This window comes from Canis lupus, chromosome 1 (assembly GCF_003254725.2).
Source record: "Canis lupus dingo isolate Sandy chromosome 1, ASM325472v2, whole genome shotgun sequence".
Lineage (NCBI taxonomy): Eukaryota > Metazoa > Chordata > Mammalia > Carnivora > Canidae > Canis > Canis lupus.
Genome location: NC_064243.1, coordinates 99,541,664 through 99,678,052, shown reverse-complemented (window position 1 = coordinate 99,678,052; position 136,389 = coordinate 99,541,664). Strand labels below are relative to the sequence as shown.

General features: G+C 51.3%; 9 protein-coding genes, 2 long non-coding RNA genes and 1 pseudogene across 49 annotated transcripts; 5 read left to right on the top strand and 7 right to left on the bottom strand.

Annotated features, from left to right (window-relative positions):
- LOC118349955 (zinc finger protein ZFP2-like) overlaps nt 1-179 on the bottom strand; it is a 7,265-nt pseudogene extending 7,086 nt beyond the window's left edge.
- Nucleotides 180-18,358: 18,179 nt separating this feature from the next.
- On the top strand, nt 18,359-24,787 carry LOC118351381 (uncharacterized). The gene is made up of 3 exons (XR_004806763.2): nt 18,359-18,545; nt 22,453-22,524; nt 24,599-24,787. It is a non-coding gene; the product is annotated as an uncharacterized LOC118351381 (long non-coding RNA).
- A 523-nt stretch (nt 24,788-25,310) lies between these two features.
- LOC112643336 (zinc finger protein 324A-like) lies at nt 25,311-69,981 on the top strand. 11 transcript variants are annotated; one of them, XM_049093398.1, is made up of 5 exons: nt 25,314-25,753; nt 57,216-57,297; nt 57,746-57,872; nt 58,213-58,329; nt 58,878-69,981. In XM_049093398.1, exons 3-5 carry the CDS (start codon nt 57,752-57,754, stop codon nt 60,329-60,331), a joined length of 1,692 nt encoding a protein of 563 aa, XP_048949355.1. In that variant the 5' UTR covers nt 25,314-25,753; nt 57,216-57,297; nt 57,746-57,751; the 3' UTR covers nt 60,332-69,981. The 11 variants fall into 11 exon arrangements, with proteins under 11 accessions (XP_048949366.1, XP_048949355.1, XP_048949353.1 ...); XM_035701756.2 differs by lacking the exons at nt 57,216-57,297; nt 57,746-57,872; nt 58,213-58,329; nt 58,878-69,981 and adding exons at nt 26,734-26,815; nt 27,264-27,390; nt 27,731-27,847; nt 28,396-31,291 and having other exon boundaries at nt 25,318-25,753; XM_035701766.2 differs by lacking the exon at nt 25,314-25,753 and adding an exon at nt 55,793-56,235.
- ZNF446 (zinc finger protein 446) lies at nt 32,295-39,718 on the top strand. Of its 5 annotated transcripts, none has more exons than XM_035701787.2 (7): nt 32,295-33,678; nt 34,983-35,360; nt 35,447-35,648; nt 35,978-36,072; nt 37,596-37,677; nt 37,905-37,985; nt 38,125-39,718. In XM_035701787.2, exons 1-7 carry the CDS (start codon nt 33,640-33,642, stop codon nt 38,649-38,651), a joined length of 1,404 nt encoding a protein of 467 aa, XP_035557680.1. In that variant the 5' UTR covers nt 32,295-33,639; the 3' UTR covers nt 38,652-39,718. The 5 variants fall into 5 exon arrangements, with proteins under 5 accessions (XP_035557680.1, XP_035557674.1, XP_035557668.1 ...); XM_035701781.2 differs by having other exon boundaries at nt 32,296-33,678; nt 37,902-37,985; XM_035701775.2 differs by having other exon boundaries at nt 32,299-33,678; nt 37,593-37,677.
- SLC27A5 (solute carrier family 27 member 5) lies at nt 64,303-72,806 on the bottom strand. Its single transcript, XM_025421246.3, has 10 exons — nt 72,061-72,806; nt 71,075-71,284; nt 70,513-70,671; nt 67,724-67,848; nt 66,731-66,925; nt 66,557-66,647; nt 65,755-65,953; nt 65,430-65,527; nt 65,126-65,256; nt 64,303-65,042 (listed from the first exon to the last, which is right to left on the bottom strand). Exons 1-10 carry the CDS (start codon nt 72,737-72,739, stop codon nt 64,866-64,868), a joined length of 2,064 nt encoding a protein of 687 aa, XP_025277031.2. The 5' UTR covers nt 72,740-72,806; the 3' UTR covers nt 64,303-64,865.
- A 1,106-nt stretch (nt 72,807-73,912) lies between these two features.
- Nucleotides 73,913-80,492, bottom strand: ZBTB45 (zinc finger and BTB domain containing 45). Of its 9 annotated transcripts, none has more exons than XM_025421283.3 (4): nt 79,980-80,492; nt 79,218-79,351; nt 76,580-77,869; nt 73,913-74,830 (listed from the first exon to the last, which is right to left on the bottom strand). In XM_025421283.3, exons 3-4 carry the CDS (start codon nt 77,862-77,864, stop codon nt 74,574-74,576), a joined length of 1,542 nt encoding a protein of 513 aa, XP_025277068.1. In that variant the 5' UTR covers nt 77,865-77,869; nt 79,218-79,351; nt 79,980-80,492; the 3' UTR covers nt 73,913-74,573. The 9 variants fall into 9 exon arrangements, with proteins under 9 accessions (XP_025277068.1, XP_048949347.1, XP_025277066.1 ...); XM_049093390.1 differs by having other exon boundaries at nt 76,580-77,864; XM_025421281.3 differs by having other exon boundaries at nt 79,218-79,321.
- Nucleotides 80,493-88,814: 8,322 nt separating this feature from the next.
- On the bottom strand, nt 88,815-92,727 carry LOC125752425 (uncharacterized). Its single transcript, XR_007401919.1, has 3 exons — nt 92,222-92,727; nt 90,650-90,855; nt 88,815-89,185 (listed from the first exon to the last, which is right to left on the bottom strand). It is a non-coding gene; the product is annotated as an uncharacterized LOC125752425 (long non-coding RNA).
- A 390-nt stretch (nt 92,728-93,117) lies between these two features.
- Nucleotides 93,118-99,131, top strand: TRIM28 (tripartite motif containing 28). Of its 2 annotated transcripts, none has more exons than XM_025421233.2 (17): nt 93,118-93,472; nt 93,815-93,927; nt 94,128-94,260; nt 95,846-95,981; nt 96,057-96,173; nt 96,253-96,367; nt 96,525-96,671; nt 96,771-96,885; nt 97,001-97,107; nt 97,206-97,242; nt 97,324-97,369; nt 97,450-97,702; nt 97,784-98,103; nt 98,184-98,307; nt 98,386-98,472; nt 98,549-98,686; nt 98,784-99,131. In XM_025421233.2, the coding sequence occupies exons 1-17, from the start codon at nt 93,133-93,135 to the stop codon at nt 98,958-98,960; spliced, it is 2,505 nt and encodes an 834-aa protein (XP_025277018.1). In that variant the 5' UTR covers nt 93,118-93,132; the 3' UTR covers nt 98,961-99,131. The 2 variants fall into 2 exon arrangements, with proteins under 2 accessions (XP_025277018.1, XP_048949311.1); XM_049093354.1 differs by having other exon boundaries at nt 97,185-97,242.
- A 667-nt stretch (nt 99,132-99,798) lies between these two features.
- Nucleotides 99,799-102,742, bottom strand: CHMP2A (charged multivesicular body protein 2A). 4 transcript variants are annotated; one of them, XM_049093365.1, is made up of 6 exons: nt 102,578-102,737; nt 101,569-101,785; nt 100,516-100,695; nt 100,305-100,435; nt 100,152-100,213; nt 99,799-100,079 (listed from the first exon to the last, which is right to left on the bottom strand). In XM_049093365.1, the coding sequence occupies exons 2-6, from the start codon at nt 101,734-101,736 to the stop codon at nt 99,814-99,816; spliced, it is 807 nt and encodes a 268-aa protein (XP_048949322.1). In that variant the 5' UTR covers nt 101,737-101,785; nt 102,578-102,737; the 3' UTR covers nt 99,799-99,813. The 4 variants fall into 4 exon arrangements, with proteins under 4 accessions (XP_048949322.1, XP_048949326.1, XP_025277138.1 ...); XM_049093369.1 differs by having other exon boundaries at nt 101,569-101,781; nt 102,578-102,736; XM_025421353.3 differs by having other exon boundaries at nt 99,822-100,033; nt 102,578-102,742.
- A 591-nt stretch (nt 102,743-103,333) lies between these two features.
- Nucleotides 103,334-106,594, bottom strand: UBE2M (ubiquitin conjugating enzyme E2 M). Its single transcript, XM_025421358.3, has 6 exons — nt 105,930-106,594; nt 104,643-104,737; nt 104,472-104,510; nt 104,258-104,361; nt 103,935-103,998; nt 103,334-103,848 (listed from the first exon to the last, which is right to left on the bottom strand). The coding sequence occupies exons 1-6, from the start codon at nt 106,036-106,038 to the stop codon at nt 103,708-103,710; spliced, it is 552 nt and encodes a 183-aa protein (XP_025277143.1). The 5' UTR covers nt 106,039-106,594; the 3' UTR covers nt 103,334-103,707.
- Nucleotides 106,595-106,679: 85 nt separating this feature from the next.
- Nucleotides 106,680-132,279, top strand: LOC112643332 (tigger transposable element-derived protein 1-like). Of its 5 annotated transcripts, none has more exons than XM_025421274.3 (3): nt 120,201-120,343; nt 121,977-122,407; nt 124,307-132,279. In XM_025421274.3, the coding sequence occupies exon 3, from the start codon at nt 124,413-124,415 to the stop codon at nt 126,273-126,275; it is 1,863 nt and encodes a 620-aa protein (XP_025277059.1). In that variant the 5' UTR covers nt 120,201-120,343; nt 121,977-122,407; nt 124,307-124,412; the 3' UTR covers nt 126,276-132,279. The 5 variants fall into 5 exon arrangements, with proteins under 5 accessions (XP_025277060.1, XP_025277059.1, XP_035557601.1 ...); XM_035701708.2 differs by having other exon boundaries at nt 120,318-120,427; XM_025421272.3 differs by having other exon boundaries at nt 120,318-120,459.
- On the bottom strand, nt 110,690-120,290 carry MZF1 (myeloid zinc finger 1). 9 transcript variants are annotated; one of them, XM_025421243.3, is made up of 6 exons: nt 120,157-120,290; nt 118,053-118,485; nt 117,440-117,623; nt 116,718-116,788; nt 116,483-116,603; nt 110,690-112,311 (listed from the first exon to the last, which is right to left on the bottom strand). In XM_025421243.3, the coding sequence occupies exons 2-6, from the start codon at nt 118,446-118,448 to the stop codon at nt 110,858-110,860; spliced, it is 2,226 nt and encodes a 741-aa protein (XP_025277028.1). In that variant the 5' UTR covers nt 118,449-118,485; nt 120,157-120,290; the 3' UTR covers nt 110,690-110,857. The 9 variants fall into 9 exon arrangements, with proteins under 9 accessions (XP_025277028.1, XP_025277029.1, XP_025277027.1 ...); XM_025421244.3 differs by lacking the exon at nt 120,157-120,290 and adding an exon at nt 119,906-120,045; XM_025421242.3 differs by lacking the exon at nt 120,157-120,290 and adding an exon at nt 119,778-119,917.
- Nucleotides 132,280-136,389: the final 4,110 nt, after the last annotated feature.

Here is a 136,389-nt window from a genome sequence, read left to right as displayed (position 1 = left end):
CCCCAAGAGCGCTGTGTTACTACCAGCCAAAAGCAAACGAACTTCTACGACGGAGACGCCGGAAGTCCCGTGAGCCTCAGGAAATAGCTCTTCTTCTGTGCTGTGATTGGCTTATAGTTCACTGCCATCTCCCGTGGCCTTCTGGTCAATGTAGTTCTTGCCGAGGTCCGGCGCGAGGCGCCGGCGAGTTCTCCTAGGCAACGCCCAAGTGGCAACGCAAGGAGCACTGGGAAATGGAATAGTGCTTAAGTATGCCAACTGTATGTTTCAGCTTCCTCTTAAAGGGGCCACTCCAGATTTCTTCCTCCAGAGATGCAGGGAACCGCATTCTGGAGTGGAAGGACCAACCCTGAAGGGACCCCGGGGGAACAGGTTCATTTTTGCATTTTCCTAGGATGTAATATGAAGATAATACCTCCTTCATGGGGAGTTTTAATAACAATAAATGTTTCTTTAATTCAATGGTCCCTAAACTGTGGTTCGTGAATCAGCAGCATCAGCATCAGCATCACTGAGGAACTTGCTAGAAATGCAAGTTCTTGGGATGAGCCTAAACATTCTCTGCCTTGATAATCCCTCTTGGGGATTCTTTTTTTTTTTTTTTTTTTTTTTTAATTTTGTTTGGGATCCCTGGGTGGCGCAGAGGTTTAGCGCCTGCCTTTGGCCCAGGGCGCGATTCTGGAGACCCGGGATCAAATCCCACGTCGGGCTCCCGGTACATGGAGCCTGCTTCTCCCTCTGCCTATGTCTCTGCCTCTCTCTCTCTCTCTCTCTCTCTCTGTGTGTGTGTGTGTGACTATCATAAATAAATATAAATTTAAAAAAAGGATTTTGTTTATTTGAGAGGAGGAGAGAGTGTGTGCAGGGGCAGGAGAAGAGGGAGAAGCAGGCTCCTAGCTGAGCAGGGAACCCCACATGGGTCTCAATCCCAGGACCCCAGGATCATGACCTGAGCTAAATGTGCAGACACTTAACCCACTGAGCCACCCAGGTACCCGCCTCTTGGGGATTCTGATGCTTACCCAGAAGCATCTGTAACTCAAAATCCAGTGATGTAATTTTATAAACACTACGACTTTCCTCGTAAGAAGTGACATGAAAAGTGTTTAGCACAGGGCCAGATATACAGTGCTGTGAAACTTAGTAAAGGGGAACCTCAGTAAAATGGAGTGGAAGCAGGAGCTCTCACTTGGTACCACTGGAAGTCAAGAATTACCAACAGAAAGCAACCTTCTTGGGGCTCCTTCCCTCTTGGGGCACTTTGTACTATTGCCCAATAAACTTTGCTTTGCTACCTACAAAAAAAAATTATGAACAAAAGAATCTTCAACAGGAAAGAATCCTCAATTACAGGCCTCCAACAGGAAAAATGTACATCGCATCTCCTACAAGAAATGAATGGATCCTGCAACTCAGCCAATGAGAAATTGTCATCACCCTGAACTCTTCTCCAGTAGACTTTTTTCAAAACAGCCTCTCTAACTTCCTCCTGAATGAAGAAAATCTTTTTTGTTTTTTAATATTTTCTAAAAGTCTTTATTGGCAGCTCCGGTGACTCAGCGGTTTAGCGCCGCCTTCGGCCCAGGTCGTGATCCTGGAGACACGGAATCGAGTCCCGCATCGGCTCCCGGCATGGAGCCTGCTCCTCCCTCTGCCTGTGTCTCTGCCTCTCTCAAGAGAGAGACACACACAGATAGAGAGAGGGAGCCCAGTGCGGGAATCAATCCTAGATCCCAGGATCACGCCTGAGCCAAAGGCAGATGCTCAACTGCTAAGCCACCCAGGCGTCCCTGATTAAAGAAAATCTTAAAAAAAAAAAAAAAAAAAAAAAAGAATTGCAATTCTCTGCTATGCCCAAGTAAATCCATTTTTGCTGGTAAGGTAACCGTTTCATTTTTAAGGTTAACACTACTAAATAATAATAATAATAAACACTACTAAATAAATGAGAGTTATTGTTATTGTTCTTATCATTATCATTATCATCATGGTCCCAAGGCTCTCACAGCACTGCCAGGGGAGGGGAAATTGGAAACACCTCCCTAGAAAATTATCATTGACATATATTAAAAATATAAAATGCACTCATCTTTGATTTAGCAAGTAGACATATAGGCAATGTTCAAAATTTTTTTAAAGTATATTCTTGTACTGTGGTAGGCAGAATATAATGACCCCAAAGATGTCTGGAAAGATATCCAGGTCTTAATCTCCAAAACATGTAAATATGTTATATTACATGGCAAGGCGGAACCATTTAAGGTAGATGGAATTAAGTTGATAATCACCTGACTTTGAGATGTGGAGATTATTCTAGATTATCTGAGGTGGTGGGTGGGCAGACAATGTAATAGCAAAGGTCCTTAAAAGTGGAACAGGGATGAGACCACCTGGGTTACTAAGCTGATTGAGCATCCAACTCTTGGTTTCAGCTCAGGTCATGATCCTGTGGTCATGCAATCAAGCTCCATGCTCAGCATGGAGTCTGCTCGAGATTCTCTCTCCCTCTCCCTCCCTCTCTGCTCTTCCACCCCTCTCCCCACTTGCACTCATACACTCTGTCACTTTCTCTAGAATAAATAAATAAAATCTTTTTGAAAAGTGGAACAGGAAGGCAGTACTGATTGAGAGTCAACAGTGCTGCAATATGAGAAAGACTCAAGTTGCCATTGCTGCTTTTGAAGATGGAAAGCCATGAACTAAAGCATATTGAAGCCTCTAGAGCCTGAAATAGGCCAGGGAACAGATTCTACCCCAGAACCTCCAAAAGGAATGTAGCAGTGACTACACCTTGATTTTATAACAGTTGACACAAATGTCAGACTTCTGACATGCAGAACTATGAATTTTAAAAATAGTTTATATTGTGTTTCTTTCTTTTAGGTACTCATGTGATTATACTGGACTCATCTAGATAATCCTAGATAACCTTTCCATTTCATGATCCTTAACTTAATCACATCTGTAAAGTCACCATAGGAAGTAACATATTAACCGGTTCTAGAGATTAGGGTGTGGACATCTTCAGGGGACCATGATTCTGCCTACCACCCAAAACTCACACAGCTATTAAATAGATGCCAAAATTATGAAAGCCACAAAGATATCTGACACTCCAGGTTCTCTAGAAAACACACACACACACACACGCCAGATTTGGCAACCATGTTTAAATTTCCTGCTTCTCTTCTCCACTTTTGGGTTGGGGCAACCATGCTTCATTGGTCTAAGACTGATCAGCCATGAAGGCCACATCTGCTAAGGTCACCAGGAACCCAGCCTCCCCAATAGAAAACTCCCTGGTTTCTGTTGGAGAGATGATTACTATCAGGAAAATAACTGAGAAGAGCACATGATGCAGGACAACTTTGCTCAGTGACCTTGGCCTTAGACATGAGCTGAGCCTCTATAGGTATTGCAGGCAGTGGTCTTGCCTTCTAGGCTCTGGTCTCTCCATTCTCTATGTGGTACAGTCAAACTCTGCTCAGATGGCACTCCCTCCTCCATTCTGTGCCTTACGATGATCTTGGTGTGGGTTGGGTACTTCTTCACATCTGTGTGTCGGGCACACCCAGAAATGATTCTATGGGCTCCAGAGAAGAGCAAAGAGACTGATATTTGGGTGAGAAGGGAACCCAGCCAGGCCACAGCACAGGGGTGTCTTCCCAGAGATTAATCCACAAGATAGGTGCATGCAAAGAAGAGGCAGCTTCTCCCACTAGCTTATCTGCAAATGGGATTCTCTCAGGCCTCAGTCTAGTGATAGGCGTGCCAAAGTGGATAGAAAGCTGATAACACCAAGGCTCCAAATCCCCAGAGGAAACAAGTGCCCACCCACTTCTAAAATCCTGCATTTCAGGATCTGTGAGCTACACAGGGAATGTACTAGTTTCCTATTGCTGTTGTAACAAATTACCATAAACCAAGTGGTTTAAAACCACACAACTTTACTCTTGCAATTCTAAAGGCTAGAAGTGTGAAATTAACCTAGCTGGGCTAAAACCAAAGTGTTATACAGCTGGTTTCTTCTGAGGCTTTAGGAGAGAATCTGTTCATTACCTTTTCCAGCTTGTTGAGGAAGCATGCATTCCTTGGCTCTTCCTTCCTCATATCACTCCAACCTCTTACTCCTGCACTGCATCTACTTCCTCTTTTGACTTTCTGTTTCCACAAAAATGTATTTTTTCACTGACATTTAATTTTCAGATAGCAGAGGAACCTAAAACAGTTTTATGGGGGGGGATTAATTTCAGATTATAATTACGACTTTTTGTTAAGTTCTTTATGGGGCAGCCTTGGTGGCACAGCGGTTTAGCGCCGCCTGCAGCCCAGATCGAGTCCCACATAGGGCTCCCTGCATGGAGCCTGCTTCTCCCTCTGCCTGTCTCTCAGCCAGATCCAGAAGGGCCTTGGTCCCAATGGACTCAACAGGGACCCACTGGAGTGAAACACATTTACCAACAAGACCATGGTCAGCAAGCAAAGCCTGATGCCCACCTCAAGTCCAAAAACACCCTTACGGGGAACCCAAGAATGTCCTTAGAATCACATTATGGAACAGGCCCCTCTGGCCTCTCAAGGTCCCCTATTCTTCCTGAGAAAAGCCACAGCAATGTTATCAAAGGTCACCAAACCCTGCAATAACAAGCAGGTGGGCAGTTGACTATGGTACAAGTTCTGGGTGTGTGATCCAGGCCTCTAGTTCCCATCTTTTTTTTTTTTTTTTTAAGATTTTATTTATTTATTCATGAGAGACACACACAGAGAGAGAGAGGTAGAGACATAGGCAGAGGGAGAAGCAGGCTCCACGCAGGAAGCCCGGCGTGGGACTCAATCCCAGGTCTCCAGGATCAGGCCCTGGGCTGAAGGTGGCACTAAACCGCTGAGCCACCCGGGCTGCCCTAGTTCCCATCTTAACAGCCACCTCCCTGATACTCCCCCCAGCACCTCTCCCCAGTACACTCAAGGAGCTCCCCCAGGATTCCTCATCTGAGACACTGATTCCGTGCTGGGCCCCCTATGCTGGCCCTGATAGGTTTTAGACAGTCTTTTTTGTCACATCCTGAGGCCCTGTCATCTGTTCCAATGTTCTTTCCTCAAGCTTCCTAGAGATCCCTCAGCACATAACAGCCAGAGGGACTGTGGGCAAATGGCAATTGGTATCTACAAATCTATGTGAAACCAAGCCTCCTTGAAACTGCATCTGTGATCATCACCCTTAATCTCCATCCTGGGCCTAACTTCATCTAGCTCTCCAGTATCAACCTCAGAGTCCCCTCTCTTCCTCCAGTGGTTGTCTGTAACCGAGGCCCTTAAATCCTACCTCCTAAATCTGGTACCCAGGCCTTACCCTGGTCCAAGCCCCTACCTAGCCCATTACTCCTTGGACACTTCCAGCCAGACCTTTCTCAAGAACACCAGACCTGTGAGTCTTGCTTACATCACCTTTCCACTCAATTGTCTTCAGGCAACTCAGACACAACCCCAACTTTTCCTCTAGGACCTGTTTTCTCTTTCCCCTTTCCCATTTCTGTGGAAGGCAGTCCATTCTTTCAACTACTCAGGGTACAAAACCTGGAGTCCTTCTGGATCTCTCATCTATTTCTCACCTTTCTTTGATCCATCAGCAAATCCAGCTGGTCGGCCTGCAGGAGAGATCCAGAAGCTGATTACTTCTCCCACATCTTTTGCCACATCAGCAGAAGTCCAGGCTGCCACCATCTCCATGTTTGCAGTTGTTTCCTTCCTTTGTCCCCACCTACTTCCACCTTCATCTGCCCCCCCATCACATCTCCACATGGAAACTAAAAGTATATTGCTCAAATTAGATCATGTCCCTCCTCTATTCACAGATCTCAGGTCACACCGTCCTCAGGTTAAAGGCCTAGCGTGAAACCTTATCCCCTGGAGCTTTCTGGTCCCACCAGAAGTAAAGGACTTCAAGTTTCCCCAATGCCCTCATCTCTGGATGGCCTCCAAACCTTTGCACATTCAGGTCCCTCTGCCTGGAACAACTTCCATGCTTCATTCCAAGGCTACTAAAAATGGGGTGCACACTCCCCACTCTCCCAATCTGGAGAGAAAAAGATGACCCCAAGTCAGACGCCCTCAGTTTCGCTTTAGGACACTGGGGCTTGGAATCCCGTCAGGCGGAAGCTTGGGAGACCTCCCTTACCCATGCTATGCCAAGTCCACCAGTGCTGCCTCAGAAGGGCACCCGGCGCAATGGACCCAGTCTGACCTACGTGCCAGGTCCTTTCTGACAACGCTGCTGACGAGCCTCAGACATGCCTTGGTTCAACCTACCCTCCAGGCCTCCAATTCCCGACATCCCTCGTCGTGCCTCTAGGTCTTTGTCCTGATGACACGTTACCGCTGGACCCTTAGAAGTAGTATTTACAGTGGGAACTACACTACCCAGAAGATGCTGCGCTGTGCCGGGCATATCGATTCGTACCACGCCGGGCCAGGGCCGAACTTCCGGCGTTGCCCTGAGGTTTTCCTTTGACTGGCTGTGCTCCTATTCAGAGGCCCGGATCCTTCGGTTGGGGACGTGTTCTGGAAACTATAGGGGGTCAGCATCCAGGGCTTGAGGTGCTCGAAGTGTAGAAGATGAGGAGAGCTCCTTTTTGCGCCCTTTGCGCCTGCGAGCTATGGTCCCCACCTCCTCCAGCGTCGATTTTCTCGGAAATGGAACCGACGCCCAGGAGGATGTCCGCCGGGACCTCCGCAAGAGCCGGTCCAACCCCGCGACCTTCCTAGAAAAGGCGCCTTGGGCCTCACCTACTGAGTGGGAGACGGAGGCTCGGAGGGGCTGGCTCCCCGCAGTCCAGACTCCACCAGCCGTGGTGGAACTGAGGGCGGAAGTCTTTTTCCAGCGGTCCATTCCCAACGGGTGCCCTCGCCGCGTCTCTCTTCTCGGTCTCCGGGTTACCATGGGAACAGTAGCGCTATCGGAAGTCTTTGGCAAGTGAAGGGTCCTGTTTACAGAAGCCGGGCAGTACCCCTAACCTCAAGGTCCTGCAGCGCCGACGTTGGTGGATGAGTGTGCCGTGGGATTCCTGCCGTTTCCATTTTCTTGTCTGAGATGATAGGAGTCACTCTCGTTTTGTGCTTTTGTGTCCCAGGTTACTGGTCATTATGCTGCCATAAAAGAGAGGGAGGGGCTTGAAAGGGTTTTTCAGTCGGGCTCCCTCCACGGAGACTGCTTCTCCCTCTATCTGTCTCTGCCTCTCTCTTTGTCTCATGAATAAATTAAAAAAAAAATTTAAGGGTTTTTCATGGTTAGAGACAGAGACATGCAGAGACTTGGTGAGCTTAAACCAGGAGCCATCAGGGAACCTCAAATACTTACCACATCTGGTGAGGAAAGAGAGCCTGATAGGAGAGTTCTGGCTGCAGTATAGGCTTTCTTTAGATGGTTTCTTTGGCTGTTGTGTGAACACAGGGGCAAGAGCAAAAGCAGGGCGGCCTGAGAGGAGCTTCAGCAATAGTCCAGGCATGTAATGATGCCCTAGACCAGAGGTGTAGCCCTGGGTCAGACTTAGGAGGTGGTGGTCCTGAGGAGGAAAAAAATGTGAGAGGATGTGACAGGGAAGGGTCCAGAGAAGTTCTGCACACTGCTGAGGCTCCTCAGTGGGACTGCAAGCCTTATAGGCATGCTGGTATAGAATGATGATGCAATCTACTGTCACAAACTGATGAGTCTGTCATGAACAGCGGGGACAAAGGCTTTGTGTTGGGGTTCTAGGGAAAGTTTGAGCCTGGGGCTATTGTCATAGGTCACACTGTGTGGAATGTCCAGGGAACCACCAGGAAGTAGAGCATACACAGTTTGTATCCATGGGGTTGGCTCCATAATCCATGGTCTCTCTGTGCCATGGATTCTGCTTTCTTTCTCCAGCAGATACTTCCTTAAAACTGCCACTGCCAGTCTCTGAGGGTCCTGTTGTCATTGCTTGCAAGGGATAGATTGAAGGGCCAGGGGAAGCCCCTGGCTATTCCTGAAAAACCTCTCTCAAAGTTTCATTTTGTTACATCATTCCTCCTCCCTCAACATTAATGATTAAGATGAAACTAGCTTCTTGACTTTTGCAGAAAGGTCACATAGTCAGGGCAGGGGCCTTACCTGTCCTGTCCTCCATAGGACTTGTGGCCACTCCATCTCACAAGGTCATTTTGACAGAGCATGACAAGGAGTCATGGGTGTCTAGCTGAAAAGGTGCAATTCTGGCCATGACAAGATAATCCCGGTAGAGGCTGGGCCTTGCTGAGTGAAATTTGGGTGTGGGCTAAGGCCTGGTCTAGGTTGGATTGTGCCTAGCCATGGTCCTGTATGATATCACTATCCTGTTACCAAAGTCATTGTCTCAACCTCAGTCCAACTTTCTTTACATCTTTTTGAAAATTGCTTCCTCTTGCCTTCTCTTCCTGATGTCTAGTTCCTACCTCTCTGACCTCAAGTTTTATCTAGTAACTACTCTCCCCATGCTGGGTCCCCTAGTGCTAGCTTCTGTTTAGCTGTTAGGAGATGTTCATGTATTGGTAAATAATCCTTGGAAGCCTAATCCTAAGAGATGGCTGGATGTTAGGTCTATGTCTGGATTCTTTCTGCACAGGATTTGCCTGTCCCAGCACCCCTACGGCATCATGTTTGCAGAGGGTGAGCAGCAGCCACACTGAATCTTTGACCCTGATGAGATATTTTGCACTGGTGTGGGTAGACATGGTACCAACAGGTCTTGCCATCCCCCACCCCTGCCCGATCCTGCCTCCCTTAGTTTCTTATGAACCCAGGGAATCAGCTCTTAGCTTATTAGATACCATTTAATGATGGATCCATCCCCACCCACTTACCATGACATATAGAAAGGGCATTTGCCTATTTTCAGGTAATTCATATAGAAGGGAAGATAAGGAGGTACTGTTGGAATAAGATGTTTCTAGAAAAATCATATCGCAGGTCTGGTCTGTGGAGGCCGAGAAAAATTAAGGCCATTCCACTTTAAGTTCAGCGTTAGCAGGAATCCCTGGGTGGCGCAGTGGTTTAGTGCCTGCCTTTGGCCCAGGGCGCGATCCTGGAGACCCGGGATCGAATCCCACGTCGGGCTCCCAGTGCATGGAGCCTGCTTCTCCCTCTGCCTGTGTCTCTGCCTCTCTCTCTCTCTCTCTCTCTCTCTCTCTGTGACTATCATAAATAAAAAAAAAAAAAAAAAAAAAAAAAGTTCAGCGTTAGCACAAGTACAGCCATCCCAGGCCCCTGTGAATAAGAGCTGAAATTTACATTACTTCAGTTACAGGGGGGAAAAAAATAGCTTACAGTTAACTTCCTAGAAAGCCCTATATTAGAATGAAAACAGAGCCCAAGCCAGTGGCAGGAAGCCCCATATTAGAATGAGAACAGAGCTCAATGCCCTTGAAAGCCCCATTTCAGAATGTAAACAGAACTTGAGAAATTCCTCCACCCATTCTGGAGGTCCCTTAGACCAGCCCATAAAACTCAGCTGAAACCCACCTCAGGGTCCAAGTCCCTGCTCCGCTGTGTCAGGTATACTTGGACCCAAGCTCGAGCTTGTAAATAAACCCTCATGTGTTTGCATCAGTGTCGGCTCCTTGGTGGTTCCTTGGATTCGCAATCTTGGGCACAACAGGTCTCCCAGTGCTGGTCCTTCTAGCCAGAAGGTCCACCCCTATAACCCAGGTGGTTAAGTCTTCAGAAACTTTGTCCCCAGAGAAGCATGGGAACAGACCCTGGGCAGAAACTACACAAGTGTGGAGAATACTAGAGAGAATTCTGGTTCCACTTAAATGTTCAACTGAAAAAGTTGACTTCAGTATGGAGAGAAACCTGTCACCTGTGGTGAGCGCATACTCCAGAAAAGCTGTGTATGTGCAAGAATGTCCTAGACAGCCATGACATAACACCCAGCTACCCACAGTGATAGGAAGCCATGAGGGAGCAGCACCAAGCTCAGGAAAGCCTTCCCACCCAGCCCCAATATTGGGCAGTTCCCAAAGTCCATACTGCAGGGAAGCCCTTCATATGCAGCATCTCAGGGACAGGCTTCCTGAAGAGGTCTACCCTTCTTAGCCACCTACTCCCCCTAAAGAGAGATTATATAGATGCCCAACAAATAGAAATGTCTGCAAGGAGAAATCAATGCTTATTGATCACCAAAAAACTCACACTAGAGGGGATCCCTGGGTGACTGAGTGGTTTAGCCCCTGCCTTCCGCCCAGGGCATGATCCTGGGGTCCCGGGATCGAATCCCACATCGGGCTCCTTGCGTGGAGCCTGCTTCTCCCTCTGCCTGTGTCTCTGCCTTTCCCTCTCTCTCCCTCTCTCTCTCATGAATAAATACATTTTTAAAATCTTAAAACAAAATTCACACTAGAGAATCATCCTATATGTGTCAGGAGAGTAGGAAGGCCTTCAGCCACACATGTTGTTGTGCCCAAGATTTCGAATCCAAGAAACCACCAAGGAGCCGACACCAATGCAAGCACTGAAGGGTTTATTAGCAAGCTCAAGCTTGGGTCCAAATATACCCAACACAGCGGAGCAGGGACTTGGACCCCGAGGTGAGTCACAGCTGGGGTTTTTGGGCTGTTCTAGGAGATTTCCAGAAGGGGTGAAGGAATTTCTTAAGCTCTCTTTTCATTCCGATATGGGACTTTCTGCCCCGGGCATTGAGCTCTGTTCTCATTCTGATATGGGACTGTCTGCCACAGGCATTAAGCTCTGTTCTCATTCTAATATGGGGCTTTCAGGGGCGTTAAACTCTGTTCTCATTCTAATATGGGGCTTTCAGGGGCGTTAAACTCTGTTCTCATTCTGATATGGGGCTTTCAAGGTCATTAAGCTCTGTTCTCATTCTGATATGGGGCTTTCAAGGGCATTCTGAGGTTTTTCCTGTAACTTAAGTAGGGTAAAGTTCAGCTCTTATTCACAGGGGCCTGAGATGGCTTTACTTGTGCTAACGCTGAACTTGAGGTGGAATGGCCTTAATTTTCTCAGCCTCCACAATGTAAACTGAAAAAGTATCAGAAAATTCATTCTGGGGAAAGGCCTTACAAGTGCATGGAGTGCAGAAAAGCTTTCTGCCAAAGTTATACTCTAAATAAGCACCAGAAGATCCACACTGGTGAAAAGCTCTATGAGTGTAGCAAATGTGGGAAAGCCTTTGGCCACAAGTCTAACCTTATGAACTAACAGAAGGTTCACACTGGAGAAGTGCCCTATGAGGTGGAGCCTTTAGTGAACCCCGAGCTCTTGTTCAGCACCAGATTGTTTACACCAAAGAAAGGCCATGTGAATCTGGCAAATGTGGGAAAGCCTTCAGCCATCAATTCCACATAGTCCCACACCACAAAGTGTAGATGTGAAAGGCTTATGAGTGTACCAAACGTGGCAAAGCCTTAAGCCAGAGTGCCTACTTTGTTCATGATAGAGTTCATGCTGGAGAAAGATGTTACAATAAGTGCACTAAATGTGGGAAAACTTAGCCAGCTCTCAACCTGTATTCACCATGAGAAAGCTCACATGAGGGATCCCTGGGTGGCTCAGCGGTTTAGCGCCTGCCTTTGGCCCAGGGCGCGATCCTGGAGACCCGGGATCGAATCCCACATCGGGCTCCCGGTGCATGGAGCCTGCTTCTCCCTCTGCCTGTGTCTCTGCCTCTCTCTCTCTATCTCTGTGTGACTATCATAAATAATAAATGAAATAAATAAATAAATAAATAAAATGGTTTAAGAAAGATTTAAAAAAAAAAAAAAGAAAGCTCACATGAGAGAAAGTTCTTGCAAGTGCAACGAGGGTGGGAAAGCCTTTAGCTACAGATTTAATTTCACTATACACCAAAGTTCAGGGACACCTGGGTGGCTTAGTGGTAGAGCATCTGCCTTTGGCTCAGGGCGTGATCCCGGATCCAGGGATCAAGTCCCACACCGGGCTCCCTACAAGGGACCCTGCTTCTCTCTCTGCCTATGTCTGCCTCTCTCTCTCATGAATAAATAAATAAATCTTTAAAAAAAATAAACACCAAAGTTCACACCTGATAAAGCTTTTAGGAGTGCAGTCAGCGTCAGAAAATTTTCAGCCCAAATGGCACATGTGTTCATCTCCAGTCTCTGCATGGGAGAAAGTCACATGAGTGTAGTGAATCTAGAAGAGGATGGCTTGTCACTGTGGCTTCCTTCAGGTTGAAATTAATCACAGAGGATAAGCCCTGCATGAGCAGCCTTCATGAGGTAACCTCCAGCAATAGTTAAACCTTATGCACCAGAACACTACCCCTGAGGAAGTGATCTATGTGTGGGTGTTTTGTGGTCAGCCCACATAAATGAGATAGACCCACACACACCAAAATTTGGTTCAAAAGCTGATGATGTATACACCAAGAGAATTTAAGAGAAAGTTTACTCATACAGCGAACTCCTGGGGAGATCTGGACAGTCACCAGCAGGTCTAGGCTGACTAGGCAGAGCAGTGAGTCAGGTGGAGTAGATCAGGTCTACTGGAAGGAGCTGTGGAAAAGTTATTGCATGGAGGCTGGAGATTTGTGACATTTAAAGTTCTCACTGGTGCCAAAGGAGAAGGAGCATGCACAAAGTTGCCTGTCAACCTGTCCACATATGGAGCCAAAAGAGAAATGGAGGGTGAGGTTTAGAAAGAAATCAGCAGCCAACCATCAGAAATGGAGTTACTCTTTTCCTCTTTAGAGCAGGAAAGCCTCTGCTGTCTGAGCTATATTGTGTCTGTGACCTGGTGGGATCTGAACAAGCAGCACTCTGCCTTCTGCTGTCTGTGACACCTGGAACTGTGCTGCAGTCATGCCTGTGTTGCTCAGGAAAATCTACGACTGAGTTCCCCTGGAGGGAATCTCACTTGTCCTGAGCTGGTTTGGGGTTTCATATCTATCATCCATGACTGTGTTAGGCATGGACCCATGCCAATTCTGGCCAAGGAGACCTGAGGAGTCTCTGGAGGGATTCTGGGGAAAGTTTCCTTTCTTCATAGATGTCAGCTTTTTGTTTCATGATGAATTTAAGGAGTCCCTGAAGTAACATTCAAACCAGGTTGCTTGCTTTCTCTTTCTTTCTTTCCTTTTTATTTTTATTTTAAAAATATTTTATTTATTTATGAGAGAGAGAGAGAGGCAGAGACACAGGCAGAGGGAGAAGCAGGCTCCATGCTGGGAGCCTGAGGTGGGACTTGATCCTAGGTCTCCAGGATCACACCCTGGGCTGAAGGCTGTGCTAAACAGCTGAGCCACCCGGGCTGCTCTTTCTTTCCTTTTTTTTTTTTTTTTTTCTTTCTTTCCTTTTTAAGTAGATTCCATGCTGAGTGTGGAGCCAATCTGGGACTTGAACTTGACCCTGAGATCAAGACCTGAGTTGAGATCAGGAATTGGTCACTTAGGGCAGCCCGGTGGCTCAGCGGTTTAATGCTGCCTTCAGCCCAGGACATGATCCTGGAGACCCGGGATTGAGTCCCATGTCGGGTTCCCTGTGTGGAGCCTGCTTCTCCCTCTGCCTGTGTTTCTGCCTCTCTGTGTGTGTGTGTGTCTCTCATTAATAAATAAACATAATCTTTTTTAAAAAAAAAAGAATTGGTCACTTAACTGACTGAGCCAGCCAGGCACCCCAAAACCAGCTTTCTTGGACTACTCTTGACTCTGATAATAAGTGCATTACTTTAAAAAATCATTTTAAATCTCCATCTCTGGAGCACCTGGCTGGCTCAGTTGGTAGAGCATACAACTCTTGATCTTGGAGTTGTGAGTTCAAGCTCCACATTGGATGTAGAGATTACTTAAAAAATAAAATAAATCTCCAGAGGCACCTGGGTGGCTCAGTGGTTGAGCATCTGCCTTTGGCTCAGGACATGATCCTGGGGTCCTGGCTCCCCGATCAGGCTCCCTGCAGGGAGTCTGCTTCTCCCTCTGCCTATATCTCTGCCTCTCTCTGTCTCTAATGAATAAATAAATAAAATCTAAATAACAAAAATAAAATAAATCTCCATTGCTTTATTTATCAAGAGGAGATTGAGATATTGAGATCTTAATCATGCCAGCATAAAAACGAGCACGTATTGTTGGGCCCCTCCTCCAACATCTGCCTCAGGGGCAACTGGGGATTGCAATGCATGCCTCTGTCTAGTTGTGACATCATTGTATTACTACCCTAAGGCTTCCTGTATGAAGAGCACTACAAGCAAAAATTTGTGGTCAGGTCAGAGTGACTTAAGGACCTTGAGCTCTTTGTGAGAAAGGGGATGGTTGATCTGATATCCTCCGTTGTCAGAAATGAGAAACAAGTAGGTTCCTTGTTGTTAGAACATACCCCATTTTCCCAGAAGTCTTGAGATGAAGCTGACTTTTGTGGCATGGCCCTGGGAGGCTGGACTCCTATGTGCAGGTGTAAGTCAAGTGGGTGATATCTGTGTTTAAAGAAGCATCATGAAATTACAGAGAGTTGAGGGTGCCTGAAAAATACCCTCACAGTCCCCTCACAGAGGGGACACAGTCTGTTTAAAGGGACTCACCTGCTCCATTGTCATGCTGCATGGGGTGTGCAAAGCTTCCAGGATCTATAGACCTATGTATATAAAGATGAAATAATTGGGCCACCTGGCTGGCTCAGTCAGTAGAGCATGTGACTCTTGATATTGGGGTTGTCAGTTCAGGCCCTATGTTGGGCATAGAGCCTACTTGAAGGAAGGAAAGGAGAGAGGGAGGAAGTGAGGAAGGAAGGAAGGAAGGAAGGAAGGAAGGAAGGAAGGAAGGAAGGAAGGAAGGAAGGAAGGAAGGGAGGGAGGAGGGAAGGAAGGAGGGAGAGAGGGAAGGAGGGAATAACTGAAATTCCCATTGCCTCCCTCTGTCTTCTGCTCAGCGGCCATCACAAAGGCAGTAACTAATGGCCTGAGAGCATGCACCTGACCAGACTTGCTAGCACTAATAGCCATCATTGCATTCTAGCTCTTGCTGGTACTGGACTGGCCCTCCCAATGTATACAGACAGAAATGGATCAACAGACAGTTGCTGAGTATTCTGATGTTGAAGAAAAGACAGAGGTATGGGTTTTATGTAGAATCTCCTGATTTTATAAATGCTGACATCATTTATGTAAACAATGTTAATTTACATATGATAAAATTCTCTTAGGGGTACCTGGGTGGCTCAGTTGGTTAAGCATCTGCCTTCAGCTCAGGTCATGATCTCGGGGTTCTGGGATCAAGCCCCGCATTGGGCTTTCGGCTCAGTGGAGAGACTGCTTCTCCCTCTCCCTTTGCGATCTCTCTTGCTCTCTTTCAAATAAATAAAAATTTTAAAAATATATAAATAAATAAAATTCTTCTAATTTTTTATTTTTTTCTCATTAAGCTTTTGTTTTAATGGGTCTCAAAATTCTGTGACAGATTTTTGGTCAAGTTGTTTCCATTAAAAAGTACTGATTTTAGGGATCCCTGGGTGGCGCAGCGGTTTGGCACCTGCCTTTGGCCCAGGGCGCGATCCTGGAGACCCGGGATCGAATCCCACGTTGGGCTCCCGGTGCATGGAGCCTGCTCCTCCCTCTGCCTCTCTCTCTCTCTCTCTCTCTGTGAGTATCATAAATAAATAATTTTTTTAAAAAGTACTGATTTTAAAAACTAAAAACTTAAAACTGCCACACATGCACAAACACACACACACACACACACACACACACACAAACCACAAATGGTCCGCAAAACATTCTCCTTTCCTTCTGAAGTTTTTACGATGCTTTGTTATCATTAACCAGTCTTTTACTATTAAACTTAAATGGCCGATTGACACAAACAGTTCTGAGACCATTCTTCCACCACTGATTAAGACCAGGGTGGCAGGTATTGGGGATAATATTCATTTAGCCTTTTGAGCTTTCTGGGCAGACTTGGTGACTTTGCCAGCTCCAGCTGCCTTCTTGTCCACTGCTTTGATGACACCCACAGCAACCGTCTGTCTCATGTCACAAACAGCAAAACGGCCCAGAGGAGGATAGTCAGAGAAGCTCTCAACACACATAGGTTTGCCAGGAACCATATCAACAATGGCAGCATCCCCAGATTTCAAGAACTTGGGACCATCTTCCAGCTTCTTTCCAGAACAACGATCTATCTTTTCCTTCAGCTCAGCAAACTTGCAAGCAATGTGAGCTGTGTGACAATCCAGCACAAGTGCATATCCAGCACTGATTTGGCCTGGATGGTTCAGGATAATCACCTGAGCTGTGAAGCCAGCTGCTTCCATTGGTGGGTCATTTTTGCTGTCACCAGCCACATTGTCATGATGAACATCTTTGACAGATACGTTCTTGACATTGAAGCCCACATTGTCCCCAGGAAGAGCCTCACTCAAAGCTTCATGGTGCATTTCAACAGACTTTACTTCAGTTGTAACATTGACTGGAGCAAAGGTGACCACCATGCCAGGCTTAAGAACACCAGTCTCAAAAAAAAAAAAAAAAAGAACACCAGTCTCCACTCGTCCCACTGGGACAGTACCAATACCACCAATTTTGTAGACATGTTAGAGAGGCAGACACAAGGGCTTATCAGTTGGACGAGTTGGTGGCAGAATGCAATCCAGGATTGCAAGCAGTGTGGTCCCACTGGCATTCCCATCTTTACGGGTGACTTTCCATCCCTTGAACCAAGGCATGTTAGCACTTGGCTCCAGCATGTTGTTACCATTCCAACCAGAAATTGACACAAATGCTACTGTGTTGGGGTTGTAGCCAATTTTCTTAATGTAGGTGCTGACTTCCTTAACGATTTCCTCGTATCTCTTCTGGCTGTAGGGTGGTTCAGTGGAATCCATTTTGTTAACACCAACAATTAGTTGTTTTACACCCAGTGTGTAAGCCAGAAGGGCATGCTCACGGGTCTGCCCATTCTTGGAGATACCTGCTTCAAATTTACCAACACCAGCAGCAACAATCAGGACAGCACAGTCAGCCTGAGATTTGCCTGTAATCATGTTTTTGATAAACTCTCTGTGTCCTGGGGCATCAATGATGGTCACATAATACTTGCTGGTCTCGAATTTCCACAGGGAGATATCAATGGTGATACCACATTCACGTTCAGCTTTCAGTTTATCCAAGACCCAGGCATACTTGAAGGAGCCTTTTCCCATCTCAGCAGCCTCCTTCTCAAAATTTTCGATAGTTCTTTTGTAGATCCCACCACATTTGTAGATCAGATGGCCAGTAGTGGTAGACTTGCCCAAATCTACGTGTCCAATGATGATGATGTTGATGTGAGTCTTTTCCTTTCCCATTTTGGTTTAGGTTTAACGGTGGTTTTCATGACACCTGTGTTCTGGTGGCAAACCTGTTGCGAGAAAGCCTAATTTTTAATTTTTAAAAAAGATTTAGTATTAGGAAGAGTGTTCTAAAAAGATTCATGGCAGCCATACTCTCAGTTTAAAAAGGCAAATGTACTTTATTAATATTATAAAAATCTAATAGAAACAGAAAGAAGAAAAGGGAAATCTATGCATAGATGAGGGCAATAGTAAGCAGTAAAGGAGAATAAGACAAAGTTACATCAAATTGAGTACTTACAATATTCAACCTCATTAGCTAAGGAAGCCCTGTGGAGATAGCCAGGCTGGAGCCCCCACTAAGAGGCCTGGGTGGAGCATCCTCCCCTCAGGTGAGACTTCCAACTGACCATCCCCATAAAGGTCGTATTTATAGGGCAAAATGATGAGTACTGAAATTAAACGTGTTTGCCTACATGCACTTTGGAGTGGGGTGTATTTCTATTTTATCATGTCTTTACATCTTCAAGGACCCTAGACCATATATACCTGTCTGCTGGATTCCATTCTGGGGGGCCCACCCAGCCTAGAGTCAGAGGAGATACAAGATAAAATTTATACCTCTTGGCATCTGGAACAGAGGGGCCAATTCTGACCTAGAGGCCAGCTAATGTCAACTAACCAGTTACTCATGCAGCACACAACATTACTCATAAACAACATTCTTTAACCTGCCTGCATATGTGCAGACTGAGGTGGTTGGTTATGCAGGAAAAATCACAGAAACCTCTATTCATGCAATACAGAGGGGCAAAGGGAGAGGAAGAGAGAGAATCTCTAGCAGACTTCCCGCTGACCATGGAGCCTGACACACACGGCTTGATCTCACAACTGTGAGATCATGACCTGAGCTAAAATTAAGAGTCAGACGCTTAATGGACTGGGCCATCCAGATGCCCCAAATGCTTCTAATTTTTTTCCTTCTAATTTTTTAAAGTAATCTCTAACCCAACATCAAGCTCAAACTCATGATCCAGAGATCAAGAGTCAGATGCTCTACTGACTAAGCCAGCCAGATACCCCAAAATGCTCTTTTAAGTGTCAGTGAGTTTTACAAATACATACACCTATGTAATGACATACTTAAATATTGAACATTCTCACCACATCTAAAGTTCACTTTGTGTACTTCTCCCTCAGTCATCTCCAACCCATGTGTCAGACAACTACTAAGGACTTGCTTTCTGCCACTACAGGTTAGTTTTGTCTTTTCTAACATATTATATAAATGGAATAATTTATCCCATATGGACCTTTTGTGTGTGTGTTCTGTTGCTCACCATAATTTTGGGAGATTCATCGATGTTGTAACCTATACCATTATTTCATTTATTATGGAATAGTACCTCATTGTAGGAAATGTTACTACATGTTTATTCCACCCACTGGTTTTACCCATCACAGTTGTTTCCAACTTCTAGCTGTTATGAATAAAGGTGTTATGAACACTTATGTACCAGGATATTTTAAAGATTTTTAAAAAAGACTTTAAAGTAATCTTTATATCCAATGTAGGGTGTAGATCCCGAGTTCAAGACTCACATGCTCTACTGACTGAGTCAGCCAGGCCCCCGTTATGTACCAGGATTTTTGTGGTCTTGTGCTTTTATTTCCTATGGATATATCCCTAAAAGAATTGCTGAGCTGTAGGACAGGCATATGTTGAACCTCAAAGACATTGAGGGTATGCCACAGCTTAAGAGGCTAGCTGCACCAGTCCAAACTGAACTACGGAATTCAATATTCAGTCAAGACAAAATCTTCTATTTCACAAAGATGAAGCTGTGTGATTATAAATTCCTCCTGGGGAAGGAAAATGCGTTCAAGTCCCTCAGTGTACTCAGCAGAGACTACTAGCATAGTGCATGTGGGTTATACCTCACTCTGAGTCTAAATATAGCATCCTTGGTGACCAGAAGGAAAACTCCAATACTTCCTGACAATTCAAGCAGAGGAAATACACAGCTCCTGTTAGGCACAATCTAGGCATGAGCAACAGGAGGACAGACTTTAGATGTCCTGATCAAGAGCCCCACCCCACCCCAGGCCTACCCAGGGATCACCCTATTCCACCTATCTAACCATCAGTTTGTGGTTACAGCATCCCAGCAGATGAAGAGTTAAGTTTTGTTTTGTTTTGTTTTGTTTTGTTTTTTTGTGCTGGTTGCACTTGTGTAGAAAGTAGCTGCTTGTCCTTATCTGACCTGTGTCTCTAAAATAGAAATAATGTTGAGGTTTCCTAAGGTGCAGGTATTTTGGTTTTTTTGTTTGTTTGTTCTCTTGTTATTGTTGTTTTAAGATTTTATTCATTTATTTATTTAAGAGAGAGAGAGAGAGAGAGAGCCACCTAGGCATCCCTATGTAGGCATTTTGAATCCATCATGGGAAAAGACATGTTTAGTTGGGTAATTATTATATAATCCAGGCCTGTCACTCAAATGATATGACCCTAGGAATCACCCAAAAGAATAAAATTGTTATAAGCCCACACACTGGAGTATCTGGGGCCATTGTCTCTCTTGACTGGCTTGCTTCTTCCTTGGAATGTATATATTACTAAAACTTTGCCTGCTTTACTTTTTTTTTTGTTTTATATTTTATTTATTTATTCATCACACACACACACACACACACACACACACACACACACAGGCAGAGACACAGGCAGGGGGGAAAAGCAGCCTCCACGCAGGGACCCCAATGTGGGACTCGATCCCAGAACTCCAGGATCAAACCTTGGGCTGAAGGCAGGCGCTAAACCACTGAGCCATCCAGGGATCCCTGGGGCTGTGATTCTGTGTCAGTGAAGAGGCTGGCTTAGCAATCAAAATACTAGTCATGTGCTTAAAGTTTCCTCTCCTTCCAAACACCCTCAAACTCACCCTAGCTGGCCAGTGACATAACTATTTTATCCTGATGGATCATAAGTGGAAGAGGGCAGCAATACAGGACAAGAATCCCAGAGCAAGCTGGTATCCAGACACACTATTGCTCCAGAGGGGTCCTGGGAAAGGTACACAGCAGCAACAACTGTACCTACCTCACAGGAGTCCTTAGGTATAAATGAGTGAATATATGAAAAGCTACTAACACTATCTAAAACAAAATGGAAAAAAAAAAAGAAAAAAAAATAAATAAATAAAACAAAATGGACCATGATAAAGGTCATTGATTTCTCTGGGCCCCCCCAAAAATGCAGTGTGAAAGATGCTACATTTTTTATGAGGTACTAGATACACTCTTCTTTCCCTTGAATAGGAAAAATGACACTCATTGATACATTATTTTAGTTTTGCTATTAGAAAGCTCCATGTATCATGTTCGTATTGCCATGCAGTTATACCAGAAGTACCCTGGTGCCAGGTAATTTGGTCTAGGGGCTTGGGCTAATCCCTCTCCCTATTCCTATGACCAGGCTGGACACCTGGGTATGGCCAGCAGTGCCAGCTTCCAAATCACTGCCCACTCCAGCAGCCAGCTGCCCTGAGAGATGAAAGGTAGGAGCAAATGAGGTTATGATTACTACAGCAGTCAAGAATGGAACCCTCTGAACTAGGATGGAGTGTGAGAGGATGCTGGTGGCTAGAGGCACTTTCTGACTCCCAGGTACAGAAGGCTGTAACACTGTTAGGTATGTGGCCCAAGACAGGTGTGGTGATTTCCACAAGTCACAGAGGTGCCCAACATTAATGCAAGGCTGCCCGGGACAGGAGCTGAATGTCAATACTCCCAACAACCTCGAGTTGCGCATTCTTAGTCCAGTATTTTAGATGTGAAGAAACTTAAATCACAGACAGGGGACATCGGGGCCCATTATCACACAGGTTATGGTCAGAGGAACCCACCTGCAAACTTAGGTGAGACTGACCTACCCTGGGCCTAAGCTGACTCTCTTCATCCATGTTGCTTTAAAATATATATATATATATATATATATATATATATATATATATATATATATATATATGGGAGGGACAGAGGAAGAGGGAAAGGGAAGAGCAGACTCCCCATTGAACGGGGAGGAGAGCCCAACTTGGGGCTCCATACTTCCATCCATGACCTGGGTGGAAGTCCGATGCTTAACTGAATGAACCACACGGTAGCCCCCCTCCATGTTGCATTCTGCATCCAACTGGACATGTGCATACATTTTATGCAAGTTTGAAGCATTTGGGCTTGGAAACATCAGATACAGAACATCTCATTTGATTCTGCCACTCCGAAACAGTGTAGACCTTTCTCTTCCCAAAGTTAGGAGGGAATAATTCTTGCATGTCCCTAATTGTGGATGGTGAGGCCTGTAAGAATGCATCCCATGCTAAGAGGCTTGCCTGTATTTCAAAAAAGATCCCACTTGGACTGTTTGTACACAAGTATGCTACCTTGTCAAAGTGTAACCGAACTTAAGGGATTCACTGCTTAGCGTGCATTAAATTGAACACAACCCAAGGAAGTGTTAAAGAACTTTTTAATTACTTGTTACTAAATAAGTAAGGAACCAGGGCACTGTGTACCTGTAGGGTTAGTACAGGAAGCTTTTTTTTTTTTTTTTTTTGAGAGAGAGAGAGAGAGAGAACACAAGCTGGGAGAGGAGCAGAGAGAAGGACAAGCAGACTCCTGCTGAGCATGGAGCCCGACACAGAACTTGATCCCAAGACCCTGAGATCATGACCTGAGCCAAGATCAAGAGTCGGAAGCTTAGCCACCACCCAGGTGCCCAGCAGGCTTTTTATTCAGTGTATTAGGGTGTGGAGACAGGGAGCTTGCATATACACTAAGGAACCTACACACATTGTATTACTTAGGTACTTTGGTTCAACTGTGTCTTGGTTTGCTGTCTTGATGGAAGTAAATTACTCCCTTTGGGTTTGTTGTGTCTTTTTAAACACTAGACATTGCAGAACATCCTCCCACTCTGCTGGTCTCTCCTGATTCCCAGCCCCTTGCTGTGACCTCATATCTCACCCTTTCCCCTCATCCCTCATCTCTTTCTCTCAGGTCCCCCAACACCAGTGTCCCCTTATTGTGTCCTCACTTGGTCACATGTCTTTGAAATGCCTTGTTAACATGCTATTTGATGACATTCATTTGTTCTTTCCAAAGACCAAGACCTGCTGCCCAACATGGTGCTCTTCTGCCACCAGAGGCTAAGGCTGTACCAAACTGCCCAGACAGGTAAGTGAGCAAGGGACCTATCATGTCACTTTGTACTTGCACCTGCGCAGAGTCTCCCAGTCTGGGCTTTCAAACCTAATTCCTGTCCCCTGGGCAGTGACCCCATGGACTCCATCCTGGCTGTGTCCAATATGCACTCAGTTAACTGGCATGTCTCTGTTTTTTCAGCTGTTAGCATGGAGCAGGGGAAGAGCAGGTGTTATATGACCAGAAAGATAACCATCATGAAATATACTCAGAGCCTTTTCCCTACAAAGATATATACTACCAGGAATAAAGCTGCTAGAGCCATCTGCAGCTGGGTGAAGGACATTGCTCCCACTACAGGTCCCTCTAGCCTTCTTCTCTCACCTAAGTGAGAGAGATCATAGTCAGCAGGGGCCAGGGTTTTTAGCAAATACTTTGAGAATGCTGTAGCCAGGGAAGGCAGTTGGGGTCAAGGAAAAAAAAATGAAAGAAAGAAACTACGGTGGTGGAGATATGCTCCTCAGACACAGTGCTACTAAAGATTGGGATTTCATTGGAAGATTTAGTATGATCCTCTCCCCTCTCACCTTTTACACATCAGTGGAATTCCAGTGTAACAGGATTACAACTAAAAGAGATGCAAGACACGGACTCTCTCTGGAGAGGAACACTTACCAGAGCACAAAGTCTACAGAATAGACAAAAACTAGACCACTAGAGGAATTTGAAGCCTCTAGCACCCATAGTCACAACAAACATTAAGTACAGTCCTACTTCGACCCATATTACCAAACCTCCTGTTTACTTTTGTTCCTGTTACCAAACATATTTCTCACTTTCAACAACAAATGACAAGGCATATCAAAAGGCAAGAAAAAACAGGCTGAGCACACACAAAGCAATCATCAGAATGACAACCAGATAGGACACAGAGGTTGGGAGTATCACACAGGATGTAAAATAACTATGATTAAGATATTAAGGGTCCTAGTGGAAAAAAAGTAGACAAAATGCAGGAATAGATGGATAATGTAAGCAGAGAGATGGAAACTCTAAGGTAAGATCAAAAGTTAAGGCTAGAGATAGAAAACACTAGTAGTAATGAAGAGTGCCTTCAACTGGCTCATCAGCAGGCTCAACCCAGCCAAGGAAAGAATGGATGTTCAGCACAATTCAGCACAATGCAAATGCTTATCACTATCTGTTTCACAGATGAGGACACAGGGGTTCACAGAAGTCCAACCAGGTTAGCTAGGGTCCCACCACCGGCCCCAGGCAACACCCTCCCCATGCCCCCCACAACCCCCCACCGCCAGCCACCTGGCAGTGTAATCTTGTTCAGGGTGAGATCTGAATCAGGGATATGGAGCTACTCTGTGTACAGAGGACGACTTGTTGCCATTTTTATTTCATTTCCAATTTCATTAAATTGTGAGTTTACCAAACAATTAGCATTTCTCTAAATAGTAGGCAATCAAGATCCTTCTAGTCTAACTAATTACACGTTATAGGGATAATTTTAAAATACTTAGTTTTATTAGTTTTTTTTTTTAATTTTTATTTATGATAGTCACAGAAGGAGACATAGAGAGAGGCAGAGACACAGGCAGAGGGAGAAGCAGGCTCCATGCACTGGAAGCCCGATGTGGGATTCGATCCCGGGTCTCCAGGATCGCGCCCTGGGCCAAAGGCAGGCGCCAAACCGCTGCGCCACCCAGGTATCCCTAAAATACTTAGTTTTAAAGAAATTAAATGTCTCCAAACATTCAAACAGTGCTTGAAATGTTAATGCCTCTAAGCTTCTGAATAAGTCACGAGTTTAATATGTTAGATTTTCTTAAACTCTTTCAAAGCGAGCATCTATAGCGGAGATAGATGCATATAGAAGGAGGCAGGAATAATGAACGAACTTGACACACGTTAATTCCATATTTCCTTAAAACAGTGGGTAATATGCGGTGGGTAACATGACTGTACCACCTTATGCATGCAGATTACCGACCCTGAAAAAAACCAAATCGTCCCAGTGGAGCAACATTTGGAAAACCTCTTCTTCTCTGCCAGCAGTCCACCCGTGTGCAGAGACTGCCTTTCCTTTTGTTTTTAGGTGTGACAGACACTCAGGTTGGTCCCGAGGAAAAGACACCGAGGAATCAATATCGTGATGTGCCAACAACACCCAGACGACCCAAAGACAAGCAAGTCCGGGAAAATACATTCTGCGCGGTCCAGTTTAGTAAGGTAAGCAGATGGGTTAGGGACGTCTCAGAGAACAATTCAAACTCAAGAAAAATTTAGGCTGGGGGCTTGCAGCCCTTGGGGTAGAGGCTGCAAAAGTGATATTAACCCTTCACAGGACACAGAGAGGCCAAACCCGAGCCCAGGCCTCCAGAGGCAGCGCCGGGGTGGGCACTGCCAGGCTCGCTGCCAAAGCGCCAACGCTCGCACACGCACACACCCCGCCCGCAACGACACTGGGCTTTGTCCTTAAAGCCCCAGGCTGGGGTCGCCTCCCGGGACCTCAGCAGTTTCCGCTTCTGCGCGTCCAGCATTTAGTGTCGGCGGCCGCTTGGGTGCACGCCGGGATCCCAAGACCCCGAGCGCAGGCCCCCCAGCCGGGCGACTCCCCACCTCACGCGCGTGGGCCCACGGAAGCAGGGTCGTGCCTGCGGGAACCCATCTCCCAGAGCGCTGCGCGGAGATGCCTGACGGTCTCCAGAGGCGTGGGCAAGGATACCGCCCGACTGGCCGCCGAGCCGGCGGAAACTACGCTTCCCAGAAGGCGCCGCGCGTGCGTCCGCAGCGCTCATGGGGCCAATGACGGCTTGCGGAGGCTGGACTTCCGGCGTCCGGGGGCTGTCACTTTGCTGCCGGGCGTGGGGCCACACCGGTGTCGGGGACTGAGGCGCGACCGGCCCGGGCCGGTTTTCCAGAGGCTTGGAGACCCAGGGCGAGGGCTGCGAGGAAGGCGCGAGCGGAGGGCCGCAACGCGCACGCCGTGATCGTGGGCGACGGTCGCGTCCCCCGAGCCTGGGTTTCTCCGGGTGTAGCCTGGGACGCCCCGCAAGGCTGTGGGGCGGTGCCCAGAGTCACGTGTTCTCCGACCCCCGGGCGGCAGGGGCGGCGGCGTCCTGGGCGTCTGTGCCCTCGAACGACGGGAAGACTGAGGCCTGGAGCCGGGACGTCGCGTTGTGCGTCGCTTTCTGCGCGTCCTCAAGCAAGGGTTCTGATGGCGACCGCGGCGCTGACAGAGCCCGCACAGGTGAGTAGAGGAAGCGTGAGACCACCAACCGCCCGCTTCCTCCTCGAGGCACCCGAGCCTCGACTCAGGGAGGGACTTTACTTGGACGTTTTGTCTCCCCTCCCGGTCCGTCCTAGGCCCGGGGGCTCAGGCCAGTGGAGCGTGCACGTGCGAGATCCCCACTTCTGGCAGCCAAAGGAGTGAGGTGTAGACGGAAGTTCCCAGCAGAGGGTCCCACGCGTGCAAAAGCTGGGAGGGGAGACTGAGCCTAGGTGCTTCGGGAACTGAGCTTCCAGACGTGAGCAAGGAAGAGAAATAGCAGGCTGAGGAGTTACGTCGGGGCCCGGGGAGGAATCGAACAGAGCCAGGACATGCTTTAAGTTAGGATTTTTAAAGTATCCCACCGTTTCCTTGGCGGAGAAATGACGCAGAGCGGGGGTGGCCGTGTGCACGGAGCAGGCACTGCCACAGTCCGGGTAGCCGAAGACGGCACCTGCTGCAGGCACGCTGGGCCAGCGGAGACGGAAAAGGGGTTGGATTCCCGTGGGTCTGAGGTCTCAGGTGTGGCGTGTGAGCCAGTGGCCCTAGTAGAGCACAGTCCCAAGTTTTTTGGCCTGAGCACCCAGAGGAACGGAGGTGCTTTAGACAGGAACAGGAATTTGAAGGGAAAGCAGGCTGCGGAGTAAGATCAGGGAGTCTGTGATGTCCCAGGGTGGAGGTATGGTGTGGACCGGGAATTGCAGATGTCTAAGGATAGGGGCCTGACATTCTGAGCCAAGGCAAGGCCTGGGAATCAAACTTAGGAAGGAATCTCGTGGATGCGGCCAGGGATGGGTAGCACTCCAGGGAGATGAAGAAAGGCTGGTAGCCCCTGGGGCTCTTGGTGGGGGATAGAGGGGTGGAGCTTGGCTAGTGGCTGGAGGCAGGGTTTTGGCCAAGGAAATGGGGGAGGGACCATAGTTTGGAGGGAGGGTGGAACCGGCTTCCTGTGTGCCCACCAGATCCTTGGGGCCCCTCCTGTAGTGACTGGAGGGGATCTGCCGGCCAGTCGTTCATGCTGAAGGAGCAGTCTTGGGATGTCAGGCAAGTTCAGCAGAAGGGGGCATCCCTACGAGCATGGGCATGTCCTGCAGGGTCCATAGCTGGAACTTGTACAATTGCTAATTCCAGGAACAGTTAAGGGTATGTCTGGGGAGGTCAGTCTGTGCAAAGGCTGGAGCATGAGTGTGCACTTGGGCCTGCCTTTGGGGTGGTAGCCATCTGAAGGCCGAGAGCTAGCTCTGCTTACCTTGTGTAAGTGGCCAGTCAGGAGGCCGAGAAGGCATCTGTGCCCTAGACAGGTAGGGTTTAGGAAAGAGGAGGGAAGTTGCATCTGCAGAGTTGCAGAGCCTGGGGAGAGGAGGGTGAGGGGGAGCAAGGTAAGCCTCTGAGGGATATTGGGAAAGATAGCCCTTGGGACAGGGAGGTGGGTCCTGGGTCGTCATCAGCCATAGCTTAGATCGTGTCCATCCTCCCCTGCCCACTGTTGTAGAGCCTGATGGCCTTTGAGGATGTGGCCGTGTACTTCTCCCAGGAGGAATGGGAGCTCCTGGATGCAGCCCAGAGGGCCTTGTACTGCCACGTGATGCTAGAGAACTTCGCACTTGTGGCTTCACTGGGTAAGGCCCTGGGTTTTCCATGGGAAGCTCTGTTGTTGCCAGCACTAACCCCTTATCTCCTGTTGGCCTATGAGCAGCCTCATACCAGCTGGCTGAGTGTCCCTGTGCCGCTGTGGCGCCTCTGTGTCCAGGCTCGGCCCCTTTCATCTGGTGCTGCCAACACGGTTCTCCTCACAGGGACCATTGAACTCTTCCTGTGAGTCTTGCCATGTGGTGTGGTTTTCTTGGTTGCACAGATGACACCATCTATACCCCGTAAAGCCCTGACTTCTGCCATCTGTTGGGCGGTAGGTTGTCCTGAGCTGGGCCTAGCCCCTCACTTGCTTGTCTTTTCTTACAGGGCTCTCTGCGTCACGACCCCGGGTAGTCATGCAGCTTGAGCGTGGCGAGGAGCCCTGGGTTCTCAGTGAGACAGATGTGATGCCAGCCAGGAATGCTCAGAGGAAGGCCAGCCCTGGTGAGTGGGGACTCAGAGGGAGTGAGCTTGGGCCTATCTGCCGCCACGCTTCTGTCCCCTTTCCCTGCCTTCCTGGAGGCTCTCATCTCCCACCTCCTGCCTGACTCCCTCCCGTCCTCCTTATACCATCAGCCACTCCTGGAGGCTCTGGCCTTGGCTTGCCCATCAAGGGGGAGATCCCAGGGTACCCCATGCCAGGCAGTGGGCCACAGCCTTTACCAGGACAGTCTGTGACCCACACTCATGGCACTGGCCACACTATGGGAGAGGCAGTGGTGGTGGTGGAGGGGGGGTGCGCGGCGGCGGCACAGGCAGGGACAGGGTTTGAGAGTAGGGCCTGTAGCATCAGGTAGCTATCTGTGTAAGGAACAAAAGCAGGCTTGAGTCCCCTGGGACAGAAGTGAAGTACATACACTGGTATCTGGCCACTGCGTTTCTCCCCAGCTTGCACACCCAGTCCTTAGCATTCCTTTGCCTGACCACTAGGCATGTCCCAACCATCCCCTCTGGCCAGGATGACCCAGGATCCACCATTTCTGTGCCTTCAGGTTCCCGTCATCTGGCATACGACAGGGTGGTTCCTGGAGAAGCAGCGCTGCCAGGGGCCCTCCATGATGGCTCCCGTCCAGCGCCTACAAGGGTCCTTCCCTTCACTGGCATGTGTGATCGTGGGAAAAGCCTGGAGGACTGGCAGGGCATCTCCCCTTCTCAGGAGAAAAAACCCACAGGGGTGTCTGTAATCTATTGGGAACGGCTCCTGCTAGGTCCTGGCAGTGGGGAGGCCAGTGTCAGCCTCAGGCTGACCTCTCCACTGAGGATGGCTGAGGACAGCTCACCCAGGGAGAAGGCCCTTATGAACCGCCCCGTGCCAGGCAAGCAGCTGAGGGCATGTGGGGGTCAGAAGCCATATGGGCGGGAGGCCCCTGGGAGAGCCTTCCCCAAAATTCCAGAATTTGAGGCTGGTCTCACCTCTGGGCAAGGTGGTAAGGGTACAGCTAGCCACAAGCCTCATGGACTCCCTGCTGGCCAGGAGCCCCCGACCTGGCATCAGCTGGGCAAGGCCCTCCACACAGGCACTGGCCTCCTTTCAGGGGAGAAGCCCTTCGAATGCAGGGCATGCAACAAAGTGTTCGTGAAGAGCTCCGACCTGCTCAAGCACCTGCGCACCCACACTGGGGAGCGGCCATATGAATGTGCTCAGTGTGGCAAGGCCTTTAGCCAGACATCACACCTGACGCAGCACCAGCGCATCCACAGTGGTGAGACACCCTATGCATGCCCAGCCTGTGGCAAGGCCTTCAGGCATAGCTCCTCCCTGGTGAGACACCAGCGCATACACACAGCTGAGAAGTCTTTCCGCTGCAGCGAGTGTGGCAAGGCCTTCAGCCATGGGTCCAACCTCAGCCAGCACCGCAAAATCCACGCAGGTGGGCGGCCCTATGCGTGTGCCCAGTGTGGCCGCCGCTTCTGCCGCAACTCACACCTGATCCAGCATGAGCGCACTCACACGGGTGAGAAGCCTTATACCTGTGCTCTTTGCGGTGCTGCCTTCAGCCAGGGTTCCTCACTCTTCAAGCACCAGCGTGTGCACACAGGCGAAAAGCCCTTTGCCTGTGCAGAATGTGGCCGTGCCTTCAGTCACAGCTCTAACCTCACGCAGCATCAGCTACTGCACACGGGTGAGCGGCCCTTCCGCTGTGGGGACTGCGGGAAGGCTTTTGCCAAGGGCGCAGTGTTGCTCAGCCACCGACGCATCCACACGGGTGAGAAGCCCTTTGTATGCACACATTGCGGCCGTGCCTTCCGAGAGCGCCCAGCCCTCTTCCACCACCAGAGGATCCACACAGGAGAGAAACCTGTGCGGAAACCGCGGCGTGGGACAGGCCTGTGCCCCCAGGCCAGGCCTTCTTTGGGAGCATCATCAGAGGGTTCACTGGGGAGGGAAGCTGGGCCCATTCCCACTTCAGGTCCAGCCACAGTTTCAAAGCCTGCTGAAGCCTGAGTTCACAGCTGGTTGTCTAAACACCTGTGTTGCCCACACATCCACATTTTGGAGAAGACATGGCCCTGTACCGTGGTTCCATCTGCACATGGTGATGATGTTTGCCATTTCAGCCACAGGTCATCCCAACGGTCAGGCTGCAGAAATATCAGGGGCTGTGTGGATGCTGGGACTTTGGTAGGGCAGAGACCTGGCAGAGTGCTGTTTCATGCCTATTATGACCTGGGTACTCAGGTGAGGAGGAGGAGGGCTGGAGTGCTGGGGAGGTGGTCCTAGAAGGTTCCCACGTCTACAGCAATGACTGCCAGGCTGACCCTCAGGATGTTCCTTCAAGACCTCACTTCATCCAAGGCCTCCTGTGAGCAGATCCAGGGGGTAGGAGGTGCTGTCATGTGCTGTCTGGTGTTGGCCTTGGGCTCTAAGTCTCAGCTTCCACCTCCGGAAAAGAATGGGAGGGAGAGAAAGGGAGGGAAGGAGGGAGGGAAAGAGAGATTCAGGCCTACCGAGGGTATCTGCAGGACCCTGATAGGCAGGATCTTGATAAGGGCCAACATGTGCCCCTTGCCACCCCTGTGAGGTGGCTGCTGTGGTTGGTACCCCATTTCTCAGATGAGGAAACTGAGGCAGAGAGAGGGGATGTGAGTTACACACAGCAGAGCTAGGACATGGCTCCTGGCCATAGGCTCAGCATCCCGAGCTCAGCACTCTGCCCCCATGCTCTGGCACCCATGCTCTAGTCTGCCAGTGTGAGAGCTGGGTGATGCCAGGCCTGGCTACCTGCACCTAGAACTCCCACAGACGGTGGAGCAAGTAGAGGTAGAGGGCCCTGGGTTGGAGAGAGGGAGACCAGCATCAAGAATGATGGCTCTTCAGCCATGCTCTTCCATTCAGTTTCTCATCCAAGCTTCAGGATTAGCCACATCCTCTTGTTACCAAAGGCTCCCTTACAGGAGCCTTTATATCCCCACTGCCCTGAGAAGAGGTGATCATAACAGGTTTGGAGGAGACCAGATGGGACTACTTGTTTCTGCAGAGTCTGGTGGACAGGTGTCCACCTGTTCTCTTGCCTCAAGTGGAAAGGGGATTTGCCGTTCCCTAAGGCCATGTGTGTGCACCCTCCGATCGTGGGACACCTCCACATGGCTGGGACACGGAGTCTGATCGGTGGGGTGGGGCCCAGGTTTTTCCCTGTGGCTCTCAGCGGACCAGCGTCCATCGTGACCTGAGGCTTTACTCCCAGGGATGTTAGTGGACTCTTTACTTGGGAACAAAAAAGAAAAGACCCAAAAGTAGAAGTTGGAATGGACGTATATTGTGTTAATCCTTGCATAGCAGTGTGGAAGTGCACAGCCTTGGCCTCCCCTCCCAGCCTCCAGATTATGGTTCAGAACGGTTTAAGAACACAATCCAGAGAGGTTTTCAGATAAAAATTTTCAAACGTGCACAGTAACAGTCTGATGCCTGTTTCATCTTAGCACAATGCATACATGCCTTCAGTGTGTTTCCCCAATGTACAGGGACCTTGTTTTGTCCCATGTCTCTTTGAAAGACCAAAGGGTAGATGTGTAGTCTGAGGCCCACTGAGGATTTGGGATACCTATTATCCCCTTGGTAGTCATAGGTGTAGGAGTATCCAAGGAGGTCTGTGCTGGGTGGTGTGCCTGGGGCCCCAAACAGGGCCTCTGTCTGGATAGGAGTTGTTTATGGTCCAGGCCAGGGGATTTAGTGGTGGGGTCACCAATTGGCTAGAAATATGGAGTCCAGCCTGGTGAGTCCTCTATCCCACCAGCTGCAAGATTTGGCAGCCGTGTGCCATATACAGTGACCACAGACCTATTGCTCTCTCTTACTCCCATCTTCCCAGCAGTACCAGGCTCATTTCTGGAACCTCATAGCTCCTACAAAGACGAGAGACTTGCTAGACCTGCTCCCAAAGACCCTTAGATGCAGGTCTTATGTGCCAGGCTTCTTAGTTCCTTACAGACTCCTGAGCCACTGCCCTGCCCCGCTCCCCCCCCCCCCCAAGTCATCCTTTCTCCTGTGGTCTGGTACACCCTGGCCTCAGCCACATCTTACCTTCCCTCAGAAGGGCCTCCTTGAATGTGCCTTGAGTAGTTAACAGCCTCAGGCTACAAAGCTGTGAAATGCAAACATCTGACTGATAGGTCTTGGAAGCCGATGGGATTCAGGAGCAAAGGCATCTTCAAAACACCAAGTGGGTACTCAGCAAGTCATGCAACCTTTCCTGCATCTTGGATGGAAGCTCCTGGAGCTCTTATGACCCCTTGAGTTGGGCTTGATGTCCTAAGCCATCTCCCCATCAGTCTCCTCCCCACTTCATTGAACCTCAGGCTTGTGTGCTTGGCTCCTCCAATCCCTCACTTCCTCTATTCTCAAGTCCACCCCTCCCAATACCTAAGACTTGTCATGGGAACAGTAACAATGATTACCTGCCTTCCCTGGTTGGTGTCTTGGGCATCACATTACCATCCTCTAAACTTCTGTGGTCATGTTAAGCCTTGTCTTGTCAGGCTAGTCCATCTCTTTAACCCTGAACAGGCTGAGTGTATAAGTGCCCTTGAGCCCTCTGGGTCAAGATGGTGGACTGGACACATAGCATTTCATTTGGTTCCAAAAGCCACAGAAGCGACAAGATGAGAGTGTTTAAAAATATGAACCCACAAGTATGAGGATGGTGAAACAGCAACAGCAATGGCATTCTGGAATTAGAAGCAGATGCAGATGTGGGATATGATTTAGAGAAAGTCAAATACTGACTTGGCACTGTGTAAGTAGACAGAGGTCCCATCAGGCTTATACTGCATAAATCCAGAAGGCTTGCAAACCAGCAGCCCCTGGGAGGAGAGAGCTAAAAGATGATTGAGGTAGAGCTACTAAAGCTGTTAGAGCAACAGCTTTCTCCATATAGTGGATGATGGAAGAGTCATTTGTGGGGAATCCGTACAGTTTCAGAGAAACAATCTAAGTCCTCCAAAAAATAGCTCTGACTGACGGCATTTATGAGTAGACAGGCCCCAGCCATGCAGATACTCAAGAGTTTCCAATCAGCAGGTAAGACCACTGCTCTTCATGAAGTGCTGGCTGCTAGGGATTACAAGAAATCAAAACAGGCATATGCAGTTTGGGATGGTTCAGCTACTTGGTTTCTGGAAGCAAAGCACCCCTTTCCCACAGTGATTCTTGCATACTGAGGTAAACTGAAGATCACTCTTACTAGGTCTGGTACCCAATGTAAAAGGTTAGTGGCGTCCCATAAGCTGGACAAAAACTTTCATCCCTTACTTTGCAGTACTGACATCTGAAGTGATGTCCGAGACTCTGAGGGTATTGATCATGGGACATTTTCCTCATGTGTAAATGAGTGCCCACCCTGGTCCTTGTTCTCGATGTCCAGAGGTCGAATGAAGGACTCCAGCTCCATCCTCGCTGGAATCACTCGGGGTTGTCCACAGATCAGGCCGGCCTTGCGGGCTGGACCCCGCTTCCTCCTGGGACCACCTGGAAGGAGTCTCCGCCGAACTACACTACACTGGGAGTCACTTCCGGCCTCCCTGGAGGACTGGGCGACGCTCTGTCCGTTGCCTTGGAAACAGAGGGAGGCGGGCGGGCGTCCTCTACCGGTTAGCAAGAAGACTGCTCCGCAACTAGAACGAAGCCTCTAAGACGAGCGCTGGGGAGGGGCCTAGGTGGGGTGCTAGCTCTGAATGGCCGTAAGGTCACGCTCCTCCCCATTCACCACACTTGCCAATAGGCTCCGGGTCCACTGCACATGCGCAGGATCCTAACATACCGTCCATCACGGCCGTTGGTGAGTCTAGGGTTCCTTCCATATAAAGGAAGAGTGATCGCCAATGAGGGGAGGGAGCCCCCAAACTGCGACTCTTCAGATTCCTCTAAGAGGAAGAGAGCTCTTCTCGGTCGTGCGAGGCCTTTGGAGATGAGCATCTGCTGGCGGAGGCCGCATCCGTCCTTGCTTGCTGAGTCTCACGGGAAACGTAGTCCTAAGGGAGGGGGCGGGTCCTGCTGAGCAGGCGCGTCCTTGGCCAGGGCGGAGTCGCCGCGGCACCGCGCGGAGGGGCGGGCGGGGCAGGACCCCTTACCGGAAGTGGTCTAGCACCGGCGGTGAGGTTGAGGTGAGCGCCGGCCTGGCTGGGCGGGGCGCAGCTTTTTCCACCCCCTGGGGACCCGGCCGCCCGGTGCTCCTAGTACCCCAAAGTACCTCCCGACGTACGCTGCGCGCTCCACTTCTCACCCAGAGCTGCGTTCCCCTTCCTCTGGCCTGACCTCTTCCTTCCCCTGCTTGTTGGGAGACCGACTCCTGGGCCGGGTGGGGAGGTGGGAGGTGGTCAGGCCTGGTCTGGCTGGTCTAATAGGTCCCCCAAGTGGGCTTGCTTCACTCCAGCCCGTCTGGACGCCAGGGGCACAGTGTCCGCTCACGACTGCGCGCAACTCGTAGCTTTGTTTTGCTTTTCACATGCTTGGTGCGGGAGGCGAGCCATTCACAGTTCGCTGCGGTCAGCGAGCACGGTGTCCCGGAGTCCGCGCTGCCCCTCCCTCGACCCATGGCGCAGACGTGCCTTATACTTGGAGCTGGCCCTCGGGTTGCTCACTTCAGTCAACATATCTGGACTCCTTGGAGATGATGGGGACACACACTCCACCATAGCCCGCACGGCCGCCTATGCCTCTTCTCACTTTCACTGCCTCCGCTCACTGGCAGTGATGGTCTCACCCGGTCCCTGGTTGCCTCTCCCTCAGCGTCCTGCCTGACTGACCACTCCCCTCCCTTCTCTGTGGTCACTTTCCCTGGCTCCTGAGTCAGATCCTGGAATCCTCTGTTGACTCCCTTTGCCTACCTCTTCATCATTTCCTGCAGTTTTATGGAAGCTCCATTGTACAGCTTGCCTCCAAAGCATTCATCCACAAGGTTTTCTTCTGCCTTTAGCTCCTATCAGCAACCAGCTCCTGTGATCCTCCACAAAGCATTCCCAGCCTCGTGTATCCCTGTGCCAAGGCCCTCCCACAACCAGCCTCAGCACCCTGGGCTGGGCCTGTCTGCCCAACCCTGGCCATGGCTTCTTGGCCTGCACCCTAACCACTCCTTTCCTGCAGGTCCCTCTTGTTGGCTACAGGAAGACACCCAGTACAATGCCATCCCCACTGGGCCGCCCACGCCTGCCCTCTGTGGATCCTGTGGCCATCCTGGAGGAGCCTGAGGCAGCACGCCTGCGCTTCCGGGGGTTCTGCTACCAGGAGGTGGCAGGTCCCCGTGAGGCCCTGGCCCGGCTTCGAGAGCTGTGCCACCAGTGGTTGCGACCGGAGGCATGCTCCAAGGAGCAGATGCTGGAGCTGCTGGTGCTGGAGCAGTTTCTGGGCACACTGCCTCCTGAGATTCAGGCCTGGGTGCGGGGCCAGCGGCCAGGCAGTCCTGAGGAGGCTGTAGCCCTGGTTGAGGGCCTGCAACATGACCCTGGGCAGCTGCTGGGCTGGGTGAGTGTGGTATTATTGGTTTCTTGGAGGGACAAAGCAAAATTAAAGCAAAATTAGAGCCCCTGTGACTTATTTCTCCCCCTCAGATCACAGCCCATGTCCTGAAGCAAGTGGTGCTCCCAACAGCACAGAAGACAGAGGAATCCTTGGGGAGATCCCACCCCTTAGGGACAGTGGAGCTCCTCAGTGCCACCTCTGGGGAGGGATCACAGGACATTCAGATGGAGCGGTCTGCCCAGCTTAGCTGCAGTGTGAAGGAGGAGCCAGATGCTGATGGGCAGGAGATGGGTGAGAATGGGAGCCACGCAAGGTCTGGGGGGCTCTTGGAGGTTGTGTGGACATCCATAATAAGGGTGGGGATCCCAGGAGAAATTGTGCTGGGAGGCCTCCTAGAGGGAATGTGAATGTCCCCCAATGGGATGGGGATTCAGAAAAGACTGCAGACTGTAGAACTGGGTTCTCAGGAGGCAGGAGGGCTGCCTGCCTGCTATGTGACTGGCACACACAGTAGCCTCCTGCCTGTTGGCAGAGGAAGGCCAAGGCTGCAGCACCGACACCACCTCATCTACTGTGGCTCACATGAGCAGCCTCTGATTCTCATCTGCCTCATTTTCTAGCACCTTCCAGCCCCCCAAATCCAGCCCAGTCCCAAGAGGGACACCCTGGACACAGGGAACCAACTTCCACATCCTTCCACCCACCCAGGATTCAGGTAAGCAGCCCTGGGTGGGAGGTACAGGCAACCAGTAGAAGTATGTCCTTGGTGGCCACTCTGCTCTCGTTAGTTTTTCAGGCTTTTTGGCCACAGCTTTGTGCTCTTTGCTGCCCAAAAATGGAGTTGGTATCAGAGCTCCTCCTGCAGGTCCTGGGAGACAGGGACAGGCTGGTGGTCTCCCTAAAATTGGGGAAAAAATTGAGGCTTCGGGCCATGGAATCTGGTTTAGAGTGACTGGAACTGGTAGGAATTGGCTTTCTCAATTACAGAGAAATCGGAGATTTTGAAGCGCTCAGCAGTCTTAAGCTGGTGCATGAGAATTTGAACCCTCATGGGAAAGTGGGGAGAGGTCAAGATGAAGAACTCTGACCAGAAAGCCTGAGCTACAACACATAGCAGTCTGGTATCCCCAGCACACCTGAGATCAGAATGGAGATAGCTAGGAAATAACCTGCAGCTACCTCTTTCCTGGGTCTTTCCTCAGAGGCCATCCATCCTCTGGGCTGCGACCAGCTGGGGGCATCAAGGCTTGGCTGAAGCCCTGCTACCTGGAGTACTTGGTTCCTGAGTGTGGAGAGCAGTGATCCTGTCCTCTCCCAGCAACTTAGCTCCTAAGCTACTCCACTGGGTAACGTTCCCAGTGGAAGATCTGGTTGAGATGTGCTTGGAGGCTAATAAGTCCCTCCAGGCTCCCTCCACAGTCTGATGGCACAGTGGGAAACAGCTGGGTGGGCAGGCCACACCCTCCAAAGCCTCCAGCCAGCAGCATTCCACCTGTGGCTTCATGTGGCTGTCACCTCCCTGTCTGTGGACCTACAGTGGCTTGTTTGTCAGGATTATTTTTCCCATCCCAGCAAAGCGCACGTGATGGGATTTTGGGAGACAAAGAGAGCAGACACCAGGGACAGGGAGTACATCTCCTGGTAAAGCCCACCCTCGGCAACAGGCAGGAGCCAGCCCACCACCCCATTAACACACATCATCTGAGCCCTGAGATGGCTGCACCTCCTAATGTAAGCCCTTCTGCCTTCAACCTCTCTGCAGCCAGGTCACCACATCGAGGAATGCTGATAGCCCTCAGCAGCTCCCCAAGGAGGATCTCTGTTACTTTTGTAACCAGAGGCTTGGGGAGAGGTGGCTGGGTTCCCTTGGGTCCCCAGGCCTTTTGTTCTTGATGCAGCACTGTTCAAGGCAAGGGTGTAGGGACAGTCACTTCCACACAGAACCTATCCAGGGGTTCTCAGCTGCCTGGCTAGAATATGGAGTGGGGCGGGCTTCTGAGGGGGACAGGTCCTAACAGTGAGATGAAGGACAGCTCCTCTCTGCCCTATTTCCCAGCCTTCACACACCCTTCTCAGCTTCATCCTTAGCAAGCAGAAGAGCCTTAGGTAACCTGTCTGTTCCCTCAGGTAATTAGTAAGATTGTAACCAGGGACACGGGCAGGTAGGCACTGCAAGGCAGGGCAGAGGATGGGGGAGTGGACAGGCACCAAGAGTGATGGGCTGCATCCCCACAGGAGGAGTGGGGGCTACTGGACCCGTCACAGAAGGAATTGTACTGGGATGCAATGCTGGAGAAATACGGCACGGTGGTCTCCCTGGGTGAGGACCAGCCATGACCCCTTTTACTGTCTGCATACTGCCCTGGTTGTAGGGCTCACTTCCCAGCCCTTTCCCATGCAGGTCTCCCAGTGCTTACCTGTATTCATGCTCCTTACCTAGGGGCACCCCGTCACCCACCAGGGCCCCCGCCCCTGGCCCTAACATGTAAGAGCCCTTCACCTGCCCCCATGTCAGGACTGCTACCTGACTGTCCCTCACCCCAGCAGGAATACCAGCCCCCCAGCCAGAGGCACAGGCTGAGTTGGAGCCGGGGGCATTGCGTACAGGGACAGAGAGTCTCCACCTGGGTGAGTGTTTTTCCATGCGACCTGAACCACCTGTTTTCTGGTGGAAGGGAGCTTGTCTGCCCCACACGCCTCATGGGAGAGGGTGGGCCAATGTTAAGGGCACTGAGCTACCTGGGACTACCACCTCTCCTTCCCTCAGGAGATGAGAATGAGAGCCACTGCGAGGGTCCATCCCGCTGCCCAGAGGACCAGCCACCCCGGGGCTTGGGGTCTGTTACTTGGGAGGGCCCGTCTGTGGCCTCTATGTCTGCCAGGGCAGTGCTGGGAGCAGGGCTGGAGCCTGGCGCCCCTCGGAGGAAGCCTTATACCTGTGAGCTGTGCGGCCGAGGCTTCGACTGGAAATCGGTGTTTGTCATCCACCACCGGACACATGCAGATGGGCAGGGTACACAGGCACCAGCGCTGACTGTGGGTGGTGCTCAGAAGCTGCCACAGGGTTCCCGGGAGCCAGGCACACCACGTCACCCCCGACGCGTGCTCCCATGCCCCCGGAGCTATGCATGTGAGGAGTGTGGGTGCAGCTTCAGCTGGAAGTCGCAGCTGGTCATCCACCGCAAGAGCCATGCAGGCCAGCGGCGCCACTTCTGTGGAGACTGTGGCCGTGGCTTCGATTGGAAGTCCCAGCTGGTCATCCACAGGAAGAGCCACCAGCCCGAAGCCCCATGAGTGTCTTGAGAAGGCAGCCTCATCTTGGGGGCCTTGGAGCCTCCAGGGCTTGACACGGTTCCTGGTACTCTGGTTCCAGCCTTCCCAGGGCTGCTGAGCCTCTGTCTGGACACTTGTAGGCAGCAGAGGACATTGGTGAATCAGAGCTCCCAGGAGGGTCCCCTGCCCGTATTTCAGTCTCCCCAAAACAGCCACCTGAGTATAAATAAAAGAAGCTGTCCCTCCCCCAACCGCCTGGTGAGGCTTGGGTTGGAATCCACTGCCTAAGTCTGGTGATTTCCAAATTTTGAGATCCCCAACTATGACCTTATGATATATAGGCAGACAGGACCTAAGGACTGTCCCTACCCCTGGGATCTTGTTGGCCCCAGGTGGATGCTCAGAAACTGCCCCTTTTCACTCCTGAAGCTCTTGGGCCTGCATCTTGGTGTGGAAGGTACAAAAAGCTCAGGAGAGCATGCCTTGCTTCTGTTTGCAGGCAGATGGAAAACTAATGACTCTCCACATTTTGGATTTTTAACAAATTCCACTTTTATAATGGGAAGTTTCTGCCTAAGAATCCTGATCTCTGCTTTCTACTGGTCAGAGTATCAGCAGTGCCACTCCCCCTGCCTGGCAGCTGGAGCCACAGAGCAGCCATACCCACAGAAAGGGCCAGCAGTCCTGTTCTACTGGCCCACTTTGTTTCTTGACCACACACGTCACTCCCTGGTTTCCTTGTCCTTTAAGCTCTTGAGTCCTAGCTTGAGTGGACACTACAGGGACTTCCTTTGCAAGTTTGGATGGACAAGGAGGGTGGCGTCTGAGAAAAGGGTCTATAAACAGATGTCTCTTTGGCCATGTGATTTTAAAGTAGCTTGTGTTCATTTAGACAAATCTGAAATGTACAAGAGAGTAAAGATAAGGTAAATGACCCCTAGTTCTACTGTCTATGGCAGTACCTATTCCAGGTGTTCACATGCAGAAGTGTTTTATAAATCTTATGGAGCTACTGTATATATCGTGCTCTTCTCACTCCCTCATTTCCCTGTTATTAAAAACATATTTTAATGCCTGGTTAAAAATTCCATTTTCTGTCCTATACTGTCTTTTCTACCAACCCCAGATTGTTCTTCCCAGTGGTACCCAGTACCTGTGATGCACACTCCCAAGCAGACACTTTGGATGCAACTTTGGTTATTTCCCAAAGTGTAATTGTTGCATTTAGAGAGCATGGGAGTTTAGTTTTGTTTTTGCCTTAAAACAACACTGGATTCCTTGAGCCAATTCCAAGTCCTCCCCTCCCCCTAGAACACCAAGCAATTCAACAGAAAATATTTTTTAACTCCAGTAAGAAAATGACTAAAAACCTAATAGAAAGGTGGATAAAGGCTATGAATCAGTAATTCACATCAGAAAAAACTTTACCAGAAAAAACATACATGCTCAAAAGTAATCAGGGAAATACCAGTGCCATGAAGGCGGGGCCTGGCCTACCATGTTCACATACCCTGTTCCTGGCATTATGTTTGGTATGCATGGATTGCTCAGTCTTCAAAATAGCAAATAAAAACTCGACAGTAAGGCACTTGGCTGGCTCAGTCGGAAGAGCATGTGACTTTTGATCTCAGGGTCATGTTAGGGGTAGAGATTACTTAAAAAACCTAAACCTGTTGATAACAAGTATTAGGAAGTTCAGAATTGGGACCTGTGAATATGATCAGCTATCACTCTTGTGATGGGGTTATGTTATATGGCATAGTTGACCTTAAAATAGGAAGATGAGGGCAGCCCAGGTGGCTCAGTGGTTTAGCACCACCTTTAGCCCAGGGCCTGATCCCAGAGACCTGGGATCAAGTCATACATCGGGTTCCCTGCATGGAGCCTGCTTCTCCCTCTGCCTGTGTCTCTACCTCTCTCTCTCTCTTTCTCTCTCTCTCTCTCTCTCTCTCATGAATAACTAAATAAAATTTTAAAAAAATAGGGAGATGATCCCAGTGGGTGTGGCCCAATCACATGAACCCTTTTAAAGCATGGAGTTTTCTCTGGCTGGTGACAGAAAAGGAAGTCCAAAAGAGTTGAAGCATGAGAAGGATTTGATGTACCATTGCTGGCTTTGAAGATAGAGGGAGCCATGCCGTGGCCTCCAGAAGGTAAGAACAACCCCTGGCTAGCAACTAGCAAAGAAACAGAGACCTTGGTCCTACAACCACAATTGCAATCTGCCAACAACTTGAATGGGCTTGGAAGCAGATCATTCCAGTGTCTTCCAGATAAGAGCCTAGTGCAGTCCATCTTGATTTCAGCTTTGTGATACTCTGAGCAGAGAACCTAGCCAGTGTCTCCCAGACTTATGACCTACAGAACAGTGAGCTAATAAATAGATGTTTTAAGCCACTAAGTTTGTGGCAATTTGTTAAACAGCATAGAAAACCAATACAACCATGTATTGTTAATGGGTTTAGTACTGTTCATGGCTAAAAATGTAAAACTGGCCTGCATCCAGTGATGAATGGAGTGTGGAATAAAATGGTGATAGTGTTTTTCAATAAATTATTAAAAATAAATGAAACGAATAATAACTTTTGACAACCTTGGCAGTATCTACTATAGCTAAATCTATGTAAACTGTGACTCAGCAATTCCACTCCTTGGTATGCACCCAACAGAAATGAATACTTATTTTGGTTCAGGTCTTGATCTCATCAGGGTCATGAGACTGAGCCCCATGTTGAGCCCTGTGCTCAGCATGGAGTCAGCTGGTCTCTGTCCCTCTGTTCCTCCTTCCACTTGCTCACTCACTCTCAAATAAAATATTTTTAAAAAAATATTTATTCAGGGATCCCTGGGTGGCGCAGCGGTTTGGCGCCTGCCTTTGGCCCAGGGCGCGATCCTGGATATCCGGGATCGAATCCCATGTCGGGCTCCCAGTGCATGGAGCCTGCTTCTCCCTCTGCCTGTGTCTCTGCCTCTCTCTCTCTCACTGTGTGCCTATCATAAATAAATAAAAGTTTAAAAAAAATTTATTCATGAAAGACACAGAGGAGAGAGAGAGGCAGAGACATAGGCAGAGGAAGAAGCAGGCTCCATGCAGGGAGCCCGATGTGGGACTCGATCCCGGGTCTCCAGGATCACGCCCTGGGCCAAAGGCAGGCGCTAAACCGCTGAGCCACCCAGGGATCCCAATCTTTTTTTAAAACAGATTTATTTATTCATGAGAGACACATAGAGAGGCAGAGACATAGTCAGAGGGAGAAGCAGGTTCCCTGCAGGGAACCTGACTCTGGGACTTCCAAATCCCAGGATCACGCCCAGACTCAAAGGCAGACACTCAACCGCAGAGCCACCTAGGCGTTCCACCCATCCCTTTTCTTTAAAGATTTGTTTATTTATTCGAGAGAGATACAGAAAGGCAGAGGATAAAATCTTTTTTTAAAAAAAATGCTTATGAGAACCAAAAGACAAGTCCAGAAACATTTAGAGCAACTATCTATAAAAGCAAAAAAAAAAAAAAATCAGTAAACAGCCCTAGCCCACTGCAGCTATCAATTTATTGCCTCTCTGTTCCATATATTACCTGTTCTGCAGTAGTGGGCTGGACCCTGTAGCCATTTCTCCTTTGTAGTCAACACTTTGTTGGCTTTGTCAGTAGAGGGCACTGGCTCTTATTCTTTGGGCACGCTCTCAGCCCTAAGATTTTAAGAATTATAGTTATTAGAATTATAACTGTTATAGGTAAAAACTTTTTTTTAAAGATTTATTTATAAATCTTTATCCACTGAGCACAGAGTCAGATGTGGAGCTCCATCTCACAACCCTGAGATCATGACTTGAGCTGAAATCAAGAATCGGACGTTCAACTGACTGGGCCACCCAGGACCCCTATAGTTAATAACTTTTTATATCAAATTTACTCTGTTCAAATGACTGGACATTCCCTGATATACTCACCAACAGCAGTGTGGATAATTACACTAGATATCCATGCAGTGAAATGCTATGCACACAGCAATGACCAAGTGATTCCTACATACAATACTGTTGACTCTCAGACACAAATGGAAGGGAGGGATAGGGCTTAACCTTGCCTAGCAGTGCAAGGTTCTAAAGCCTTTCCAACTTCACTTCCCGATACAGGGTCCTCTGTGCAAGCTCCAACTGCCCCCATTCCTTCCCAGTGAAAGCCCCACGACCATGTCCTCAAAGGTCATAGATCCCTGGGACTGGGACACACCTGTCCAGCCAGGCCTAGGTCATCTCCTCTCCATCCTTGCTTTGAACAAATTCAGGGGATGGGGCAGACAGGATTCCATAGCACCCAGGGTTAAGAGGGACCCAGGCCCAAACCCAGAGTCTCTAGAAGAGAAGACACATGTTCCCAGGAAGCTCCATCCCCATACACAAGACTGCTCTTTATCTCTTGCATCTATTTGGCTCTCCCTGCCTTGGGGACATGCCCTTCCCTCCGCTCCACTTTGGCCAGCCCTTACACGTCAGCTCCTGATTCCCATGGCCAACTGCCCCTCGAGTCCCCACCTAGAAGTCTCCAGAAAGCCTAGACTTCATTGGCTCAGTGCTACCTACCGCTCTAGCCACTTCCCATATCACTCAGTGGTAACTCCATCCCTCTAGTTGCTCAGAGCTGAAACCAAAAGGGCCCCCATAATCTTTGTCTGGGGTCCACAGTCTGGCCACCTCTCATTCTTCCACTGCTGCCATCCTTGTTCTCCATATCATAGCACTAGCCCCTCAACTAAACTAGCTTCCCCCCAACCACATCCCCCCTCCAGGTTTGTCTTGCCCCACAACAGCTAAACAGATCTTGCTAAAGCTTTAGTCAGAACTCCAGGTATATACACCAAAGAATTAAAAACAGGTACTCAAAACAAGTACGTGTACAGGAATGTTCACACTCAAGGGGTACCTGGGTGTCTCACACAGTTGGGTGTCTGACTCTTGATTTCGGTTCAGGTCCTAATCTCGGGGTCATGGGATCAAGCCCCACATTGGGCTCCCTGCTCAGTGGGAAATCTGCTACTCTCTTTCCCTCTATCCCTCCCCTCCCTCTAATAAATAAATAAATCTTTAAAAAAAAAGACGGTGTTCATATTCAAAATAGCCAAAAGATGGAAACAATTCAAATGTCCATTAACAGATGAATGGATAAACAAATTGTGCGACAAATATACAGTGGAATAGCATTCAGCCATAACAAGGAATGAAGGGCTGACAGTTGCTATACCAGGGCAGATGGCACTCCAATACTATCTACATGCTAGGCCTGCTCTGAGCACCACACTCCTCTCTCTCCCTTCTCCCATACCAGGAGTACAACTATCCCCTTGGCAAACAAAGAGACAGAGCCCAAGAAAGGCCAGGTCTGCTGTGTGAGAGCAGTGGGCTGAACACAAACTGTGTCCTAGACCAGTGGACCCAACCACTTCTTGGGGCATCAGCTTTTTTTTTTTTTTTTTTTAAGTTTTTTTGAGAGAGCGAGAGAGGACACACATGGGAGTGGGGGAGGGGAAGAAGGCGAGGGAGAGAGAGTCTGAGGTAGACTCTGGCTGAGCACACAGCCCTATGTGGGGCTTGATCTCATGATCCTGAGATTATGACCTGACCCAAAACCAAGAGTGGGATGCCCAACCTACTGCACCACCCAGGCGCTCCTGTACATTAATTTTAAAGCAAACTTCACATCATACAATAAACAAACATTGTTTCAGGTTACGTTAAAACAGATAACTTCTAAATAAACAGATATTCATCCACATAATCCTGTTTACTACCTGGAACTACATCTGGGAAGTCCCACCCACCCATGCCCATCACCAACTCCAATTCCCTCAAGTGGGCACCTTCTTTTGGAGAATTTAGGGTTTTACTGGGATCTGTATAGGCCACAGCCTCCTCCTCCAATGGTAGATGCCTACAGGTAGACCCCTCTCCTAATGACCATGGGTGCTCAAGGAGGCAGTTCACTTTCACAGCAGACTTGTGTTTTCTGTGGTCTCAGCGATACCAACACTATCTTTTTAAAAATTATTTATTTATTCATGAGAGACACACAGAGAAAGGCAGAGACACAGACAGAGGGAGAAGCAAGCTCCCCACTGGGAGCCCTATGTGAGACTCGATCCGGGACCAGGATCACACCCTGAGCCAGAGGGTGTGATACTCAAGCACCAAGCCACCCAGGTATCCCAATACCAACACTATCTGAACAAGTATCTGGCCATATGTGTGTAGTCCATCCTGCTTCCCACTCTGTGAAAGCCCCACCATCCTGTCCTGACCTTGCACTGGGCTGCCTGGACCAGGACTGCCTATCCCATTCCATAGCACGAAACACACCCTGGAGATCTTTCCTACCATATCTGCTATCCCTTTAAATCTGCCCTCTTAAGCCATGATCAGCTCCCCATTCTTCCCAGGTCATCCCCCAACCCCATTCCCATCCCAAAAGGTTCTGCCTAGCCCACCCTTTCTAGAAGTGTCCCCCCACCCAACCTCCCTGTTCCCAGAAGATATCCCCACTGCAGCCTTCCCAAAAGATTTCCCCTCTACCACACCCTTCCCAGAAGTTCCTCCCTATGGTCCTTCTGTCATCCAACTTCCCACAGCAGAGGCCTGGACCATGGCTCCAACCTATGAGGCTCTGCTTGGCCTTCCTTGGATGGGTGGCACGTCAGGAAACACAAGAGACCCCAACTTAGCAGGGTTCCCACTACAGGGCACCAGCAACCATGTCCATGCCTCCTCAGAGCACCTTTACCAGGGACAAGCACAGTCTAGAGAAAAGAGCCAAAGCGGGAGAAGGGAGATGACCATGAGATGCTGCCTCTTATTACCAACACTGTTTATAATCATGACTCATTTACTGAAGGAGAAAAACTCATCCTGAACCATTAAACCTGAAAGCATAGGCCCAAACAGGCAAGGGATGGTGGCGGGGCACTTAACATGAGCAGTCAAGGAAAGATGGGACAAGAAGAAACTCTGTGGACTTGGTGGTTTTTAAGAAACTTCATCATCCAGGGATCCCTGGGTAGCTCGGCGGTTTGGTGCCTGCCTTCAGCCCAAGGTGTGATCCTGGAGTCCCAGGATCTGGTCCCGCATCGGGCTCCCTGCATGGAGCCTGCTTCTCCCTCTGCCTGTGTCTCTGCCTCTCTCTCTCGCTGTGTCTCTCACGAGTAAATAAATAAAATCTTAAAAAAAAAAGAAACTTCATCATCTGAGACATCACTATAGCATCTGATTGTATTTGGAACACTCACATGCTTATGTGCCTGGCATGATTTATTCCCGAGGCCAAGAGCTGTTATTCATGGGATTCATGGTCTACCTACAAGAGTAGCCACCACCCACTACAGGGATTCCTGCAACAGCAGTCACCCTATAAGATCATGACTAAAGTACGGTGCCCTCTACCACCTTTCACTTCTCTTCCTAAGCAGTGTGGTCTTTTTGTCAGGGAGGGAAGGTAGAACTGGGGAAGAGTCTGACACATGACATGTCTGAATGTTTGTATCCCCACCAAATTCATGTTGAAAGCTAATCCCCAATGTGGTGGTATTTGGTGATAGGCCTTTGGGAGGTTATTAGGTTATGAAGGCAGAACTCTCATGAATGAAATTAGTGCTTTTATAAAAGAGACCTGAGAAAGTTCCTTTACCCCTAGTACCACATAAGAACCCAGTGAAAAGATGGCCATCTATGAACCAGGAAGCAGGCTCTCACCAGACATAGAATCTGCCAGTGCACTGATCTTGGGTTTCATAGCTTCCAGAAATGCTAGAAATAAATTTTTGTTGTTTATAAGCCATTGACTCAGTGGCATTCTGCTGTAACAGCTCAAACAGACTGACAACAAGCTAAGCATGTTGCAAAGTAAAGTAAGGAGAAAACTCCTTATCAGATATTAAAATTTATTACTAAGATATGCTAATTAGGCTGGTGTGGAACACCAACAACAAAAAAACCCAGAAAGATCAACTGAATGAAATAAGAATAAAGTATGTGTGTAATTAGGGGGGAAGAGAAAAAATGTCTGTGATTTGGGGCGCCTGGCTGGTTCAATCAGTGGACCATGCCACTCTTGATCTCAGAGTCATGAGTTTGAGCCCCATGTTCGGTGTAAAGTTTATTTAAAAAGAAAAAAAGAAAAGAAAAATAATGTGTGTTAAAAAAAAAAGAAAAAGAAAAATAATGTGTGTTATGTACCAAATAAATATTTCATTTAATTTCTACCTAGGAGGGGAATACAAAAAGTAGAATATTATGTTTTAGTCCTTGTAAATGTAATAGCAAAAAGTGTGAATGCCCCAAGCTGGTTGGGCTTGAGGAAGCAGGGATTTATATAAGCTCCTGGTGAACCTGTAAATATGCAGATCCACAGTGAGATCTTTTTATCTATGCCCACTTACCTGATACTTGCAATGATGGTGTTGGCTAAATAATTCATGGCTAAACACCTCTCTCGGACAGGATTTCTTTCACCATGAAGTGAGAACAAGACTACAACCCTCCTTGTGAGATGTGATGAGGAGATAGACTGTCAAGTGACAAATGCCAGCCTTGGTCTGGCCCCAAGGGAGCCCATGAGGGTTCTCAGGCACAATTTTATTCTTGATGATGATCCCATTCAATGAGACTCTGAGGTGGGATGGACATGCTTACTCTGTAGATGAAGAAATAAGCTCTTAATGACAGGTAGAGCCAAGATGCCAATTTCTGAGACAACAGGTAACCCTTGTGGAGTCCTTTCCTGCACTTTTCTGGTTTAATCTCCACAGACATCTTTCAAGGTGGGCACAATCATCAATGCCACTTTACAATGAAGGAAACCAATGCACAGGAGACAGGTGGTTCTAGGGACTTGCCCCAGGTCACAAAGCCTGCGGCCACCTCTCACTTCACAGTGCAAGTTCTGGGATCCAAAAACCTAGGTTCTAGCCTACCATATATCCCTATACCCCACCTCCATGCATCTTCAGCACAAGGTATTCTGTTGATTAAATGGGAGTTCTTTAGTCCCATATTCCAGATGCTAGCTTTATCTATTAGGAAATGCAGTCACACAGCCTCACACATCAGCGACCCTTGAGCTGGGTACATAGGAATGCAATACTCTTCATCGGGGGAATGACAACAACTTAATACCCACTCATAGCATGATACATGCAAGAGAAGCAGATATATAGGTTTATGCTGGCACCAGGCAATGAGCAGCTTGGCACAGAAGCCCAGGGAGGGCTGGAGAGCAAGGTCCAGAAGGTCTTAAGGGATGATGACAACACATGGCAGGAACACTTGGTCACAGTGGAGGTGGCCCGTGTCATCCTCTGCTACTTCATCCATCCACTCCAAACTTCTATCTACGTTGGTCTTTGGTATCAGAGGGTACAATAGCCTTAAGATTAAAAAGGACCTGGAGCAACCTGGGTGGCTCAGCAGTTTACCGCTGCAGCCTTCAGCTGAGGCCTGATACTGGAGACCTGGGATCGAGCCCCACATCAGGCTCCCTGTATAGAGGCTGCTTCTCCCTCTGCCTGTGTCTGTGCCTCTGTGTGTCTCTCTTAAATAAATAAATAACATCTTAAAAAAAAAAGATTTAAAAGGACCTACCATGTGTAGGGCAGGAAAATGGGCCTCAAGGAGGACCAGTCCAGACTCTGCTGCCTGTACCAGTTGTCAGATGATATGGAATCTACTGTGTGCACCAGGGGAAGGTAGTCCTGGGCCAAAGCAGGGGTGGCCAGCCTGGGCCTCCATTGCTATGTTCACACATGTCCAGCCCCTTTGCTGGCCAAGTCTCTCCCAAAAGGGACAAGTGAGGTATAAGCAAGTGAAAGAAACTAACAACCTACTGTGTTCAGGGGCGCTGACTGGACCACTGTAGGCACAGATCCAAGTGCGCACTGGTGCCACAAAGGGGCTGCAGTTCCTCAGGGCACACATGGGGTTCCTTAGGCACTACAGGGCAAAGAAACAGTGACAACAGGAACGACCAGTTCTTGGAAGAAAAAAATCACATGTGTGGCCTGCTGTGGGATAAGATTCCCAAACTGGAATTGGCCCTACAATGCCCAGAGAAACCATGGCTCACAGCCTCAGGGGCATCACCTGCTGCTGCTCACATCAGCCCCACAACACTGGCGGCACTTATGGACCATGTCCCACACAAACTTCTCTCTCCCGGATCCTTGGCCTCCTCTGGCTTTGCTCTAGGGTTCAGTCCCTAGAACCACCTGTCACAGCCCCCACAGTGCCCAGTCGGCTCTTCTGGAACCTGGGCCAAAACACTCCAAAGCAAGCTGGTATCTCAGCCACACTATTCCTTCCTGAAGTGTCTTGAGAAAGGTACAAAGACAGCAGCAACAACAGCACCATCCTCACAGGGGTCATGAGGTATAAATTAGTGAACATATGTGAAAAGCTGATAACAGTACCTATAACACGGTAGGCCATAATAATTCATTTATTGGAGCCCCCAAATCCCTTGGGAAGAGCAATTCCCTGCTTGTGAGGCACTGGACTGCCCAATCTGTGGATTGTTTTCCCTTGAATAAGGGATATCAAACTCATTACTAAATTTTTTTAGTTTGTCATTTGACAGCCCCATGTAAGTAACACTGTTCACATGGTCATCTGATTGTCCTAGCTGTTCCCTGGTAGGAGGAGATTTAGTCTGATCACTTGGGCTAATCCTTCTTTCTTCCCATGCACAGCCAGCTGGCTCCCCACCACCATCACCACCCACCACCACCAACCACTACCACCTGCTTGTTATTCCTCTTATTCCAGCCTAAATTCCCTACATTCAGTCTCTTTTTCATAGAGATCAAGAGAAAAAAACATTGAAGGTAGACATACTATTACAGATATGGTATAATAACAAATATATATTCAGTCTTTGTCTCTGATTTCCAGCACAGTGCTCCTAAAACTCTTGGGATTTCCTGAGTCATAGGAATATCTTCTGTTACTGATTAAAAGCCCCTTTCAGGGACGCCTGGTTGGCTTAGCAGTTGAGCATCTGCCTTTGGCTCAGGGCCTGATCCAGGTCTTGGATCAAGTCCCATATTGGGCTCCCTGCAGGGAGCCTGCCTCTCCTACTGCCTGTGTCTTTGCCTCTCTCTCTATGTCTCTCATGAATAAATAAATAAAATCTTTTAAAAATAAAATAAATAAAATAAAATGAAAGCCCCGCTCCTGATGGCTCAGTTGCTTAAGCAGCCAGCTCTTGATCTCAGCTCAAGTCTTGATCTCAGGGTTGTGAGTTCAAGCCCCACATTGGGCTTTGTGATGGGAATGGAGCCTACTTAACAACTAAATAAATAAATAATAAAAACAAAAGCCTCTTCCAAAAAAACAAAACAAAACAAAACAACAACCAAAAAAAAACAAAACCCAAAACCAAAAAAGATACCAACCTCTGAACTAGTTTTTAAAAAAGCCCCTTTCAACCAAACCCAGGATTTATGTTAATAAGGTGACTTGAGTCAGAAAGGGGCCTAGACACCTTCAAGATGGGGCTGGATGCCAAAGGAACAAAGCTTGTGACCCCACGGTTGCCTTTACTGTTTTACTTACAAGCTTGGGGGAAGGGAGAGGGCCTGGATTGGGGTTAATCACAAATGCTCAATGATTTAGTCAATAATTGAAACTCCATAAAATCTCTCACAGTTCCTGGTTGGTAAACACATCAAGGTCCTGGGATTGTGGTGTGCACTGAGAAAGGGAAGCCCTGCCCATCTTCCCACCCTCATACCTTGCTGTAGGCACTCCTTCCCTTGTGGTATTTCTAAGTTGCATTCTTTACAATAAGCACGTAATAGTACATAAAACACTTTCCTGAGTTCTATAATTTGTTCTAATGAATTACCAACCTGAGGGGCGGGCAAGTATGAAAACCGTGAACCAGTAGTGTGCCAGGCAGAAATGTGAGTAGATTGGGCACCTCATATGAAGTGTGGCCATTCTTGTTGGACTGAACCCTAACCCTCTGGGATATGCAGACTGTGGGCAGTTGTGTCACAACTAAATTGAACTGTCCTATGGCCAGGTGGTGACAGAGAATTCGAGAATCAGTATTGAGACAGAAAAAAAGAAAAACTCTGTTATTAAAAAAAAAAACTCTGTTATTAGAATAATACCTATGCAGAGCCACCAGGAAATACCTAAATATACATTTGTAATAAAATATTTAATAGAGAGAGTATACACAGGAGGAAGCAAAGACTGAGCCAACAATTAGAAGACTCTACAGAGCAAAATGTGAAGCTAAACAATTGTCAGGATTAAATCTTTTTTAAACAAGATTTTATTTATTTATTCATGAGAGACACAGAAACAGAGGCAGAGACGTAGGCAGAGGGAGAAGGTGGCTCCATGCAGGAAACCCAATGTGGGACTCGATCCCAGGACCCCAGGATCATGACTGGAGCCAAAGGCAGATGCTCAACCACTGTGCCACCCTGGTGCCCCAGGATTAAATCTTTAATTAATTCTAACACTTATTTTTCAAACAATTTTCTTCAAAAAATTAATTTCTGAATTTTTAGAGTTAAGAAAAATGAATACTAATTATATATTATTTTTAAGTATTTCAAACCAGATCATGAAGTATGACAGATTTCCCTATTTAATAAGAATTCTAGGGTTCTTAACAAATGTCTTATGCCCACCACAGTTTAAGGCCATCCATATATGATCAAAGGCAGTAAGACTTTCAGGAAGCCCTGGAACATCTAGAGAATGAGGTAACCTTCTAATACGAGCACACACCTAGGAACACATGGCAACTCCAAGCCGAGCATGGGCAGGCAGGACAGCTGATATAAGGCCAGCAGTGCCAGTTTCCAAATCACTGCCCACTCCAGCAGCCAGCAGCCCTGAGAGATGAAAGGTAGGAGCAAATGAGGTTATGATTCCTGCAGCAGTCAAGAATAGAACCCTCTGAACTAGGATGGAGTGTGAGAGGATGCTGGTGGCTAGAGGCACTTTCTGACTCCCAGACACAGAAGGCTGTAACACTGTTAGGTATGTGGCCCAAGACAGGTGTGGTGATTTCCACAAGTCACAGAGGTGCCCAACATTAATGCAAGGCTGCCCGGGACAGGAGCTGAATGTCAATACTCCCAACAACCTCGAGTTGCACATTCTTAGTCCAGTATTTTAGATGTGAAGAAACTTAAATCACAGACAGGGGACATCAGGGCCCATTATCACACAGGTTATGGTCAGAGGAACTCACCTGCAAACTTAGGTGAGACTGACCTACCCTGGGCCTAAGCTGACTCTCCTCCTCCATGTTGCTTTAAAAAAAATATATATATATATGGGAGGGACAGAGGAAGAGGGAAAGGGAAGAGCAGACTCCCCATTGAATGGGGAGGAGAGCCCAACTTGGGGCTCCATACTTCCATCCATGACCTGGGTGGAAGTCCGATGCTTAACTGAATGAGCCACCCGGTAGCCCCCCTCCATGTTGCATTCTGCATCCAACTGGACATGTGCATATATTTTATGCAAGTTTGAAGCATTTGGGCTTGGAAACATCAGATACAGAACATCTCATTTGATTCTGCCACTCCGAAACAGTGTAGACCTTTCTCTTCCCAAAGTTAGGAGGGAATAATTCTTGCATGTCCCTAATTGTGGATGGTGAGGCCTGTAAGAATGCATCCCATGCTAAGAGGCTTGCCTGTATTTCAAAAAAGATCCCACTTGGACTGTTTGTACACAAGTATGCTACCTTGTCAAAGTGTAACCGAACTTAAGGGATTCACTGCTTAGCGTGCATTAAATTGAACACAACCCAAGGAAGTGTTAAAGAACTTTTTAATTACTTGTTACTAAATAAGTAAGGAACCAGGGCACTGTGTACCTGTAGGGTTAGTACAGGAAGCTTTTTTTTTTTTTTTTTTGAGAGAGAGAGAGAGAGAGAACACAAGCTGGGAGAGGAGCAGAGAGAAGGACAAGCAGACTCCTGCTGAGCATGGAGCCCGACACAGAACTTGATCCCAAGACCCTGAGATCATGACCTGAGCCAAGATCAAGAGTCGGAAGCTTAGCCACCACCCAGGTGCCCAGCAGGCTTTTTATTCAGTGTATTAGGGTGTGGAGACAGGGAGCTTGCATATACACTAAGGAACCTACACACATTGTATTACTTAGGTACTTTGGTTCAACTGTGTCTTGGTTTGCTGTCTTGATGGAAGTAAATTACTCCCTTTGGGTTTGTTGTGTCTTTTTAAACACTAGACATTGCAGAACATCCTCCCACTCTGCTGGTCTCTCCTGATTCCCAGCCCCTTGCTGTGACCTCATATCTCACCCTTTCCCCTCATCCCTCATCTCTTTCTCTCAGGTCCCCCAACACCAGTGTCCCCTTATTGTGTCCTCACTTGGTCACATGTCTTTGAAATGCCTTGTTAACATGCTATTTGATGACATTCATTTGTTCTTTCCAAAGACCAAGACCTGCTGCCCAACATGGTGCTCCTCTGCCACCAGAGGCTAAGGCTGTACCAAACTGCCCAGACAGGTAAGTGAGCAAGGGACCTATCATGTCACTTTGTACTTGCACCTGCGCAGAGTCTCCCAGTCTGGGCTTTCAAACCTAATTCCTGTCCCCTGGGCAGTGACCCCATGGACTCCATCCTGGCTGTGTCCAATATGCACTCAGTTAACTGGCATGTCTCTGTTTTTTCAGCTGTTAGCATGGAGCAGGGGAAGAGCAGGTGTTATATGACCAGAAAGATAACCATCATGAAATATACCCAGAGCCTTTTCCCTACAAAGATATATACTACCAGGAATAAAGCTGCTAGAGCCATCTGCAGCTGGGTGAAGGACATTGCTCCCACTACAGGTCCCTCTAGCCTTCTTCTCTCACCTAAGTGAGAGAGATCATAGTCAGCAGGGGCCAGGGTTTTTAGCAAATACTTTGAGAATGCTGTAGCCAGGGAAGGCAGTTGGGGTCAAGGAAAAAAAAATGAAAGAAAGAAACTACAGTGGTGGAGATATGCTCCTCAGACACAGTGCTACTAAAGATTGGGATTTCATTGGAAGATTTAGTATGATCCTCTCCCCTCTCACCTTTTACACATCAGTGGAATTCCAGTGTAACAGGATTACAACTAAAAGAGATGCAAGACACGGACTCTCTCTGGAGAGGAACACTTACCAGAGCACAAAGTCTACAGAACAGACAAAAACTAGACCACTAGAGGAATTTGAAGCCTCTAGCACCCATAGTTACAACAAACATTAAGTAAAGTCCTACTTCGACCCATATTACCAAACCTCCTGTTTACTTTTGTTCCTGTTACCAAACATATTTCTCGCTTTCAACAACAAATGACAAGGCATATCAAAAGGCAAGAAGAAACAGGCTGAGCACACACAAAGCAATCATCAGAATGACAACCAGATAGGACACAGAGGTTGGGAGTATCACACAGGATGTAAAATAACTATGATTAAGATGTTAAGGGTCCTAGTGGAAAAAAAGTAGACAAAATGCAGGAATAGATGGATAATGTAAGCAGAGAGATGGAAACTCTAAGGTAAGATCAAAAGTTAAGGCTAGAGATAGAAAACACTAGTAGTAATGAAGAGTGCCTTCAACTGGCTCATCAGCAGGCTCAACCCAGCCAAGGAAAGAATGAATGTTCAGCACAATTCAGCACAATGCAAATGCTTATTACTATCTGTTTCACAGATGAGGACACAGGGGTTCACAGAAGTCCAACCAGGTTAGCTAGGGTCCCACCACCGGCCCCAGGCAACACCCTCCCCATGACCCCCACAACCCCCCACCGCCAGCCACCTGGCAGTGCAATCTTGTTCAGGGTGAGATCTGAATCAGGGATATGGAGCTACTCTGTGTACAGAGGACGAGTGTTGCCATTTTTATTTCATTTCCAATTTCATTAAATTGTGAGTTTACCAAACAATTAGCATTTCTCTAAATAGTAGGCAATCAAGATCCTTCTAGTCTAACTAATTACACGTTATAGGGATAATTTTAAAATACTTAGTTTTAAAGAAATTAAATGTCTCCAAACATTCAAACAGTGCTTGAAATGTTAATGCCTCTAAGCTTCTGAATAAGTCACGAGTTTAATATGTTAGATTTTCTTAAACTCTTTCAAAGCGAGCATCTATAGCGGAGATAGATGCATATAGAAGGAGGCAGGAAAAAAAAAAGAAAAAAAAGAAGGAGGCAGGAATAATGAACGAACTTGACACACGTTAATTCCGTATTTCCTTAAAACAGTGGGTAATATGCGGTGGGTAACATGACTGTACCACCTTATGCATGCAGATTACCGACCCTGAAAAAAACCAAATCGTCCCAGTGGAGCAACATTTGGAAAACCTCTTCTTCTCTGCCAGCAGTCCACCCGTGTGCAGAGACTGCCTTTCCTTTTGTTTTTAGGTGTGACAGACACTCAGGTTGGTCCCGAGGAAAAGACACCGAGGAATCAATATCGTGATGTGCCAACAACACCCAGACGACCCAAAGACAAGCAAGTCCGGGAAAATACATTCTGCGCGGTCCAGTTTAGTAAGGTAAGCAGATGGGTTAGGGACGTCTCAGAGAACAATTCAAACTCAAGAAAAATTTAGGCTGGGGGCTTGCAGCCCTTGGGGTAGAGGCTGCAAAAGTGATATTAACCCTTCACAGGACACAGAGAGGCCAAACCCGAGCCCAGGCCTCCAGAGGCAGCGCCGGGGTGGGCACTGCCAGGCTCGCTGCCAAAGCGCCAACGCTCGCACACGCACACACCCCGCCCGCAACGACACTGGGCTTTGTCCTTAAAGCCCCAGGCTGGGGTCGCCTCCCGGGACCTCAGCAGTTTCCGCTTCTGCGCGTCCAGCATTTAGTGTCGGCGGCCGCTTGGGTGCACGCCGGGATCCCAGGACCCCGAGCGCAGGCCCCCCAGCCGGGCGACTCCCCACCTCACGCGCGTGGGCCCACGGAAGCAGGGTCGTGCCTGCGGGAACCCATCTCCCAGAGCGCTGCGCGGAGATGCCTGACGGTCTCCAGAGGCGTGGGCAAGGATACCGCCCGACTGGCCGCCGAGCCGGCGGAAACTACGCTTCCCAGAAGGCGCCGCGCGTGCGTCCGCAGCGCTCATGGGGCCAATGACGGCTTGCGGAGGCTGGACTTCCGGCGTCCGGGGGCTGTCACTTTGCTGCCGGGCGTGGGGCCACACCGGTGTCGGGGACTGAGGCGCGACCGGCCCGGGCCGGTTTTCCAGAGGCTTGGAGACCCAGGGCGAGGGCTGCGAGGAAGGCGCGAGCGGAGGGCCGCAACGCGCACGCCGTGATCGTGGGCGACGGTCGCGTCCCCCGAGCCTGGGTTTCTCCGGGTGTAGCCTGGGACGCCCCGCAAGGCTGTGGGGCGGTGCCCAGAGTCACGTGTTCTCCGACCCCCGGGCGGCAGGGGCGGCGGCGTCCTGGGCGTCTGTGCCCTCGAACGACGGGAAGACTGAGGCCTGGAGCCGGGACGTCGCGTTGTGCGTCGCTTTCTGCGCGTCCTCAAGCAAGGGTTCTGATGGCGACCGCGGCGCTGACAGAGCCCGCACAGGTGAGTAGAGGAAGCGTGAGACCACCAACCGCCCGCTTCCTCCTCGAGGCACCCGAGCCTCGACTCAGGGAGGGACTTTACTTGGACGTTTTGTCTCCCCTCCCGGTCCGTCCTAGGCCCGGGGGCTCAGGCCAGTGGAGCGTGCACGTGCGAGATCCCCACTTCTGGCAGCCAAAGGAGTGAGGTGTAGACGGAAGTTCCCAGCAGAGGGTCCCACGCGTGCAAAAGCTGGGAGGGGAGACTGAGCCTAGGTGCTTCGGGAACTGAGCTTCCAGACGTGAGCAAGGAAGAGAAATAGCAGGCTGAGGAGTTACGTCGGGGCCCGGGGAGGAATCGAACAGAGCCAGGACATGCTTTAAGTTAGGATTTTTAAAGTATCCCACCGTTTCCTTGGCGGAGAAATGACGCAGAGCGGGGGTGGCCGTGTGCACGGAGCAGGCACTGCCACAGTCCGGGTAGCCGAAGACGGCACCTGCTGCAGGCACGCTGGGCCAGCGGAGACGGAAAAGGGGTTGGATTCCCGTGGGTCTGAGGTCTCAGGTGTGGCGTGTGAGCCAGTGGCCCTAGTAGAGCACAGTCCCAAGTTTTTTGGCCTGAGCACCCAGAGGAACGGAGGTGCTTTAGACAGGAACAGGAATTTGAAGGGAAAGCAGGCTGCGGAGTAAGATCAGGGAGTCTGTGATGTCCCAGGGTGGAGGTATGGTGTGGACCGGGAATTGCAGATGTCTAAGGATAGGGGCCTGACATTCTGAGCCAAGGCAAGGCCTGGGAATCAAACTTAGGAAGGAATCTCGTGGATGCGGCCAGGGATGGGTAGCACTCCAGGGAGATGAAGAAAGGCTGGTAGCCCCTGGGGCTCTTGGTGGGGGATAGAGGGGTGGAGCTTGGCTAGTGGCTGGAGGCAGGGTTTTGGCCAAGGAAATGGGGGAGGGACCATAGTTTGGAGGGAGGGTGGAACCGGCTTCCTGTGTGCCCACCAGATCCTTGGGGCCCCTCCTGTAGTGACTGGAGGGGATCTGCCGGCCAGTCGTTCATGCTGAAGGAGCAGTCTTGGGATGTCAGGCAAGTTCAGCAGAAGGGGGCATCCCTACGAGCATGGGCATGTCCTGCAGGGTCCATAGCTGGAACTTGTACAATTGCTAATTCCAGGAACAGTTAAGGGTATGTCTGGGGAGGTCAGTCTGTGCAAAGGCTGGAGCATGAGTGTGCACTTGGGCCTGCCTTTGGGGTGGTAGCCATCTGAAGGCCGAGAGCTAGCTCTGCTTACCTTGTGTAAGTGGCCAGTCAGGAGGCCGAGAAGGCATCTGTGCCCTAGACAGGTAGGGTTTAGGAAAGAGGAGGGAAGTTGCATCTGCAGAGTTGCAGAGCCTGGGGAGAGGAGGGTGAGGGGGAGCAAGGTAAGCCTCTGAGGGATATTGGGAAAGATAGCCCTTGGGACAGGGAGGTGGGTCCTGGGTCGTCATCAGCCATAGCTTAGATCGTGTCCATCCTCCCCTGCCCACTGTTGTAGAGCCTGATGGCCTTTGAGGATGTGGCCGTGTACTTCTCCCAGGAGGAATGGGAGCTCCTGGATGCAGCCCAGAGGGCCTTGTACTGCCACGTGATGCTAGAGAACTTCGCACTTGTGGCTTCACTGGGTAAGGCCCTGGGTTTTCCATGGGAAGCTCTGTTGTTGCCAGCACTAACCCCTTATCTCCTGTTGGCCTATGAGCAGCCTCATACCAGCTGGCTGAGTGTCCCTGTGCCGCTGTGGCGCCTCTGTGTCCAGGCTCGGCCCCTTTCATCTGGTGCTGCCAACACGGTTCTCCTCACAGGGACCATTGAACTCTTCCTGTGAGTCTTGCCATGTGGTGTGGTTTTCTTGGTTGCACAGATGACACCATCTATACCCCGTAAAGCCCTGACTTCTGCCATCTGTTGGGCGGTAGGTTGTCCTGAGCTGGGCCTAGCCCCTCACTTGCTTGTCTTTTCTTACAGGGCTCTCTGCGTCACGACCCCGGGTAGTCATGCAGCTTGAGCGTGGCGAGGAGCCCTGGGTTCTCAGTGAGACAGATGTGATGCCAGCCAGGAATGCTCAGAGGAAGGCCAGCCCTGGTGAGTGGGGACTCAGAGGGAGTGAGCTTGGGCCTATCTGCCGCCACGCTTCTGTCCCCTTTCCCTGCCTTCCTGGAGGCTCTCATCTCCCACCTCCTGCCTGACTCCCTCCCGTCCTCCTTATACCATCAGCCACTCCTGGAGGCTCTGGCCTTGGCTTGCCCATCAAGGGGGAGATCCCAGGGTACCCCATGCCAGGCAGTGGGCCACAGCCTTTACCAGGACAGTCTGTGACCCACACTCATGGCACTGGCCACACTATGGGAGAGGCAGTGGTGGTGGTGGAGGGGGGGTGCGCGGCGGCGGCACAGGCAGGGACAGGGTTTGAGAGTAGGGCCTGTAGCATCAGGTAGCTATCTGTATAAGGAACAAAAGCAGGCTTGAGTCCCCTGGGACAGAAGTGAAGTACATACACTGGTATCTGGCCACTGCGTTTCTCCCCAGCTTGCACACCCAGTCCTTAGCATTCCTTTGCCTGACCACTAGGCATGCCCCAACCATCCCCTCTGGCCAGGATGACCCAGGATCCACCATTTCTGTGCCTTCAGGTTCCCGTCATCTGGCATACGACAGGGTGGTTCCTGGAGAAGCAGCGCTGCCAGGGGCCCTCCATGATGGCTCCCGTCCAGCGCCTACAAGGGTCCTTCCCTTCACTGGCATGTGTGATCGTGGGAAAAGCCTGGAGGACTGGCAGGGCATCTCCCCTTCTCAGGAGAAAAAACCCACAGGGGTGTCTGTAATCTATTGGGAACGGCTCCTGCTAGGTCCTGGCAGTGGGGAGGCCAGTGTCAGCCTCAGGCTGACCTCTCCACTGAGGATGGCTGAGGACAGCTCACCCAGGGAGAAGGCCCTTATGAACCGCCCCGTGCCAGGCAAGCAGCTGAGGGCATGTGGGGGTCAGAAGCCATATGGGCGGGAGGCCCCTGGGAGAGCCTACCCCAAAATTCCAGAATTTGAGGCTGGTCTCACCTCTGGGCAAGGTGGTAAGGGTACAGCTAGCCACAAGCCTCATGGACTCCCTGCTGGCCAGGAGCCCCCGACCTGGCATCAGCTGGGCAAGGCCCTCCACACAGGCACTGGCCTCCTTTCAGGGGAGAAGCCCTTCGAATGCAGGGCATGCAACAAAGTGTTCGTGAAGAGCTCCGACCTGCTCAAGCACCTGCGCACCCACACTGGGGAGCGGCCATATGAATGTGCTCAGTGTGGCAAGGCCTTTAGCCAGACATCACACCTGACGCAGCACCAGCGCATCCACAGTGGTGAGACACCCTATGCATGCCCAGCCTGTGGCAAGGCCTTCAGGCATAGCTCCTCCCTGGTGAGACACCAGCGCATACACACAGCTGAGAAGTCTTTCCGCTGCAGCGAGTGTGGCAAGACCTTCAGCCATGGGTCCAACCTCAGCCAGCACCGCAAAATCCACGCAGGTGGGCGGCCCTATGCGTGTGCCCAGTGTGGCCGCCGCTTCTGCCGCAACTCACACCTGATCCAGCATGAGCGCATGCACACGGGTGAGAAGCCTTATACCTGTGCTCTTTGCGGTGCTGCCTTCAGCCAGGGTTCCTCGCTGTCTAATCACCAGCGTGTGCACACAGGCGAAAAGCCCTTTGCCTGTGCAGAATGTGGCCGTGCCTTCAGTCACAGCTCTAACCTCACGCAGCATCAGCTACTGCACACGGGTGAGCGGCCCTTCCGCTGTGGGGACTGCGGGAAGGCTTTTGCCAAGGGCGCAGTGTTGCTCAGCCACCGACGCATCCACACGGGTGAGAAGCCCTTTGTATGCACACATTGCGGCCGTGCCTTCCGAGAGCGCCCAGCCCTCTTCCACCACCAGAGGATCCACACAGGAGAGAAACCTGTGCGGAAACCGCGGCGTGGGACAGGCCTGTGCCCCCAGGCCAGGCCTTCTTTGGGAGCATCATCAGAGGGTTCACTGGGGAGGGAAGCTGGGCCCATTCCCACTTCAGGTCCAGCCACAGTTTCAAAGCCTGCTGAAGCCTGAGTTCACAGCTGGTTGTCTAAACACCTGTGTCGCCCACACATCCACATTTTGGGGAAGACATGGCCTTGTACTGTGGCTCCATCTGCACATGGTGATGATGTTTGCCATTTCAGCCACAGGTCATCCCAACGGTCAGGCTGCAGAAATATCGGGGCTGTGTGGATGCTGGGACTTTGGTAGGGCAGAGACCTGGCAGAGTGCTGTTTCATGCCTATTATGACCTGGGTAGTCAGGTGAGGAGGAGGAGGGTTGGAGTGCTGGGGAGGTGGTCCTAGAAGGTTCCCACGTCTACAGCAATGACTGCCAGGCTGACCCTCAGGATGTTCCTTCAAGACCTCATTTCATCCAAGGCCTCCTGTGAGCAGACCCAGGGGGTAGGAGGTCATGTGCTGTCTGGTGTTGGCCTTGGGCTCTAAGTCTCAGCTTCCACCTCTGGAAAAGAATGGGAAGGAGGGAGGGAGAGAGAGATTCAGGCCTACCGAGGGTATCTGCAGGACCCTGATAGGCAGGATCTTGATAAGGGCCAACATGTGCCCCTTGCCACCCCTGTGAGGTGGCTGCTGTGGTTGGTACCCCATTTCTCAGATGAGGAAACTGAGGCAGAGAGAGGGGATGTGAGTTGCACACAGCAGAGCCAGGACATGGCTCCTGGCCATAGGCTCAGCATCCCGAGCTCAGCACTCTGCCCCCATGCTCTGGCACCCATGCTCTAGTCTGCCAGTGTGAGAGCTGGGTGATGCCAGGCCTGGCTACCTGCACCTAGAACTCCCACAGACGGTGGAGCAAGTAGAGGTAGAGGGCCCTGGGTTGGAGAGAGGGAGACCAGCATCAAGAATGATGGCTCTTCAGCCATGCTCTTCCATTCAGTTTCTCATCCAAGCCTCAGGATTAGCCACATCCTCTTGTTACCAAAGGCTCCCTTACAGGAGCCTTTATATCCCCACTGCCCTGAGAAGAGGTGATCATAACAGGTTTGGGGGAGACCAGATGGGACTACTTGTTTCTGCAGAGTCTGGTGGACAGGTGTCCACCTGTTCTCTTGCCTCAAGTGGAAAGGGGATTTGCCGTTCCCTAAGGCCATGTGTGTGCACCCTCCCATCGTGGGACACCTCCACATGGCTGGGACACTGAGTCTGATGGGTGGGGTGGGGCACAGGTTTCTCCCTGTGGCTCTCAGCGGACCAGCATCCATTGTGACCTGAGGCTTTACTCCCAGGGATGTTAGTGGACTCTTGGGAACAAAAAAGAAAAGACCCAAAAGTAGAAGTTGGAATGGACGTATATTGTGCAAATCTTTGCACAACACTATGGAAATGCACAGCCTGGCCTCCCCTCCCAACGTCCAGATTATGGTTCGGGAGTGTTTAACAACACAGTCTTCACAGAGCTGTGAAGTTTTGCTTCAACCAGGTCCTTTTGAGGGTCTAAAGGTTAGCTACACAGCTTGCCTGTTCCCCAAATAAGGGTCTGGGACGTTTATGTAATGACAGCCAAAAGTTCATGGGAGTCTGCGAAGAGACTTGGGCTATGTTAGACATCATGAAGTTGCCCAAGTCTCTGTTTTTTTTTTTTTTTTTTTTTTAATAATTTTTTTCCAAGTCTCCGTTCTACTATAAGATGAGTCTTTGTAGATCCAGGCTCGGCAGCCTGAGATAAGGGGGTACCCTAGTCCCATCACCTCCAAGGTTCGCAGCCTCCTGTCACACAAAATGAACACAGAAATGATGTGTCTCCCCCCTCTCCCCCTCGCATCCACCTGCCAGCACGTTCAGACTTATCTTCCATCTCTGGAACCTCGTAAGTCCTATAATGAGGGGAGATGTGGCAGCAGTGAGAGATGTCTTGCAGGGAACTGGGTCACCAAGATCGTTGGAGTATAGTTCCACTGAACCAGAACTTCTGGTATGGTGCAGGACCTTGAACCACTGTCCACCCCTCCTGGACTCCTCTGCTCTGACCTTGTTCCTACTCCATTTCCCCCAGATTCACTTTCAGGAGGGTGACTTGATTAGGCCACAGCCTCACTCCACACTCTGTTCGGAGACCTCTGGGGAATCCATGGGATTTGGGATAAAAGGCATCTGTCAAACACCAAGTGGGTACTCAGCAAATTATATTCAACCTTTTCTTCATCTTCAACTGAAGCTCCTGGAGTCCAGTTGCCAACCTGAGCCCTCCTGACCCTTCGACCCTCCCATCTCCCTATGTGTGAGGCATCCTGCTATCTCTCACTTCCTCCATCTGAAACCACTGCTCCCAATACCCAGGACTTCAGTGGCTCTCACCTTGATCAGCAACTATTATAGTCACCTGCCTTCATCCATGTTTTGGCCTTTACGTTGCCCTCCTCCAGTCTTCTGTGGTCATGCTGGGTCCTATCATGCTGGGCTGATTGTTCTGGTGTTAACCCTGAGCAGGCTATGCATGTAAGTTTCCCTGGGTTCCTGGATCAAGATGGACTTAACACACACCTCACTTGGTTCAGAAACCTAATGAAACTTTATGGAGGAGTGTGTTTAGAATATAAACCTACAAGTATTAAGGATGGAGTAAGAGGTGTCAGGCAATGGCATTCTGAAGCTAGGATTGGATGGGAATGGGTGAACCTTCACTGATTTAGTGAGAGCCACATACAAAGTTGCCACTGGGGGAAGTGGAGGGTGGTCCCTGCAGGCTTATGCTTCAGAGCTCCAGAGGGCTTGAAAACCAGCAGCCTCTACCCTGAGTCTCTTTGAGTTACACACCACAGAGTTCTTTGCGACCCCTACCCTCTACCTAACAGCTCCCACAGTGACCCAGGTGTCATTACCAGTATCCGAGCTCTCCAGGCCTACAATCCCAATCTTCATATCACAGGTGCCGCGGCCTACAACATCTGTAGCAGGCAGGCGGGCAAGCAAGCAGTGATTTCTGCCATAGAGCACAGACCTCTTCACTGAGGATTTTTTTTTTTTTGAGATTTTGTTTATTCATGAGAGGGGCAGAGACCTAGGCAGAAGGAGAAGCAGGCTCCCTGCAGGGAGCCTGATGTGGGACTTGATCCCAGGACCCAGTGATCACGACCTGAGATAAAGACAGACCACTGAGCCGCCCAGGTGCCCTTCGCTGAGGATTAATGTGGTATTCCCCTTTCCTTGGTGTACAGCTCTTAAGATGCCTGGGCAGCACCTAAAGCCCCTGACATGGGGTGGATTTCACTCCCTAGAGGTTCATTGCCCTCAAATTCTTATCTGCATTTATCCTAATTCCCAAAGAAGTAGTTCCGGTCCCTGAGACAGGATTATGCTTCCATAACGTTTTGCTACTCATGACTCCACCTCTTTGTTTCCTTGGCCCACAGTCTAGAGTTCCATAACAATCAAGTAACATTTAAAGCTTCTGACAGAACATGTACTACACTTTTCTGAAACCAGCAAAAGCATGCTCCTTCCTACAGTTCTCACAATGCCTGGAGGGCTCTTCTGGCCCCTAAGACTGGATTTCATCTTCCAGAGGGCTCTGATCTCCACACCCCCTTGCTTCAGGACTTGCATCAGGGCTTTTGCAGGTTCATTCTGACAAGGACATCTTTTCTCTAGTTCCTTAGCCCCATGTCCTTGTCTCACCATGATAGCACTTCCCCTTACATACTCCAGACCATATCCACATCTGCTGACTTGGGGCCAGCCCATCAGAGGACACAAAAAGACCTATAGATAGATTGAACCTCATCTCTGAATCTTGGAATGGCTTCAAGGCTGCTATAACCTCCAACACTGGTGGTCTTGCTCAGACAGGCCATTCCCTGAGGCTTGTCAAGATCCTTGGTGGGGAAGCTGTGTGTGTGTGTGTGTGTGTGTGTGTGTGTGGAGGGTGAAGTAAGCTAGGTCCTGAATTCCTTGCTTGTACCTCTCTCTGCTGTTGGGGAAGAATTTCTTCTGCCCTTCAAGGTCTTTCTAGCTTCAATAAGAATGAAATTGACATGAGACATGTTAACAGGAGAATATCAAATTTAATTTGGTTCAGATGAGGAATGCATACAACCATAAAATTCTAAAGACAGGCAAAATAAGGCATACATATACTGAACTGAGAGAGGTCTAGGAATTTTATAGGAAAGAATGCAATTTAAAGAAGATGAAAGAGTAAATACTCGGTAAACAAATGGTCTTTGGGCCATTCAGAAACAAGACAAGAATGTGATCAAAGAGCCCTTGCTAGATTCCTATCAACATAGTTATTTTTGGGAGAGAAAGCTTCTGAATTTGCTCAGGTTTTAATGCTTTTAACACAAAATGATCTTTATGCCAAAGTGACCAATCTTGGGGCTGTCTGCCCTTGGCCCCTGTACACATAGATATCTGTGTACACATCCAAGTTTATTCTCACTCCACTACTGGGCCTAGCATCATCTCACTCTGGAGCTGGGGTTATGGCCAGGCTGGGATTCATGATGACCTTTACCAGGTTTGAGGGGAAGGTGACCCTGCACAATGGGAGTGGTAGTCAGCATTGGGCACTACCACTTCAGATGTCTTGTGGACTGGCCAGATGGTCAGAGTCTCCAGGTTCCATTGCACACAGCCTGGTACATGTCCACTGTCAGGGGCCGGAAGGCCTTGGCTTGGTTGTCCAACACGAACAAGGGGTCAGTAATTACGCCTACATTGAAGCCCTCACGCACCAAGCGGGACTTCACCAGTTTGAATGTGCTTGTGATCGCTAGAGTGTCCTGCAGGGGTAATAAGCATAATCTCGACTGTGGGCCCCTGTCCAAGACCTCCCATCCACCTACTTCTGTCACCCTGAGCTCACCTGGATGCGGATGAAATGGGGTGCAGCATAGGCAGGGAGCCAAGTGCGGACATGCTGGTACATCCTCTGACCATCAAAAGTCTGGCCGGGGGCCAGCTGCACCGCAGCCATGCCCACCTTGCCCTCACAACCTGGGAAGCACAACAGTCACTCAGCTCATTCACCTCACAGTGCCCATGGCCGACCCTCTCACTTGGCCCATCACTGCTCACTGGCTGTGCCCCAGCAGCTCCCCCCACCTGTAATATCTGGATAACACTACTCTGCCCACAAGGCTGTTTAAAATGAAGCAAATCCTCCACACCTGGTACTGACACACCATAGACGTTCACCTCCTGCAGGAAGTCCACCAGTGACAAAACGCTCTCTACCTCCCGCGTGGACACGTTCTCACCTTTCCATCTGTGGGGTTGAATCCACTGCTAGCGAGCACAACCTTGGCTAAGGGGAGGCCCCTCTTGCCCACCAACCACCAAGCCCCTCTTCCTATGAGATCTGATCACTGGTTCTGCCCAATTTCGGCCCCTTCGGGATCGAGAAGCGACGCCCCTTGGGCCTGGAAGTCCCACTTCTTCAGCCCTCCTCCCTCAAAGGTCCAGGAAGCCCCGGCCACCCGCCCAGGACCTGACCGGAAGGTGTCCCCAAGGCGGTCGCGAAAGTAAAGGAAGCCTTCTTCATCCATGGCCAACACGTCGCCGGTGTTGAAGTAAACGTCGCCCTTGCGCCGCACATCCCGCACCAACTTTCGTTCCGACAGTTCTCGTGCCCCGCGGTAGCCCAGGAAAGGCTGGTGGCGCAAAACCTGGGTCAACAGGAGCCCTGCCTCCCCTAGGGGTAGGAGTTGGAATTAGGGCATTAACCATGGCCAAGAACTGCACAACCCATCAGCCCCCTGCCAGAGGTTTCCAACCGTGGTGGACCAACTCTTCAAACCAAAACTGCCAAAGAAGAGACAGAGAGAGACCTAGAGATAAAGATGGGAAGAGTGAGATACAGAGACTGGGGGACAGGAGACATTGGGGAGCCCACTAGAAATAGAAAAAGGATAACAAGGGATGCACAAAGGACAGAGACAGATGGTGGTGGGAAGAAAGTGATATGGCCAAGACCACGAAAAACGCCAGGAGAAAAGACCCTAGGAGAAGGTACTGGACAAGAGATTGATGCCTGGGAGGATATAACTACCACAAATAGAGACCCAGAGACCTAGCAGAACAAGAGATTGAGGCAGGGGATCCAAGCAGAGCTGAGAAGATGAGAGACAGAGGGTCCCAGGCAGTGGTCAGACAAGCTGAGAACAGGGTCCAGGTGAGGGCAGCAGACACCACCACAGGGCACTGACCTCAAGGCTTTGGGCAGCCTGTTCCAGCGAAGGAGCAGATGGTCCCCTGCCCTTCCCACACCCAGGGAAGGTTTCCCCGACCCTTGTACCTGGCCCCACAGGGACGCAGAATCCCCGATTGTCCCTGACAGGCTCCTCCGCGTCCGTGTCAAACTGTACAAGCTCAAAGGGGGACAGCATCTGAGTGGAGGGTGGGAAAGTGTCAGTAGAGGCCCTGTGAGCTCAGTCTTAATCAGGGCCACTGCCCCACTCAACCCACTCACTCGAAGGAAGCAGCTCATCTTGCCCAGGGCCCCACAGCGCCCTGGATAGTTGATGAAGCCAATATTGCCTTCCGTGGAGCCGTAGATTTCCAAGATCTGAATGGGGCCAAAGCGCTGCTGGAAGGACTGCCACACATCTGCCCGAAGTCCATTGCCCATTGCCAAGCGGACTGTATGTGTCCGGTCCTCTGGTCGCTGCAGAGACATCCCAAGAACGGTGAAGAGGAGCATGCCCTAGAACCCTTACCTATGAGGGCTTTTAGTCCTTACCTGAGGAATTACCTGGGAGGTGATAGGGAGGGGGGCATCCATACCTAAGTAATCCACCAAAGGTTCTTACTTGAGAGTAGTTATCTGGAGTCTGTTTATGGAAGTTACCTGAGGGGAAGTTACCTAGAAGCCTTAACTGGAGGGATACCTAGGGGCAACTGAGGCCTTATCTGGGGCTTACCTAGGGGAAATATCTGGGATCTTATATAGGGGTAGTACCTGGAACTGTTACCTGGAGGGGTTACTTGGGGGCATTTACCTGGAGGTAAACTGGGGAGTGACTTAAAGTTTCAACTTGAGGAGAGACCTGGGGGTCTTACCTGGAGGTAGTTACCTGAAGCATTTTACCTGGAATCCATACCTCATTGCTGTATAAGTTCACATCTAGTGAGTTTACCCTGAGGCATCCTCTGTTCTAGGCATTTTACATATGTTTTATACTCACAAATACTCTCTTTATTATCCTAATTTTCCAAATGGGGACATTGAGACTGATAGAGGTGAAGTCATTTGCCCAAGGTAGCACTGATGATCATCATACATAGGTAGCCATGTTTGGAAACTGTGTGGGATAAATTATCTGTGGATGTTGCCTAGGGTGTTTTACCTAAGGGACCCTGGTCAGGTCCTGTACCTGAATCTACCTGAAACCTTCACCTGAAATGACATCTGGGATTTCATACCTGAGGTGATCACCATGAAGCCCTAATCTTAGCACCTCACCTGTGGAGTGTTACACAGGTACCGTAGAACCTCGCCCACATACAGGATCACAGTCACACCATGCTGCCGACAGTTATCCCAGAAGCGAGAAGCAGAGAACTTGGGGGCCAGGACACAGGTTGCTCCTGAAGGGGGAGAGGAAAGGGTTTCAAGTCATACTTCCATGTCACTATGATAAGTTGTTTTGATCAGCTGTGGCCCTCTGACTCACAGGGTTTGGAGTTCATCTGTGTGTCACTGACTAAGCCAGGAGTGCCCACATGAGAAAGGTATAGGTGGGTATGGGGTTGAATCCTATCTTCAGAATATGTAACAAGCTCACTGCTTTGTACAAAGTGAGTACTGCTAAATAATCATTAATGATTATAAATGTTTTATGAATGTCTAGCTGGGCAGATGAATAGGTGGTGGCATAGATGGATGGGTGGGTGAGGAGGTAGGTTAGTAGATGGATGTGTGAGTTGGTGGAAGAATTGTTTTGAAGGATGGACACATGGATTAAGAAATTTTACGGGCCACTACTTATCACTCTGGAAAGTGATCCTTTCTTAGCTGATCACCTCCTCTGCAGCTGACTTTATGAAAGGCACTCTCCCTACCTCAACCCTAATCCTCGACAAAGCCCTGCAAGCTAAATATTATCATCCCCTCACTCAAAGGGACAATTGCTCATGTGCCTGGTGAGGTAGAAAGTCTGTGTCTTCTTTGAGGCTATATTTTTGTCAGGAGGTAAAATACAATGCCTTCTCTGTGAAAATAGATGCTGGCCCTTGAAATGACAATTTTGTTTGCCACCCCTAATGAAATGCCTGATTCAGGAAAGGTCTTCAAGAGCTGGTAAAACCAGTGCGGGGGTGGGGTGGGGCTGGGTAATGCCTGGGTGGCTCAGCGATTGAGCACCTGCCTTCTGCTCAGGGTGTGATCCTGGGGCCCCGGGATCAAGTCCCGCATCAGGCTTCCTCTATGGAGCCTGCTTCTCCCTTTGCCTGTTTCTCTGCCTCTCTCTCTCTCTGTGTCTCTCATGAATAAATAAATACAATCTTTAATAAAGAAATAAATAAAACTGGGGGGGAATTGATAGGGAGTTTTCCGATTAAACCTCCCAAATATATATTTGTCTAAACACTACATTGTACACCAGAAACTAATATAACATGTCAACTATACAAACATACATACGTACATACATACATAGAGCTCCCTAATTCATCTTAGCCTCTGTAAAGTACAAGAACAGTTATGAGCTGCCTTCAGTGTGATGTATTAGAAAATCAAAATGCAGGGATGCCTGGGTGGCTCAGTCGGTTAAGCATCTGCCTTTGGCTCTGGTCATGATCACAAGATCCTGGGATTGAGGTCTGAGTTGGGCTCCCTGCTCAGCAGGAAGTATGCTTCTCCCTCTCCTTCCCCCTGCTTGTGCTCTCTCTCTCTTTCTCAAATAAAATGTTTATTATTTTTTTTTAGATTTTATTTATTTATTCATGAGAGAGAGAGAGAGAGGCAGAGACACAGGCAGAGGGAGAAGCAGGCTCCATGCAGGGAGCCCAAAACGGGACTCAATCCCGGGTCTCCAGGATCACACGCTGGGTTGAAGACAGGCGCTAAATAGCTGAGCCACCCAGGGATCTCCCATCAAATAAATAAAATCTTTATAAAAAGAATATTTAGGGATCCCTGGGTGGCGCCGCGGTTTAGCGCCTGCCTTTGGCCCAGGGCGTGATCCTGGAGACCCAGGATCGAATCCCACGTCGGGCTCCCGGTGCATGGAGCCTGCTTCTCCCTCTGCCTGTGTCTCTGCCTCTCTCTCTCTGTGTGTGTGACTATCATAAATAAATAAAAATTAAAAAAATAAAAAAAAAGAATATTTAAAAATAAAAAAAAATTTTTTAAAGGAAGTATAATACACCCCACCAAGGTTCTTGCCAACAGTACATTGAAGTGAATCCAACATCTCTAGAGGAAATTACAGTGTAACAAGAAATGCAGGAGAAAGAGAAGCAGAGACCAAACAAGCAAGTACAGTGAGAGGACTTTAACCTTAATAAAACAATTTGACAATCGGAGGAATTTAAGCATGACCTGTAGCATCAGATGGTATTAGAGCTACTATTAATTTTGTCAGGTGTGGTATCACTACTGTGACAGTTCTTAAGTCCTTATGCATTAGAGATACATACTAAATACTTACAAAAAGATACAGTATCTAGGATTTGTTCTAAAATGATTCAGAAATAAAGAAGGGAATACGTATCAAATAAGATTGGCAATGTGTTAACAACTGTCAAGGGTGAATGAGGATATGTGAGACATCATCAAATCATTTTCTCTACTTTTGCTCTACTGTGTATGTTTGAAAGCAAAATGCTGATGGTGGCTGAAGCTAAGTGGTGGGTACCTGAAAATTCATGTAGAAATATTTAGAAATGTGTATATATTTCAAAATTGTCACAAAAACTCAAAAAGAAAATACTGGAGCCTTCCCAGTCTGAATTGCTAGTCAGGTGTCCAGGAAAATAGCCCAGTGGGATGCTTGGTGAACACCTAACCCTCAATGACTATCCCAGCACTCATATCAGCTTGTCACCTTCTGACAACAGCAAAGCCCTTAGGGACTCTAAGTAACCAAGTCTCTGCCCAAGTAGCCCTGGGGCCTGCTTCTGTGTGTCCCTTGTCAAAGGTAACAACCTTGGCATTGGATTACTTGTGGGGCCTTGTCACCCTGAAAGCCCCACCCTGATGTTGAGTCTGGAGGTCCCATGAATTGGAGGGGTCTTCAAAAAAGGGCTTACCGAGCTCCAGGCAGCTGAGGACCCCAAGGATAAGCCCCGTCACATGGTACAGAGGCAAGACTGTGTAGACCACGTCATCAGCTGTGCCCCCACACAGGGACAGCATCTTGCACATCTGCAGCAGTCGCTCATGTGTGACAATGGCCGGCTTTGGGAGCCCTGGGAAATGGAGTGGGAAGGGTGGGTGGTGAAAGGACAGCACAAGAGGGGGCCAGCACATAGGAGTGGGTCTCCGTGGTCAGGTCTGCAGTGAAGGGCTTGGGGCTCTTAATAGGTGATCAAGTCCGGGCATTAGTGGGTGGGCTCAGGGAAGAACAATTGGATTTGGAGTGCAGAGGGTAAATTCCAAAGCTCAGTTGGGAGTTTCAATGGCTGTTTACTGGGCAGAGGCAGGAATTTGGCACTGACCAGTAAAAACACATTAGGGGTCAGAGTTCAGGCAAGGTGTTGCAATCATAGGGCAGGATGGGTTTCAGAGGTCAAGTTTGAGGCACATGTCAAGCTTGGGGTCAGGGCAGCATTAGAGTTCAGAGGTCAGGGCTAGGGCTGCGGGCACCCTCACCAGTGGTCCCTGAGGTGTAGATAAACAGGGCAGGGCTTTGTGGTGTGATCCCGGCACGTAGGTCAGTGGGCACAGGGTCAGTGGGTGCAACATCAAGAGCTGCTCCCAGAGCCCCCACTCCTGGTGTTGGGGAGGACTGGCTGAGGTAGAAGCATCGGATGTTCTCTGCCTGCAGCTTGGGAAGGACCTCTTCCAGGTTCTCCTGGAGGTCTGCAGGGATAGGTCAGAAGAGAAATTGGGAAAAGGCCCACATTTGAGGTCAGGAGGGGAGCCCCGAGACCCAAAGATAGGGGAGAAGAGCCTATTGCAAGCAACACAGGAAGTAGCTAGCAGAGAAAAATTTACACATTCCTGTGTTTTGTTGGCAAAAAGGATTGAAAGAGGGGTGCCGGGGATCCCCGGGTGGCTCGGCAGTTTGGCACCTGCCTTCAACCCAGGGCATGATCCTGGAGTCCCAGGATCGAGTCCCACGTCGGGCTCCTTGCATGGAGCCTGCTTCTCCCTCTGCCTGTGTCCCTGCCTCTCATGAATAAACGAATAAAATCTTTAAAAAAAAAAAAAAAAGAAAAGAAACAGGGGTGCCTGGGTGGCTTAGTTGGTTAAGCAGCCAATTCTTGGATTCAGTTCAGGTCATGGTCTCAGAGTGCTGAGACTGAGCCCAGTGAGCACTGGATGGGACTCCATGCTCATTGGGGAGACTGCTCAAAGATTCTCTTTCCCTCTGCTTCTGCTCCCCCCACCCCACTCACTGTCTAAAACAAATCTTAAAAGGAGGGGGATTGAAACAAACAAGGTAAAGAAAAATCTCTGGTGCCCTCAAAATTACTTTCCAGCAATTAAATTTTGATTCTAATTGCCTGTAAGAGTAGGTGGGAAGCAAGGAGCTCCTTGCCTAGCCCCTACTAGGACACTGTGAACTGCAGTCCTCCACGTCTGTCCCTTGCTCCCTCACTCCTCTGTCTTCTACTAGCCTCTGGGGTCCTCACCTGGATCCACCACCAGCAGCCGAGCCCCAGAGCTCAGCACAGAGTGCACCAGAGGTTCCCCCCGAGCATGCGGATTAATCCAGGCCACCGGGCAGCCCAGCTTGGCCAGCCCCAGCCACAAACCCAAGGCTGGAATGGTCTGGGAATCCAGCACCAAGAGGGCAGCTGACTCCCCGCCAAGCAAGTCCGTGAGGCCTCCCAGCTCAGCCTTCAGGGCCCACACAGCCTGGCATGCCCTGTCGTCCAGCTCCCTGAAAGTGAAGGAGCGGCTCCCTGGCCCCTTCCACACCAAGGGTGCATGGCCCGGCTGTGCTCGTGCTCGCCGTTCAAAGGAATCCACAAAAGTGTCGGGCGGTTGGTGGCTCATGCGTGCTCTGATGTGCAGGCCAAGGTGGAGGATCCTGATGATATAGGCCACATCTGCAGGCAGCCAGCGCAGCCCTGGAGGTGACCGTGCAGGCAGCAAAGTCAGCGTGAGGGCCGCGGCTGCCAGACTCAGCCAGTGGGGCATCCAGGGACAGAGCCAGGGCCGCACCAGTATGGCCAGGCCGAGCAGCACACAGAAGATAGAATCTCCCAGGAGCCAGCGCAGTGCCAGGGCCACAGCAGCAGGCCATGCAGGCTGCTGCAGGCCATGCAGCAGCAACAGTACAAAGGCTAGTCGCAGCCAGATGCCCATTGCACCAGCACCCTCCTCAGAGAAGTGTCTACAGAGTGCTAATAACTTCTGCCAGGGACTGCCTGGCCTAGATATTTGACCCCTTAGTCCCGCCCCCCACCCTTCAAACATGGTAGCCTTGGAGCTGTTGACAGCAATGCTTCTGCCCTCAGGACTCCACCCCCAGCACTTTTTAACCCAACCTGTTTGCTTCACTGTGCCTACCTCTAGCCAAGTACATGGCTGGCACTCAGTAAATACTTTAGGGAACAAATGCAGTGCCTAAATTCAAGCTCAGTTCTAATATCCCCACCCCCACCCACGTGCTGGGTTTTGAGTCTGCCTCTCCCCCTGGCATCCATGGAGACTACCCTTGGGTTCAGGAGGCTAACCTCCCCAACCCCCAACTTGGGCAGAGCAGTCTATGCATGGTTGACCTGAAAGCCTTACCCCCTCACCTCTGGGAGACAGTCACAGATGGGGAGATCAGAGAGGTGCTGCCATTGACCTAGGAGCCCACAGGTCTTCAGCTCAAACTCTGCTCCACCTGCTCCAAATCCTTAAGATAGGGCACCCAAGGTTAGACAACACCAATGCTCTGGAAGCAGAACAGTGGCTGCTTTCTGGGCTGGCAGCTGAACTGATGCGGGGTCTTGTGACGCTGGTTCGCTACCAGGAATCAGTATCTTCAGCTGCCTGCTTAGCAGCCCAAGAGTCCTGGCTGCTGCTCCTTCTTTGCCCCCTCTCCCTTGCACTTCAGAACTTCTGGCCAGGGTAGTTATCCTGGGGCTCAGATCCCCACATGGCAACCTGGCCTCAAAACTCCCTTGGACTCTCCCCAAAAGTAAGATACTCAATCACCATGCCCATCAGAATAGGGGAGTGGAAGCCTAAAGCCCAAAGGGCCTTGAGATTCTGTCAGGAAGATCCGGGGAAAGGAGCTTCAAAATCAGCATCTTTCCCACAAATGGCTTCCCTCTTCCAGACACATCTCAAAGCTGGCCTGTACTTCTCCCCACAGAACCTAGGGCTCTAGAAGAGTCAAGTGCCAGTCATATGTGCATCCCACTCCCTCCCAGAGAATAGAGGTATGAGATGGCCAAGCAGGCCATCCTGTCTCTGCCTGGGGAGCCTGGGAGATTAGGTTAGCTGCCTAGGGACGGAAACATTGAGCCCCTACACGCACAGCCAGTCTGTGATGGTGAAAAACGCGTGGGTCTGGGAGCTCACAGCTTCTGGGTTTGGAACCCATGGCCCACAGTACTTTATTAGAGAGTGGGAGTCCCAAGGCCCTGTCCCAGTCCATGATGGGCCCACCTGAGCCCCCTAGATGCCAGATTGAGGGAGGGGTAGTTCAGGGTGGGGAGCCAGGGATCATGCCCGGCTTGGCATGGGGCAGAGGAGCAGCTACAGAATCCACCCACTCACACAAGGAGTCAGAGCCACAAATCTTGGGCCTGGCCCAAGGGTCTGAGCAGCCAGTCTGAGTTTAGGTTGGTGATGATCCAGTTCTCAGGGGTGGTCGGGTCCCTGACCAACCCTAGCCCCAGGCTGCCACCATCAGGAGGGTCTAACCATGAGGAAGGAGAGGAGTATGAAGGGATGGACCCCTGGTCAGGTCTGGAGAAAAGAGTGGAAGCAGAGGGAAGGCCTGCACTTCGAGGAAAGCATGGCTTGGTGATGGGAATGTGGTCAAGGCGTCTAGGCAGGTATGAGCCGGCTCGGCAGGGATGTTACCGGTCCCGCAGTGGTTGTGGGCTAGTTCCATGGGAGGTCCCCTAACACAGAAGAGGGTGGCCTACAGCGCGGGGGCGTGGTCAATTCTGCGGTGGGTGTAGCCAGGCCCAGACCTGGATCAAGGTGCAGGGTGCGCGGCCAGGTGGCGCTCGAGCAGCGCGCGGTGTGAGAAGACTTTGCCGCAGGCGGGACAGGGCGCACGCTCAGGCCGGTGCGTGCGCATGTGCACGTTGAGAGAGCTCTTCTGCGTGAAGCGCTTGGCGCAGACAGCGCACTGGAAGGCACGCACGCCTGTGTGCGTGACCATATGCTTCAACAGGTAGTCGCGCAGCGAGAAAGATCGCCAACACACGGCGCATTGGTGGGGCTTCTCCCCTGTGGGCGACAGGGCATGCCGCGCACGTTCGTCAGCTGGTAAGGGGCCTGAGGAGCCTTTGCTGGGCAATGACTCCCCTCTCCTTCTTGACTGCCCATCAACCCAGAATCCCCCGGTCTGTTAGGGACACTCCCTCCCCTCCCGAACCACCCCTTACTCCGGGACCTTCCTGCCCAACAGGGTCCGCCTCTAACATAACCCAGTATGTCACCTTGCTCAGCGGGGAGCCCTTTTCCCAGATCCTTACTGTCATACCAGGATACTATGGTTAGGGGCCTCAAACTCTAACAGGTACTCTCCCAAATGGAAATCCTGCTGGCCTGGGACATCATTGCCCATTAGGACTGACCAGAGTTCTCCCCCCACCTCCTCGGACTTTCCTTCCCCCCACTCCTGCTATGCCCATGGAACGTTCTGAATTCTCTGATCACTGGCCACCATTCTGGGGACAGTCTGGCAAAGCCCAGCACTCTTTTATGGGAAGAGACAGAGACATACTTGCCCTCTTCCCACTGGAAGCCCCTGTTGCCCAGAACCTTTGTCTGCTGGCAGCTATAATGCACCTGGAGTGACAGCACAGGCTGCATTGACCCCTGGAGTCACCAGGTATTAACAAAAAACCTATCTCAGTGGCAGAGGACTGCAGGGCAGTGCCTGGGCAAGGCCTGGCACCAGGCTAAGGCTACACAAAGTTGGCAAATCTTGGCTGGTACTACCTTGGGGCCCCTGGCAGCTCTCCACAGGCTGAACACCTATGCCTGTATCCTCTCTCCTTCATCCTCAAGACAGCCAGGTGGGGATTTTAAACTGTAAATCACATCACTCTCCACCTCAGAACATTGATGCCTATCCCACCATTCACAGTGCAATCTCAAATTTCCGGCCCTGCAGAACTCCCCACTCCACTCCCACAGAACTTCCAGCCAAATCTTTGCTTTTCCTAACAGCATCCAGTTCAGCCCTGAAAGCAGTCTTTGACATCCCATACCCCTGTCCTCCACTTGAGCCCCTAGGGAGCATCCTACACATCCTGCAACTCCCCCAGGACCTGCCAGCCACCATCTCAGCACCTAGCTTCACAATCTCCACTGGACCACCCTAGCATACTCTGTACCTCTCCCTCAGCCACTGCAGAGCTGCCTCTCAGACACATTGAGGTTTTAGGCCACCTTTCTGTGGTCTTCACGGACCTTCCTCCTTCTGCAGCTTCAGGGTTCCCACAATGCAGCCCCATCTCCCTTCTCTACCCCCTGATCAGGCTACCTCTCTGCTGACTCTGCACACTCTCCCTAGGCTAGTGAACTCACCCTCCCTCACATCTAGTCCCAGTCACTGGACCCACTGATAGCCAGGAGACCAGGAAGCTCCCTGAAGCACTGTTCCCCAACCTGGCTATGTACCCCTGCCAAGACTCCATCCCTCCTGACCATCCCAAGCTCCATCCTGGTGACTAAAGCCTCCACTGCCAGCTTTCCAAAAGTTCTGGGCAAGTTCCTGCTCCTTAACCCTGCCTTAGAATTCCCCCAGCATCAATAAATGGAGGTAGGGGATGGGTAAGAGTGCCTGCTTCTCTATGTGAAAGGGACTCCCCTCCGCCCACATCTGGAGCTCAATTTCCAAGCTCCCCTAGGGTCAGGGAAAAGCATCAGAACCTCATGAGTGTGTCCACCCCACTTGCCCAGTGCCCAGTTCTCCCTCAGGCTTGAATCTCCAAAGACCAAGGGGCTCAGAGACTCATCCCAGCTCACCAGAGTGGATGAACATGTGCTTGGTGTAGTTTTTCCGCGAGCTGAACGTCTTGCGGCAGTGACTGCACTCATAGGCAGGCGGCTCGGCCGTACCTGGGGGTCGGGCAGGGGTGGCCGAGGGGGCCGCAGCGGGAGCAGCGGGCGGGGCTGGAGCCTCCCCGGGAGGTGCGCTGGGGGCCGCATCAGGCTGGAGTGCCGGGTAGAAGGCGGAGGGGAGGGCGGGAGCAGGCCCCGAGGGCGCGGGAGGAGGTTGCGCAGGCGGCCCAGGAGCGCCCAGATGAAATGGGAAAAGCGAGACTGGGGGCCCCGGGGTCTTCACGCCCGGGGCATGGGATCCAGACAGGACACAGTCAGGCGGAGCCGGGTTCTCGGTGGCACAGGCTTCCGCGGCAGTGCCATCCTCATCTTGCCAAGCAGGGACGTAGCTCTCCTGGAATACATCTTCCGCCGCCGAAGCCCCCCTAAGGAAATCCCTCCCAGGGCCGCCGCCGTAGTCAGAGAGGCCAGCAGGTGCAGGCGGCTCCTCGCACGCGCTGGCAGGGGCGGCGGTGAGGAAGCCGGCGGCGGCGCAGTCGGGGAAGGTAGGGGGTGCCTGGCCCTCTCCTGGGCCGCCGCCTTCGCCGTCCTCGCCGTCGGTTTCATCATCGGTCTCCTCGTCGCCATCACCGCCATCATCTGGGGCTGCCGGTAGGGAGGGGTCGACATCTGACCCCTCTGTCTTGGTGGGCGCAGTGGGCGCCGGCAGCTGCAGGCGTGCCGGCTGGCGCTGCTTGCGGCTATGAGCAGCACCGGTGTGGCCCGGAGGGCGCGCGGCAAGCAGGTGGCGCAGGCGATGTCGTAGCTGCGCAGGTGCAAGAGGTGGGGGCACGGGCGTGGGCAGGGGTGCAGGCGCCCCCGGGACCGGGGCACGGGCACGGGCAATGATCTGTGTGCACTCGTCTATGACTGTCTGGATGCGCAGCACCGACGCGGCCGTGAGCACCTGCAGTGCTTCGCCCTGTGCCACCACAAGTGAGCCGCTGTAGAGGAACTCGACAAGCTGGCGCACTGTCTGCGCCGGCACCACCGGTGGCACGCGGATCTCGGAGTGGCCGAGAAGCAGCTTGTCCTGGAAGAAAGGCGAGCCAGCAGCCAACACACAGCGGTGTGCACGCAGTGAAGCCTCGCGGATCCTCACAGTCACGTCGCAGAAGTGACCGCCCAACCGCTGCCCGTTGAGGGTCTCGAGCAGCGAGCGGGAGAAATTCTGCAGGTGTATGTGGTGCACCGCCTCTGCTGCCGCCATCTGCACTGGATGAGGAGGATGTGGGGAGGTCAGCCGGGGACCCTGCCCCATTGTCCCTTGAGCCCTTATCACAGGATAAGGCCCATGGGCACATCACAACCCCAGGCTTTGGGAACCTCAGCCATCCCCAAAAGGCCCCTTGCAGTTCTGTTCCCATACCCAGGACTCCCCTCAACCCCCACTCCCAATCTCCAGGACCTCTGCAGCTCCACCTCCGAAGCCCCCAGCACACCTGTTACAAGGTTGGGAATATCAAAGATCTGCCTCCCTCTCAAGTCTTGCTTACTCCTCAGGGCAGGGTCCAGGGCTCAGCTTCCCCTATATTGCCCCCCTTTCCCCTAACTCCAAATCCATAAACCTCCCCCAAGTCCCCCTCCCAGGGGCAACTCTGTGAAGACTGCAGGGGCCCCCATACCCCATGGGCTGCACACTTTACCCACTCCCCACCCCAGCTAGCTGTGACTCCTCCTCATCTGGCTTCTTTTTGATTTCCTTTTGTCACATCCCCCAAACTTGCAGCATCCGAGGCCCAGTGGAGACCCAGGTCTGTTGGCTCAGAATTGGGTTATGTTAACTAGTGTATACAGAGGTCTTCGAGGGGCTGAGGTGGCATGAAATGACTCCTGGACTAAGCAATTCAGGGTGTGCATAGTCACGAAGGGTTGAGAATAGGTTGGGGATTAGCCTCGCAAGTGTCCTATAAGAGAAAAATACATGGTTTCTGGCCAACCCCAGCATAGCAGATAGGGAAGAACCTCCAGCAGCCTGGTGTTTTTGGAATCTTGATATGGCCTGTAGGACACAAGGTATGGGTGTGGCATAGAGAGGGGGCTTGTGTGGACTGTTCACGGTGTATGATTGGGAGGGCAATGATGGAGCAGCAGCAGTCTCCAGATCAGGATGATTCTTGTGAAAACTTTGGCCTCCTAATTCCAGCATTGATCACCCTCAGCGGAAAGGGGAGGGGATCCCCCCCCCCGCACCCCAGGAATCTAAGAAGATCTGCTACTTCCTCCCTCAAGCAGGCACCATGCTCATGAGGACTCAGTCTTCCCTCTATCAAAGTTGGGATACCTGGCTCATCCAGCACCGAGCCCCACACACCTCCAATCTAGGGGAGGGCAGTCAGGACACAGGACACACCCTGACACTTACCCACTCCCCCACCAACCAGGCAGGGTCACACAGCCCTAAAGTGTAGCCTCTCTCTCTCTCTCTCTCTTTTTTTTTTTTTTTTTTTTTTGAGTGTAGCCTCTCTTAACCTTTGGGGTCTAATGGTGTCTCATTACTCTCCCCCCCCCCCGTTTTCTCATGCGGGAAGCACCTCCCTTTCTCGCATGCTCCACATCTCACCCTCAGATCACTTGGCACACCTCCACTGCCCCGGTACCGCTGGGAGCGCTGGCCGAGGCTGACGGAGTCATCTCCTTGTGTTCCCCCGCCTCCCAGTCTATTCCCTGCGACAGCCAGAGGGAGCCTGTTGAGACCTGACAGATAGGGACCCTCCAGCGCTCAGAGCCCTCCATGGCGATGAATTAATTCTTGGCAATCCCTCAAACAAGCCAAGTCTTTGCACGTGCCGTTATCTATACCACAGCCCTTTCCCCGTCTTCATTCACCCACCATCTAAAGAACTTCAAATCCGTGCCTGGGCGACTGGGGCGGAAACCCGCGCATCAACCCGGACGGCTTTAAAGCCTGCCTTTTCCGACCCACCTCCGCCCTGCTCCCGGTCTCTGATTCAGTCCAGAAGCTGCACGGCCTTCTTGGCGCTTCAGAACAAAGGCCCACCCTCCGGGTATGGCGCCGCTTCGCGCTGCCACGCCTTTGCCCACCCCATACACTTTGATCCAAGCACCCTTCTCACACTCTGCTCACTTGCTCGCGCCCTCCCCTGAACCGCGAGCCCCTTCTCTGATGCGCTCCGCCTGCACCCGCTGCAGACCGGGACAGCCTGTATTTCCCGCCTCCGCGCGCTTGCCAGAGCCATGCCCCCATCCTGCAGCGCCCCCTCACGTCCACAGCGTGCGCTCCAGGCCCAGCACCGGTACCCCTCCCCTGGCACGCCCCGCCGCCGGTGGGCCCCGCAGCAGGGGGATGCCCGCAAGACCCCACCTCCGGCTCCTCCTCAGGCACCAGGCCGGGACGTGGTCTTCTCCCGCTCGCCACCGACAAGGCCGCACTTTCGGGCTGCGACGCTGGCGGAACCCAAGTCCGCAGGCGCTGTGGAGTTGGGGAGCGCTAGGTCAGAGCACGTTTCCGGTGTTTCTATGGCGATCAGCCGCCGCTGCCAGGCTGCACTTCCGGTTCTAGCAGACTCGGAACTAAAGTCTCAGAGGCTCTGGCGCGGGGGCAGCGAGGAATGTCTGTGCCAGAGGACGCTTTCAGTGTCGCCTTAGGGACGGGGTAGAGAAGGGACCAGCGCTGTCCATCCGCGGGCCACGCCCCCGTGCGCTCCCCGCTGTGCTGGAGCTGGAGCGCTGCGACCCAGGCTGGAAATGCGGTCTGAAGCCCCAGATTGGTCTCGGCTGGCTCAGACTGCACTGCGACCCCAGGTGGCAGCCTTCAGCCCTTAACATGAATGGAAGCAGCAGTAGGGCTCGCCCTCTCTGGTCCACCGGACTCCAGCCCTGCGTGGAGAGCAGAGACATTTCTGCAGCCTACCTCCACTCCCGCCGGCGGCTACGAGTGTAATGAGGGAGCAGACACCACCCCAGGCTCTGGCTACCACCTTCCGCCCCTTCTGTCTCTAAGCCTGAGTCCAGGTAGAAGGTGGAGGTGGCCTGTCTCTATGCCGCCTACCTCCTCACACACACAGCAGGCCCACCTGCCCCAGGGCAGGAGGTGAACAAATAAATGAGTGGATATTGAACTAAGTGCCTTCTGCATGCAGCCCTCTGAGAGACACCTCAGAATAAAAGAAGGGCAGGGGTGAGATGGGTGGTGCGTCTGCCAGGATGGTGATGACCAGCCAGACTCCAAAGACCAGAAGTCACTTTAGGGGACAGAATATGTAGGAAGAGCTGTCCGGGCAGAGGAAACAGCCGTGGTCTTCAAGGACCTTGATGGGGTTGGCTATCCAGGACACCGTGAACCAGGCTTGATGGTGAGGCTGGAATGGTGGGCTGGCCTAGTTTTAAGCTTTGTTCATGAGGGCCAGAGGGCAGGCAGGACGACAAAAAAGTCAGAAGATTCCTGAGACCTCAGAGGACCCCATGCCTTGTTCAGTATGTGTGGAATACAGCATGGGGGGAGAAGGGGTGCTGATTTAGCTTCACCTATGAGGACAAGATTAGAGTACCTGCCTCCCACCTTGGGCAGCTGTATTGTAGATGTGTTAAAGGTCAAGAGAGGAACCACTGTCCGTACTGACAGCCTATCCTGTGGCCCATGCCCTGAGGAACCTTATTAAAACTCAAATCTAATGGCCTTAGTGTCTTTCTTCAGAATCTGGGCCCCTCTGGATGGCCTGCCCAGCCTCAGTAGCCCCTCTCCAATCCTATCACTGCTCATTCTTCCTTGGTTCTACCTACCTCAAGGCTGGCTCGTGCCATTCCCTCTTTTTGTAGCACTCTCTCACATAGCTCAGCTGCCACTACCTCCTCCAGGGACTCTCCTGAATGAAGGCCTCCCTGTCTTCTATCACAGGGCCTGTAAGGGTAGGAGTCATCTGTGTCCCTCACCTTGACAGGCAGCTGCTGCTACTACTAGTGAATCAGGAAAGGAGGTGCTAACAGCAGCTTCACCCTGTCGTGGGCCTGATTCCACAGGATTCTGGGACATTGTCAGTCACAGGGGAGCAGAATTCTAAAATACCCCTTCCAAGATTCCATGCACTTTTTTTTTAAAGATTTTATTTATTCATAGTCACACACACACACAGAGAGAGAGAGAGAGAGAGGCAGAGACACAGGCAGAGGGAGAAGCAGGCTCCATGCAGGGACTCCATCCAGGGTCTCCAGGGACTCGACGTGGGACTGCAGGCGGCGCTAAACCACTGTGCCACTGGGGCTGCCCATGCACTTTTTTTTTTTTTTTTTTTTTTAGATTTTATTTATTCATGAGACACACACACAGAGAGAGAGAGAGAGAGAGAGGCAGAGACACAGAGGGAGAAGCAGACTCCATGCAGGGAGCCCGATTCGGGACTCGATCCCGGGACCCGGTATCATGCCCTGAGCTGAAAGCAAACATTCAACTGCTGAGCCACCTAGGTGTCCCCCATATCCAGGACTTATACATAGTAACAGTACATGGCAGATATAATTAAGGTTACTAACCAGCTGACCTTAAAATGAGATGATCCTTGATTGCTTGGATAAGCCAAAGGTAATCATAGGCCTTTCAAGGCAGAGGAGGGAAAAAGAGAGAATTGAAGTAGAAGGATTCCAGGGGCTTTGAAACCCCATGTGACAAGAAATATGGGGGGGGGGGGCGGGTGTCCAGAATCTGAAAAGAGGCTCACATGACAGCCAGCAAGGAAAATGGGACCTCAGTCTACAACTGCACAGAACTGGAATCTGCCAACTGCCTGAATGAGCTGGGAAGCCAATTTTCCCCCAGAGTTTTCAGATAAGAGCCCAGTCCTGCCCAAAACTTGATTGCAGCCTCTGTGAGACCTAGAGCAGAGGTCACTGCCTGGATTTCTGACCAGCAGAAAAGTAAGCTAATAGATGTGTGTTGTTTTAAGCTACTGAGTTTGTGGTAATTTGTTAAGTAGCAATAGAAAATGGATTAAGCTGCCAGAGACTCAGGGTCTGCACACAGTAAGTTTCTGATAAATGCCACCGTTGGGATCCCTGGGTGGTGCAGCGGTTTAGCGCCTGCTTTTGGCCCAGGGCACGATCCTGGAGACCCGGGATCGAATCCCACGTCGGGCTCCTGGTGCATGGAGCCTGCTTCTCCCTCTGCCTGTGTCTCTGCCTCTCCCCCTCTCTCTGTGTGACTATCATAAATAAATAAAAAATATAAAAAAAGAGATAAAAAAATAAATGCCACTGTTTTTCCATCTGATGAATACCTTCCCCTTGCCTCTCCCTTGCTGAATGCTTCATTTCTGCCTTATCAGCATCTATCAGCCACCTTGGTGGTCTTATTACCCCATTCTACAAGCAGAGGGATGCAGGGGTGAGAAAGGGAATGAACCATTCAGATACATGGCTAGAACAACCTCAGGCAGGTAGAAAGGCATTTATGGGGTTCTGAGAAGGAATAGTGGCTTTCCTAAGTTGAAGAAAGCAAGAGAATTGTGGACTGGGCTGCTATGGGGATTGTGGAGTTGGGAGAGGAGAGCGGGAGGACCCCAGTCCCACCTGCATGTTTGAGGAACTATGGGGAGAGCAATGGATCCAGTGGAGCAGCAAACACAGGAGGCCGAAAGGGCAACAATGGCTGCTCAGACCTCAGCAGGGAAGGCCAGAAGGGGACAGGATAGGGGATAGGATTCAGGGTAGGAAGGAGAGGACATGGGTGGCTTCAGAGAAGGTCTTAGTGGATGAGGCTGAGATGGAGGACTTGGTCCAGTAGGAGGCAGGAGAGAGAAACACAAATCCTGACCAGTCTCAGGCAGCAAGAGAAGTGGGAGCTACAGCCTCCAGTATCACAAGCCTTGAGGAGACATCTGTTTTGCTTTCCTCTCCAAAGGCCTTATCACAGTGGTTGTGGGGGCATTTTGAGAAATAAATAATATATCTAAGGACACAGGTTTAATAAGCCAAGTTAGGATCAATGTGGCCTGAAAATATTGGAAATTTTAGGCCAGGTCCTAGGGTCTTAGTGGCAGTAGGTGAGGAGGGGCAGGTGGCACTAGCTGACAGACCATCAAGGGAAGAACCTGTGAGATTTCAACAGTCACAGACACATGAAAGGAGAGGAAATTAAGGCTACTAATTGACTGGGCCTCCTCAGCTGCCAAGAGGCAGGAAGCCCTGATCCCTCACCCCCTTCACAACCACACACACAGCTTAGGCCAGAAGTCAGAAGGCTCAGTCCCTGCTCCCAGCTCAGGGTTCCCAATCTCCCTCCACCCTCCATTACTAGCTTCTCACACAGGATCTCCTTCAGTGGCAGCCACTGCCCACAGGTAAACACTGCTCAGGTCCCACTGTCTACAAGCCCAGCCCTACCCTAACGGGGCTGGATGGTGCCAGGTATGGGATGCAGGTCCCAAGATTCAAGTACATACCTCAATCTGCCAGGAGCTTCCCCTTGGCCAGGGGTCCGACACAAAGCCCATCTCTGGAAAAATGCTTCCCAGTACAAGGCAGATAGGATAGAGACAGGAAGGTCCCGGGCAAGGCAGGTAGGTACCAGCTGTGGAGGGTCTAGCCCTCTTGATAAGACTGAGAGGAAATGGGGAACCCTCTGGGGTAGGGGAAGAGTAACGACAGGATCCCATTTCTACACTGATAAGGTCTTGGAAGCTTGGGAGAGGGCTAGGGATAACCCAGCCCCAGGCCCTGGTGAAGTGTATGAAAGATGATAGGAGGAGCAGTAGGTCAGATAATGCAAGATGCCTACAGGACTTATCAAAAAAGAAATATCCAGACAGGGATCAAGGACTGTTGAGGAAGGGGTGGAGGGGGAAATGGACAAGGGATATTTGCGATAAGAGAGAAAATATTTAATTTGCTTTCATATGTAAAAGACCAGAGCATCCTGCTAGTCCTTGGACAGAGACCTGAGGAAATCACAGGGAAAATAGGAGACCTAAATTGAAAGTAATAATCATCATAACACAACTACCATTGTCACTCCTCTCGGGTCCCTGCACAGGGTCCTGTACTGGTTCTTGATTTAATTTTGAAAAGTGAAAAAAACAACAACAATAAGAAACACGAAGTACAATACAGCACACACTGGAACACTCACACCCCCAAATTAACAAATGTTCTTGTTTTGCCTGTTTTCTTTAGAGATCTATTTATTTATTTGAGAGAGAAAGAGCACGAGCCTGGGTAGCAGTAGCGGGAGAGAATGTCCAGTGGACTCCCCTCTGAGCATGGATCTGGACACAGAGCTCAATCTCATTACCCTGAGATCATGACTAGAGTCAGACACTTAACTGGCTAAGCCAACCAGGAGCCCCTGTCCTTTTTTTTTTTTCTCCCTACTTTTAGTACACACACACACAAAAGGCAAAAAATTTTTTTTCTTTCTTTCTTTCTTTTTTTTTTTTTTTAAAGTAAGGCTTGTAGGCAAAGGAGAAAGCCCCTCAAGGTGGCACACCTGGGCACTTCTGTCCCTTAAAGGCCTTTTGTTTCATCCTCAGTTTAACAGATCTACTGAAGCCAGATTAATGTTTTTGGTTTTGTTTAGTTTTTTTCACATGTGATAACTTTTTAAAAGTTAATGTTTAGGGGTACCTGGGTGGCTCAGTCAGTTAAGCATCTGCCTTTGGCTTAGGTTATGATCCCAGGGTCCTGGAATAGAACCCCACATCAGGCTCCCAGCTCATGGGGAGTCTGCTTCTCCCTCTACTCCTCTCTCCTGCTTGTGCTCACACAGTCTCTCTCTCTAAATAAATAAATGAATAAAAGTCATTAAAAAAAAAAAAAGAAAGAAAGTTAGGGATGTCTGGGTAGCTTAGCGGTTGAGTGTCTGCCTTCAGCCCAGGGCGCAATACTAGAGTCCCGGGATGGAGTCCCACATCGGGCTCCCTGCATGGAGCCTGCTTCTCCCTCTGCCTGTGTCTCTGCCTCTCTCTCTCTGTGTCTATGAATGAATAAATAAAATCTTTAAAAAAAAAAAAAGAGTTGCACACTGGGGACGCCTGGGTGGCTCAGCGGTTTAGCGCCTGCCTTCAGCCCAGAGTGTGATCCTGGAGTCCCGGGATCGAGTCCCACACTGGGCTTCCTGCATGTAGCCTGCTTCTCCCTCTGCTTTTGTCTCTGCCTCCCTCTCTCTCTCTCTCTGTGTCTTTCATGAATAAATAAATAAAATATTTAAAAAAAAAGAAAAGAGTTGCACACTCAACTGACTGAACCATACAGGCACCCCTAAGGTAGATGTGAATTGGTACTTCATAATGGTTCGATTTGCATTTCTCTCATAACTAATGGTGTAGAATATCTCTTCATGTTCTTATTATCCAGGGCATTTGTATAAAAGCTGTATTAAGGGGCACCTGGGTGTCTCAATCAGTTAGGTATCTGCTGTCAGCTCAGGTCATGACCCCGGGATCCTGGGATTGTGCCTGGAGCTCGGCTCCCTGCTCAGCAGGAAGTGTGCTTCTCCTCCTTCTGTCTCTCTCCCGGTTCTTGCTCTCTAGCTCTCTCTCTCTCTCCAATCAATAAATAAAATCTTAAAAAAAAAACAAAACCTAACTCTCTCAATAAAAATAAATAAATAAGTAAAAGTTGTATTAAGGTATAGTTTATATGCCATAGAATACACCCATTATAGATATTCTTCAAAGAGTCTTAGCAAATTAATATTCATCATTGTACAGCTATCACCACAATCCAGTTAATTTTTATTAAAGGTTATTATTATTTTTGATTAATCTGTATGCCCAATGTAGGGCTTGAACTCACAACCCCAAGATCAAGAGTTGCATGCTTTACCAATTAAGCCAGCCAGGCAACTTACCACGATCCAGTTTTAGAACATTATTCTTTACCTTAAAATTTCCTTTGTACAGTCTGCATCCGTTTCTGCTTAGAGTGACTCCCAGTGTCTGGCTACAGATTTATAGGCCCCTCTGGGAAGACAATTAAAGAATAGTAGACCTTAGTTTCTGTCAGGACAACCTCTACTCCTGGATGGGCCCACTGGCTACTTGTTTCCTTTCCTGTAGCCTTTCATTAGCTCCCATGAATGAGAAACTAGCTCTAAAGACTTAGGTTTCAGGCAAACACTGGCTAGAACCTCTCAGAGAGTGTTGGATGGGTCCCCTTGTATCTCATGAACAATCTTAGTATTGCTGACCTTAATGTGGGAGTGACAGCCTATCTACTGCCCACTCATGTGCCCCCCTTCAGATGATCGTATTCATACCACACCCTCTCTCTAGTCACCTCATAGTGTACACAATCGATAATCCTGACTTGCTCAGGAATCTTATTATGGGTTGGGGAATAATATTTTCTGAATTCTAGAATTTAAGTATCTAAGCAAGAATTGGAACTGAAATACAGTTCCCCTTGGAAAGGCAGAATCAGTGCTGAATTTCCAGTGAGGGGCTGGCTTAAGTGACATCATATGTGACAGATGGGCTTACTTTCCTGGCTCTTTGAGAACCTTTAAGGATTCATTGTATGTCAGCCAATGACAGTCACTATTTTTTTTTTTTTTTTGATGCTTGAATTGTATCATCAGGTTTGGTTTCTGTGTCCTTTTAACATGTTCCTGTCATTCTTGTCATTCTTTGGGCACTTATTTTGTGACAAAAACAAGATGTTCCAGGCTCACCTAGGACTCTTCCTGTTTAGTCTTGGAATTAGTAATTTCCTTCAAGAGCCCTGGTTCCTCTTTGCAGGAAAAGGGATGAAATTCTGGGTTATGGATGTCTCCTGTCCTTTCCCTCTCTGCCCTTCCTGGGAGCTGCAGATTCCCTTGGGAAGGAAGCAGATGGAAGGGGTGAGGGCATCCCCCGAGCCCAGGATTAGGTTGGACTCCTACAGATTGTGGGGCTATGGACAACTCCTATTTTCTGGGGATTAGTTTTCCCATCTGTGAAATGTAGACTTCAGCAGGCAGAAAAATGGTCCCCAAAGATGTATACATCCTAATCCCTGGCCCCTTGAAATGTTATCTTATTAAAAAGAATCTTTCCAGTTGTAATTAAAGATCCTGCAATGAGGAAATTATCCTGCATTATTTGGGTATGCTCAGATGTAAATTCACATGCATCCTTATAAAAGTGAGGCAGAGGGAAATTTGTCAATTCGTTTGCTCAAGCTGCCATTACGAAGTACTATAGCTGAATGGCTTAAACAACCAAAATTTACTTCTCACAGTTCTGGAGGCCCGGGAAGTCCAAGATAAAGGTGCTAGCAAAGTAGGTGTCATTCTTAGGCCTCTTCTCTTGGCTGGTAGGAGGCTGCTATATCATTGTGTGCTCACATAACCTCTTCTTTGTCACCACAGTAAGCTCATTTAAAAAAAATTTTTTTTTAAGTAGGCTCATACCCATTGTGGGGCTTGAACTCACAACTCTGAGATCAAGAGTTGCACGCACTACAGACTGTGCCAGCTAGGCGCCCCTAAATTTTTGTTTTAAGCTATCTACCAATTTTATGGTCGTATGTTACAGTAGCAACAGGAAACTAATGGAGAAAATATAGTGATTTAAAAGGGCAGTTTAGAGGATCTAGTGCCTGGCCTGCATGGATGCTTATCTTCTGTTTTCCATTTCCCACCCATCCATTCCCCACCTGCGACCCTGCACATGGGAGTTGCATTATGTCATCTTCCGATAAAACCTTTTATTAGCTCCTCATTACAGTTACAGAAAATCCTAGCTGAAAGACCTGTATGGGGCCAACATCCATATTTCTAATAGCACCAGCAGGAGGGAGATCCAAGTGCAGTCAAGAAGAGAATGTGTAAACATATTCCTTATTCCCTATTTCCTCTCTCACCAGCCCCTGGCAACCGCCAACCCACTTTCTGTTCTATGAACTTTTTAACCTTTTGATGAAGGCTTGTAATATAGAGAGAAAAACATACACATTATTCCTACAGTAAGCACCCTGGGTAATCAAGTCTTATAGCAAAAAGTGGAATGTCTTGGGCTCCCAGAAGTCCTTTGTGCCTCTCATAGCTATTGCCATCTTGAGTTCCACCACAGACAAGCTTTGCTGGTCCATATGTAGAACCACACAGGGTTTGCATGTCAGTGTCTGGCTTCTTTTCCTGAGTGCACATCTATGTCATTGGGGCCCAAACTCACAACTCTGAGATCAATAGTAGTGAATAGCATGCTTTACTGACTGAGCCAGACAGGTGTCCCAAGAATCAACTGTATTTTATTTTATTTTATTTTATTAATTTTTTAAAAAATTTATTTATGATAGTCACAGAGAGACAGAGAGGCAGAGACACAGGCAGAGGGAGAAGCAGGCTCCACGCACCGGGAGCCCGATGTGGGATTCGATCCCGGGTCTCCAGGATCGCGCCCTGGGCCAAAGGCAGGCACCAAACCGCTGCGCCACCCAGGGATCCCCTCAACTGTATCTTAAAGTATACATGAGGTGTCTGGGTGGTTTAGTTGGTTAAGCATCCGACTCTTAATTTTGGCTCGGGTCATGGTCTGAAGGTTGTGAGGATTTTCTCTCCTCCTCCCTCTGCCCCTCCTTGCTTGCATTCTTTTTCTTTCTCTAAAACAAAAACAAAAACAAAACATAAAGTATACAATTCAGTGGCATTAAGTAGATTCCTGATGTTGTACAACTATTACAACTACCTAGTTCCCAAATGAAATCTGTGAAGGTGGAGAAAGAGATTGAAGTGATGCAGCCACAAGACTTCCCCAGGAAACGGCTTTGTCAGTGACACCTGAAGCTTGCCAGGAGAGCCAGGTGCAGGTGTGGAGTTTGGGGGAAAAGAGAAAATGGCTTCCTGCAAGTAAGGTAGGTGCTCAAAAGAAGTAGTGGCTGGCCTGGGTGCAGTCTAAGTGACTCTTACGCATTGTTTTATCCCTTGAGTTCTGTCTGCAAGGTCAGAGTATAGAGTTTCCAGTGGTCCAGGACTGGGAAGGGTGAGATGCTGTAAAGGGTGAGTAAGGAGCACAGAGGATGAGAGTATAAGGTGCCACTGACTACTTGGTCTGGCCTGGTGCGAAGAGGTACCCATATCCTGTCATACACATCTGGACTTCTGAGCAAGATGTCTGCCTTGGCCTTGCCCTCCTGTATGCATATTCCACTTGTCCCCGGGTGCCCCCTTGTGCTTCTCAGTCTGACTGAACCTGGTTCCCAGTTGATTCCCTCTCTCTCAATGTAGTCCTGGCACTTCCAGAAGACTTGGTTTGGGCGTTTGGACAATGGAGCTGGCAGTGGCCCCGTACCTGGTAAGGTGGTAGAGGGAATCTTCAAGGCCTACTGCTGGTACCTGATTATACCCTGATTCTGTGGCTGCCATGGACTGGAAGAGAAACTACTGGGCCCCAGGAGGAAGGAGGTACTGTTTAGAGAAAAAAACATGAACCACTGAAACCACAGGGTCAGTTGCCATAGTCTATAGAAGAGTCCATAACGAGGGGCAAACCAGAGGACACAACCTTTTTTCTTTTAATAGTTTTTTATTTTTTATCTATCTATCTATCTATCTATCTATCTATCTATTTATTTATTTTTATTTATTTATGATAGTCATACACAGAGAGAGAGAGAGAGGCAGAGACATAGGCAGAGGGAGAAGCAGGCTTCATGCACCGGGAGCCTGACGTGGGATTCGATCCCGGGTCTCCAGGATCGCGCCCTGGGCCAAAGGCAGGCGCCAGACCGCTGCGCCACCCAGGGATCCCTAGTTTTTTATTTTTATTGGAGTTTCATTTGCCAACATATAGAACACCCAGCACTCATCTTGTCAAGTTCTCCCCTCAGTGCCCGTCACCCAGTCACCTCATCCCCCCGCCCACCTCCCCTTCCACTACTCCTTGTTCATTTCCCAGAGTTAGGAGTCTCTCATGTTTTGTCACCCTCTCTAATTTTTCCCACTCAGTTTCCCTCCTTTCCCCTATAATCCCTTTCATTATTTTTTACATTCCCCATATGAGTGAAACCATATGATTGTCCTTCTCTTTTTTTTTTTTTTTTATTGTCCTTCTCTGATTGACTTACTTCACTCAGCATAACACTCTCCAGTTTCATCCATGTCGAAGCGAATGGTGGGTATTCGTCATTTCTAATGGCCGAGTTATATTCCATTGTATATATAGACAACATCATCTTTATCCATCATCTGTCGAAGGACACTGAAGCTCATTTCACAGCTTGGCCATTGTGGACATTGCTGCTGTGAACACTGGCAGAGGACACATCCTAACCTATCCAGAGCAAGCTGTTCAGCAACCTGCAGGCCCCCTTCAGCTATCTCCTACTCCTCCCTACTTCACTGCTCTCTCAGTGCCTGGTCAGGACTTCTGCAGTTGTTTCTACCCAGAACGGTCCTTCCACAGGTGTTTGGAGGTAGTCGCCTAGGGGAGTCCACTCCCACAGTCTTTACCATCACCTTCATATTTGGACTGTTTGGCCCTGACACTCTGGTGTCTGCTCCAGAGGTCTGGGTAGGTATGGGTAGCTCCTATGCCCCCTTACCGGTGATTTTGGGTCACAGGGAGGGATGGGGGCGTGGGAAATGCTCAGCCAGTATCACTAATGGATGCCACACCTCACCCCGTGCGCCAGCCAACTTTCCTTCCCAATTCTGAGAGAAAGGCAGCAAAGATCTGAGGCCAGAGCCTTGGGGTAGCAGCATGGAGGGGGCGGGCCACTCAATGGGGGCGTGGCCCCGCGGACCCGGTGGGTGGGTAGGGGGCAGAGGCTCGTAATAGCTCAGCTAAGGGGCGGGGCGGGGGCCGGATTTGGGGGCTGCGGCCAGGCTGGAACAAAGGCAGGCACAGAGACAAAGCCCCACAGCCCCCCAACTCCCTCCGGGAACAAAGGCCACACCCCGCCCAGTAGGGCCAGACGCGCCTCCACTGCCACCACGCGTGGGCGCCTTGCTCTGCCCACGGTTTTATGTTTGAACCCAGAGTCGCGGAGTAGGGTCCTGGGGCCAGACTTGCCAGCCAGCATGCTCTCTACATCCTCTCAAAAGCTGACCGCCGCCCCCTCCCCGCCCCCTTTAGCCTTGTTCTGAGCATAGAGATCTCAGCACCAGGAACCCTGCAAAAGGGCTCAAGGGCCACTCCAAGGACCAGCTCCGAGGCATCCATCCCTTCAGCTTTCTTCTTGCCTCAAACACGATCCCCTCCCAGACTGCTCCATCTCAAACAGGATCAAACAGGATCTTTCGGCCTCCACCGTAGGCCCTGCTTCCCAGCTCAGACCCAGCTTCTCTCCTTCCCGCACCCCCCAACACCCCCCCGACCCTGCCTAGCACCCAGGATTCTTGCCACAGACTGCTTCCTCCTCAGACAGGATTCCCACAAAAAGGCCATGGTTCTCTCAAACAGGTTTCCTTCCACCCCTCACAGGCCTCATTCTCCCCATCTGACAGAATTATCCCCAGACATTCTGCTTCCTCCCCCAGACAGAAACTCCTCTGCCCCTCCACCCCCAGGCCCCCGCATAGATGCTGCCTCATTCTCTTAGGATCTTGCTTCCTCCCTCTGATAGGGTTTTCCCTACACAGACCCTGCTTCCTTCCTTAGAATTCCTCCACTGTTGCTGTTCATTCGGTTCGCCCACCTGGAAAAGCATCCAAGTCAGCGCAGCGGTTGCCTAGAAGATGGGAAGGGGGCGCTTGGGGGGCCAGGCGGGATTTCACAGGACTCGCTGCTCTGTAGCCCCTTGGAATCTGTTTGCTTTAGGCAGGTTTTAGTGCTTGCAAGCTAAACAATAAAGCGATTAAAACCCAAAAGTCAACCACTTGGCTTAGAAGTGGGAAGGGGACTCTCGGCCTCTCTCTCTGAACGCAGCCTTTCTCCCCAGCACTGGCAGACGCCAAGACTGGAGACTTCTTTGGCCTTGGCCTAAGGGGCGGGGATTGAGGTGGCGGCCTGGACTGCCAAATCGCCTGCGCAGAACCGCGGTCAGGGGCTGGGACTAGAGGGGGAGCAAGCGCATGCAAAGGTGCGCGCGCCCCGCCCGGGCACAATGTTGCGGCGGTGATATCAATAGTTCCGCCCCTGCCGCACAGGCGGCGCCGAGGTGGTGGAGGCGGAGGTGGGAAGACCCGGCTCCGGCGCTTGCGTATTCGCATCCCTGCTCGGGGCGGCCAGCCCGGGCCCCGCCCCCGGGCGCAAGACGCCCAGCGCGCTTGCGCGGCGGCGTCGGCGCCAGTTATTTCTGTCCCGCCCCCCGGCCGCGGCTCTTTCTGCGAGCGGGCGCGCGGGTGAGCGGTTGTTCGCGTGGCGTGTGGCGCGGTGTCTGGGCGGCCTCTAAAGAGGGATCGCGGTCGTCGTCGGCGGGAGGCTAGCGGGCGGCTGCCGGCCGGGCTTCGACAGCGCCCCGCGCGCAGCGGGCAGTAGCCCAGGAGGCGCGTGGCGGCGCTCGGCCTCGCGGCGGCAGCGGCCCAGCCGTTGGCGGCGAGTGCGTCTGCGCCTGCGCGGCGGGCCCCGCGCCCCTCCTCCCCCCTGGGCGCCCCCGGCGGCGTGTGAATGGCGGCCTCGGCGGCGGCGGCCTCCGCGGCGGCGGCGGCAGCCGCCTCGGGCAGCCCGGGCCCGGGCGAGGGCTCGGCTGGCGGCGAAAAGCGCGCCGCCGCCTCGTCGGCCGCGGCCTCGGCCTCGGCTTCGGCCTCGGCGTCGTCGCCCGCGGGGGGCGGCGGCGAGGCGCTGGAGCTGCTGGAGCACTGCGGTGTGTGCCGGGAGCGCCTGCGCCCCGAGAGGGAGCCGCGCTTGCTGCCCTGCCTGCATTCGGCTTGCAGTGCCTGCCTCGGGCCCCCGGCGCCCGCCGCCGCCAACAGCTCGGGGGATGGCGGTGCAGCGGGTGACGGCGCCGGTGAGTACGGTCGGGCCGGGGCAGCCCATCCCCCCACCCCACAGGCTTTGATACCCACTCGGCGTCGGGATTGGGGGGTCTGTTCCCAGCGTGACGATGGCGGGGGATCGCCTGAGCGAGAGGATAGGGACGCGGATAGTAGTTGGTCAGGTTGAGTATGGGCAGTGGGTTCTGTCCTGGGCGTGAGCTCATATGCTGCAAGTTCGATGAAAGAAGGGTTTGGTTTCTGCTCCCTAATGAGAGGATTTGGCCTTCTTTGGGATGAAGGTTGGGCTCATTGGGGGGATGGGTTACGACTTGGCTGTGAGCTCATAATCTCATTATTTTGTTTGTTTTTGGCAGTGGTCGACTGTCCTGTATGCAAACAGCAATGCTTCTCCAAAGACATTGTGGAGAATTACTTTATGCGTGACAGTGGCAGCAAGGCTGCCACAGACTCCCAGGATGCAAATCAGGTATGTCCTGCCCTAGCAACCCCTAGGAGGCCTCAATACATGTAATCAGTTCCAGACTTTATTCTTCTCATACTACCAGTGTTTCGGCAGACTGTATAGGTTAGGTGAAGGCAACACTTTGCTTAGGTTGTGTTATCTGGGGTGTAGACGTGGATCTATTTGGCGTTTTTGCCTCTTCTCACTCTGCTTTTGCCCATTAGTGCTGCACTAGCTGTGAGGATAATGCCCCTGCCACCAGCTACTGTGTGGAGTGCTCTGAGCCACTGTGTGAGACGTGTGTGGAAGCACACCAGCGGGTGAAGTACACCAAGGACCACACCGTACGCTCCACTGGTATGCAAGGCAGAGCAGAAAGCCTTGGTTATCTTGCATATGTTCTCAACTGTTTATGGTGCTGGTTACTGATGATGGATGGGTCCCAGGGAGCTTTATCAGGGTACCTCTGGAAGGGTCTGAGGGCAGAATTAAAAAATGGGGCTCAGGTGTGTGGGTCCAGTGGGAGGGAAATGACCACAGAAGTGTGAGGGGGTGCACTGAGGATTCAGGCAAGCTCATCAGGCCCCTCCCCCCCGCAGCACACAGGGGATAAGCCCCAGTAGTGGAGGGGCTGGACTGGGGTTCCCTGGCAACTTGTTATGGTTCTGTAGGGGGAAATGAGACCTCTGAGCCACTGTGTTTAAGTTGCACAGGCCCTGAATAGCATTATGGAGAGTCTTAGAACTTTGGGTTATACATGTTCAGCTCAGGTAGGTATTTAGAGAGTGTTTCACTCAGGTAGGTATTAAGAGACTCCTGTAGACGCTGGTAGTGGCAAAGAAAAGGGCTTGGGATCTTTCTGAGTTTATCCTGTTTTTTTGTTCCAGAACACTCTGGGTCACCTTTTGGTAGTTACATTGTGGCTTCTCAGTCCTAGAGCAGAGCATTGGCAGGAAAATAATAATGGAGATGGTGGTTGTGGGGGCACGAGGAATCAGGAGCCAGGAGCGAAGAGCAGGGATTTGTAGGAGGTCCTGGCTTAAGGCAAAGGGCAGAGTACAGGAGGCGGCAGTATTAGAGGATCCATGGTCTGGCTGATTTGTATCTCAAAGTCGTGTGTTTTGGGCTGGGATGATACAGCCAGGTTGTAAATGGGATTGGGTAGGAAAGAGGGATAGATTGTCTCAAGCAGCTTTTTAATGATGGTGACAGGTTGGGGGTGAGGTAGTATATTGGTCTTTAGGTGGTATTACTCAAAGTACCAGGACTCTCCCCTCAGAAGAGGGGTTCTGACATCTTTGTGAGGGTTGTGGTCTGACATTTCACCTCTTCTGAGAAGGCTTTGTAAGGCCTGGATCCTTTGTAGGTCTATGGGTTATATAAGTGGTTTGTGCATTTTTTTTTTTTTACTCGAGAGGGTAGATCACCAAAGTATGGCTTCTAAGGAAGCTGTGCTTGAATAGTGTCTCTAGTTTCTGATTTGTTTTTGTCTACACCAGCAAGCAAACATTTTATATGCTTGGATGGCACAGTAGCCAGAGTGCCTTCCTCTGCTGGACAGAACCTACTGCGAGTGGAGGAGTGGAGCCAGTGGTGCTTTTCAAGGTGGAAGAGCTCTCCTGAGTATCCATTTGGGAAGGTTCTAGTAGAGGGAATAGTAAGAGGAAGGTCTCTGCCAAAGTCTTCAGATTTTGTTGTCAATATCAGTAGCTAGAAGGAGGAGTGATTTTTCTGGGTCAGGTTTGGGCTGAAGATTTTGAGAGGAAAGATTTAGGTTTACAGGCCTGTGCTTTACCCTGGCCACTGTTGCAGGGCTTTGAGTTTTCCCAGCAGACAGCCCAGGGTTGCAGGACAGGCAGGAAGCAAGGCCTCAAGTTCTGTCTTCTACTTGAGTTGGAGATGGCTGAGGATGAGCTTCAGCCTCATGGTTTCTCTTCTCCAGGGCCAGCCAAATCAAGGGACGGTGAGCGCACGGTGTACTGCAATGTGCACAAGCACGAACCCCTTGTGCTGTTCTGTGAGAGCTGTGACACCCTCACCTGCCGGGACTGCCAGCTCAATGCCCACAAGGACCACCAGTGAGTACTGAGGATGCTGGTGGGTTTGTCTGTTAGCATGGTTCAGCACCCAGGCCCACTTCTGTCTGTCCTCAGATACCAGTTTCTGGAGGATGCAGTGAGGAACCAGCGCAAACTCTTGGCCTCGCTGGTGAAGCGCCTTGGGGATAAGCATGCAACACTGCAGAAGAACACCAAGGAGGTTCGCAGCTCGTAAGTGTGGATGCCAGGGCCGTAGTTGGGCGCAGTTCTGGGGGATCACCTTCTCGACTTGGTTCACTCTGCCTCCCAGGATCCGCCAGGTGTCTGACGTACAGAAGCGTGTGCAGGTAGATGTCAAGATGGCCATTTTGCAGATCATGAAGGAGCTGAACAAGCGGGGCCGTGTGCTGGTCAATGATGCTCAGGTATACCCTGTTTGAGGGGGGAGGGATTCTGGGTCCCATCTGCTGGCTGCTGACCCCATCTGTGGTAGTCGGATCTTGGGGACTGGCGTTCTCTGCTGGCTGTTGATGCCATCTTTGGTGTCTTCTTCCTTGATTTCTTTGTTCTGTCTACCTGTAGAAGGTGACTGAGGGGCAGCAGGAGCGCCTGGAACGACAACACTGGACCATGACCAAGATCCAGAAGCACCAGGAACACATCCTGCGCTTTGCCTCTTGGGCTCTGGAGAGTGACAACAATACGGCCCTGCTGCTCTCCAAGAAGCTGGTGTGTGCTGGTGGGCACTCAGTGGTGGGTTCCAGGCAGGTGCCACTCAGTACCCTGCAGCCTTGTTTGCTGTGTGTTCATGCACTGCTCTATCTCCAGATCTACTTCCAACTGCATCGGGCCCTCAAGATGATTGTGGACCCTGTAGAGCCACATGGCGAGATGAAATTTCAATGGGACCTTAATGCCTGGACCAAGAGTGCAGAGGCTTTTGGTTTGTCCTTTTCTTTATCCTGCTGAATATTGCTATTGCTCCAGACACTGGGTCTTTTTTTTTTTTTTTTTTGATTGACACTGGGTCTTAAGCTGACTTTATCTCATTTTTGCAGGCAAGATTGTGGCAGAGCGTCCTGGCACCAACTCAACAGGCCCTACGTCCATGGCCCCTCCTCGGGCTCCAGGGCCCTTGAGCAAACAGGGCTCTGGCAGTAGCCAGGTGAGCAGGGGAGGGGGGGGAATCGTGGGCTGGGGAGGGTGGGGGCATGGGGTCCTATGGGACACCTGCCCACTGAGGTCCACCTGCTTTACCCACAGCCCATGGAGGTACAGGAAGGCTATGGCTTTGGCTCAGGTAAGTACCTTGTAGGTGGGAGAGCTTCAGTGCTCTAGGTCTGTCCCTAACCTACTATCTCTTTCTGTATTTTCTGAGCAGATGATCCTTATTCGAGTGCAGAGCCCCATGTGTCAGGTGTAAAGCGGTGAGTTTGGCTATCCTTTTGTGGAGCCAGATGGGCAAAGGGATGGGTGTCCTAACATCATGCTGCCCCTGTACCCACAGGTCCCGCTCAGGTGAGGGGGAGGTGAGTGGCCTCATGCGCAAGGTGCCACGGGTGAGCCTCGAGCGCCTAGACCTGGATCTCACGGCTGATAGCCAGCCACCAGTTTTCAAGGTCTTCCCAGGCAGCACCACTGAGGATTACAATCTCATTGTTATTGAGCGTGGTGCTGCAGCTGCTGCTGCTGGACAGCCTGGATCTGCTCCACCTGGGGCCCCTGGGGCCCCACCACTACCTGGCATGGCCATAGTCAAGGTGAGCCTGTCTCAAGTGACTATGAGTAGGAAATGAGCATCCAGGTCTGCACCCTGCTTAACACCTATTACATCCTTGTAGGAGGAAGAGACAGAAGCTGCCATTGGAGCTCCGCCTGTTGCCACGGAGGGTCCTGAGACCAAGCCTGTGCTGATGGCTCTGGCGGAGGGCCCTGGTACCGAGGGCCCCCGCCTGGCCTCACCCAGTGGCAGCACCAGTTCAGGTCTAGAAGTAGTGGCTCCAGAGGGCACTTCAGCCCCAGCCGGTGGTCCAGGTGCCCTGGATGACAGTGCCACCATCTGCCGTGTCTGCCAGAAGCCAGGGGATCTAGTCATGTGCAACCAGTGCGAGTTCTGCTTCCACCTGGACTGCCACCTGCCTGCCCTGCAGGATGTCCCAGGGTGCGAGGCTTGTGTGGGGTCTGTGCAGGGTGGAGGGCTGGGCCAGGTTCTTTGCAGCTCCTCATTCTCCTTCCATCCAGGGAGGAGTGGAGTTGCTCTCTCTGCCATGTACTACCCGATCTGAAAGAGGAAGATGGCAGCCTGAGCCTGGACAGTGGTGATAGCACCGGTGTGGTGGCCAAGCTCTCGCCAGCTAACCAGCAGGTGAGGGTGGGGTCCTATTCCCTTAGGAGTAGCTCAATAGTCCTACCCTCCTGACTCTGTTCTCTGTCTTGTCCATAGAAGTGTGAGCGTGTCTTGCTGGCCCTATTCTGTCATGAGCCCTGCCGACCTTTGCACCAGCTGGCTACTGACTCTACTTTCTCCCTGGTGAGTCTTAGGACTTAGAGAGGGTTGGGGGAGGGACTGCCAGGCCTCACTTTCAGCCTGTGGGGTCTGTCTACAGGATCAGCCTGGTGGCACCCTGGACCTGACCCTGATCCGTGCCCGTCTCCAGGAGAAGTTGTCACCCCCATATAGTTCCCCCCAGGAGTTTGCCCAGGATGTGGGCCGCATGTTTAAGCAGTTCAACAAGCTGACAGAGGTGAGCTTGGGGAGAATAGGGTTGGGAGGGGGGTAGGGTTAGGGGTGATGGGAGGAGGGAGAGCTAGGATCCATCCACTGCAATCTGCCCGGCTCAGGACAAGGCAGACGTGCAGTCCATCATCGGCCTGCAGCGCTTCTTCGAGACTCGCATGAACGAGGCCTTTGGTGACACCAAGTTCTCAGCTGTGCTGGTGGAGCCCCCCCCCCTGAGCCTGCCTGGTGCTGGCCTGAGTGCCCAGGAGCTATCCAGTGGTCCTGGTGATGGCCCCTGAGTCTGTGGCCTCTCAGGCCAACCCGGCCTGGCAATGTTCTCTGTCCTGTCAAATTCCCCTCCCCCTACCTCCCCCTCTGGTGGCCTGGCTCCTACTTCTTGGTGGCCCCATCCCCCAACCCCTCACAATATGGTTTTTACTTATGTGGATTTAATAAAAACTTCACCAGTTCCTCAGGCATTTGGTGGTGGGGGGAGTGGTCCTAGGGCTTGGTCTCTGCAATTCCCTCACCATGCCCTGGTAGATGGAGTAGGTGTGGGGCACTCCTGAACCATTGAGCCATTTTGGTGTCCAGGGAGTAGGGAAGAGCATCCCCCTTGGGCTTTTCCAGTGTCTTGGGTAGGTGGGAGGGTTGCATGGTACACATCCTGTAGGCTTTTGGGTGCCCCTGTAGGTGGTAATGGGCAGGCAGGGTGTAGCCCCAAATACACAGCTGCATGGTGGTCATTCTTTCTGAGTACTTCCTGGACTTGGGTGTAACCATTTCTCATCAGATGGCACCACAGTGTGGGTGGGCTGAGGATTCCTGGCAGATGAGCCCAGACTTAAGGGTATCTGGGAACCCGACTGTTTTGGAGGTGATAGGCACTGATAGGCCAAGGCACTGGAGGCTTTGGGAGGGGTATGGAAGCAGAGCTCACAGATGACCTTCAGCTCCCAAACCCTGAACATGTGGAGACGACCTGTCAATTCCTGCCACAAATTGGGAGGCAATCCAGCCTACCTTTTCTTATATCCCAACAACTCTGGTACTTGGCCTTTGGCCACGTGTCAACTGCCCCTTTACCAAACCCTGTATGTGACCTCTGCCAAGGGACCCCATCCTGGCCCAAGTCCGGTCAGTCACACAGGCCTAGGAACTAGTGTCCAATCTTTTATTACAGAAGTAGTACAGCAAAACTGGGCATCGATTGCCCACCTCCCACTCATGGTAGTATAGGGTGATTAGTCCCTCCGCAGATTCTTGAGCCGCTCCTCCAGGTCTGCGTCGGCATCTACTAGGGCTGAGGCAGCAGCCTCTGCTTTCTTCCCACTGGCAGCCACACTGAGTGAGCCTCCGGTGGAGGGGAGGTCTACAGAGAGTGGGGGTTAGGAGAGTTCCTGTAGAAAGGAATAATGCTGTGGGGGAGGGGGTCAGGGGTTTTGTCTGGACTGTTGGGTGGGGCAGGGCCCAAAATTGGGCGCACTCACTTGACAGCTCATCTGTCAGGCTCAATCCCAGCTCATCCAGGACCTGGGATACAACAGCGTCACTTGGGAAGAGAGAAGAAGTTTATGAGGGCCTGGTTATGTTTGAGGACCCGGCATCCATCCCCACCCTTCCCACACCTGGTGTCCCCTAACCTCTCCTCTTCATCTTCCTCATCACCCATGGCATCATCAATGGCATCATTCATCATTTCCTCCTTCATGTCCATGATCTCGGCCTGCCGCTCAAATTCCATCATGATCTTCTGGATCTGAGGCAACTTTAGCTGGAAGTGATGTGGGGGGAGGGTTAGTTGGGGACTAGTTGGTGGGGGGGGGTAGGGGGGGATGCTTGGGAGAGGCGTACCTGTCTGTTCATGGTGCCCATGGCTTTGGTGACCCCCTTCATAGCTTGTGCCATTGAGTTGTTGGACTTCAGCGTCTGGATCTTCAGGGACACCGCCTGGATGTTGGCCCGCATCAACACAAATTTACGCACATAACGCCGAGTGCGCACCAGGTCTTTTGCCATGATACGCACAGCGTCCTGAAGAGTGCACAAAGGTGGCAGGGATGGGCCAAGATGCTTTCAGATATTTACGTGTGGCTTAATCCAGTGTTCACTGGCCCCTCCCTCCTCCCAACCTCATCCTCATGCCTCTTGGGTCATGACTCCACAGGCTCCTCTGTACTCTGACCTCTCTAACCCATAGGTGCTGGAAGGAAGGCTGTGCTCACTCCACATAGGGACCCTTTTCCCTCCATATCTAGAGTCACTCTCTTAAAATGCCTATTTCTGAACTACTATCCCGGCTGAAGAGTGCCTCTCTCTCCATCTCACAAAGGCTCACACCTCAAGCTCTACCCCAAATGAATCGATCCATAGCTCAGCTTTTGACTTCCCAAATGCTTGCCTTGCCTTGCCTATTCCGGGAAATGGAACCACTTCAACCTAGCTGCTCAGGTTCAAACTGTCATAGGTTTTGCTCCCTACTGGTTCAGGCTATCCCCATTCTTTTACTGACACTCAGGTCACAGTGTATTCTGGGCTACATCTCTCTTGCATTAAAACTAAACCCTTTGACTCACTTCCCACTGTGGCCCAGGATTTCAACTTGTGTGGCCTACCATCTACTCTGAATTCAACTATAACTCCCTCATGGAACATGTGGTTCCTCATCTGACACACTGGTAGTTTGGATCTTCACAGGCTCACTCCTCATTACTTAAGGTTTGTGGCTCTGGCATCCCCTCCTGGGAAGAGCCTTTCTGGATCCCCAAAAATAGGGAAGCCCCATACTTGCCCTTAATTTCTCTCAAGGCACCTGTTGGTATCCTGTCATGCTCTATAGTTATAGCAGTACCTGACCCAACTATAGCCCCTGATCCTGTGTCCCAACCTGTGCCCAGCTGAGCTCACCATCTGGCCCTGCTTGGCCATCTTCTTGATGTCTGCGATGATTTTCTTCTCCTGGGTCTCTAGCTTCTGTCGTTCACGGTCCAACTCTCGCATGGCACGGTTCAGGGCCCGCTGGTTCTGCCTCAGCAGCTCCTCCGGTGTCTTCCGGCGCCCAAACAACAGGTCCATGATAGCAGTAGCCCACTAATGGGCCTGTGACAAGTGGTGTGAAGCCTAGCTGTGAAGTGGTATGGGGCCCAGAAAAAGCAGAAGCAGAGCCAGGGTCACAATGTATATTGGCAGGGTGGTGCAAAATGCGAAGGGGCTAAGCAGGAAGAGGAAACCTTAATAGAAGGCTAAAACGCAGCCAGGAACACTGAAATTATTCCACAGAAGTGGGGGCAGCAAGATTTGAAAGTCCTCCACAACATACCCACCCCATCCCTTCATCATAGAGCCCCCAAGGAAGTTCAAGGCTTCAGCCTGCCTCTCCAGCCCAGAGGCCTTGGAGTCTGACAGGCTCAGAATGGAGGTGGATGTGTGAGGGTGCACTGGGGCATTTGGGACCCTGAGCGCCAAGGACGGGAATTGTGGGGGCCCTATGGGATGGCAAGGCAGGTGGACAACCTGAGTACCAAGAACAAAGTGGATATAGGGGTTCTGAAGCTTCAGAACGTATGAATGCCATTCGGATTTGGGGGTCCCTGAGTGGGGAGGGAACCTGGGTACGAATAATATGGCTGCAGGGCGTCTGGGCACCCAGTACACTAAGGACATGATAGACGTTAGGGAGTTCTGTAGATCTGGAAGAGTCTGGGGTCCAGGAACGGGATGGTGGGTGTTGGGGTGCCTGGTTCACCCAGGACAAAACCTGGAGGGTGTTGGGAGGCCCGCACCCAGAGAGCAAAGTGGCTAGATGAGGCCAGGGTCTCGGGGATGGGCGAGGCAGTCGACATCCCGGCGAAGAAGCCCTCATCTGCCGTCGCCCACGCACCCACCCGGGACCCGCGGCCCGGCAGGGGCCACTCACCGTAGCTGGGACGGGAACCCGCTTCCGCTTCCGGGTTACGCTCCTCTTTACTTGGATCCTCGGGCGCGCCCACCAACGATAGCCCCTCCGTTCTTTCTGCCGCCGCCGTTTCCGGAAGAAGTGGTCTGACGTCACACGCTCCACCGGCACCCGGAGCGATGGGCGGGGACAAGAGCGCGCGTGCGCACGCCTCCTGGAGCCGGCATGCATCCAGGCGCATGCGCGCCAGCTTCCGTCTCTCCAGAGCCTGCTTGACGGTGTTCCATAGGTTCCAGGACGAGCCAGGCCTGGGATCCTAGACGTCGTTGGGTTGGTGCATCTTTGGGCACCTTCCACCCAGCCACGCCATCCCACCACCGCACCCACCAGAGGGCCCAGCCCATCCGACGGACCATGGCATTTCCGTTTCTGGATCTCAGGCACCTGGTGACACCAGGGAGGGTTCCTTGGTGGGCCCAACCATGGCAGAAGGGGGCAGAACTGGAGGTGGCATGGGCTTTCCTTTATACTGGTTTACCAAGCAGGAAGCAAGTGGTTACTGGATCCTGCCCCTCATTGGTCCCAGACTGGGATTCATCCCACCCAGCCTGAGGCTGAGGTATTCCTGCCCCCTTTTACTCCCCAAGGCTGCTCCAGGAACTGGGTAGCCTGCTGAGGGGTGTCCTAGTGCCACCTGTGACCACATATCTCCCACCACTCTTGCTAGTGTATATGACCTGCCCCTCCCAATCCCACAGAAGTAAGAGGCAGAAGCCATGCAGTAACATTCCCCTTTAATAGCCTGGTGGGACCTCCAGTGGTGGAGGGGTAGGGTGCCCGAGCCCCAGCCACCCAGTCCCCTTGGCCACCCACCCCAGAGCCCAGAGTGGGGGGCTGGACAGCACCCAGCTGGGGGCTAGACAAGCCAATTCATTTCCCATTGCTGAGTGGGTCGGAGGCAGCGCCGACCTTAATCACATGGTGGTTTAAAAAAAAAATAATAACTAGGAGCGGGTGGCAGGGAGGGGAGGCAAGGTCAGGGCATGGGATTCCCCCACCGGCCACCCATGCCCCCCACCTGTGGCCCCCAATAAATATTTGCAGGGGACGCCGGGGCTGGTGGCCCTGGCAGGGGTGGGTGTGCGCAAACCCTATTTCAGGCAGCGCTCGAAGTAGGTGGAGCCGATATAGCCACCCCGCATGGAGCGCTGCACATTCTGCTCAAACAGCCGCCGGTTGTTCTGCAGGACCTCGGCGGCCTCCTTGTTCAGTGGGTCTTCGGGGTTGGGCTCCTGTGGCCGGTATAGGTGGGGGTCAACAGGCCCTTAAAGCAGAAAGGGCCAACCTTCCCCAGCCTTCCCCACCTACCCCTACTCACCAAGAAGAGATACTGCAGGCCATAAATTATGGAGTTTATCGTAAGGACTGGCTTCCAGTCCTCTCTGTGGAGGGAGAATCAAGGTCAGGGGCTGGTGAGTGGATGGCCAACACAGAGCCTGCTGGGACTGAACAAGTCAGCTCCAGGGCACGGGACAGTGCAGATGTGAGAGGCTAGGAGGAGGGCGCACAGCAGGACAGGCCAGGGAGAAAGCTAAGGTCAAGACTTGAGGAAGAAAACATGGAGATGAAGACAGAGGACCACAGACCACAATAGGGAAGGAAGGGACAGAGACTTGTGCAATCCAAAGTCACAGCCCTCACCTGAGGATGTTGAGGCAGACATTGCCCTCGAGGTCAATGTTGGGGTGATAGACCATCGTCTCACACTTCACCTTGGGGGGGTCATGTGGGTAACCCTGGCCCACCTGGCTCCAAGAAGGGAGAGAAGATAGAAAAGTGCCCCAGCAGTGCCTGGCTGGGGCCTCAGCTGTTGCCTCCTCAGCCACGGAGGTATCCCTGCCCACCTGGGACTCACCTTAAAACTGAATACAAACTTCCCACTCTTGTAGAAGCCCTGCAAAGAGAAAGAAGAAAGTGTTAGGACATCATCCTGCAGCGCCTGGCAGGTAAACTAAGTCTCCCAACTCAAAGTGCTCTCCCAGACCCCTTGGCCCATGCCTCAGAGTCCAACTAAGTGTACCCTTACCTCATCAGGACAGATAACCAGCTTGAAGTTGAGGAGATCGTCTGGATCTGAGAAGCTGATGTCACACGTCTTGGGCAGGTTTAGCTCGTTTATGTCTGGGTTTGCATAGCAAAGAAGGGGAACGATGAGAGGGAAAGGGAGATGGAAAGACAAGGGCATTCGGAGGTGCAGGTGCCAGGAGAGCACCCATGGCCTCCTCCAGGACCCTCAGGGCTCTGTCCTGGGCTGTGCCCCACACCCCCAACCCTCTCCCTACTCTTTCTGCTTTCTAGTCTCCAGGCAGGCTCTTCTAGATCCACAGCACAACTCAAACATGAATTGTAAACTGTGGTTATGCTCTAGCTCCCGGCCCGGGATAAGTTCCAACTCTTCCGAATCCACAGCCTAAAGTCTCAGCGTCCAGCAGCTGCGTACCCAACCCCCCAGCCCCCAAATACTCCCACCCCTGTGTGGCCCCCCAAGAGCCTACAACTACCCCAAACACCAGGATCCCCGGCCATGACCTCCATTTTCTAGTAGACACTGCTGGTCCCCACCTGACCACCCAAATCCAAGGACCCTGCCCCTAACCAATGCCGTCCCCACCATCCCTCCTCTCCTCTGCTTGTCATCCTAAATTCAGGTACCCATCCAACCCTCAGACATGTGAATTCCCATTCCTGTACCCCCTCTAAACATTGCCTCTAAGATTCCCAGCACCCAGCATGTTAGTCTAAATTAACCCTACCCCCATCTCCAGTCCCCAGCACACACTGTTCTTCCCTCCTCCACGTGTCACCCCAAACCCCAAATTGCCATGTGACCCCCCCAGACCCACAAATCGCAGTGCCCAAAACTTACTTCACTCCATCTCACTCTGATTCCCAATGACCCCAATATACTTCACTAAATCCTCTCCTACTCCTATCTCCAATCCTTGGCCCCCACTATCCAATCTCCTCTGCCTATCACCCATGTTCTCATACTCTGTGGAGTCCCCAGCTTCCTACTCGCCTTCCATTGCCTGACTCTCTGATTCTTGGTCCCCAATGCAAGATGCCTGGCTTTCCGAGTCTTGTAAGTGCCCCACATTCGGCCCCCCATCTCTGACCCCTCGGTGACTGCATTACTCACCCCTGATCCCCCATCACACCGAAACCCAGGCCCTAACCTCCTACCTCCACATTTGCGGCCACATCTCTGACATCTCTGACCCCCCGGTGACTGCATTAACTCACTCCAGACTCCTACATCACCCCATCCCAGCCGCTGACTTCCGACCCCCACCCCCATCCCCCGACCCCCTACCCTTCTGGATCCGCAGCTGCGCAGCCGACGCCTTCTTGCTGCTGCCCTTGGTGCCGCCCGCCGACTCCTCCTCCTTCTTCTGCTGCTTCAGCGAGAACAGCTTGATCATCCTGCCGCCGCCGCCGCTGCCGCCGCTGCGGGGCCCGGGACCCCGGCCACCCGGCCCCCTGCCGCCGCCTGCGCCGCCTCCGCCACTCGAACCCGCCTTCGCGGCCTCCTCCGCTGCTACTGCCGCCCGCCCGGCCTGCCGCGCCGCTCCGCGCCCACCGCGCGGCCCGCGTCGGCTCCCGTAGTCCGGCTCTGGCCTGGCCCGGCGCCTCGGGCTCGCTCGGCGGCGCTCGGGCCGACTCGGCTATTCTCGGGCCCGCTCGGCCCCGCCCCCAGCCAGCCGCTTCCTCCTCCCCCTCGCCAGCTTAGGTCCCCTCAGGCCCAGCTGCGGCCGCGCCGCTTGTCTGTTCACTTGCTCCCACCGCGAGGGGCTGCGGCTCGAGGGGAAGGAGGAGGCGGCGGCCGCGGTGGCGGCTGCCGTGTACTAGAAAGGCTCGGCTTCCGCGGCAGCAGCGGCTTCGGCGCAGAGGTCCGCAACGGCCTCGGGCGCCCCACCGCTTCGGATATTTCCGCCGCTTGCACTCTTCGGCTCTTCTCGCCCGGCCTGCGCTATGCGCCTGCGCAGAAGCAGCAGCCGCCGCGGCCGCCGCGGCCGCCGCCGCTGCCGCCGCCGCCGCCACGGCCGCCGCCACCCCCGCCCCGCGTTGCTCAGCAATAGGTCTTAATATTCGGACTTTTTCGGCTGGACTCGGGTATTTCCGTTTGTGCCGCCTGTCCCGCGGTCATTTCCGGGGACGCTCGCGGGTCCAGTCAATGGCGGTGCCACCGCCATCTTTAAGTAGGGCAGTTGATGGTCACTTCGTAGGCAGCCCACCCTTGCAGATTGTGGTGGGGGTGGGTCACATGAGGTCCTTGCCCCTGGAGGTCACAGAGGCAAGGTGATCACGGCGGGCCAGAGCCCGGAGAGGCCATAGCCTTTACTCAGAGAGTGCGGGGTCGAGCAACCTCGATGTCCCATCGCAAAAGCAACTGGCTCGCGGAGATTCTGGATGAGGTAAACTAGTAAATAAAACGCGTATTGTGCTAGTGGTAAGCACTTTGGGAGATTACATGGGTGGACACTAGATGGGACGTGGGGCGGGGACCCTCTCGGAGCAGGTCCCGAGACCCAGCGGACACGCTTTGCGATCTTCCGCTGTGTGGCCAGCCTCCACAACGATCGCACACAGCTCAGCGTGCCTCGGAGGGCGGGAGGACGCGGCGTGGGGCGGTTCTATGACGTCCGGCTGTCGCCATGGAAACGGTCGGGCGGGTGTGCAGCGCGGCACCGCGCTCAGTGGGTGGGTGCGGCCGGTGCTCAGTCTCTCAGCACCTCTGCGACCCAGTGCGGCTCCCGCTGTACGTCCCCGTCTGTCTCTGAGGCCACCTGCCGTCATCACCTGGAGCGTTGTGGAACAAGTAGTTTTGGCGGTCCGGTTGAGCCAGCGCTGGGGCTGGGCAGGGGTGCTCACGGGGTCCTCTCAGCCGTCGACCTCTGCCCAGGCTCGCAGTCCTCCCCTCGGGGGAGTGGCCGTTCCATGCCCTGCGCCTCCTCAGACCCGACCTGGCGTCCATCTCGACACGTATCCTCGCTTCAGGAAGTCACCTCCACCTTTTCGTATCTTGGGCTGGCCCTAGCCTCCTTAGAGGCCCTACCCTGTGGGTCTTCGGGTACCACTGAGGTCCCTGGGCTCCACGGACTGATCGCAGCCGTGTCTCTGCAACTGCTACCTCTTTAGGCCCTTCCATTCACAATGCCACCATCTCCCACACTCCTTTCATTCTTCTGGTTGTCCTGTTATTCTAGCCTTGCATTTCCAGCATCCTTTCTTGACTCCTTTGAGAGTTAAGTGCTAGAGAGGTCCCAGGATGAGAACTGGGACTCAGAAGCATCAAACAGCTCAAGTTTGGGGTTGACATTGCAGCCATCTCAGTGTTCTTTCGGTTCAGACATGGCTGGTCATGGGACTCAGATGGTCCTTCCAGATTCAGTCTTCCTCTTCCTTTATCCCTTCCTCTCTGTTCTTCTCAGCCACTCTGCTTTTCCTATCTATGTTATATCTATTGGGCCACTGCCAAATTAGGGTTGATGACCATATTCTGTTTCCGGCCAAAGTCTTGGGGGTGTTGCCTGTTGGTCAGTCTAAACTATGTGTCATTTACCTCGGGCCAATTTCTGAGGCCCATCAGATGATGGGGTTTTGGTTCCCTGAAGAGTTGATGGTGCACTAGCCAGAGCTAGACTCGTGTGGTCTAGGAACTCAAGGCTTTCCCATGGTCCAGGGAGGAGGGAATGGCTGAGTTGAGGCAGAGGGGTGGGCTGGAAGTGGCACACCTGTGTTTTGTTACTCTCATGGCAGAGGGGCACAGGTAGTTTGGGTGGCAATGGTGCCTGTACCCCTTGGGCCTGCATCCTCTTGGTAGGCAGCATAGGGCTCAGCTTATCAGAGGTCCTAAAGGAAGCTGGGGCTGGCACCTGGAGGGATTGGGCAGCATATCACAGGTGAAGAGTGAGGGTGTAAGTGCACTTGGGACCTGTGACTGGGAAGCTAGGGACTCTCTTGGAAAGGAGGGACCAGGAGTGGGAAGGGACGCTGAGTGCTATGGGCCTCCAGGCTGGAGATGGGTGGCTGGGATCAAAGCAGTGCTGGGGGATGAAGGGAATTGGACAGATTTGGGAAGCTTGGGGTTAGAATAACTGGGTGGATGTGGCACAGGGAGGCTGTGCTTGGAGCAAACAGTATGGGCTCATGATCCAGGGACAGGTTAGCTGGGCACTGTTGTAGCTTTCCCAGATGACCAGTACCTTAGGGGTTCCTCTCCTGGCTTCCCCCAGTGGCTCTGAGTGAGGCCAAATGGTTATTCTCTCCAAGCCCTCAGCCCTGCTGATACTATGGTAGTACTTGAGTTCATAACCCCCAAGCTTGGCTTGCAGGTATGTCCCTAGCCAATTGTAGAAATGGCCTTTTGTAGGAGGCTCTCACATCACTCTTCATGTTTCTTTCTTAGAAGACTGGTTTAGCAGGTGGGTCTGTGGACTTCTTAGGACTTTGGACATGGGGCCTTGGCCTCATGTCTCTAAGCCTTTCATGTGTGTTCTAATTTTTCCTGTGTATAATTTCAAGTTCTTAGTCATATGTGTGCAGATTTCTCTCCATGTTTTTCAAACATCATGATGATCAAAAACATGAAAGTGAACTTTCTTGTTTGGTTTCTGAGTATAAAATTCACACAGGTATTGAAAAGAATCCATGTTACAGGATTTATAAAGTTCTGGGAATACTCCTTAACCTCGTAATACTAGCTACTTCACTGTTTGTGTGCCCTTCTTAATCTGACTCCTAGCCTCCACCTAGGGACCCAGTGACTGTGTTCCTCCCCTCTAATTAGTATATCCCAGATCAGAGTCCTCAGAGTTCCCTTTGTGGTTGGAGAGGACAGGAAGTGTTGGCATAGGGCCCAGGGGACAACCCCCCAACTCCGACTGTGTCACATGGGGAGCTGTTCTTTGCCAGATGTGGTAGATGCCAGAGTGTCCCTGGTCCTGGCTGGGTTAGGCCAGGGGGGAGGTGGAAAGATGGGTGGAGTAGGGGAGGGAAGGAAGCAGGGAACACATCTCTGGGATGGCCATTGGCTGATGGCCATCTCTGGCCAAGGCTGGCTTGTCTTCTTTCTCTGATTTCAGGATCTCAGTCTTGTAGCAAAGTCCAGCCATATCCCTGGAAAAAGCTTGGACACATGAGGCTCAAAGGATTGTTCTTAGAACCCCTTAGGCCAAGGGCAGGCTAACACCTGTCCAGAGTGGCGTTTAGGTCCCAAGCCAAATCGTGATGCATGAAGGTCTTTTCTTTGGCACTGCTTTTCATCCCGCTTTCGGCAGCCAGTGTACCCACTAGTTGGAGGTGTAGGGGGCACTAGGCCAAGGTCCTGGACAATGGGATGGAAGGGGAAGATAACTAGGGCCAAGAGTCAATGGCACAGGAAAAGTCTAGAGGGTTCCAGAGATGCCATCCCAGTCTGGACATTGAATCTACACTGGCAGGTATACTTTCATGGAAGCTGCTGCCAGCTGTGTTTCCTGTGACTTGCCAGTGAATGCATTCCTCATAGAGACCACCCAGTATGGGGGAACCCTTGGGGATTGTGCAGCTGGCCAGGCTTGTCAGCAACTGCTCCATGGAATGTGAATGATCACTAGAGGGCTAGGGAACTGGCCTGGGGCCTCCAGTGGTCATTGATTTCTGGACTGGTCAGGGTTCTATCCTAAGGGGGACCTAACCTTAGCACTTGCTGGTAGTTAACATGCATGAAAGAATCTCGATCTCCATATAAAACCTAGTTTTATGCCTAAGAAATGGCTTCCTAAGTTTAAAGTTTTAAAAAACATATCCCCAGCTCTGGCCAGTTTGCTTTTTATACTGCACTTGATGATCTTGGCTGGCTGGGGAAAACTGGGCCAGTTCTTGGCCCCATGGTTGTGTGGGCTGAAGGCATCATGGACAAATAGCACAGGAGCCATGATACAAGGTGGCACCCACAGATGTCGGGAGGTGCTGTTAGGAGTCCATGGCTCTCACAGAGACTGCCTGGTTGGGGAAGTGCTGGATGGGTGGGGTGGGCAGACTGACCCACGCAGGTAGGGAGGCACTGAATGGGTGATCCCCAGACCCAAGTTCCGTCTACTATTTATTGAGCACCTACTAGAGGCTAGGTCCTGGGTGGGCCTGCCTGTACCTAAATTTGATCACAGGCCTCACAACAACCCTGTGAGGTAAGTTTTCTGTGTGCATACACTGCCCTCCCCCAACAAAAGGCCAAAAGCCAAATACAGTGAATGCTGCTTACTCTGCACTATGGATGCGCTGGTGCTGGATGAGCTTAGTACTCTGGTGGAAGCGGCGGCCACAGTCCTGGCAAGCAAAAGGCTTCTCACGCCGGTGGGTGCGCAGGTGCTGCGTGAGTGTGGGCCGCTGGCGAAATGCCTTGCCGCACTCCGGGCACGCATAGGGCCGTTCGCCAGTGTGGATGCGCCGGTGTTGTGTGAGATTAGCATGCTGCCGGAAGCTCTGGCCACAATCAGGGCAAGCAAAGGGCCGCTCACCTGTGTGGATACGCTGGTGTTCAGTGAGCCTTGAGACTTGTGTGAAGCCCAGGCCACACTCACTGCAGTGGTATGGTTTCTCCCCGGTGTGCGTCCGCTGGTGGCGCGTGAGCTTCAGACGCTGGCTAAAGCGCTGGCCACACTCGGGGCAGGCAAAGGGCTTCTCGCCTGTGTGCACGCGCAGGTGCTGCGTGAGTGTGGGCCGCTGGCGGAAGGCCTTGCCGCACTCTGTGCAGGCGAAGGGCCGCTCACCTGTGTGGATACGCCGGTGCTGTGTGAGGTTGGAGCGCTGCCGGAAGCTCTGGCCGCATTCGGCACAGGCAAAAGGTCGCTCACCACTGTGTACTCGACGGTGCTGCAGCAGCACAGAGCGGCGGCCGAAGCGCTCACCACACTCCACGCAGCCAAAGGATTTGTCACCCGTGTGCACTGCCTGGTGTTCTAGGAGCACGGCACGCCGCGTGAAACTCTCCTGGCACTCACTGCAGGGGAAGGGGCCTGGGGGCTCCGGTGCCCCGGGAGGTGTAGGGGGCGTGGTGGTCACAGAGCCCGGTCCCGGGGGGTCCCCATGGATGCGCTGGTGCTGCAACAGGTTGGAGCGCTGCCGAAAGCTCTGGCCGCACTCAGCACAGTGGAAGGGCTGTTCACCTGTGTGCACTCGCCGGTGCTCCTCCAGGCGCGCGCTGCGCACAAAGCCCTGGCCACAGTCGCTGCACACAAATGGCCGCTCCTCAGTGTGTGTGAGTTGATGGCGCAGAAGGTGTGAGCTTCGGCTGAAGCTTCGACCGCACTCGCTACACACGAATGGCCGCTCTCCTGTGTGTATTTTCTGGTGCCTCAGTAGGTTGCTGCGTTGGCTGAACACCTTCCCGCAAACGTCGCAGCGGCCACCTCGTCCTGCCCCGGGGCCTGTGCTGGGGCGGCCTAGGTCTTGGCCTCGACCCCGGCCTCTGGGCACACGCCAGCGGGCATTGGCCAGTATGGGGCCCAGGAGCTGGCCCGGATCCTCGTTCATGGGCTTCTGCTCACCTCCAGGGCCATTGGGGAGCACCACTGCATGTGAGAAGCCACTTTCACAGGAAGGTGACTGCAGTTGGTCAGTGAGGCCAGCCATGCTGAGGTCCCAGGGAATGTGGAGGTGGGGGCTCACAGTGCCTGGGCCAGCAGAGACACTGTCCATGTGGAGCGCAAACCCTGCATTGCACAAAGGGATCCATACCAAGGGAACTGTGCCTGGACCCACTCTGGCCCATGGGAAAGATTGAACTAGAAGGACCTGAAACTAGCCAATGAGCCAGAGGTGACAGGCGCAAGGGTTCTATCTGTGCAGGCCTCCCTAAGGTGGAAACAATGGGACAGAACCTAGCATGAAGGGGAAGATTCAGAAGATTGGGACAAGCTTTCTAGGCCTGGCTTAAGTTTGCAAAAATCGCCTTTCTGGAAGTGCTGTAGGGCAAATATGGGGCAAGAGGCCCTGCACTAGTGATGATGGTTTCCAAATACACAGAAGTGTGAGTAGGTCTGAGAGTGGTGGGATGGGAGGAGGGTAGGCGGCAGGACTTTGGTCTGATGTGCCTTGCTTGAGATGTCCATGGGGCATTTGAGGGACAGAAACTGCATACAGGCTATAGGGTGCAGGAGCTGAAGCTCAGTCTTCAGAGAAATGTGAACATGGGTGCTGTGGTATATGCATGGCACACAGAGCCCTGGCCCTGTGTGTGATCAAGTAAGAGTGGGTGTCTATGGAAGGGAGCAGGTCCTAGCCACACTGGAACACTCCAGCATTAGATCCTGTGTGAGGAAGGAGGTGTGAGCAAATGCAACTGAGAAGCAGGGGCTAGAGAAAGAGGAAGGCTGAAGGAAGTTAAGGAGACTTAAGAGAATAGCAAGGGCTTCAGTCGGTGACAGAAAAGTCTGTAATATGTCAAAGAAAAGTCCTAAATTATACTGCATCAAAGGAAATCATTTGTGCACAGCAAAGACAACCTCAGAACCAAAAAACGAATGACAGATTTTCCAGAAGCAAAGGGTTAATTAAGCTTCTAAGTAAAGAACTTAGAAGACCAGTGACCTGAAAAACAGGCAAATGATGTGAATAGGAAAGGAAATGTAACTAATGCTATATTCCATAAAATATGCTGAGTTCATTCCTAGTAAGAAACTGCCAGTTAGAGCTGTACTCAGCTATCATTTTCACACCCTCCTTGGAGGGACCCAAGTGTTTGCATGCCTTGCTGGTGAAGATTAAATGGGAAGCCAGTAGGGCAAAACTACATTAAAATGGCAAACTTCTCATACTTTGATCAGCAATTTCACTTTTATGCACCTCAACAGTTGTGTTCCCCACTGTCCAAAATGACCTATACATGAGGTTTTTCAGTTCGTCACTGAAAAATTCCTCCAAAGGAATATCAGTAGGAGCCTGAAGGACAAACAGGTATCTCCACAGTGAGCCACAGTTGGGATCCATGCAGCTGTTCAGAGACAAGTGTACTTGCTGCTGTGTGAAGTGGGAAGATGCACAAAAAATGTCAGGTGTGAAACCTGGTGATTAGGCCTTCACATGTGTTTTAAAGGGAAGAAATATGAACTTGAATTTGTGTCTGCTCTTTTATGAACAAAATCTTTTTGGAAGAACACCCAAGATGATAATGTTGGCTACTGAGAAACAAGACTGTGTAACACAGGCAGGACAGGGAGGGGCATTCTACTGTGTACTCCCTTGTGCCTTTTGAATTTTCTATCATATCATTAGCTATGCAAAATAACATGATGAAAACAATGGCTGCAGAGATGGTCAGTTGAGGGGCAAGGAGAGCAGGCAGGGGTCCTGATGGAGAGACCAAGGTAACTGAAGGGAATCAGTGTTTGAAGCTGGGAGCTGCAGTTGTCAATGGAGAGACTGAGAAGGAACCCACCATGGAGTCTGAGGTGGTGCCACTGGTGTGGATGGAGAAAACTGAAAGACTGTGGGGTTGTGAATTGAGAGAAGCAGGTCCAATCTGGAGGCAGTGGTCAGCCACAAAGCACAAGGCTAAGCCTGGCCAGCCAGCTGAAGACTAAAACAGCAGATGGGGGATATGCTAGATCCTATTCTTTCAACTCCAATGTCCAGAAATGACAACAGAACCTGAGAAAAAATTTTAAAATATTTTGGGCTACTTCAAAGGAAGAAAGGACAGTTGGTGAGGTTTAGGAATCCTCAGCCTGGGGATGCCTCGGTGGCTCAGCGGTTGAGCATCTGCCTTTGGCTCAGGGTGTGATCCTGGAGTACCAGGATCGAGTCCCACATCAGGCTCCCTGCATGGAGCCTGCTTCTTCCTCTGCCTGTGTCTCTGACTCTGTGTCATTAAAAAATAAATAAATAAATAAAGGAATCCTGAGCCTGTGCAGTGAGCTGTAAAGCTCCTGGGTCATTAGACCTAGGGATTAAAGCCAGGCTCTATCATGAAGCTGGAGTTTGAGGATATGGGCTAGGTTAGTACAGTTGATCCACACAGCTGGCCAAGAATAAGCTGCTTGCTTTGGCTGGGTTCCAGAAGTATCTTCACTCAACGTCCTGGGGCCCAGATGATCTTTCCATTTCAGGGTTATGATGGATCCTGTGGCAGACTCACCTACCATGATACTTAGGGTAGAGACAAATAAGAAGCTTCTATAGCTATGAAGGGCAGACTGTCAATGGTTGGAGAATTCACACCTGGGATCCCTGGGTGGCGCAGCGGTTTGGCGCCTGCCTTTGGCCCAGGGCACGATCCTGGAGACGAATCCCACGTCAGGTCGAATCCCACGTCAGGCTCGCTGCATGGAGCCTGCTTCTCCCTCTGCCTATGTCTCTGCCTTTCTCTCTCTCTCTCTGGGTGACTATCATAAATAAATAAAAATTAAAAAAAAAATAAAAATAAAAAAGAGAATTCACACCTGAAGAAACCAAACTAGCTAACCAGCCTGGAAAGGGCACTGAAATATGTCCAAATCCTCGAAGGATGGATCAGCATCCACAAAACAAGGACATGATGAAAAACGAATGATGAGAATCCTTATTGACAAAACATAGTGAATAAGGAATTCTGGGTATCTATGTTTGTTCCATCCTGAGACAACAGTAAAAACCACAACAAAGCTTTCTGTTTCTTAAGGCATAATATCCACAAAGATTAAAGAAGAGGAAAGGAAACAAACTCCTGACATCTTCTATTCTGGAAAGCTGAAGGGTAAATAGTAACCTTGTAGCAGATTGTAGAAGGTGAATACCAAGCCAGCAGTGAGGAAAAGGAGGGAAAAAAATCAGTTTGACCTTAAAGACGACTTGAAAATTTTGGGAGTTAGAAGTACCAGGTAGCTCTGGCCATGGAGGTGATGGGACAGGGGCACCAAGCATGTTGAGGAGACTGTTCAGAAGCAGAAGGTGGGCAGGACTATTGCATGGAACAGCCCTGGGCTCTGTCAGCACAGAATTCTAAGCAAATAGTGGGCACTGCTATAGCTCTGATGCCTGGATCTCTTCTTCCATCCTGGCAAAAGGCTGGGTGGAGGGTGAGACACCATACCAAGGAAGCAATATAGCCAACAGTGAAGTGATACACATTCCAGAAACAAGGAACAATAGAGGGAAAGGAAATCAGAGAAACAATTCAAGCGTTTCCCATAATTGAGAGAAAGGAATTTTCAAACTGAAAGGGCTTATCAACAATGATGATGAAAAAGCTTTGAAATTTAATTAATAAAAATTCTTCATGCAGCCCAACTAACCTAATATAGAATGTTAAGTAAGTGTGTTTTAGAGATGTAGCATCTCAAAACTTTTTATCTCCCATACCAGAGTTTGCAGGAAGGTCCGCCAGAATAAGAGAGTAAACCAAGAAAGAGGAGGGGTCTAAGAAACAAGGAAGAAGAGGCAGGGAAACTGGCTGATGGCAGACTGAGAGCAGTACAGCTGAGGGGCCTGCTGTCCTGCTTGATCCATGCCCACCCACTGTCCACTAACCTGCTGTCTTTGCCAGATCCAGACCCTCCCTCCCCTGCTACTCAATCAGTAGGAATGCAAACCTAGAATCTATGGGCCATCCAGGATGCCAGGGCTGGGAGAAGTTGGGGATATGGTAAAAACAGGCTCTGCTCTCTAGAGGTTTTACTGTGGTGAGGAGCAGCAGCTGGAAGGAACCTGAAGTCAGCAGAGGGCTTAATGGAAACCCCAGCAGCCTACTCCATGCCAGTGGAGAGCAGAGAAGGAACAGTCCATAGAATGGAGGAGCCTAGAGATACTGGAGTAAGAGGGCCACATGAGCAGGGCCAGGAGTGGGATAGGTAGATGTGGTGCTGCCCATGCAGAGGGCCCAGGCCCACCATGCCCGGTCTCACTCACCTGGAGGGAAGATGCCCCCAGCTTCCTCCTGCCACAGGGCCCCAGGATGCACCCTCCATGAAGGCCCCTCAAGCCCAGTCTCGCTGTGGGGAGAGGCCTGGTCCAGCACTATCTCACAGCCCTGAAACCACAGTGGTCACTGCTCGTCTGCCCAGCCAGGCTTAGGGAGGGACCTACCTGACCCCCACCCACTGAGGCTCCCCAGAGAGAGGAGCATGGCCTGTATGGGACTCACCTGGGCCTCTTTAGGCAGGAGAGTAGAAGTGGCTTCCTGGGGAGTGGCTAGAGGCCCAGAATCCAGAAGCTCTGTAGAGGAAGGTTGGGGTCAGGTGGCCCAAGGGTGTCCCCACCCCAGTGCCCTCCTCAGTGGTATGCCAGATGCTGGAATCCACCTTGAGGTTGGAGTAAGGCAGAACCCCCTGGAAGGCCATAGGAAAAGCTGTACAGGATGAGACAGGCTCAGGTCTGTGCCCTGCACCCCTGAATGAGCCCTGAGCAGGATGGCCAGTGAGAGTGGAGAGAAGCACTGCACTAGGGTCCACAAAGGAATGATGGAGAGTGTGGGTGGCCAGCTCTAGCATCTGCCTGGAAGGAGTAAAATAGGGAGGGGCATACCTCCCAACACCCTGAGGTCCTCCTTCAGCCATACCCACCCATATTCAAGCCTGCTGCCTGCTCCCCAGAGACCAGCTATTATCTCCCGATGGAGCTCCTTGGAGAGTAAACCCCACATGCCCTCCCAAGCCAAAACCCCAACATGTCAGGGGAGAACACAGAACCATAGCTGTGACAGTCACACTTGGCATGTGATGAGCAGATGGCCACTGGCTAGGCAGGATGTAGGGGACACCACTGCATAAGAACAGTTCTACCCAGGTGACCTTTAGGCTATTGACACCAGGCAACTCTGGTCTACTCAATCAGGCTTTGGATCATGCATGCCTTTCCCACCCTTACCTCGGTTCTCTGTAACCGTGGGCTCCTCTTTCACCCGAAGGCCAAGTGGTGACTCTTGTCTGACTTCAGATGGTGTCCTAGGGCCACATTCTGGAGTCTGAGGCTTGGTTTGAAGGAGGGGCTGGAAGTTGGAGGGCTCCATCTTCTCTGATAGCACCTCCTGACCCTGCACTTGGACTGTGACCTGGGGAGGTGTCCCCCACCATCAGGGGCCCATGCAGAGAGTCGGGCTGGGCACAAGCAGGAGGTTCATGGGCATCTACCCCATCACAGGACCTGACCCACTAGATTCTCAAGGACCCACATCCCCTCAGCACTGAGGAGTGAAGGGACCACGTGCAGTTTGCTCTCCTGCTGCTTACACCCATGAATGCCTATTGGTCTCCCTTGCTCCCCACCCTGCATCCCTTCCATGTCCATGACTCCAGCTGATATAGGGATGGGCCTGAGAGGCTGGCTGTGGAACCTTGTCTACTCTCACACAAGGTCTACTCCAAGGGAGCCACTTCCAAACCACAAGGAACAGGTGTCTGGCTGAGCATGGCACTCCCCAGGATGAGGCAGAGCTGGATGCGGTTCCAGCCTGGGCCCTGGCTCAGGACCACTGACTCACCCATCTCCGGGGGCCTCCTGGCTCCCGGCGCAGCCCCTCAACCAGGGCAGCGGCCTCCTCAGGGCTGCCTGGCTGCTGTCCCTCCACGCAAGCTTGGATCTCAGGGGGCAGTGCACACAGGAACTGTTCCAGTACCAGGAGCTCCAGCATCTGCTCCTTGGAGTGCACCTCTGGTCGCAGCCACTGGCAGCATAGCTCCCGGAGCTGGGCCAGGGCCTCTTGGGGACCCACTGCCTCCTCATAGTGGAAGTGTCGAAAACGCTGGCGCGCAGCCTCTGGGCCAGGATCCCACCGGGTGGCCTCACCCTCCTCCTCAGAGTCCTCCAGCTTCACCATGACAGGTCCCTCATCTTCCAGTGATGTGTGACCTGGGGAGCCTAGTGCTGCGGGTCTCATTGGAAAGACTGGGCTGGGGTTCCGAGGATATCTTCCCCTAGGAGAGGAATATGATGAGGCTACTGCAGGGAGAAACTGTGGCAGCAAATGCTTATTAAGCATCTACTGTATGCTTCGTTGTTCCATCTTCAGACCTGCACCGAGTGGAAGGCAGATGAGAAAACTGAGGCACAGAGAGGTGGTCACATGCTAGACATCTGTGTCTCTGGTCTCTAGCTGAGACTTACACAGTCTCTGGCATTCCTTTTCTCCATATATAGGGTGCTTCTTAGGCACAGTAAGCACTCCTTCTTCCCTAAATCCTGCCCTTCAACACACACCACCTCATCCCTGCCTTGTGGCTCTCCCCCTGCCAAGTAAATGACATCTGCAATGTAAGTGCCACTACCACCCACCCCCCAGGACTTCCCATGCCCACCCAATACCAGCCCATCATTGCACCACCCACTCTCCCATCTAGTCTCTCAGACCATTCCCTTCTGCGCTCAGTCCCATAGGGCAGCCTCTATCTGTTCCCCACCCCCAGAGATGGGCAAGATCAACTGGGCAAGGCAGCTTCCCCTCACCCCCATTCAGCCTCAACCTCTGAACCGGCCCAACTTATCACACAAGGTAATGCCCCACCATCTCTTTAGCTTCCCGATTTAGGCGGGTTTAGGTGGTGATGGGAGCTTACGGACCCAAAAAGGTCCCAAAACAACTGGACCAGGTGCCTGCAAGCAAGGTGGGAAAATCTGATCTTGCCTATTAGCTATGTAACCTTGGCAGATTTCTGTGAACCTCAGTTTCCCCATCTTTACCATCCCCGATAAGTGGGGATGCCCCTCCCCTTCCCCGCCATTGCTGCACCTTTCGCAGCTGGGAGTAATGTGCGGGTTTTGTGAAGGAATCTGAGTTTATTAAGTGAGTAGATTCGATTTCCAGGGCCTCTGGATCCCGTGAGTCAAACTTCCGACCTGCAACCTTGGGAGAAAGTTGGACCGTTTTTAAGCCAGCTAGCCACTGCGAAGCTTTCTGAACTACAGTTACCAGAAATCTTGGAGGGCAACTTCCACTTTAGAGAGCATCCCATCCCTACCTCCCCAGGCAGGTCAAGTGCCGCCATGGCAACCAGGGGGCGGGGCTCCCAGTCCTTGTAGCTGTGGTAATGCAGTGAGTGAAGAGCGTCGCGCGACAGCGCCCGGCTCGCTGAGAATGAGTGCCTAGGCCCCTACTCCGCGCTCCAGATCCCGCTGGATAGCTGGAATCCAAGAGTCCGCAGCCAACAATCCGCAGCCACCAACCGGGTCCCTGCCCAAGCCTTCCCCGTCGGGAGGCCTCCGCCCTCACCTCCACGCTCAGCCGGCCGCTCCGCGCTCCTAAGCATGCGCACTCGCCGACTTCCCCCTCCCCGGCCGGACTATGTCTCCCAGAATGCTCCACGCATCAGCCCGAGTGCCACCTTGCCCTTCCCCTACCCTCGCCTCCTTTTCCACCCTCTCCCCTGTTCCCCGGGGTAGCGTTGTTGCAAAGATCAGATCAGACGACCGTCCGCCTCTTCCCGCGCTCCCCGCCTCAGATCCAGGCGTCCATGCCCCGTCGACGTGCGCAACCTTCTTTGGGGACAGCGGACAGCAGCACCGTCTTCCCAACCGCGCATGCCCCCCACCACGTTTTCCTCAATTCTTTACGGGCCTTCCAGAGATTAGCAGGGTTCTGCACCAATTACCGCTCTCGCTACGACGCCGTCAGATCACATCTCCATGGAAACCACCTGCAGAAAAGGTGGGGCACCGCCTCCACCGCCCGCTCGGACTTCAAATTGAAAAGAGGCTCGGCCCAGGGCTTTCTGGGAAGTGTAGTCGGATGCGCCGTCCGTGCGCGCTTGCGTCGCGCGACGCCGTTCCTTTGTGTTGGTGAGCGGGTAGGCGGGCCTGGGAGACTCCATGGTAACCGGTTGGGCCAACCCGTAGGTCTTCAGCACGACCTTGCGGGACCTGGTGGGCGTTTGAGAGGCGATGGGGGTCGTGGGGTAAGGGCTTGGGTAGCCGACAGGGGCAGAGAAGCCGAGCAAGACAGTGAGGAGAGACAGACACAAAGACAGGGCAAGGAGAGGCCAAGGGCCCACTGGGGGCAGAGAGAGAGCTGAGGAGAGGCAGTGTTCAAAGTAATTGAACAGGGATCCCTGGGTGGCGCAGCGGTTTGGCGCCTGCCTTTGGCCCAGGGTGTGATCCTGGAGACCCGGGATCGAATCCCACATCGGGCTCCTGGTGCATGGAGCCTGCTTCTCTCTCTGCCTGTGTCTCTGTCTCTCTCTCTCTGTGTGTAACTATCATAAAAAAAAAAAAAAAAAAAAAGATTTAAAAAAAAAAAAACAAAGTAATTGAACAGATACAGAGACTGAGACACTGGTAAGAAAGAAAGTCAACAGAGAGGAATATCTACTCTCAGAGACCTAGAGAATGTGAAAAGAAGCCAGAGGATCAGAGAGTCAGGGCCGGTTAGACAGGAGTGTCAGAAAAGTTAGAAAGAGGGAGGGAGATCAGGAAGGGATGGATATGAAAGAGACAAAGAGGGTGAGAGAGAATAGATTCACAAAGACAGTGCAAATATCGAGATTCAAGAGATAGACAAGGAATACTGGCATACAGAGAGACAAGAGGAGAGAAAGGGACAAAACTTTGAAATACAGCAAAGATGGAGAGTTTTCAAAGACCTAGAGAAGGGGGACAGCAAGAAGTGAGACAGTTGGAGGTAGACTTGTTAGGAAAACTTATCCAAAATTTGACGGGGGACGCCTGGGTGGCTCAGCGGTTGGGCGCCTGTCTTCTGCTCAGGTCTGATCCCGGAATGCGGGATTGAGTCTCGCATCGAGCTCCCTGCGAGGAGGCTGCTTCTCCCTCTGCCCGTGTCTCTGCCTCTCTCTTTTAGTCTGTGTCTCTCATGAATAAATAAATAATAAAGTCTTTTAAAAATTTTGACAATAGGACAAAAAGATGATTGGGAGCCCTCTCTGCGTTTCCTGGCATTGTCTATCAAGCCAGCTTCTGATTCCCGAAAACGAAGTAACACTTTCTCTCTTAAGTACCTTAAAAAAATTTTTTTTATTTATTTATTCATAGAGATGCAGGGAGAGAGAGAGGCAGGGGGAGAAGCAGGCTCCACGCAGAGAGCCTGACGTGGGACTCGATCCCAGGTCTTCAGGATCACGCCCTGAGCTGCAGGTGGCGCTAAACCGCTGCGCCACCGGGGCTGCCCTCCCTCTTAAGTACCTTTTGATCAGAATCCAGGCTGCAAACGCTTGTGGTTAGAGTTGTATATCACCTCTAGGACACCGAGCAGAAACTGAGACACCCGGGCCCCCACCTGTGGGGCACTACTAATTCGACTTTGGGCTTTTATTTCAGTGCTCCTTTTTCTCACCTTTTCTGTTCTTTCTCATCTTTCTGGAACCACCTATGTCATCCTGCTAGTTCCCTCCATGAGGTAAATAACTTTTTGACACGCAATCATAGAGCTTATTTTTAACTTTTAAAAAATATTTGACAGTATGAGCGGAATGAATTCTTCAGGATGGGAGACAAACCGAGAGAAAAAGAAAACGGACATAGCCGGGAAGGAAAGGACATAGGGAGGATGATGGAAAGTCACACAAAGTAGGCGGCGGGAAAAATTCGAGAGAAATGAAGCAGCTTCGGGCAGAGAAAGCCTCCGGCGCCCCCGGCTGGACTCTACGCGCAGCGCCCCCGTCGCCGAACTACATTTTCCGGCCGGCCTGGGAGCGCCGGGCGCAGGGCTCAGAGCCGTCAGGGGCGGGACTCCTCCAATCTCGCCAGTCCCGGTCAGTCGGCCGTCTCCGCGGATAACATGGAGGCTGAGCTCAGCCGCCTCCAGAAAAAGGCACTGTAAGGCAGGAGATGGGGAAGAGCCACAGCCCCACCGGCCCAGCAGAAGCAGCTGGCCCGCGTCGCGGTCTGGAGGTGAGGACGGTCGGCCGCGCGGGGGTCCGGTCTCCGGTGGCGGGGGCTGGGACGCCGTTTCCCTTGGTTCCGAAAGGCGGGATGGGAATGGAGAGAGGCCGCTGCGCGCTCAGCCGGATGGGCGCGGATGGGCCAATCGGAGCTTCCCGCGGCCCCGCGGCTGTCGGGGAATTGTAGTCTCACCGGGACGAGCCCTGTCTCCCATCCAGACCTTGGGCAGTGAGCCTCTCCGCTTGGGGCTTGGAGACTTTCTCTCAAGAGTGAAAGAGGGAATGAATGAATGAACATATCGGTGAATTAATTAAAATTTTTGGGTGAGCAGAGGAAGGGATGGATGTTGGAGAAAGAACAATGGGGCGTGAGTGGTTCAGAATCCCGAGACTCCTTCCAAGCTAGAGGAGCCTTTCCCATGCCCACCCACCTATCTCTGCGTCCCAGGCTCGAGGGTCCTGTGGCCTGTACTACCTTGTTTCAAGCATGTGCAGCCCATGGATCATTGAAGGTATTGATGCTATACCTATAGGTGCCATAGTCGGCGCAAAAACAGACTTGTCACTCATTTGTCCATGCTTTCACAGGCAGTCCTTCAAAAAAAATTTTTTTTTGATCAGGTGCTACTTTCTCATGGTTCAAAATGCAAAAGGGACAAGGTGAAAAACCTGCCTCCCACCGCTGCACTTTATTTAATAATTTCTTCAGCAAACCACTACTGCACACACTATTCCTGGGCCTGGACACAAGGGAAAGATCAGCAGACACAGCTACTATCTTCAGGCAGCATGTGACAGATGCACCAAAAAAATGTCGATGGGGAAGGCCTCTTTGATTAGGTTACTTTTGAGCAGAGATCTGTAGGAGAGGGAACAGGCCATGCAGATAACAGGGAAGAACTGGGCCCTGGGCGGAAGGAAACAGGAGCACACTTAGTTGGCCCCAAGGATGTGGGCAGGAGTGAACAAAGTAAAGGAGGAGGCTTTGAGGTGCTTCACCAAGTGCTTGGTGAGGATTGTGGCTTTTACTTACAGCTGGGAGGTCTCTGAGCAGAGCAGGGGTAGGATCATAGTGCTTACTGAATCTTTGTGGCTACTGTGTGGAGAACCACCTTTGTCCTCTATTCCCAGGTGCTCTATGATTGATGGCATGAATTAGGTTGGCTTCCTTCTGCTTTAGTTTATGACTGGTGTAACATATTACTGAAAAAATGAGGGGTTTAAAACAACAAATATGTATTATCTTAGAGATTTGGAGGTCAGAAATCTGAGATGGATCTCCATGGGTAAAATCAAGGTATCAGCAGGGCTAGTTCTTTCTGGAGGTTCTAGGCTTCAGTGGTCACTTGCCTTCTTCTGAGTGAAATCTTTTGCCTCCTCTTGCAAGAACCCCTCTGATTACATTTAGGACCCATTTGAATAAACCAAGATAATCTCCCCATCTCAAGATTATTAATTTAATCACACCCACAATATCCTTTTTGCCATGTAAGGTAACTTATTCATAGGGATTAGGATGCCTAGTGCCACCTCCGGAAAAAGGCACTGTAAGGCAGGAGATGAGGAAGACCCGCAGCCCCACTGGCCCAGCAGAAGCAGTTGGCCTGCATCGCAGTGTCTAGACTATCTCATGGTTGCAAGAGGTCTGCTAGGGGAAGAGAGCAGAATCTCCTAGCAGATTCTCTTGATCTCATAAGTTAAAACTAAGTGACATGCTCCTCTAGATATAAAGAATGCTTGGAAGTGAGTGTGCAGTGTTTTTAGCAGTCGGGAAAGAAGGGACTGGGCATGCCTCTGAGGCAATGGTCAGCAGTGGGGAGTACTCTGTTGTCAGAGCATGGGAAGGCCAGCTAGTAGTTGGGACTTCCAAGTACTCACGCATTAATGCCCATGTGTCCTTGTCCTACAGGTAGAGGCAGGTGTGGCAGGAGAGGCCAAGAGGCTGCCATTGTGGGCACACACTGGACAGGCACTGGGGAGAGACCTCATCAAGGCACGTGGCTCAGGGAGGCGGAATGAAGACAACTCCCCGGCTGCAAGTGTCAGGGAAGGCACCCCTTGGTGGGATTGGTCTCCGCCACAGTGCCAAGCGGGACCGAAAGTCCATCACACTGCATGTAAAGTTAGAGGTGCTTCGGAGGTTTGAGGAAGGTGAGAAGCTAACTCAGATTGCCCGAGCCCTGGGGCTGGCCACCTCTACCGTCGCTTCGATCCGTGTCAACAAGGACAAGATCCGGGCCAATTCTCAGGCAGCCACACCTGTCAGTGCCACACAGCTGACCCGCTGCCGGGGTGTGGTGATGGGCCATATGGAACGCTTGCTCAGCCTATGGATTGAGGAGCAAAAGCGGCAGAACCTGCCCATCAGCACACTGCTCATTCAGGATAAGGCACGACGGCTCTTTGTGCAGCTGCAGCATGAGCAGGGCAATGGCACTCAGGCTGAGACCTTTGGGGCCAGTAATGGCTGGTTTGCCCGATTCAAGGCTCGCCACAATGTGCTTTTGACAGATGAGCCATCCGTGGCTGACACCCAGGCTGCTGCCCACTACCCCCTAGTGCTGCGCACCATTCTGGAGGAAGGCTGCTACTCACCACACCAAGTCTTCAACGTGGACGAGACGGGCCTGTTCTGGAAGCGGCTCCCAGAGCGCATGCTGCTGGCACTGGAAGGGGCAGCTGGGCCTGGCCTCAAGGCCTCTAAGGACCACCTGACCCTGCTGCTTGGTGGCAATGCAGCTGGTGATTTCAAACTGAAGCCTCTGCTGGTGTACCCCTCAGAGAACCCACGTGCTCTCAAGGGCTGCTCCAAGGCCAGCCTTCCTGTGGTCTGGCGCTCAAATCGCAATGACTGGCTGACACCCAGCATCTTCCAGGAGTGGTTTACTGGCTGCTTCTGCCCTGCTGTAGAGAACTACTGTGCCAGCCACGGCCTCCCACACCGTGCCCTGTTGCTCCTGGATGGCGCGCCCTGCCACCCTGCTCACCTGGATGGCCTCTCAGCCCATGTGAGAGTTGAATTCCTGCCCAAGAACACATCGGCCCTGATCCAGCCCATGAACCAGGGTGTCATTGCCACATTCAAGGCCTATTACCTGCGCCGCATGCTCAGCCAGCTAGTCCAGGAGACAGCTGGTGAAGACCGACCCTCTGTGCAGGAGTTCTGGCGAAGCTATACTGTTGTGACCGCTGTGGACAATATAGCCGAAGCCTGGGCAGAGCTGCAGCCTGTCACCATGAACAGTGCCTGGAGAAAGCTCTGGCCCGAGTGTGTCCCTGCTGGCACACCCGAGCCTGACACTGTGCCTCAGCTCCGCCGCAGCATTGTTGCACTAGCTAGCCATGTGGGCCTTGGAGATGCAGCTGAGGCTGATGTTGCCAACCTACTGCAGGCCCATGGGGAGCCCCCCCGCCACGGCATCCCCCAGGATACAGAAGATGGGGACATCAGTGGCTCTGGGTTGCCTTGGGAGGCAGGGAAAGGCTCAGTTTCCAGAAAACCAGAGCCAGATTTCACAGAGGCTGTGGTGGGTGCAAGGACTGAGGAAGCTGGTGTGGGTGCTCTGAGCCCCGAGCACCTGGCCCAGGCCCTGTCTCACTTTGCTGCTGGTTTACGAGTCCTCATGGAGAATGATCCAAACCGGGAGCGCAGCCTGCGGGTCTCTCGGGGTGTCCACTGTGCCCTTGCCCACCTCTGGGAGCTGCACTGGGAAGGGAGGCGACAGGCTCGGGCAGCTGCATCCTCAGGAGGCCTCACTGCAGTGGCAGCAAGGGAGTTGGCAGGAAACCTGCCTTTGCCCCAAGTAGGGCCCGTAGAGGGTAGAGAAGTGGTTAAGGGCACACGTCCAGAAGGGCAGACCTCTGGCTGTCCTGTATGATTTGGGGCTTGGACTTGACCTCATGTGATCTCTGTCTAGTGATGTTTTGTTTCTGGAGGTCAGATACTGCTACTTCTCCCACATGGTTCTCATATCTCATGATCTGTGGTCTCTGTATAGTGACATACAGCTCCAGGCTTGGGGAACAGAAGGGTGGTGGTCTCTGATTGGCAGATGAATTGTAGGGCCCAGGAGTGCCCTCCCATGACAGGGACACATCCTGTAGTATGGTAGTTGCCCAGCATAGCCTGCCAGGGCAGCTTTCCTTGTGGTGAGAGGCCAGAAGTAAGATCAGCCTCTTCCATTTTCCAAACTTGACCTCTCCCTGCACCGTTGTGACCCTTCCTTGCCAACTTTAGATGAGGGTTTCCTGTTCTGGGCATGTCCGTTCTCACTTTCCATGCCATCCTCACGTCTTCTGGCTTCCATGGCCTCTGTTGACCCGGGTCTCTGGTACCTTCTCTGTGCCTGAGCACTTTGATACTGTGGATTTTGATACCAGGGATCACTTCCTTTGGAGATGTTTTCTTCCTGAGTTTCTGTGGTATAGTTGTCTTGGCTTCCTTCCATCCTCTGAGGTTGAGGCTTTTGTGACTGTGATGGTCTCCCTATTCGGGTGCTCTTTGAAAAATACCATCCACTCCTAAGAACTCAGTGATCAACTCAGGGTTAACTCCTAGTACATTAGTTACAGCCCAGCCTCTCCCTGAGTTAGATCCAAAGCTCTGATTCTGATGGACACCCACACACACACAGTTTTATTATCTCCCCTAATTCCAGTTTGTTTTTCTGTCCCTCAAACTGTAACAACGGGCATTGTGGGGTGTCCATCTGACTGCAGAAATACCACCTGGGTCACCAAAACACATGAGCTGCATGAGCCATAGGTGGTGGGACAGGGGTGTCTGGGCTTTGGAACTCCTTTCAAATACAAGTGCACATACACACACTCACACCAAGTAATAAAGATGAGAGAAAGGATTCCTGCTACTTCTGTCAGCTAACACTGCATTGATGGGCTTGCTGTCATATCACAGGGGCTGGGGGCCAGGGAGAGACTTGAACGGCCAGCCTTATTGGGAGAAAGGTCATATGAGGCCCCATGCTTGCTTTCCTGGGGAAAGTGGTAAGAGGGATGACAAAGAGAAGGGAAGCTTTTCTTAGGATTCTGGTGACAGACTGGATTAATTGATTGCACAATTTGTGAGTACTTGTAATATGCCAGGTGTTGAGGAGACCAGAGTGAGACTGACTTCAGGAGCTGCCAGTCCAGAAGTTATTGCATTCTATGTGACAATGATACGGGAGAGCTTGGTTCTTGTCTCACGGAGTCGAAGAATGAATCTCGTGGACACAGGAGAGTGAGTAAAGTGATAAAAGTTTATAAGTAAAGAAACAGAGAAAGCTCTCAGGAGTGAGAGGGGTCCCAACAGGGTTGCCCCTGAGGGCTTGTAGGGTTGGTCTTTTATTGGAAGCCTAATCTGGGAACCTAAACCCCTTTTTTTTTTTCCCTAAACCCTTTTAACATTATCTATTGACATCACATTGAGTAAGGACTATTGATAACATCTTTAATGGCATACTTCTTTGGGGTCTGGTTATTCTTTGTTGGTCACAAGTAGCTGTTATTACAAGACACCCTCCCCACCCACACCTTAGGGCAGGGTGGTCTGGCTTGTTCCTTAATCTCTGGTTTCCTTACAACTCAGCAGTTTTAGGATTTTGTGTGTGCTTCCGTGGCGCCCTACCTAGCCCTGTTTGTCCCTAACTCAACAAGGCTATGACAGGTGACTCAGGAGAGACCCCCACCTAGCCCGGGATAGAGGGTAGGACATAATAGATAGGCTTTCTGGGGAAATGGTATCTTAGCTTTCAGGGACCTTGCTGACAAGAAACTAGTCATTTCAAAATGCTGCGTGTTACAGAGGGGCTTGACAGAGGCAGCCCAGTGTAGTGGGGTGATGATTGGTGAAGCCTAAAGACCAGGAGAAAGGGGTATCCTCTGTGGAGGCTGAATGCGGTACAGCAGCTGAAGGAGACAGGTGACCAGGTGGGAATCGTTAAGGCCAAATCTGAATGTGTGGAAGGAATAGTTACATGACCAGCCAATCGTGGTCATCCAGGCGTTGTGTAGCGGAGATGAGGCACGCATGGGCCGGTCCAGGCAACAGGGCTTGTTTTTTCAGAGCCAGGGACAGCGCCTGACCCTCAACAAACGCGATGCGGGAGACCCTGGATTCTTCGACCAGCAGCCTTCCCAGGCCCCTGAACATTTCAGAGTGGCCCTGGTGGTGGATCAGGGAAACCCGGTGTCTTCTGGGAAATGCAGTGCCTGCAATTCTACAGGCTGGTTCTCCGACACTCTTGGGAACTACATTTACCAGAGAGCCTGGCCAACAGACTGTCTTCCGCGCCTTTCACTTCCGGGCGTGGGCCGTTTCCATAGAGACTAGAAGCACCTGACGCCAGTTTCCCTCACCTCTTGGCGTTTTTGCGCGGAATGGTCGAGTGGGGGGCGGGGGTCGCACGCGAGGGGAAGGGCACAGGCGCCGGAAGCGTCAGTGGAGGGGCTGGCAGCTTCTGGTTCTCGTTGCCAGGCTGGGGTTGGTTGCTGTCCCTGCACAGTGGAGCGGTCACGTGTGGCTCCCGGGGGTGGGGAGTGTGTGCGTGAGTCGCGAAGTGCAGCCACAAGTATTCGAAAAGGCCTGGGTCAGGGTGTGTGCCGCCCGGCGGAGGGCGGCAGCGGAAGTGGTGAACAGAAGCACCGCCGGTTTCCCAGAAAGCCCTGTTAGTCCTCGAGGAAGGGGATCCGGGGCGCTTGGGATGCGGAGTGTTCCATGATCGCATCCTGACCCGGAAATGATTCCGGGCTGAGTTCGTCTTTGGCCGCTCCTCCGGTTCTGCCCTCCAATGGGCGCTGTTAACCTCCCTGAGCCGAATTTCTCGGGCTTCTCTACAGCAGTTCCCTTTTAGATGGATACCCAACCAAGCTCTTTCAAAACTGTTCTTACTTCCTCTGCGGAGGTCAATTTCCGTAGCCCAGGCCTGAATTCCCTCTTTGCTCCCACTACGCGTCCTGCCGTCTGTATGTGAGAGTGCTCCGGGAGGGCACTCCACACTCCAGGATTAAAGTGCAGACCCTTACACGGCCGAAGGCTCTGCAGGATTGCCCTGGCGACAGGGCTCTGGCCTGATCTGATCCCACTCCCCAGAATGTTCTCTCCTGTAGCTTCCTCAGGACACCTGACAGCCGGGTGGGTGGGTGTGTGGGGGGGGGGAGGGCGGCGGGCGCGGGAATGGAGCTGCCGGGTCTGGGGAACCCTGACCAACCTTTTTAAAAACACGTGCTGGCAATGAAAATAGTCCCTTTGAAAAGTTGCAGTGGTAACAAATGGCCGTTCCCCAGCTTCCCAGATATCTGACGGTATGTAGAGATTTATAAAAGAAAAAAACGATGTTGGCCTCCAGTTACTTTACCCAGGTTTGCCCATTGGGGGTTGGTTCTTCAGGCGCCATTTCTGAACATTTATAACAGCTCCTGCGTACGCTCACACACATATATACCGGAGAGGTTTATGGTTTTAAAGTGTTAACATTAGTGGAATCACCGGTGGGGAGGTCCACAGGTTACTTTCTTGTTTAACATTGTAGAGTGGAAATCTCTCCTTGTCATTTTTTGATCTTACTGGTTTGAGCTGAGCCTTTGAGGTTCTGTAGGAGTCTGCCATGGGGGGAGGAAGGCCTTCCAGTGTAGGAGTCAGCTATTGCCATCCCTGTGCCTGGCCCATGCTAGCTGCACTGCATCTGTCCGTAGCTTCATCTTGCCCTTCCAGTCTGTCCCCCACATCACTCTTCCCAGTGCGTGGCAGATTGCATCCTTCACTTGCTCAGACCCTCCCTCGGCACTGACCCTTTGCTAGTTCTCACCTGCACTTCTGCTTGACTGCTGGTGAGGTTCTCTTAGTTCATCGGAACATGACAAATCCATGCCCCCTATCCTCAGGAACAACTCTTCTATCTTTACCCAGTCTGGCATCAGCTATTGTAAACTTCTGCAGGGGTGAGTTTGCTCTCCTCTTAACCAGATTCCCAGTGCCAGGTGTTCTTTTAAGGGCACAGATGGGGAGGCTGGAGGTATCCCCTACCAGGTTGCCAGCTGGCAAGACTTGAGGGGCCCTGATTGGGTAGGCATTTGTCCCAGGATGATGGTGTGTGGCCTGAGTGAGTGCAGGGGAGGACAGCTTCCCAACGTCTCACCATGGCAGCCCCACTGAATGCATGCCATGTTTCAGGCCATATAAATCAAGCAGGGAAGGAAACAAGATTTCTGCCCTATTGAAACTTAGTCTATTTGGAGAGTTGGATAGTGAGACCACCAGTCACAATTAGGGTGTCCTTTCTCTGGATGGGGTGGAGGCACAAGGAGGTGAGCACAGAGGTCAGCCTGGCCAGGGATGGCTTTGCATTTCCTGCCATGTGGCATTTTCACCTTAGCTACAGGTATGCCTGTATGCCTGTGAGGAGGGGATAACGATGAAACAGGCAGGAGAGATGGTTGGTTAGGATGCCATCATTCATCCTGGCATTTGTTCACACATTTGCTACGCATAACCTATGCAGTGACTTTTACTTTCTTGGTTTTCTGTATCAAGAGGTAGAAACCATAGCAATTAAAAACAAAAACAGTTTTACTAAGTTATAATTTACATACCAAAAAAAGTACAGTCCCTGGATTTAGTATATTTATAATATTGTACAACCATCACCATTGCCTAATTCCATAATTTAAGCATCTCCAAAGAAACTCTGGAGTCACTCTCCATTCTTTTCCTAATGCCCTGGCAACCATAAAAAAAGAGATAATTGGGGATCCCTGGGTGGCGCAGCAGTTTGGCGCCTGCCTTTGGCCCAGGGCGCGATCCTGGAGACCCGGGATCGAATCCCACATCGGGCTCCCTGCATGGAGCCCGCTTCTCCCTCTGCCTGTGTCTCTGCCTCTCTCTCTCTCTCTCTCTCTCTGTCTCTCTCTCTCTGTCTCTGTGACTATCATGAATAAATAAATAAAATCTTAAAAAAAGAGATAATTATGTACCACAACATAGATGAACATTGAAAACATTACACTCATGAAAGAAGCAAGTCATAAAAAGCTACATACTGCATGATTCCCTGTAATGAACTGTCCAGAATAAGCAAATCCATAGAGACACAAAGATTTTCATTTCTCTTGGTTATTTACCTAGAAGTAGAATTGCATGGTCATATGGTTAGGTTGTTTGACTTTTTGAGGAATGGTAATGCACCACTTGTTTTAATAGAGGGGATTTTAATGTAAATAATTTAACCAGTTATTGAAGGAGGAGAAAAGTAAAGAACTTCAAGGTATCATGGCAGTAAGGACTGCAGGGAATAGTATCTACTCCTAGAGCTGTGGGAGCAAAGGGAAGAGATTGGAATTAAGACAATTAGAAACTGAAGGGAGGTCCTGAGACCCAGACCCCTGAGCAGAGGCCACTGCTGGATGGTGCTGGGGTCTCTGAGGGGGACATGATGAAGCTGGTTCTGCATGTGTTGGAAAAGCTGCAAACTGGATTAAGTTACTGTTAAGGGGGGAAAAAGTTACTCTTAAAGGAAAACCTTGATAATGCATGACTTTTGCCTAGGCATGAACGTGAGGTGCAGGTGAAGCATTTTGGAGGCATGTAGTCCCTGTGGGGTGTTCAGTTGTGCCCTTTTCTAAGCCTGTTACCAATGTTTGGAGGTGGACTGTCTCCTGACCAACATCCAATGTTTGCTTCCTCCTTTGAGGTTTGTCTCCCAGTTCTAGTTCCCAGCTTCCCACTGAATGGATGCTTAGGTGATGCACACTGTAAGATTTTGCAGGGCACCTGGCTGGCTCAGTCAGAAGAGCATGGGACTTTGATCTTGGGGTCGTGAGTTTGAGCCCCGTGCTGGGTGTAGAGATTACTAAAGAAAGAATAAAGTTTAAAAAAGAGAGCGATTTTGCATCATAACATTGTGGATGTTGGAACAGCAGCTTACTGGTCACTGAATGGACTCAGGCCTGGTACTCTGTGGATCTTGTGGGGTGTGCATGGTTATGTCCATTCATCCTTGAAATCAGATGGTTTCAAGTTTTCCACAGTTCACACTTACATGAACACTCCTGCCTTTGCTTCATGTGCTTACCTGATCCTGGCCTGTTGCTGGCCCCTCCAATGGCCCCATGTGAGAGAGGGTAGAGGATCCGGCCCTTGCTTTCTCTGAGTGGCCTTGGAGATTATTGCTGTAATGCTCTCAGGAAGTTCAGAAGCCTGATGTCTCAGACTTTTTCCCTTGGCTATCAATGTCAAGATGTGAGGGGAGGAGGGGTCCTCAAGACCACTTTTGGCTTAATGATTTGCTGTAAGGAGTCACAGAATTCAACAAGGCTTTTCTACTCATGATTATAGTTGATTACAGTGAAAAGATACATATTAAAATCAGCAGTGGAGAAAGGTGCATAGTCTGGGATGTAGTGGGCATGAAATTCTACATGTCCTTTCCCAGGGTACCATGTGGACCGTGCTTAATTCTCACAGCAATGACATGACAATGCAGCAACCAGGAATGTTTACCTGAGCTCTGGTGTCCGGGGTTTTTGTTGAGGGTCAGTCTCATAAGCATGGAGCATACTGACTTTAGTTACTCAATCTTAACTCCTTCCAGAGATCAAATTAGTACAGTGTAGCCCAGGGTCACTACTATAAGTCACATTGTTAGCATGAACTATCTGGTTTGGCCCAAGTACTTAGGTAAACAAAGATGCCTTTTTTTTTTTTTTTTTTTTTTAAGATTTTATTTATTCCTGAGACACAGAGAGAAGGCAGAGACATAGACAGAGGGAGAAGCAGGCTCCTCACAGGCAGCCCGATGTGGGACTCGACCCTGGAATTCCGAGATCATGCCCCGGGCCAAAGGCAGACGCTCAACCGCTGAGCCACCCAGGCATCCCACAAAGATGCCTTTAACAGGCAGAATATTCCAAGGGCTGAGAGGTTACCTCTTAGGAGCTGGTCAAAGGCCAAACTTTTGGAACGTGCAGGGTTTGGACAAACCAGGCCCGCTGAGTCAACCCGTTACTGAACATATCTGGCTGCAGCCAAAGGAAGGTTCTCATCATCGTTTCCTTGGTGTTTCAGTGACTTGGGTTTCAGGGGCCTTGGTTGTATTCTTGAGGTCTGTATGTATAAAAATGGGAGCTGCATGCTGGTCAGTGCAGGGTGTTCTGTGTGGTTTGGAGGGCAGGCCCTTGTCTCATCCAGCTCAGAATCCCAGACCAGCAAGTGGTTACATGTAAACTGACTGATTGATTGATTGATTGATTGGCCTGGGTGCCTGACCACTGTGTCCTTAGGGTGAGGCTGAGGACACCAACTCTTTCCTCTCCCCTCAGCACTGGCCAGGCCTGTCCTGAGGACCAGGGGCCTGGAGAGCTGGCAGAGCTGTCCAAACCCTTCATGGATGTAGCTCAGGTGAGCTATGAGTCCTCCAAAGTCAGATGCCACATCTTGCTGACCACTCGCCGCCCCTCCCCCCAACCCCCCGCTGCCCCGATCCTCCCCAATGCCTCATAAGCTTTCCTTGAAGGGTCACTTCAGCAGCTGTGCCCAGCCTCCCCTACTTCCCCTCACCCTTAGGCTTGGCCCAGGAGCCTGCCCTGCAGCCTCTTTCAGCTCCTGGTTGTGAGGGTGGAGTATACCCAGGCTTATACTTCTGAGTAGTAGAGTGAATGCTTGTCCTGAGGTCCTGGGATCCCAGTGCCCAAATCCAAAGGCACAAGAGTGAGACTGGGGCACAGATGGGGTTGCCTGGTCTCAGCTTCTTTTGGGTATGGCTAAATATCGCTGTCAGGAAAGCCCAAATCCAGGTTGTTATTGTTGGCACCAGTTTACAATTTAAAACAGCATTTGATAGGCCCACAGGACATGGCTGTGGCCAGGACTGATTGCTAATTCTTCCTTTCTTCTTGTCTCCCTTGCTCTTCCTGCCTTGCACTCCTTTTCTACTGGTTTCCATTTTACTCCTGCTATGCCACTTTGACTTTCTTCTCCCTGTGGACATGGTGTATTCCAGACGGTGGTGGCATTTGGAGAAAAGGCCAAATCTGGATCCCACAAAAGAAGACTGGGGGCCACCCAGTGCCCTGCAGAAGGCAGCCTTCAGGAATGTGACTGGTTTGGGTAAGGATGTGGATTTTGGGGAGTGGATTGGCCTTATTGCCAGACACACAAGCCCTCAGATGAGTGGTCTGTTTCCAGCCATGGGTTCCTGCTGCAGAAAACCTTTACCTGAGCCTATCCACTTTCCATAGGAGTGGGGAGAGGGAGGGCTAGCTTAGGAGATTGTTTATTGTTTAAATTTGGCCTGAATGTTTTGCTGTGGATCCCAGATGCCCACACATCTCACATCTGCCTTCTTCATCTTTTTGGGGGTGGGGGGAGTTTAATTTGCCAACACATAGCATATCACCCAGTGCTCCTCCTGTCAAATGCCCCCCTCAGTGCCCGTCACCCAGTCACCTCAACCCCCTGCCTACCTCCCTTTCCACTACCCCTTGTTCATTTCCCAGAGTTAGATGTTTCTCATGTTCTGTCACCCTCTCTGATATTTCCCACTCATTTTCTCTCCTTTCCCCTTTATTCCCTTTCACTATTTTTTATATTCCCCAAATGAATGAGACCATATAATGTTTGTCCTTCTCTGATTGACTTATTTTACTCAGCATAATACTCTCCAGTTCCATCCACATCGAAACAAATGGTGGGTATTTGTCTTTTCTAATGGCTGAGTAATATTCCATTGTATATATATACCACAGCTTCTTTATCCATTCATCTTTCAATGGGCACCGAGGCTCCTTCCACACTTTTCACATCTGCCTTCTATACACACCTATGTACACCTGGCTGAGGCATGCCCAGACTTGACCTCAGATTACATGCAGGAAATGAGTACCACCTGCTGGCTGAACCTGTTGCACCTGAGCAGGAAACTCTTCTGCCCCAATACTTGGACCAGCTCTGGGTTCTCCTCGGAGTGGCCCCCGTGGGTTTATCTTGGGATCCCAAGTTGCTGGTCAGCTTCTCCCATTTGAGTGTCTATACCACTTAATGTAGAATCAGAGTCAAATGAGAGACTGACTTTAAACATGACCCTTGGGTACATTAGTCAGATAAAGGAAGGGTCACTTGCCATTAGTTGGCCATGGGGCATGTGGCCCATCTTCATTTAGGAATCCAAGCCTGCTGGTCAGTGAGTGTCCACCTGCCCTGGCAGGGAGACCTGGCTGAGAATTTCCAGTAGACTGTACCTGTGTTAGTTTCCAGGCAGCACAGCTCCCCACCATTCTCACAGGATCTTGGGTGTGATGCCAAACAACAGTTTTATCACTGTTTTAACTTTTTACTGTCTAAAAAAAGAGGAGAAATACAATTCCATGTGTTTCACAAGTGACAAGTACAGTGAGATACTCGAATAAGTGAAACATACCAAATAAAAAGAGGGATCTACTCTCCCGCTCCACCAACTGAAGTGATTTGTCATCTGCATTGGGAATGAGGAAATGCTGATTTTCCCCCTGTCAGAAGGCAATGTGGGCTTTTGCTATGTCAAAGAACGAGAACATGTAGGATATGCTGCATGAGGCCCATGTTAGCATTGGGCATGGAGGGAAGCATAGGATGCTGGCAGAGCTGAAGAGCTACAAGAATGTGACATAGGAAGCTATACTCCTGTACTTGAAGATATACAGACCCTGGTAGCACAAGTTGCATCCTGTGAAGAAATGTATGTTGAAGACTAATATTTGTAGAGACAAGGAGCTGGTGCCGGGTGGACCGTATTGAAATGCAATTTAAATTTATCATGGTCTACCAGAGTCCCACCACCAAATTTGTCCAGTGGAGGCTTCTGACCAGCAAAAGTGCTGGGGATGTGGACAGATGTCTGCTAGATATATTCATATCTTTTTAAAAAGATTTTATTTATTTTAGACAGCATGAACCAAGAAGGGGCAGAGGGGGAAAGCGAAAGAGGCATACTCCTCACTGAGCCCTATGCAGGGCTCAATCTC

Coding starts and splice junctions, on each gene's coding strand:
- ZNF446 (XM_035701772.2), top strand. CDS start 33,640: ATGCGCAGGATCCTAACATACCGTCCATCACGGCCGTTG. Junction 33,679..34,982: donor ACCGTCCATCACGGCCGTTG/GTGAGTCTAGGG, acceptor CCTTTCCTGCAG/GTCCCTCTTGTTGGCTACAG. Junction 35,361..35,446: donor CTGGGCAGCTGCTGGGCTGG/GTGAGTGTGGTA, acceptor TCTCCCCCTCAG/ATCACAGCCCATGTCCTGAA.
- CHMP2A (XM_049093365.1), bottom strand. CDS start 101,736: ATGGACCTGTTGTTTGGGCGCCGGAAGACACCGGAGGAGCTGCTGAGG. Junction 100,436..100,515: donor TGGGCACCATGAACAGACAG/GTACGCCTCTCC, acceptor CATCACTTCCAG/CTAAAGTTGCCTCAGATCCA. Junction 100,214..100,304: donor GAGGAAGATGAAGAGGAGAG/GTTAGGGGACAC, acceptor TCTCTTCCCAAG/TGACGCTGTTGTATCCCAGG.
- TRIM28 (XM_049093354.1), top strand. CDS start 93,133: ATGGCGGCCTCGGCGGCGGCGGCCTCCGCGGCGGCGGCGGCAGCCGCC. Junction 97,703..97,783: donor CTGGCATGGCCATAGTCAAG/GTGAGCCTGTCT, acceptor ACATCCTTGTAG/GAGGAAGAGACAGAAGCTGC. Junction 98,308..98,385: donor TCTCGCCAGCTAACCAGCAG/GTGAGGGTGGGG, acceptor TCTTGTCCATAG/AAGTGTGAGCGTGTCTTGCT.
- SLC27A5 (XM_025421246.3), bottom strand. CDS start 72,739: ATGGGCATCTGGCTGCGACTAGCCTTTGTACTGTTGCTGCTGCATGGC. Junction 66,926..67,723: donor ACCTGTGTAACACTCCACAG/GTGAGGTGCTAA, acceptor ATGTCTCTGCAG/CGACCAGAGGACCGGACACA. Junction 66,648..66,730: donor AGATGAGCTGCTTCCTTCGA/GTGAGTGGGTTG, acceptor CCCTCCACTCAG/ATGCTGTCCCCCTTTGAGCT.
- LOC112643332 (XM_025421275.3), top strand. CDS start 124,413: ATGAAGACAACTCCCCGGCTGCAAGTGTCAGGGAAGGCACCCCTTGGT.
- ZBTB45 (XM_025421276.3), bottom strand. CDS start 79,854: ATGGCTCTGGCAAGCGCGCGGAGGCGGGAAATACAGGCTGTCCCGGTC. Junction 77,865..79,217: donor GTGTGCCAAGTGATCTGAGG/GTGAGATGTGGA, acceptor CATCCAGTGCAG/ATGGCGGCAGCAGAGGCGGT. Junction 74,831..76,579: donor GCACATGTTCATCCACTCTG/GTGAGCTGGGAT, acceptor TGTCGCCCACAG/GGGAGAAGCCCCACCAATGC.
- LOC112643336 (XM_049093396.1), top strand. CDS start 25,721: ATGGCGACCGCGGCGCTGACAGAGCCCGCACAG. Junction 57,873..58,212: donor CGCACTTGTGGCTTCACTGG/GTAAGGCCCTGG, acceptor CTTTTCTTACAG/GGCTCTCTGCGTCACGACCC. Junction 58,330..58,877: donor TCAGAGGAAGGCCAGCCCTG/GTGAGTGGGGAC, acceptor CTGTGCCTTCAG/GTTCCCGTCATCTGGCATAC.
- MZF1 (XM_025421237.3), bottom strand. CDS start 118,550: ATGCTTAATAAGCATTTGCTGCCACAGTTTCTCCCTGCAGTAGCCTCA. Junction 117,624..118,052: donor CAGGAGGCCCCCGGAGATGG/GTGAGTCAGTGG, acceptor ACACCTCCCCAG/GTCACAGTCCAAGTGCAGGG. Junction 116,604..116,717: donor TCCTGCCTAAAGAGGCCCAG/GTGAGTCCCATA, acceptor CTGTGGTTTCAG/GGCTGTGAGATAGTGCTGGA.
- UBE2M (XM_025421358.3), bottom strand. CDS start 106,038: ATGATCAAGCTGTTCTCGCTGAAGCAGCAGAAGAAGGAGGAGGAGTCG. Junction 104,511..104,642: donor TGGTTATCTGTCCTGATGAG/GTAAGGGTACAC, acceptor TTCTCTTTGCAG/GGCTTCTACAAGAGTGGGAA. Junction 104,362..104,471: donor AGTTTGTATTCAGTTTTAAG/GTGAGTCCCAGG, acceptor TCTTGGAGCCAG/GTGGGCCAGGGTTACCCACA.